The sequence below is a fragment of the Furipterus horrens genome, unplaced genomic scaffold (genome assembly GCF_987537825.1).
Source record: "Furipterus horrens unplaced genomic scaffold, mFurHor1.1.pri manual_scaffold_1, whole genome shotgun sequence".
Lineage (NCBI taxonomy): Eukaryota > Metazoa > Chordata > Mammalia > Chiroptera > Furipteridae > Furipterus > Furipterus horrens.
In genome coordinates this window covers 210669826-210814004 of record NW_028327171.1, presented here as the reverse complement: position 1 = coordinate 210814004, position 144179 = coordinate 210669826, and the positions used below count along the sequence as shown (strand labels likewise).

The following is a 144179-nucleotide window of genomic DNA, read 5'->3' as shown; positions in this document are numbered from 1 at the left end:
TTTCAAGAGCAAGAATCCGAAGTTTACCACCAGATTTTCCCACAGAGAAGCTCCAAAATTCTTGGTGGATGTATCAGTGAATGAATGAATGAATGAATGAATGAAAAAGTAAAGAAGGGAATGATGAAACACTCAAGTGGGGAAGAAATGTATAGAGAGAATTCTTAAAAAGAATTCTGTTGGGGATCTTGAGGAAATGCCTTAAGTGATGTTACAGAAAAGGTAAAGAAAACAGAGACAAGGGCAAAGAGAGAGGCCATTCTTGCTGGAGAAAGGGCCTGGGAGAAAAGCTGCCTTTCCAGTGGCCCATTTTGTGTTGTCTTGACAAAACATAAACTAGGCTCCTCTCTTTTCTGCAGGTCCCCACTCCTTGCTTAAAGCAACAACAAAATTGATATAAGAAAAAAAAAATCCTTACACTACGAAACATCTGACATTCCTAGATATAAATACAGGGTGTCACAAAAAAATAGATCCACAATTTTAATGATTATAAAGTCTGTATTTTTTAGCAAATAGTTCCCTTTCCATGTTTGCGATAAACTTCATAAATGTACTTTTTTATGCTTAGCACCTGTTTTCAAACTGATGACCATTCCGGTCTAGACATTGCTGGCAACGCGAAGCAACGAAATCAGGGACATCAAGAATCATTTCATTTGGTATGTGGGCACATTCGCTTTCACTGTCTACTGTAATTCATCGATGGTTTCAGGTTTTTTGGCATAAACGTTATTCTTGAGAAACCCCCAAAGGAAGAAGTCTAGTGATGTGAGGTCTGGCGAACCCACAGCGTGATCTACAGGACCTCTTCACCCGATCCATCTGTAGGGCAGGTTCTCACTGAGACAGGCCCTTACATCACGATGGTGATGTGGAGGCGTGCCACCTTGTTGGAAATAAAAGTCCTCATCGTGAAAATCATCGTGAATGCATGGCATGGATGGTTCCTGCAGTAATTCAAGTAAGTGGCACCAGTTACAGTACCTGCCAGAAAGAGAGGGCCAGTGAATCCATGCGCGGGTAAGCCTCACTCACCACACCATCATCCTGCCTCTGCACTTCTCCCGCGTTTTTGTGCTTCCAATAGCACTTCAAAATAAATGTTCTTTGTTCAAAACTTAACCTGATTTCAGCCATTATTTCTCCATGGTTAAATCTAAAATAAACAAACAAAAATTCAGCAAGGTACCAGCTATTAAACTGTGGATGTTTTTTCTGACACCCTGTATAATTGTTTTGATGAATGGTTGAATTGTTCAGAAATGTTGAGTCTTACTATAATAGAATGACAATTTTAAATATTTTAAAAAGGTATATAGATCAAGGAGTTTAATATGGTATTAAAGAACATTGATATTAAAAAACAAAAAATGAAAAAAAAAACTGTTAAGAGTCCTCAGAGGCCTGACAGACAAGGAAGCACAAGCGTGGAGCCTGTCACATGCTCAGGGCACCTGCTGATTCTCCCGGGGACCTGGGATCTTGGTTTTCATGGCAACCCCAGAGGGTACATCCTCCATCAATGTTTCCGCAGAACAAAATATGAAAATCCCCCTTTGCTTCTTCTTGGCTGGAAGTTTTGAAGTTACGTTTTCCTGCCCCACTGCCAAGACCTTTCCCATCGTGCTCATGGGATATCACACATTATTTTCAAGACTGGAGAAGATTTAAGCCCCTCTGTGCCCTCAGGGCCCGTCCACATCCTCCAGTCTCTTGGAGCAGAGTAGCTTATGAGCCACAGCCCCAGGCAGCAAACAGCAATAGATTATTCTTAAGACCAAAGGGACACCATGTTGGCACCTAACCTCAAAAGAGAGCCTGGATTCAGTCCCTCATCACACAGGGGATATTTAATCTCTATTATTGTATTTCTGCTCTCCTCATGCCTACATCTTACTTAGGCCAAGACCCGACAAGCCATGGCTTCAGCCTTGTAGTCTGCATCTCTATTCTGTGTCTGGTCCACAGAGATGTTATCTTGTTTGAGAGCCCAGCTATGTTGTTGATTTATTTTTTTAGTCATCCGGCATAGGGTTTTCCTCCTTGTTTTTGTTTTTGGTTGTTTTGGGTTTTTTTTTTTTTTTTAAACAGAGAGGCTGCATCAATGTATCAAAACACTGAGTCACTGTGTCAATACTTTCCTGAGCCTATACTATCTGCTGTTAATAAAACAGTAGAATCACAACAGTTAGAAAAAGCTACCAAAATATCAGTAAAAGACAAAAGGAAAGTCGAGGAAAGAAGAAAAATAAAGGAGTAGAAAAAGAATGGTAAGATCATGGGAAAGGAGAAGGAGGGAGAAGGGGGGGAAAAAAAGAGGTTACCCTGTTGCTTTTAATAAGATTGAAGGAGCAGAAGAAAAGATGTCCTCCTTCCGGAAGTATTGAAGCCCCCCATTCCTTGAGCTTCCTTTTGTAAATTTCATTTATGGCTTTTACCAGAGAGCTGAGAAGACAGAGGCACTGGGAGACTTCGTGGCAATCTACAGGGCAGCATAACAGCGTTCTGGTCAACCCCAGGCCACATATGCGATGGTGGTCCCATTAGGTTACACTGGAGCCCAAAAATGCCATCGCCTCGTGTCACTGTAGCCACCATGATGTCATAGCACGATGCATGACCTAACTTGATGGAGAAGGAGAGCGGAGGAAAATGTTGTTTTTTCCTGGTGGTTGGTGGTTGGGCCGGGAAGATTATGACTAGAGAGTGGGGCCTGAGACATTGGAGGGGCCTCGGGGCCCCCCAGAGGACAGAGTCACAAGATGACTCTCTAAGGGCTTGGAGTCAGGAGGAGATGCTAACCTGGAGGCGTACATTCCAGAACAAATCTGGAAACACACAAGTGGGAGTTGAAACTGTGGCTGTGGCCTTGGGCACGAGGGGACAGAGAGTGTAGAGTGAGCAACGGGCGCGTTGGATCAAGACTTTTAGTATAGAGTGCTGGGGTTTAAGAAAAAAGAAAGAGGGTCAGTTAGCCTAAAAATAGCCCAAATACAGCTGTACGCATGTAACAACTTCACAGGAACAAAAATGGCCAATTTACTGAGGTACAAGGACCACGTAAGTAGTCGATGGAAAACATCTGGTGAGAAAGTGGGTTGTTGACTTTGGATATTTATACGGACTCTCCCACACCTCGGAAGGTCCTGGTAGTGCTGGGTGACTTCAACCGAATACATGGGGAGGAAGCTATTGGGGAGACGCGGAAAAGGGGCCGGCAGCACCTGAGTGCCTTCTTCATGCAAAATCTCAAAGATTAAACTCTGTTTCAAGAAAACAAAGACCTCCCCAAACACGTTAGCATCTCTTGGTTTGCTTCTAACATGACCTTAAAAAGAAAAAGCTAAAATTAGCAAATGTCAAGTGTAGTCCAGAAGAATGTAAACGGAAACATCCCTAGGCCACCCTCTTTGGAAATTGTAGTAACAACAATGAGGAAGTGACCACTGGTCATGTGTCCTGGGCCACTCCCTCTGCCTTTTCCCAGGAGGGTATATAAGGGCTCCCCCTGCAGGAGGGGCATCACACCTCCCTCACTTCCCAAGTCTCCCTGCTCACCTCTCCTGAGTCCTCTCTACTGACATAATGGGGTGCTGTGGCTGTGGTGGCCGCTGTGGCGGCTGCGGTGGCGGCTGCGGTGGCGGCTGCGGTGGCGGCTGCGGTGGCGGCTGCGGTGGCGGCTGCGGTGGTGGCTGCGGTGGTGGCTGCGGTGGCTGCGGTGGTGGCTGCGGTGGTGGCTGCGGTGGCGGCTGCGGTGGTGGCTGCGGTGGCTGCGGTGGCTGCGGTGGCGGCTGCGGCGGCTGCCGGGTCGGCTGCTGCACCCGCTGCTGCCCCTGCTGCTACGGCTGCTGCGGGGGCTGCTGCAGCGTCCCCGTGGTCTGCTGCTGCCGCGGCTCCCGTGGCTGCGGCTCCCGTGGCTGCGGCCCGTGCGGCGGCGGCTGTGGGCAGGGCTGCTGTCAGCTGAAGTGCTGCCAGACACGGTGCTGCTGCCCGAGGCAGTGTTGCTGCTAGGCGGCCGGCCTGGGGGTGCTGGTGGGACCCGATTTGCCGGTAAGACTGCCCTCCTTTCCAGCCTCTGGTTCTCTCCCCACCCTATGGCCCCGGACTCTCCTCCTGTCTTTGCTGCCTCAACTTCCTCCACCTGAAAAGTCCCCAAGCTGATAGGCACCGCCTCATGGAATAGATACGAGTGCCCCCCAGCATCTGAGGGGTCGTGCAAATCTCTCAACTCCGCTGAATGTAATCACGATTCCTGGTGTTTGGTTTGATGGACTTGTTCACTGCCTTTGAGCTCTGCTTCTGTCCCACTTTCCCTGCCCAAATGCATAGATTTTTCCCTTGTGTGTGTATGTTCTTAGTTATCACATAATGCTGTCCCAGTTTCCTAATAAAATAAAAACTACATGCTCCTAAAAAAGTTTTCTCTTTTCTTTTGCCTTTGTTGGGTGTGAGCACTCAGAATCCTGGGTTGCCTGTTCTAAAACTGGAGAATTTACCTCTGCACAAAGCCTTTACAGCACTTGCATTAGTCTCATCACATGCAAAGGTCCTGTGAGAACCCCTGGCCAGGTCTCAGGTGACCAAGCTCTCCCCTCAGTGAAACGTCACCTTGACGCAAAGCCTCCTGCCTCCCTTACACCCCAGCGTGTGGTCTCCCCAGGAGAGGGTCCCTGTTTTATTGATGTAATGTGACAAGTCCCCTCAGCAGCTGCCCCACAAGCCACACACAGGCATTCCATTAAGACCCAGCTATAGAGTATAACAGTGGGACCACCATTTGGGCTTTTGATGGCTTTATGTTATTGATAAGCTCAATCTCTCCCCCTTATTTTTCTATGTGGAGTTTTCCCTTTTCAACATTTTAATACACTGCAAGATTCAATAAAATACATGAGGAACATTATTAAGTACAATCATATGTCACTTAACACGGGGGTATCTCCTGAGAAATACGTCATTCAATGATCTTGTCTTGGCGCAAACACCCCAGTGCGTTTATCCTACTGCGTGCGGGGGCTGTGTGGTCTAGCCTGCTGCTGCTCGGCTACCCGCCTGTGCAGCAGGTTCCTATCCAAGACAACCTGAGATTAACTGGTGTTAGTCTAACGAGGATAACTGGTCTTTTCTTCCACCCTAAATTGAATAGCAATTAGAATCGTGAGAATGCATTTTAGCTGTAATCCCAAAGGGCTTTGTAAAGGGAGGGGCACTCTAAAGAAAGATTATCTCACAGAATGGAGAAGAGCAATGCTTTAAGTGCGTGAAATGGGGATTCGTTCAGGTTTGGGGCAGCCTCGCATACACCAAAACTGAAAAATATCCCCTGTGTTTAAAGCGTGTGATAGTTCCCAGTCCAGAGAGCTCAGCTGAGTGTTTTTGCTTCCTGTTCATTAACTCAAACACGTGACATGTGTGGTCTGTCAGCCTTTGGTTTCACTGTTTCATAATCAAAGAATAGCTGGAGGTGAAACCCAGATTTTCGTTAGTAAATAAAATAACTACTTACATAAATTTTCAGTTAGTTGGGGGGGCAATCACTCAAACTTTGTTTTGTTTTCCTACTTTTCTATTCTAATGGAGATAGCCTCAATGCTGTTACCTTCAGGGCACTGAGACTGGGCGTTTGAGTCTGAAGGAGAAGGGGTGGGTGGGAGTGGCTCTGGATTGTTTCAAATTTAAACAAATTTATACAAGTGTTTTCTAAAAATATTAAATTAAGAAAGACTTCTATTAGAGCAACAACAGAATACATAATAGAAAAAATCCTTACACTAAAAAATATCTAAAATTCCTGGATATAAATATAATTGTTTAAATGAATGGTTAAATTGTTCAGAAATGTTGAGTCTTACTATAATAGAACAACAATTTTTTAAAAATTAAAAAACGGTATATAGATCAACAAGTTTAATATGGCATTAAAGAACATTGGTATTAAAAAAAAAAAGAAAGAAATGTTAAGAGTTCTCAGAGGCCAAAGCAGAAACAGGAAACCTGACAGACAAGGAAGCACAAGCGTGGAGCCTGTCACATGCTCCGGGCACCTGCTGATTCTCCCGGGGACCTGGGATCTTGGTTTTCATGGCAACCCCAGAGGGTACATCCTCCATCAATGGTTCCGCAGAACAAAATATGAAAATCCCCCTTTGCTTCTTCTTGGCTGGAAGTTTTGAAGTTACGTTTTCCTGCCCCACTGCCAAGACCTTTCCCATCGTGCTCATGGGATATCACGCATTATTTTCAAGACTGGAGAAGATTTAAGCCCCTCTGTGCCCTCAGGGCCCGTCCACATCCTCCAGTCTCTTGGAGCAGAGTAGCTTATGAGCCACAGCCCCAGGCAGCAAACCGCAATAATTATTCTTAAGACCAAAGGGACACCATGTTGGCACCTAACCTCAAAAGAGAGCCTGGATTCAGTCCCTCATCACACAGGGGATATTTAATCTCTATTATTGTATTTCTGCTCTCCTCATGCCTACATCTTACTTAGGTTAAGACCCGACAAGCCACGGCTTCAGCCTTGTAGTCTGCATCGCTATTCTGTGTCTGGTCCACAGAGATGTTATCTTGTTTTAGAGCCCAGTTATGTTGTTGATTTATTATATTTTTTAAAGTATATTTTATTGATTATGTTGTTACAGTAGTTCCAATTTTTTCCCCCTTTGCTCCCTTCTGCCCAGTACCCACCTTTCCTCCAGCAATCCCACCCCCCTTAGTTCATATCTATGGGTCATGCATATACATTCTTTGGCTTCACCCTTTCCTATATTATTCTTAACTTCCCCCTGTCTATTTTGTACCAAGCAATTATGATTCTCAATCCCTGCACCATTTCTCCTTCTTCCCCCTCCCTGCTGATAACCCTCCAAATGATCCCCAGACCTGTGATTCTGTTCTCATTCTGGTTTGCTTAGTTGGATTTTGTTTTTATTTTTTTAGATTTTGTTGTCGGTAGTTGTGAGTTTGTTGTCATTTCCGTGTTCATAGTTTTGATCTTCTTTTTCTTAAGTAAGCCCCTTTGACATTTCATATAATAATGGCTTGGTGATGATGAACTCTTTTAGCTTTACCTTGTGTGGGAAGCACTTCATCTGCCCTTCCATTCCAAATGATAGCTTTGTTGGATAGAGTAATCTTGGTTGTAAGTCCTTGCTTTTCATCACCTTGAATACTTCTTCAAAGTCCCTTTTTGCCTGCAAAGTGTCCTTTGAGAAATCAGCTGGTAGTCTTATAGGCACCTATTGTAGACAACTCTCCACTTCTCTCTTGCTGCTCTTAGGGTTCTCTCTTTATCTTTCACCTTTGGCATTTTAATCATGATGTGTCTTGGTGTGGTCCCCTCTGGGTCCAGCTTGCCCGGGACTCTCCATGCTTCCTGGACTTGTATATCCATTCCTTTCGCAAAATTTGGGAAGTTTTCCTCCTTTCTTTTTTCACATAAGTTTCCAATTTCTTGCCCTTCCTCTTCTTCTGGCATTCCTATGATTCGAATGTTGGCATGTTTAGAGTTGTCCTAGAGGTTCCCAAGCCTCTCCTCATTTTTTCCAATTCCTGTCTCCTCACTCTGCACTGGTTAACTGCTTTTTTCTTCCTTATGTTCCAAATCATTGATTTGAACCCCGATTTTCTTCCCTTCAACATTGGTTTTGTGTGGATTTTCCTTCGTTTCACTTAGCATAGCCTTCACTTCTTCTCTTATGCGTTTGCCATACTCAAGTGTATCTGTCAAGCCTGTGAGCATCTCTATCACCAGTGTTTGAATTCTGTATCTGTTAGGTTGGCTATCTCCTTGTTACTTAGTTCTCCCACTGGAACCTTGATTCATTCCCCCTTTTGGGCCATACTTCTCTGTCTCCTCATTCTGACAGGCTCCTGTGTTTGTCTCTGTTTCTTAGGTAGAGCTGTCACTCCTGTTACGTTGTAAGGGGCAGAGCCTTAGGGATTTGTCAGTATAGGGAGACCCGTTTCACCATGTTGTGGTGCTGTATGTGGGGGAAGTGTCCGAGAGGGAACAATGCCACTTGCTCAGCACTCGCCCCTTTTCCACACACTTCTCCACTTCCACACCAGACTGGCACCCCTCTAGCTGTTGCCCTGGTTGTTCTCTTCAGAGCGGGTGGGTCTATGGACATTCTAGGACTGTGGGGGCCCTTTAAACAAGTGGACTCTGCTGAGAGACCGGCAGTTTTCCCTCTGCCCCAACCCCCACTGGTCTGCACAGTCAGAAGCAATGATGCTTGATTTTCCCTGATGCTGGGACCATGAGCTGCGAGGTCCAGTAAGGAGCTGGGAGTACTCCCCAGGTGTCCCTCCTGACTTTTGAAAACATATAACTGTGCTTTCCACCAGCCTGCTGCTGCCACCACAGCTGCCACCACACTGTGTCCTCTCCGCCTTGGTTCCACCCCTCATACCTGTCTGGATGAGTATTTATTCTTTATATTTTTGTATTCTGGACTTCCATGCAGTTTGATTTTCTGAAACTTCTGGTTGTTTATAGTTTTGAGGTAGTTTTATTCCTTCTTAGTTGTGGAGGGAGACGCAGCGTGTCTGTCTATGACTCCATCTTGGTCGGAAGTCTGATTTATTTTATTTTTATATGTTAGCCACCATACCTTTGTTCTCCTTGTTTATGTTTGTTTGTTTTGTTTTTTGTTTTTTTGACCAGAGAGGCTATGTCAATATGTCAAAACACTGAGCTACTATGTCTCTAATCTCCTGAGCCTACAGTATCTGGTGCTAATAAAACAGTACAATCACAACAGTTAGAAAAAGCTACCAAAAATAATCAGTAAAAGATGAAAGGAAAAGGTGAGATGAGGAAAGAAGGAAAACAAAGGAATAAAAAGGGAAAGGTAAGATAATGGACACAGAGAAGGAGGGATAAGAGAAAAAAAGAAGAGGTTACCCTGTTGCTTTTAATAAGATTGAAGCAGCAGAAGAAAAGATTTTCTCCTTCAGGAAGTATTGAAGCCCCCCATTCCTTGAGCTTCCTTTCGTCAGACCTTAATTTCATTGATGGCTTTTACCAGCGAGCTGAGAAGACAGAGGCACTGGGAGACTTCGTGGCAATCTACAGAGTGGCATAACAGCGTTCTGGTCAACCCCAGACCACGTATGCAACGGTGGTCCCATCAGGTTACATTGGAGCTGAAAAACGCCCATCGCCTTGTGTCACTGTAGCCACCATGATGTCATAGCACAATGCATGACCCACATGTGTGTGATGATGCTGGTGTAAACAACCTACCACACTGCCAGTCATATAAATGTGCAGCACATATAATTACATACGGCACATATAAGGGTACTTGAGAATGTTAATAAAAGTTTATATTACTGGTGCATGTATCTACTATACTATATTTTTGTTGTTAGTTTAGAGTGTACTGTTTCTATTTATTAAAAAGCCAAGTTTGCTGTAAAGCAGTATGTCTCGTTACACTGAGAGCAGCCTCATCCATCTCGTGGTTACTGATCCCATCATCTTCTCTTGGGCTTGACTTAATCTCGTGTTGTCTTGGATAGGAACCTGCTGCACAGGCGGGTAGCCGAGCAGCAGCAGGCTAGACCACGCAGTCTCCGCTCACAGTAGGATAAACGCACTGGGGTGTTTGTGCCAAGACAAGATCATTGAATGACGTATTTCTCAGGAGATACCCCCGTGTTAAGTGACATATGATTGTACTTAATAATGTTCCCCATGTATTTTATTGAATCTTGCAGAGTATTAAAATGTTGAAAAGGGAAAACTCCACGTAGAAAAATAGGGGGGAGAGATTGAGCATATCAATAACATAAAGCCATCAAAAGCCCAAATGGTGGTCCCACTGTTATACTCTATAGCTGGGTCTTAATGGAATGCCTGTGTGTGGCTTGTGGGGCAGCTGCTGAAGGGACTTGTCACATTACATCAATAAAACAGGGACCCTCTCCTGGGGAGACCACGCGCTGGGGTGTAAGGGAGGCAGGAGGCTTTGCGTCAAGGTGACGTTTCACTGAGGGGAGAGCTTGGTCACCTGAGACCTGGCCAGGGGTTCTCACAGGACCTTTGCATGTGATGAGACTAGTGCAAGTGCTGTAAAGGCTTTGTGCAGAGGTAAATTCTCCCGTTTTAGAACAGGCGACCCAGGATCCTGTGTGCTCACACCCAACAAAGGCAAAAGAAAAGAGAAAACTTTTTTAGGAGCATGTAGTTTTTATTTTATTAGGAAACTGGGACAGCATTATGTGATAACTAAGAACATACATACGCAAAGGGAAAATCTATGCATTTGGGCAGGGAAAGTGGGACAGAAGCAGAGCTCAAAGGCAGTGAACAAGTCCATCAAACCAAACACCAGGAATCGTGATTACATTCGGCGGAGCTGAGAGATTTGCACAACTCCTCAGATGCTGGGGGGCACTCGTATCTATTCCATGAGGCGGTGCCAATCAGCTTGGGGACTTTTCAGGTGGAGGAAGTTGAGGCAGCAAAGACAGGAGGAGAGTCCGGGACCATAGGGTGGGGAGAGAACCAGAGGCTGGAAAGGAGGGCAGTCTTACCGGCAAATCGGGTCCCACCAGCACCCCCAGGCCGGCCGCCTAGCAGCAACACTGCCTCGGGCAGCAGCACCGCGTCTGGCAGCACTTCAGCTGACAGCAGCCCTGCCCACAGCCGCCGCCGCACGGGCCGCAGCCACGGGAGCCGCAGCCACGGGAGCCGCGGCAGCAGCAGACCACGGGGACGCTGCAGCAGCCCCCACAGCAGCCGTAGCAGCAGGGGCAGCAGCGGGTGCAGCAGCCGACCCGGCAGCCGCCGCAGCCACCACCGCAGCCGCCACCGCAGCCACCACCGCAGCCACCACCGCAGCCACCACCGCAGCCACCGCAGCCACCACAGCCACCGCAGCCGCCACAGCGGCCACCACAGCCACAGCACCCCATTATGTCAGTAGAGAGGACTCAGGAGAGGTGAGCAGGGAGACTTGGGAAGTGAGGGGGGTGTGATGCCCCTCCTGCAGGGGGAGCCCTTATATACCCTCCTGGGAAAAGGCAGAGGGAGTGGCCCAGGACACATGACCAGTGGTCACTTCCTCATTGTTGTTACTACAATTTCCAAAGAGGGTGGCCTAGGGATGTTTCCGTTTACATTCTTCTGGACTACACTTGACATTTGCTAATTTTAGCTTTTTCTTTTTAAGGTCATGTTAGCAGCAAACCAAGAGATGCTAACGTGTTTGGGGAGGTCTTTGTTTTCTTGAAACAGAGTTTAATCTTTGAGATTTTGCATGAAGAAGGCACTCAGGTGCTGCCGGCCCCTTTTCCGCGTCTCCCCAATAGCTTCCTCCCCATGTATTCGGTTGAAGTCACTGAGCACTACCAGGACCTTCCGAGGTGTGGGAGAGTCCGTATAAATATCCAAAGTCAACAACCCACTTTCTCACCAAATGTTTTCCATCGACTACTTACATGGTCCTTGTACCTCAGTAAATTGGCCATTTTTGTTCCTGTGAAGTTGTTACATGCGTACAGCTGTATTTGGGCTATTTTTAGGCTAACTGACCCTCTTTCTTTTTTCTTAAACCCCAGCACTCTATACTAAAAGTCTTGATCCAACGCGCCCGTTGCTCACTCTACACTCTCTGTCCCCTCGTGCCCAAGGCCACAGCCACAGTTTCAACTCCCACTTGTGTGTTTCCAGATTTGTTCTGGAATGTACGCCTCCAGGTTAGCATCTCCTCCTGACTCCAAGCCCTTAGAGAGTCATCTTGTGACTCTGTCCTCTGGGGGGCCCCGAGGCCCCTCCAATGTCTCAGGCCCCACGCTCTAGTCATAATCTTCCCGGCCCAACCCCCAAGCACCAGAAAAAAAGTAATTTTCCTCCGCTCTCCTCCTACACCAGGTTGGAGAAGATTACCTTTGAATCCTTCCTTTCCCTCAGCCCCCGAACTAGTCTTTCAGCAAATTCTGTTGACTCTGCCCACCTCAAGGCTCTCAAACCTGGTCACACACCTCGAGCTCCATGGAACCCCTCACCCCAGTTTAAGGACCCCCCCACCCCTGAGCAGTGAAAGTTCTCTTTTTGGTCTACTGACCACTGAAATGGTTTGGGATCCATACGAATGATGCCAACCAGCTCTAGGGGCATGGCCATATTTCCCGTCACTCAAATTCTGGAAGAACAATGCCCCCAGGTTAGGAAAAACAAGCTCTGAACAACAAGCCTACTACAAAGTGAAGCGTGGGGATGGGACAGCCACCAAATATGCCATCCGGGACCTCTGCACTCTCCATGATGGCCAGAGAAGCTCCTACATCAGCACATGGGTGGAAGAGCCCACGGCCACTCCCATTTTTTTTGCCTTGCATTTTTTCAACCTTAGCCTTAGTCACCATCCCTCAAATCCCACCAAGACACACAGTGACACACTCCTCCTCCTAGCTACAAAATTCCCCACCCCCACCCCTACCCATAGGCCTCTCCTGATCCTCTGGTCTCAGCTCCTGCACCCCTCAAGGGACGCACCTGGCACCAACGTCGCCGAGGTCAGGCGACTCAGCACAGAGCTGATGCTCTCAGACATCAAGTGATATCATATAATCAAGGACAAAAGGTAGTTTCCCATCCAGAGCAAAGCACACCCACAATCACATCATGAAAATACAGACCCGGGAGAGGGCCTATTCCTCTTCTTAAAATAATCATTATAGCCTGGGTGTGGAAGAGAACATCGCAATGGCACGCTCCAAATAAAGAGGTAGAAAGAAGCATGTCCACCGGTGAACTGATCGAGCAATGGCATCTGGCCTTGGCAGTGGCTTTGGAATCTGTTGCCCTTTTCACATGCCAGCTCCCAATGTGACTTTCTACTACAAGCTCTTGAAGGTCTGGGACTGCACCCTAACCTGCACTGTGCCCGCCCCTCAGGGTCCATGGACCACCTGGCCCGCTGGCTGCCTGATGCTGTGCGGCTGTAAGCCCCGCCCGCAGGTCACACGCACAGTGCTGTCCCCTGGGCACCGTGGGAGAGCAGAGACGCCTGCCCATTCCTGCTGGCAGGCTGGTTCCCAGCATGCTTCCCTAGATGAGGCCCTTTTTTACTTACATTAGAAGATAGTTTATGAAAAAAATAAACAAAACTGAAAATGTGTGAAGACATGTGAAAGGAAAGTAAATAAGAGATAATGGATTCTTCCGTGTAAATGCAGCCAAATAGCAACAAGGAAGGAGTCATGTGTCTTCCCCCTCTGTCCCCAGAGCTGCTATATAAGGGCTCCCCCAGCAGGAGGGGCATCACACCTCCCTCACTTCCCAAGTCTCCCTGCTCACCTCTCCTGAGTCCTCTCTACTGACATAATGGGGTGCTGTGGCTGTGGTGGCCGCTGTGGCGGCTGCGGTGGCTGTGGTGGTGGCCGCTGTGGCGGCTGCGGTGGCGGCTGTGGTGGTGGCTGCGGTGGTGGCTGCGGTGGCGGCTGCGGTGGCTGCGGTGGCGGCTGCGGTGGTGGCTGCGGTGGCGGCTGCGGCGGCTGCCGGGTCGGCTGCTGCACCCGCTGCTGCCCCTGCTGCTACGGCTGCTGTGGGGGCTGCTGCAGCGTCCCCGTGGTCTGCTGCTGCCGCGGCTCCCGTGGCTGCGGCCCGTGCGGCGGCGGCTGCGGGAAGGGCTGCTGTCAGCTGAAGTGCTGCCAGACGCGGTGCTGCTGCCCGAGGCAGTGTTGCTGCTAGGCGGCCGGCCCGGCCTCTGGGCAGGTGTTGCTGGTAACTGCGCTGCAGGTAAGACTTCCTACTTCCTTCCTGTCTGCTGCTCTGACTTGTGAGTCACACGTATAACCTGACCTTTATCGCCAGCCCACACGTATCTCTAATTTTTGTAGTTTCTGTGATCATTCCTGCATTTAATAAACACCATCCAAAGTAATAAATGTGTAGTCTTCTCTGTCAATTACCATTATAATTGCGTCATCTCTAAAAGCATCAGGAGTTCATCTTCTACCTCCTAAAAATATTTCTTTATTAATGTCCTGTTCTTACAAATGCACTGTCATCACTGTATATGCAGAACAGCTGTTATCTAATACATTATATTAAATCAGCCACAAACAGCCATTTCTTCTTCACTTTCCAGTCTTTATACTTCCCGTGCACGGGGGAACGTATGTTTCCATCCCATCAGACGAGGCAGACATTATATGTGCAAAGGCATCAATGAACCAAAAACTAGAGAAACTGTTTGCACTAGAGGTGGGCGGATTGGTGAGTGACTAATCACGTGCGGGTTAATCGAGACATAAAGGGTTTAGAGGCACATCCGCAATCTTAGCACTTCAATGTCATAAATTAAGCTCTTCCCAAATCTCTCCCTTGGTAGGGTCCTAGCAGTGGAAGTCTGAGTGTGTGACTATTTGCACAGACCCTGCATGGTCCTAAGGTCACTTGGAAACATGTCACTTCTGAGGTTTGTTTTGTGTGGTCACTTCTCTGCTTCCAGAGTCCTCTTCTACTGTGTGTTGCTCTTGATTTGTGGCCTCGTTGCCTAGAATTACTCCAAAACACAACATAAACGGAGTCCTGGGCCTCATCCCATTTGTTTGACCATTAGCACAATAGTGCATGTGGGCTTTCTGTCCACTCGTGACCCCTCCTGAAGCTCCTGCGTCCTCAAGCTCAGCTGTTCAGAGCCAGACAGCAGAGCCTGGCTCTGGTCCTAGCAAGCAGGCACCATGAAATCTCTTGGCCACGCCAACCTATAAAATAAGGTTTCCATGGCAACACGAGATGATGAGCATTAGAGTCAACATAATCATATTATGAGCAATTCTCATGCCATTGCCCTCAGCCTTCTGGGAAGGAGTCCCCATCCACAATAAAATGTGTCCCCAAATGCCTCTTCAGTTGATTTCCTGTCTGCTCCCTGGCCCTTTTCTGTGTAGACTCCAGATTCTTCATCCATCGTGGTTGGTTTAGAGCCAGATGAGAAGAAAAGGGGCCAGAGGGAATGCCTGCTGGGTTGGGGCAGTAGGCCCAGGGCCACAGGCAGCCAAGCCTCTCCCAAGTGCCTCCCAGGAGAAGGACATGCTGCCACCAACCCTACTCGGGGTGTTTCCTTGTCACTCCAAGCAGAGTCTGACTAAGATGAATGCATCAGCAGGTTGAACTGACTGAATAGAATGAAATAACCAGAGGAAACATGAATTGAGTAACCATGTCAGATAAAACTCCTAAAGGGATCGAGTCTTCCCCTGTGGAATTTGGGAGATGGGGCTTGAAGAGGGGGTAGGAGATGAGGCTGCTCAGATTCTAAGCTGACAAGATAGCTTGGGTGCCCATGTGGCCCTGTTTCTATTTCTTTTACCACTTCCCTCCAGCTACCCAGAACCCTTCATTACTCCAGGATTTACCCAGGGCCCCCACCCTCTGACTCATCTTTCCCCTCCCAGACTCCATCCTTAGGACCACATATTCCCACGTGGCCATTCTCGGTGAGAAGGGAGGGGTCAGGAGTGATGCCCCATCCATCTATTGTCCCCACCTTTTCCTCACTGAGGACTCCATGCCGCAGCTTTCCCATGACGTGAGGCTGATGGGCACCATTCTGGGTCATGCAGCCCCTCCGGGCCAAGAAGACATGGAACTTCTTAGGCCCTGGCTGTCGTGTCCCACTCACTGGAAATGGGAGTTTGTTTGCGGTCAGTATAAGTACAAGGCATGGACTCATCAGGATTTGCTGAGGTGTCCCACGTACTCTGTCAACACTGATTTGTGTAAAAGGGACTCTGGGACCAGGGTGAACCAGCGACACTTGCTGAACGTTTATTTGCCAGGTGTCATGCTGGGTCGCTTTGTGGGGCACTGAGACAATTCCTGCAGTTAAATAGGAGGCAACTTGATATGCAAAAGAAGATAAGTATAAATCCATAATGGTTACTGAAGTGAAAAATCAAAGGGCATATACATTGAATGTAGGTCACTAGCAAAATCACATAAATGAAGGAAAAAGCACGTGACATCTCTAGGCTTTGTTACTCTTTTGTTACGGGCTGAATTGCACTGCTTCCCCCCACCCCCACAAATATCCATATGGTCAAGTCCCAACACCCAGGACCTCAGAATGTGGCCATATTTGGATATAGAATCTTTAAAGAGATAATTAAGTTACAAGGAGGTCATTAAGGTGGGCCCTAAACAAATATGACCGATGCTCTTATAAGAAGAAGAAATCAGGACACAGACATGCCCAAAGGGAAGACCATGTGAGGACACAGAGAGAAGGCGGCCACCCACAAGCCAAAAAGAGAGGCTGCAGAAGAAACCAAACCTACCAACACCTTGATCTTGGACGTCATCTCCAGAATTGTGAGCAAATAAATTCCTGTAGTTTAAACCACCCAGCCTGTGTTACTTTATGATGGCGCCATGGCAAACTAACACACTCCTTTTGTCACGCGTGATGAGTGTCAACAATGCATGTGTTTGTGGGCGTGCTGAGCTGTGGACTTAGAGATGCTGTGCTCAGGTGACTCTGTGTGATGAATCATCCTTGATGCTGTCCTATGTACCATGTGGCACGTGGACACAGCGTGGTCCCTGGCTTTCCTTGACACATTTGGCTCCCTCTACTGCCTTCTGAGCATGGTCCACACAATTCCCACCCCATGAAGCCCCCACAAAATTCACAAGGAAATCAGACAGGACCTATGCATGGTGCAGGGTTTGTGGTGGGGACTGAAGAATATGGGAAGAACCCTCTGTATATACACATCCTGCACCTCACCTCTGTTGGGGAATGGTTGCAGGCTCCTTTCTGTAATCTGATTTCAAATTGAGCTCTTCATCTAGGTAATCTGACTAAGTGGCCTAAATGTGGTCTGTGCCCCTTATGGTGGGAAATTTATAGGCCAGACCTATAAGATTTGAAAAGTAAGTGAGAATAATATAAGCTTCAAAGTGAAAAAGAGTTGCTGGGCTCAATTGAAGTACAGAAATATTTTTTAAATTGTGACCTATGTTACCTTTTTAGGACTTAGTCCCACTGAAAAACTCCCCCGTTGTGATAAAGGGATGCGCAGACCTACTGCAAAGTCAGTGATGGCCGACCTTCCCAGCGCAGGGACAACAGCCTCTGCCACTGCTGGGTCTGGTCCAAGAAAAAGCAAATGCGATGCAGAGGCCATACACTGAAAAGTCCACGGGGACCAGGAAGCCACAAGATTCAGTGGCGTGAAGTCATTCTGGGTGTTTGCAAGAGCGCTCTCCCCATGTCTGATGGGAACCCCCACAGCGGCCATCACATTTGGCCTTGGATTAGAATTATTTCAGTACAGCTCTCCTCACCCAGAGGCGCTCAGGGCATCATCTGTTTTGTCTTTGAACTGGCCTTAGAATCTTAAGCCTTTATACCTAAGTATTTCTCAATGAACACTTGCCAACAGAAGATAAAGACTTCTAAAATATTTAAGTCCTAACAACTACTCATGGTCTGAATTATAAAACATTATTTGTATTTTGATTTGTATCTACAAAATGAATGATGGTTGTTGAGGATTAATTAAGGTCTAGTTTCCTCTCTAGGTACAAAAGAACTAGATCTTCCCCATCGCATGGTTTTCCTATCAGGAACGGACTGCCAACTCTGACAAAAGCACACAGGTGCAGTGACTGTTTAAGGTCCCTCTAGGCTTGGGAAGAAATAAACAAAAACACGTAACATGGTTTAAGTTATTCAGTAAGATCTGATGGGAATTTGAAGGAAATCTTAACCCTTAACCATTTCCCCAACAAAGTTAAATTAGTTGAGACAGAAAAGCAAACAGCAATTTACTTGGAAAGAACCAGTATAGCCCGAGGCTGGTGCGAGAGAACCAAGAGAGTTACGGTAAATTCCATGTCCATCCATCAGGGATGACTCATGTAGCACAACCTGATGGCACTATGTTTTGTAGTTAGGGAGGTGGGAAAGCCTAATAACAATGCCAAAACTCTAAGTGTGCACCGTGGCCGAATTGGTAGAAAAAAAAATCAAAGGGGCTGCACTGTGGAGGTGGAGCTCTGCCCTCCAAGTAAAGCATAAGTGGCCCCGATAGATGGAAATCAAAATCAAATGTAATCATCCAAACCTTGGTAGTGTTTCTGAAAACTTGTTTGAATGACTCTTATGTGAATAAAACAGGATTTTTAACAAATTAGGAAAACTGGTCTATCTGCAAATGGAACTCTCGCCTCAAAATAGAATCCAAGCTATGGATAAAAGTCATACTTTCAGGTTTGTGCTGGTACCTAGAGCACAGGGACCAACTGGAAAGGTATCCTCGTGAGCCTTGCTCCACTATCACTGCCCAAGATCAAGGCTTTTTAGAGAGATTAAGATCTTCCAGGAGGTAGGATATGGTCAAACCGAAATAAAGACAAACAGACACTTTTAATGATTAATTTATTTTATTAGGAAATTCAAAGAACAGTTGTTGACAAATAGGAATACATGCTGAAAAGTGGGTAGAGATTAAAAACACATAAATGAGAAGAAATGATTAGAAATGTATGAAGCATGTTGGGAATCGTCATGCCGATTGAGGTCAGTGATTTCAGCTCTTGTTCAGGAGCTGGGCTGCCCTCGTGTCTCTGTTTTGGCTCTTTGCTCTTCAGCTGGAAACTTTTCCGAGAGGAAAATGGAAAACACCCAAAGCAGAGAAGATAGAAACCAACATCCAGGAGTAAAGTTACAGCCCAAGAGGTAAGCCCCAGAATACCAGATGGTAACAGGTGGGCGGCGGGGCAGAATGGAAGAAAGGCCTCAGCGTGTCCTGCCCAGGGGCAGGGGCCGGGCCGGCCGCCTAGCAGCAGCCCTGCCTCGGGCAGCAGCACCGCGTCTGGCAGCACTTCAGCTGACAGCAGCCCTTCCCGCAGCCGCCGCCGCCACACGGGCCGCAGCCACGGGAGCCGCAGCCACGGGAGCCGCGGCAGCAGCAGACCACGGGGACGCTGCAGCAGCCCCCACAGCAGCCGTAGCAGCAGGGGCAGCAGCGGGTGCAGCAGCCGACCCGGCAGCCGCCGCAGCCGCCACCGCAGCCGCCACCGCAGCCACCACCGCAGCCACCGCAGCCGCCACCGCAGCCACCACAGCGGCCACCACAGCCACAGCACCCCATTATGTCAGTAGAGAGGACTCAGGAGAGGTGAGCAGGGAGACTTGGGAAGTGAGGGAGGTGTGATGCCCCTCCTGCTGGGGGAGCCCTTATATAGCAGCTCTGGGGACAGAGGGGGAAGACACATGACTTGTGTTATTGTTTACTACACTACCTGCAGGAAATCTTCAGGCTCCTCTAGTTTCCTTACTAGATACTTTTAGTCTTAAGTCACATATTTTCAGTTTAGCTAAATTTACCTCTGCCTCACCCAGTGGGAATATTTAGCCAAGGACCTATCCCTATTTTCACATAGAGTCAGCCTTGGAGTTGATGAGTGGGGGAGACCCATCTGCCCACTGATGTTTTCCTGGCTTGCTAATATTTTCCCAGGGGCATTCTGGGCTTCCCTTGACACCTCTCCAGGGAACATTCCCAGGGGGTCCCTTCAGTAGGAGAACATACCAACTTAAAAAAAGAAGGTAACTTCCAACATCATGGTTGCCATCAGTGGTCTAGATGTCACGTAATCAAAGGGGCCACATGTACCTAAACTAGTGGATATATCTGTTTCTTCTCCCTGGGATGGGTGCCCCAGCTGCAAATGGTGGACCTGTTCCATGAACTATAAAAATCACCCCACTTGGAAAGCCCACAGGTCCCGTCTTCAACCTCAGGGCCCCTCACCTTTGCATTTCTGCCTTGTAATGAATTCTTGCATGAGTCATGTAGGCAGGTACAGTCCTGGTCACAGAGTAGGCAACGAGGAAACCACGAGACGAGGTGTCAGAGGCCCTAGGAAGCCCCTCTGTCCCTTTCGGGGACTCCCTCTCCTGAGGGCTGATTTCTGCAGCTTTAGCTCAGGACTCACGTGGACCTCTGGCCTCTTAAGGGCTAAAGTGGTTCTTAGGTTTCCCAACATTTGGTGGAACACTAGTTCCGCAGGATATTAAAGCATACAGCACAAAAACAATTCATATATGTTTGAAAGTAATCCATTTAGATAAAGCTAAACAATCTTTTTGACTCTAGAATCTTCTTAGAACTTCAATTGGGTCCCCTTTACGAGACCACCAAAAGTACTTTCATTCTAGTCAGGTGAGAGCTCCCAGGACTTGCCAAGTGCATGTCGTGATGGTGGAGTATTTAGAAAAGCACATTAGCACACTTACTGCAGAGAATAGAAGGTAAATGTGTGAAAAGTGACCCTAAGTTGCTGATCAAGGACCAACCATACTATTCTATGCACAGTCATGTACACGCAAGAGGATAGAGACCTTTGAGATCTCTGTGATGTGAGGTTCTGCGATGACTCTTGGCCAAGCCAAAGCAAGAACATATCATGAGTACCCGATCGCTAAGGCTGAGGAAGGGTTTTCTCGTATGTAATGAAGAGAATCCAAGTCAAACACAGAGAGAAAACATCTCTGTCATTGCAGAATTCAATGACTATACTCAGGAGATTTAGAAAGCATGAAGAATCAATCCACACTTGGTAGCACAGCCTATAGCTTCAGAAACGTCATCATTTACCTTTCGACAGGAATACTTCTAAAGAGGGGAAAAAAAGGATGGCCTATGGCCCATTTTCTTTAGAAGGACTCTAGTTACAGAAAATCGTGCCTCCCACTGTTGATGCATTCCTACGCACCATCCCCCTAGTATTTGATGTCTTCCACGGGTGCAACTGAAATCTTCCCTGCTTTCGTGTTCTCCCTTCTCCACCGTAGACCCAAGAGTAAAATCTAGGAGCCTGATCATCAAAACCTTTTATAGACCCGAGGATGGTCTTCGGTCTTTTTCTTGCAATATCCAACAACCCTAAGTTTTTTTTAGCCTTCAGTGGGATTAGGAATAGACCCTATTAGTAGATCTCAACGTGGGGCCCCTGGGACCACCAGCATCAGCATCACAAAAGAATGTGTTAGAAATGCAAATTCTCAGAGAGTCTGGGGGTGGAGCCCAATAGTCTGTGTTTAATACGTCCTCCAGGTGATTCTGGAGCGTGCTCACTTTTGAGACCTTTGACCGTGTCAAAACAGGGGAGAAAGCTATTTTCCATTTAAATTTGGAGTGCTATCCCATATAATAGGTGCCTGCTTTATTACTTCTCATTTTCACAGTAAAGATTTTTGTAAAATAGAGAAGATAACTTTTTACCGTTTTGCATTATTATCACTTTTCTTACGTTGACTTTGCCTCCAGTGTTTTCTCTCCTCATGTTTTCTTAGAGCTATAAGCTGATGCTTATTATTTTAATTTTTTAAACAATTTCATTTATTGATTTATTTATTAACTTCTTTCTCTCTTTCTTTCTTTCTTTTCAGAGAGAGGGGAAAGGAGAAAGAGGGAGAGAAACATCACTGTGTGGTTGACTCTTACTTGTGTCCCCAACTGGGGACCTGACGTGCAACCTAGTCATGTGCCCTGACTGGGAATCAAACCAGCGACACTTGGCTCGCAGGCCGACGCTCAACCCACTGAGCCACAGCAGCCAGGGCTTGATGCTTATTACTTTAAAGGCAGCATCCTTTTTGGCTAACACTTTACCATCTGCTAAATTCATACGATATGACCCCAAACCATATTTCCTAATAATTACACTGTACCGCCATTCTCGGCGGTGCAGATAGACTCTCAAGAAGCTACGCCATCGTCTCTCGAGACGGACGGCTGCCGATGATGATGATGACGCCTAGGTTCATATCTCAATGCACACATCCCAACATATATGCAGTTTTCATATCTCAACCACCATCACAGATTTCCATGGATGCAGAGGGGCTCTAGCCCCTACCCAGATGAAGAGTTGGGAAAACAGGCATTGGAATGGTGTTTGTAAAACTGCAATTCTGAGACCAGCAACTCTCTTAGTGATTTATATACACTGCAAGGAAACATCTCCCACCTGATAAAAGGTTAAAAAGAGAAGAAGAAAAAAACAACTCTGTACTAACAAAAAAAAAGGGAGGGGGGAACAGATTGAAAACCATACCACTTACAAGTGCACAAAATAAAATGAAATACTTATGCATAAATATAACAAAACATGTACAGGATGGTATTCTGCAGAAGGAAGAATTCAAAGAAGACCTCAATCAACAGACAGACACATATGTTTGTGGATTGAAAGACTCAACAAAGTGAAGATGCCAATTCTTCCAAAACTGATCTGTAGGTTCAGTGCAATTCCAAAATTTCAGCCAGATGTTTTGTAGACATAGACAAGATTGTTCTAAAGTTTATTGGACACCTGGTGCAGCCACTGTGGAAAGCCTTATAACCCAGCAATTCCGCTTCCGAGCATATATCCAAAGAAGCCCGAAAAGCTAATTTAGAAGAACATAAGCACCCCTACGTCCATGGCAGCCTTATTTACAATAGTCAAGATTCGGAAGCAGCCCAAGTGCCCACCAGTAGGTGAGTGGGTATAACAACCGTGGTGCCTTGACTGATGTGGCTCGCTTGGTTAGGTGTTGTTCTGTAAAGCAGAAGATTGCCGGTTCTATTTCTGGTCAGGGTGCATGCCTGGGTTGTGGGTTTGGTCTCCAGCTGGGGTGCATGCGAGAGGCAACTGAGGTTTCTCTCTTTTTCTCTCCGTTCCCCTCTCTCTAAAAGTAAATAATTTTTTTTTTTAAAGAAGCTGTGGTACATTTACACAATGGAATACTATTCACTTGTAGAAAAGAAGGAAATCTTACCTTTTGCATCAGCGTAGATGGACCCAGAGAGAATTATTCAAAGCGAAATGAGCCAGACAGAGAAAGACAAATACCATATAATTTCACTGATACGTGGAATTTAATGAACAAAATAAACTAGCAAACAGAAGTGAATCAGACTCATAGACACAGAGAACAGGCTGACAGTTGTCAGAGGGCAGGGGTTGGGAAACTGGGTGAAAAGGTGAAGGGATTAAGCAAAACAAAACAAAAACAAAAACAAACAAACAAAAAAACAGCTCACAGCCAGACAACAGTATGGTGATTACCAGAGGGAAAGGGGGGGTGGGGGCGAGAGGTAGAAGAGGGTACAGGGGGATAAATGGTGATGGAAGGAGACCTGACTTGGGGTGGTGAACACACAGTATACAGACGATGTATTAAGGAATTGTATCCCTGAAACCTATATAACTTTATTAACCAATGTCACCCCAATAAAGTCAATTAAAAAATAAAATAAAGTTTACTGGACAAGCACAGGACTCATCATAGCTAAAAGAATTTGGAAAGTGAAAAATAAAATGAAAAGCAACTCTACCACTCTACCTGAAGTCCAGGATTATGATACAGACATGGCAATCAAGACAGTGTTGGATGGGAAGAGGGACAGACACAGAACCAAGGGGACAGAATAGGGGTCCAGAAGAGGACACACACAAACGGGCTTAACTAATTTTTGACAAAAGAGAAAAAGTAATTCAATGGAAGAAGAATAATCTTTTCAACAGATGATGGGGAGCAATTGGACACCCATGGAAAAAACAAGCCAAAAACTAAACCTTATATCAAAATGGTCATTCAGCAAATAAAAGGAAGCTCATTGACAGAGTTGGTCAGCCCCTTACCAGCACAAACACCTGCTTTATACATGCCCTGACTGGTATGTTGACACGATCATGCTTGTGCCTGCTTACAAGACCCTGACATTCTTGAGCGCAGGAACCTCATGGTTTTGGTTTTGAATTCCCAGGTCCTTTCACAGTATCAGGCATTAATGAATATTTGATGAATGAATGACTTCACCCTCTTTCCAGGGGATGACACCAGGTGGTCACATCACCAAGAATCAATTTAAAGCCATTTACAGGGCCAGCGAGGCTGGGTACTGAACAGTGTCTTAAGCGGGGCACAAGGGTTGGACACAGAAGACCTGACCCTTCCCATGTCGGTGGAGTATGGAATTCAGCCATGTCCTTAGGCTTCAGGCCAAAGACATTCTTCACAGAAAACTTGCCAAACACAGGAGCAAAAGAGCAAAACAGCAAATCAAGACCGCAGTGTGTCTTCTGGAAAGATTTTTGAATTGAAACACTTCTTTCAGGCATATCATTTAAAACAGAGAGGAGAAAGCATAATAACAATACAACAAAGTGCATTCAACATAAAATCGATGGTTTTCATAAGGGATACCCATGTGACCTCTGGGGTTGGTCTCCCAAGCTTCTGGAGGTCACCAGAGCAGGTGATGAAAACTCAGAAAATAACATCACCTTGAAAGCAGACCTTTCTTCTTTTAATGCATGCTATTAAAAGATCACACTGATACTCGTATAAAAAGACATTAAAATGACCCCCCCCCAGTTCATGTAGTTTTTGCTGCTATGTGGTTTCTGTTGCTTGTTTAAAAAAAAAAAAAGTGTAATTAGATGCAAACAAAACTGTGCTACCAAAAACCAAAAATACAGGCCAAATAGTTGGGCAATAAAAAGAAAACGGAACGAGGTAACTAAAATATTTAATCTATCAGGATATTTCATAAGTCCTGTATCAGTGTCTTAATGTGTTTCAACGGACTGGAAATTCAGATTCCAGAGAGAACCACCCGTTCCCCATCTGCACCCTGACCCCACCCACACCTGCAGGGGGCACCACCTCTGTTTCTTTCATCAGCAGCCTCTTGGTTCTGTGGCAAGACGGCTTTGCCAGCAGGACCAAGGAAAGAACAGAGGCAGAGGCACGTCTATTCCCTGGAAACCAAGGTCTTCAAAATAGCTTTTGACTACTTTTCAGGGAGGATGTTAGTGGATATTCTTTTTCCTTTGAGTTGTTCCAACACAGAACAGAATAAAGAATTAGTAACAAAGAGTCATTGAAAGGAACATAAAACAGGTGTCTAGAAAACTTGCTCACCTCGTAGGAGCCAGTCCCCATCAAACACTTCTCAGGGGGAGCCATGGTTATATATGGCTGAGCACTTTTACCCAGAAATAACCAGATCTGTAATTGTTCATAGGGCTGTGGGAACACAGTGTGGGAGGCTATAATTGCCACTGACAGCTCTACGAAGCCTTTGAACTTGATTGAGGTCAGGAAAGAACCTGGGGGTTGTGAGATTGATGAGGTTGGATGGGTCATGAGGACATGGGGGGGGGGGGAGATGTACACTGGAGAGTTCAAACAGGTAATTGAAGGGATAACACGCAGTAAAACTTTAAGGGCAAGTGACCAATGTCATTATTTGTCTTTTTCTTAATACAGGAGTTGAGGCTTTGGAGCAAGCATCAAATAGGAATGGGGGACAGTGACATATGGTTTTGTCCATATCCCTGTGCACCTGTCTGCCTGTTGATGTCACTAAACCTCTAAGCAGCCATTTCTTCCCTTATAAATGTTGAGCTCAGACTCTGCCAAGGGTCCCTTCCAGCTCCTAAATTTTTTAGTGAGTTCAGTGATAATACAGAATAACGCATTTTCCCTGAAAAGTATTCCCTAATATACACTTATTACAGAAATTACTGATTTGTCTAAAGAAGGCAGGAGTTATTTTTACATGAGCTGGACTGAAGATTCCCTTGTCACTAACTTGATGTATACAACTGTGTAAATTAATTTCACTCAAATTTATTTTCATGATGAGAGGTTAAGCAGATAATGCTAGAATTGTAATTTAAATTAAGGATATAGACCCAAATTCTACACTTAAAAATTGAGCCAGGTGTATAAGAAACTTAAGACTCTGAACAAATAAAAGCTTGAAAATAAAAGCCATGATGACAATAATGAGGATATAAATCATTACCACTTATTGAGGATATACACGCACCAATCTAATTTAACTCTGATGCCAATCCTGAAAGATCAATATCATGTTCCCCTTTTACAAATGGAAAAACTAACCTTCAGGGAAATTAAATAAACTGCCCTAGGTGTGAGGCTGTCTGGGGTGTGGGGCTGGAGCGTGGATCCAGATTCGAGAGGCTCCATGCCATTCTCATAGTCGCTGCCCTTCAGATGCCAGCAGTCAAGGACCAGGGGACTCAGACGCCAGCAGTCAAGGACAGGGGACTGCTGCATGAAAAAGGGAACATGCAGGGTGGGCTGACTAGACGCCCTCCTATATTTCAGCAGTAACTCTAGCATGGTTCATTCTCTCTGGACAAGGAAAACCAATTTACCAGGAGACATCTGAAGGACAAGCAAACTCTTTCTTGATTTGAACAGTGGCAGCTTTCTAATCCTTTAAAAGTAGCAGAGAAATGTAGATCTCAGGTACTTTCTAAATGGGGGGTGGGAGGCAGGATGATTTCCCACTTGCCCCTTGGTGACTCCACCCCTCGCTCTTCTCACCCCAACACTTGTATCTTCTCTCCTCCTCTCCCCCTGCCCCTGCCCCCTTTCAACCTTCACATGACACAGCAAAAGTGGTCGATTCTTTCACTGCAGGAACACGCCGTCTAGTTTTCCACGCAGTGTGAAATCTCAGCATGAGCACCAGTAAAGTGCTGGAACATAACCAGAGATGACTAGGCTGATCCTCACAAGTTCACCGGAGCAACTGGGTAACATTTGGTAAGTGGCTCATGGCAAGCGGAGCAGTGCCACCGCCAGCAGGGTGGGCGGCCACCTCGTCACTGGGAAGTGGGTTATAGGACCCAATTCTATCACCCCCAGGAAATGAGTCAAGGAATTCAAGTTAGGGTGCCAAATGTATGTCATTCATTAAAAAAAAAAAAAAAAATTATAGTGCCTACCACTTGTTAACACTGGTTTGATGTTAGAGAGTCAGATGAAGTCTCCACAGTCCAGTAGGGGAGATTAAGTATTTGGATAACTTATCCCTGCAGTCCTTTTTACCTTACTTTTGCATTTTTAGTTGAGATATAACTCACATGCCATAAAATTTACCTTTTTAAAATGTATATAATTCAATGGTTTTCAGTATTTTTACAAAATTCACTATTTAATTCTATAACATTTTTATTGACCCCCTAAAGAAACCTTCTACCCATGAATGGTCATTTCCTATTCCTCTCCTCTCCAGCCCCCCCCCCCCTCCCCATGCCCTGGAAACCACTAGTCTACTTTGTCCCTGTGGACTTGCCTGTTTTGAACATTCCATGTAAACGGAATATATATATATATCCTTTTATACCTGACTTAGCATAACATTTACAACGTTCACCCATGTTACATCATGAATCAATACTTCATTCCTTTTTTTATGGCTGATCATTGTTCCATTGCATGGCTATACTACATTCTATTTATCCATTTACCAGCTAGGGGTGGTTGTTCCCACTTTCTGGCTATTAGGAATAATGCTATGAACACCCATGCACACATTTTTGTGTAGCTACGTTATTATTTCTCTTGGGCGCACCCCCAGCGGTGGAATTGCTAGGTCACACAGGGTAACTCTATGTGGAACTTTCTGAGAAACTCTGCTTCCCAAGGCAATTGCATCATTTTCAATCTCCACCAGCAGCGCACGAAGCTTCCAACTTCCCCATATCCTCGTGAACACTCGCAACTGCTCATGTTTTTGGTCAGAGCCACAGAGTAGATATAAAGTTGCCCTTTGCTTCTCTTCTGCACTTTAAACCTTCAAAGCTGAACCCATGCTGGGCTGCAAGAGGTCATAGTACTCCGCTGATGTTTGGTCTTCAGCCAGAAGTTTATATTCTCAGCTTCTACATTTCCATGTGAACTATGATACCGTCCAGTCAACACAGAACTCTCTCTAGTACTACTCCTAATAACCTTCAAAGTTCAAAAATGTTATCAACCTTGAATATTTATACATAAAAACTAAATCACAGGAACACTATGAGAATATACAGGTGAATGCTTGTAAAACATTGGTTTGGTTAAGGACTTGAGCACAAATTCAAAGTTAAAAATTATAGAAAAGATTGATAGATTTGACTATTAAAACATAAATTTCTATACATGCAAAAAAGGAGAAATGTTTGCTAAATACATAAGTGACTTTACTTAATGTCAATATACACAAAGTTCTAACAAAAGTTTTTAAAAGATGAGCACACTAGATCAAATAAAAAACATCAACTAGAAAAAATTGGGTAAACCTCCTGAAACTGTAATTCACAAAGCACGAGACGACCAGCCTCACAGTAACCCAAGAAACAAAACATGAGATACTAGAGAACATCTTGCACCTATCAAATTGAGAAACTGACCACATTGATTCTTAAAAACAATTGACATTATCAATGTCCCAGAATGAACACTTAAAAACTTGGGGGAACCCTAAGTTGGGCAAACTTTCTGGAGAACTACAGTATGACAGCTTCAAATAAGCTGAAATGCGGTTCAAGATCAGAGAATACAAACCACCTGAAAGTTCGGCTACGGGAGGGTGGGCAGACTACAGCCTGTGGGGTTGGTTTGGTAAGCTAAGTTTCTCTGGGACAGAGCCAGGCTCACTCACTCAGGTATTGCCTAAGGCCGCTTCACACCACTAAAGCAGTGCCCAGCAGTCAGGACAGAGCAGGTGGCCTGCAGCATCTAAACTGTATGCTACCTGGCCATTTAAGGTTTACACACCCCAAATCTATAGGACTGGTGAAAACTTACGGTCTGACCAAAAAGAGACAGCTACCATAAGCCATTAAAAATAACTACGCACCATTTAATGATGGGGAAAGGTACTTCGCAATTGTTAAAATTTTAAAGCAGATGGTGTAATAATTGCCTAAGTTGTATACAAAACTGATTTGGGGAAAATTCTACACCAAAATGTTGATACTAGTGATCTCAGTGTAATTATATTTTTTAAGGGGTGGGGGTGTGCTCTTATGTTTTCTTCAACATGCTTTCGTCGTCGTCGGCAGCCGTCCGTCTCGAGAGACGATGGTGTAGCTTCTTAAGAGTCTATCTGCACCGCCGAGAATGGCTGTGCAGTCCGACTTGGGAGTGACACGGTATCTGTCTCCTCCCGTGTTGAATCGACATCTTGCGATGACGCTGGAGTGTCCTCTCCAGTGAAGCTGAAGCTACAGAGCCTGGGCAGGGTGATATGGAGGGTCTGCTGTTTCAACATGCTTTACTTTTCTAAAAATAAAAACCAACAGATCTGTTGTTTTTAAATGTTCTAGGCTCAATGGTGAGGGGGGTCACACTCGTGTATCATCGTCCTTGAAGCCATCACGGCTTTCCTGAACCCAGGTCTCCAACACAAACATGGTTCAGCCAGCGCCATCAAGAAATATTTGGGGTGTCCTTAGGTGCTCCTGATCTGTCATCTCCTGGGCCCCCTCCCCTTGTCCAGGGACTGGTGTGAACAACAGTGCAACCTGTGCCCCTTTGCCTCAGCCACCGCTCCTGCAGGGGAAGGTCCCCCCCCCCACACACACACACCTTCCCTCTCAGGCCCCAGCACTGGGGCTGTCTTGTGCTAAGAGGGCCGTAAGGGCATGTTTCTTTACTAACTCCTTTTCTGAGAACAAAATAGCCTCCGCACTGACTCCTAATTCCTAGAAACACATTTAAAACTGAACAAGCTTCAAAGGGAACTTAATTTAAATGTGCTGGTATGTTCTTTCTTTTGATGGGTTTTTCTTAACTTTTAAGATCCCCTAAAGCAATGTTAGCATTACAAATTAACTTTGAGATTTGAAAAGCTGGATACTAAAATTATTTATCTTAGATGGGACCTAAATCAGTGTTTTGATTTTGAATACGCATTCAAATCACCTGAGATCTGTTAAAATGCAGATTCCTGATTACTGTAACCTCGGAACACAAATGGCTTGGCCGCCGCGCTCCCAGGCAGTATCGGGCTGTGCGTCCTCAGAGCACTTGCAGTGGCAAATGACCACAACTGTCTTTAACGGGTGTAGTGTGTGCTATAGAGAATTCCACTCTTTTGCACTAACTAAAGATTTGTTCTTGACTCTGACACTGCTTTACATGGTCTTCATGCCCTAGGAACCTGAAGTACTTGCAACACGCGCACACACACACACACACGCACCCCTTTAGTCGAATGCTCTGAGGAAAACATCCCACAGTACACCCTACACACGAACTCCTCCCTAACATCTGCATCAGGCAGGGACCCCTGTTCCCTGCCTTCCGTTTGCACTGAGGTATATACAGTGGCCTTCCCCATCTAGATGACCAGTTCATGTTCAGCAGCTTCCCGAGTGAACTCTGCAGGACCCTGTAACCTGAGGCCAGGGGAGGCCCACGAGGCAGATCACTCCAGGTTGGAAGGTGGCAGGTGTAATAAGCAAGGGAACTTACGCACTGGGTTTGTCTTGGATGGCCTCAGGAAGAGTTCCTGCACTCTGCAAACCTGAAAGGTCTACAGAGACCCACCATGTGACTGGGTCAAGGCCACATCCTTGGGCAGCTTCTAGAGGTGAAAGCAAGCTGAGCTCATATCCCTGTGTCTCACCCAGGTCCTACCTGCCTCTTCTTGATGACCTTCGCCCACAGGTCCTTGAGGGCATTGTGGTGGAGAGGTTCTAAATACCTGAGTCAGGGTTGGCTTCAAAGCTCAGTTCTGTTACTTACTTGACCAATCAAAGCACCACCTCTAAGCTTGTTTTGTCTGGTGTAACAGAAGGCATTCCTGCATATAAGGTAATGAGAATCATAGGAAATGTTTAAAAACCACCTAACGCCTGGTGAATGGATGCTCTGGTGAATGGATGACTATGATATAAACATTTAGACTAATTTCTTTTACATGGGCATTTCTCAAGTATCACTTACACGCCAACGTTGTTTATTTAGCATTTTAAAATATATTATTTCTAAATAAAAGAAACTCAAAATAATCGAAGTTTTTAAATGGCCCATTAGGATTTACTTGCAAATTTCTCTCATCTAAGATCCATTCCCTGTTCAGGGTGCTGGACAGCTCACCTGGAAGGCCTGGCGATGCCTCTTTTCTCTCTGAGAGCTGCCCACATATTTAGAAAAGAACAGTAAGGCCTGAAAGGCATCCTGCCGTTCTAAAATCACAACTAACATATTTGATAAACTTACACTGTTCTGTGATGACTTTATGGAAATTTAGTCTAAATTGGTACTTCTAACCATTAACATTTTAAGTGCTTAAAACTATTCCAGAATTCCACTAAATTTAGTTCCTTCATTAGGACTTTTCTTTCTTAAAAACCTTAAAAATTACTGCAGAAAAGCATACGGTAGAGATAACACCAGAGGACGACAAGGGTCGAGAACTTTGGTAAAACAGCAACAAAAGCGGAAGCAGCCCCCCAAATTCCAAGTGTAAATTAGAAACAAACGCCCACACCTAGACACATCATAGTGAACCTAAAGCACTAAAACGTAGTCGTTTCTGTGTGCAGGTAATACAGGGGAGAAAAGATACATTTATAAGCCTAGATAATGATCAGTTTGACGAGAGGACCTGAGTAAGTAATCCTCATTAAAAATATTACTGTGGAAGGGAAGTTACTAGCAGTTATCCAGATCTGACATGACAGATGAGGCTATTCAAACTAAATTTAAGTGGTACGCTAGCAAATAGAAAAGTCATGTGTGCCTCTGTAATCCCAAAACAATAGAATGTGATGAATAAAAACAGAAATTTAGGTGATCCAAAGCTATTTCTACATTAACTTTTAAAACAACTCATGAGAAAAATATAACTAGTAAAACGTAGGGAAAAATCAACTGCAGCAACAAGATGAGCCATTATTTCATATCCCTTAAATTAGCAGTTATTAAAATGAATTTCTGGAGGTTACTGACAACCAGAGATGAAGTAAAAATGGCCCATGTGCCTCTTTGGTACTTACTTGGAAAAATCCAAACAATCCCTTTAGTTGACAGGACAAGAAGTCAATGCTAATAAGCTAAATAGTGTGATTTTATAAGAATTTATTCCAAGATATAATACAAATGAAGGTTATACACAAGGTATTCAATTCACATTTAAAGAAAATAAGTGACCATGAAGACTTATACAGTCATATAGAAAATGTTTGAGATGTACATTGTTCACTCAGCAATTCCATTTCTAAGCCATGATGTTAAGCTAAGTGTGCAAAAGAATGGGTAAGATTTCTGATAGTGAAAAACCAGAAACAACTTTGATATTCACCAGAGAGATGAGAACTCCATTTAGTAAAACATCACTGGAAGAGAATGTAGATCTGTATTTGAGGGTAAAACCCATGATATATTGAAAGAAAAAGGTTATGAAATAGTAAGCACCACACAACCCCATTCTGTAAGAGGTCTTTATGTTGGCTACACATGGAACACAAGGCAGTACTTACATTTGCAGAGGTCTCATTTTTATTTTTAATATTTTTTTTTCAGATTCTTTACAAGCATTTATTATTTTCACAATGAAAAAATGTATTCCCAGTTTGGAAGAAAATCACGTGGGAAAGTACTGTATTAAGAACTAACTGGCTATGTTAATAATGCAAGACTTTCTACGGGCAAAACAAATATGGAGAAAAGCACAAAATCAGATCCTTTTGGATAGGAAGGCTTGTCTTTTTTTACTTCCATTAATGTTGGTGAAACACGTTTTATAAATGCACAGTCATCTTAAAACTGCTGGAACTAGGAGCTTCAAAGTAGTAACTAAATAAATGAGAGAATTTTAAAGTTAGAATTCTACTTTGCACTTGGCTGTAAAATCTTGGCCAAGTACATACCTGAATATTTCCTTATGACAATTACTGCCTGGAAGCAGCAATGTTGTAGCTATAAAATGCCATCAATTATATGACATGCACATCATAGAGTTAGTAATTAATAGTGGCCACGATATTAAACTATATGTTGACAGCTGGTGTTTTTATCTATAAAAACCCAGTTTCATGTGTCCAACCCAACAGCTATTATTCTTAACTGTTTAACCGCAAATCCCAAAGCTAATTACTCTCTAATCTAAACATGTATTCCAAATGGCTGAGATCCATGTTCTCCCATTGGAAGCGTCTAAGTTACCTGCCCAAATGTGTTAATGGCAGGACTTATCACTGGAACATGGGAATCTTGACTTTAGTTTACTACTTTTCAGAACCTCAATCCTTAAGTTCAGTAAAAACAGCATACTTTTTAAGAAAAAAAAAAAGTAGAAAAAATTTTTTAAATGAGAGACTAAACAGTTATAAAACAGTGGTAGAAATACTGATTCTAGGGAAAGTACATGTTTTTCACGGATTCTGGTGATGATTAATGAAAATTACTTAACAAAAAACCCTGGAGAGATACTGGGATGGATGCACAACAAATAATCGTGACTGGTACCAGAAGGTGACATGAGGGATGTGAAGGACTGTTTACCTTGTAAACTTCTATAGGGCATAGATTAGGTCAAGTCGAACTACCATTAAAATGCTCTCTTAAAACCAAGCTAGACCAACATACGTATCAAGGGAAAAATTCCAGGGAGGCGGAAGGGGGACAGTACTAGCAGTTGGGTAACACATATATGCTTTTTTAAAAATAAGTGTCTTGTAATTTAAAAAGCAGACAAAAAGGTGATAAAAGAAGTTATTAATGTACACATAATGGAACAAAAAGGGTAAGCTGAAAGTAGACAAGCTTTTACGGAAATACATAATGTGAGTGACAAAAGGTTCCTCTCCCAATATTCCAGATGCCTTAAGATCATGTGACAAAGGAAGCTAAGCTATTTTCTAATGGCACACAAATTCCAGAGTCCTCCTTTTGAAAAAGTTCTTCCAACCATAATTCACCATGAACAAAACCTTACTAACCAAATTTACCTACCATACTAAAGGGGTTTAGAAACGAACACTTAGTCACCCGACGCCCCAAACCATCTTCTGGACTAAGATTGGTCTTCACAGACCTTGGTTCGTCAGGACCACCTCCAAGACACACACCGACGAAAAGGGCCTCATTCTTTCTCTGGCTTCTCAGTACGTTGTCTGGCTTCTACGTCTAGCCATCGAGTGCTAAGGCACTTTCTCCTTCGATTATTAGAGCTGATGTTATTCCTCACAAATGAGCATTCCTGGGAGCAAACTGTCCTCGACTAACGGTAAATGCACGCTGGGAAACTCTGGACACGAACCTTGTAAAGAAGAAAAAGCAGAGCTTCCCATTATCACCTAAGTCTTTTCTAAGGCAAGGAGAGCTAATTTTGAAGAAATAAAAAAAAAACAAAAAAAACAAAAACATGATTGTGCTGAAATAGACTTTGGCAAAGATTTGATTTTTTTCTTCTTAAAGATATGGTATATTCTAAGGTAATGTAGATAAGGCACAATACCAGCAAGCAGTGAGAAAACAGTCCCACACTGCACTTTTAGAAACACCAAGGGTCATGGGTAGGGACAAGGGAAAAATTAAGGTGCAAAGAGTGAATCTGCATAATTCTTTGATGAACTGACTGAATGCCTTCCTAGTTCAACTGAAAAGCACAGAGTTTTTCCACATATTCAAAGGTGGTCAATTTGAGTAATTGCGTTTCTCTTCCTCAAACGGAAGTATTTTCGAAGTGGAAGCTCAAGTTCATACTGACACAGCTGGTGGGCCTCAAAACAGTGTATATTTTAGTTTCTAGTCGGGCAGAATCAAGAGTATTCTTTATATGTGCATAAGGATATTCTCACGGTAACCATGTTTTCAGTAGAAAAATCTATAAACAAATGTTCTTTTAAAGTGACATCCACATTAAAATAATGAATTAGAGCTAGACGTGGTAATATAGAAAGATAATCAAGTTAAAAAGAACCAATTTAGAAAACTGTACAGTATTCCCTCACGTATCGCGGGTATTACGTTCTAGACCCCCCGCGATAGGTGAAAATCCGCGAAGTAGGAACCTGACATTTATTTTAGTATTTGTATATATTGTAAGGCTTTATAAACCCTTTCCACACACTTATAAACCGTTCCCAGTCCCTTATTAACCTTTCCCACACTTTTATAAACACTACTTGTGTTCTTAAACACATTCTACACTCTAAAACCTACGTAACTTTACCAACATACGTACGTATACAGTACTACAAAATCCCGCGATAGAGCGAAAAATCCGCGATAAATATTTTTTAAAATCCCGTGATACAGTCAGGCCACGATAAGTGAGTCGCGATACAGAGAGGGACTGCTGTACATCTAAAATAAGGGAGGATGAAAGGTGTCTGTATATAAACAGATATGTAAAATAAATGGTAACATTTCTGAAAGACACACAAGAAACTATTTCTATTCCTCTGGGTTGTGGGAATGAGGTCACAGGAAGGAGACACACTTTTTCACTTTATACCCTTTGTGTACTGCATGATTTAAAAAAATCACGAGCATTAATTATTTTGAAATTAAAAAAACCCTCAAAGTTTTTTAAAGCCTGATTGTACCCACAGCTATGAAACATCAGTTTACAATCCTTTGCTGTCTTTTGCTTGTCCTTTAGTCAAAATGAGAAGGCTCCTTGGCGTTGTTTCCTGTCCCTCTGGTCAAGACTGAGGGAAAATGTTGAAAATTTAAGAGTGTAAATCTTGCTTAAGCTGCAAATTGGGTAACATCTACTCACGATTCCAGAGAACCAAGTAAAAAGAAAATCAACGGGCATTTAAGTCACCAACTGAAGTATTTTACCAAGGATCACTTTTCTTAACACAAAACCGTGATAACATCCTACTGTCATTAAACTCCACAGCCTTGTAAGTTGGACAAGAGATTTCAAAAATCTGTTTCAAGATATACTGAATTCGTATTCATTGGCATAAAATAAGCAGAACACACAGAGGTGATCAGGTTTGAAAGGAAACATATTCCTGGCAGTCTTCACTAAAAAATATCATAAATTCAAGTACTACAGAACTAACCCCAAAATCACAATAAGAGGAAGGTGTAGGAGCCCTTTTATGTCAACTCAGGATTTACCAATTCAACAGCCTTAAAATTCATTTGAATGGTTAAGCCTAAGAAAGTTGCTCTTAAGGCTAGTGGCCACCTTAAGAGCATATACTCCCTTAAAACTATTCAAACCCCCCCCCCCAAAACCAAAAACCAATTGCAGACAGAACTCAGAATGTATTCCATGAAGGTGCAACCCCTACATTAGCCCAATAACTGTGGCTTTTTAAAGCCAGGGTTAAGGGTTCACAATTCTTGGGTCTTTCCAGGTGAAACACCTCAGGACCCAGTGCACTTCTAGAAATGAACTGAGTGCAAATCTTGTTGAACTGACACTATAAAGCAGAAGGCTCTTCACGTATCGGACACATTCACCAAATCCCTGACAAATCTAGTGAATGAATTGGGGAACTGCATGTCAGCGCTGCGCAGGAGCTGGCTTGGCCAAGGCCTGGGAGAGCTGCTGGTCCGTCATCTCCTTCCAACTCCAAGTTAATACCGTAAGGTGGGTGCAATCAGCCACAGCGATGGTATTCACACCACCAGTGTCAAGCAGCGAACGACAAAATGGCATTTTTTCATGAGAGAAAGTTGTTAAAACAGTCACCAGCAAAACACTCAATTACATCTCGGTCATATATGCATTCGTCCAAATACACCACATGAAAATTTTAATTAATGACATGACGTTTTGAAAGATACAAAGAAAATTTTAACTAATGAGGATGCTTTCAATACAACAGGCTAAAGGAGAAACTGCACTGATTTAATCAAATTATAAATGAAGCCCAAATTAAATGATTAAATTTTATTAGATATATAGGATATACAAACTGAATCGGAAAAGATGCTTAAAACCTACTTACAGGTAACCGGGACAGCACTTTAATTCACCAATGTTTGCACCCCAGAGCGAGGCTGTGATTAGCTTCACTTCTTTCTCTGCCTTGCTTCTCTCGCCCTTGAGGTACGAGTCCAATTTAGGGACTCAATGAGATAATACATGAAAAGCGTTTTTGTTAGTTTCTGATACACTGAAAGGGTTTAATAAGTCACCTCCCATAATACCACACTACTTTGGAGTCATTGCTTTCTAAAAAAATATATCTTCATAATGGTTCCCTAAAGATGAGGTTGCCAACAGAAACCTGAGTCTGCGAGGAGGCTGAAGGTGAGGAGAGGCGGGCGGAGCTGGAGTCTGATACAGGGCCCAGGCACGGGGACCGGGGGGGCCAGGGAGGAGAGCGCAGGGGTGGACTTAGCCCATGTCAGGAAAGGGTGGTCTCCAGTGCACAGCGAGAACAGCAGCCAAGTCAGGGTGGGCGCGACCACTGACCTTCACACCGCCTTTTACAAAGTTACTCTTCTTCAACAGAATTTGAAAACATTCTGTTTAAGTGAGAAGAGCAAGTGCTATCTTTAAAAATGAACACAGTATGAAAAGCCATTAGGAGAAAATACCACCCTTTACTTGTACTGACTGACTTCCTAGACGGTCATGATGTTTATTAGAGGAACCCACTTTTCATGTAGAAAAAAATGTGTGTGTATACATATTTGACAGGCCCCCCAAACAATTACTCAACTTTCATAACAGCCAATGATTCCAAAATCAACACCAATGACCATGAATCAGAAACTGTAATACCCTTTTAAAATGGGGATATTAACCAATTTCATTATTACTGAAATACTATCATATAAAAATAAAAATCTGGTTGCAATTTCAACCAGAATTTCAGTTCTTCCCACCAAGTAAACAAAAACACTTGGAAGTTCAGGGAGTACTGTGTTTACAACTAAACATTATTGTTCCAGATATACACATATTTAAAGTGTAGTGCAGTGTTTTTCAAAGTTTGGTCTGAGGGCCCTTGAGAATCCCCCAAACCAAAGATCCAAACTATTTTCATAATCCTACCGAAAAGTTTTACCTCTGTTTCACCCATGACTTTACAGTGTCCACGTGCCACGTGATATAAAAAGAATAATGAGAATCCGACCACCTTTCCTGAGCCAGATATTAAAGAGATGGGCAAAATATAATGTTCTTCTCATTGTTTTTGGATAGCAGTTTTTACAAAAATGGTATTTATGTTAACACGTTATGGGGTTATTATTGTTATATTTAAATAAACATAGCTTTTAAATAACTTAGTATTAATTTCTAATACAGTAAATTTTGACCAACACGTTATATTAACAAAAGCTCTTTCGGGATGGTCAAAAATTTTTAAGAATTCTGGTCCTGAGACCAAAATGTTTCAGACCTGTTGGTGAAATGGTGCAAATGCACCCACTTTACCAAGTCACAGGAACTGCGGCAGCGCTTGTGTGTGCTGGGGCGGGGCCACTCATAGGGGAAGCTGATACGCTCCTTCCAATTTACAGAAAGAATTAGTCGAAGGAATAGAATGACTGCCTAATCTCTATTTCCACAAGAATGAAAATACAATAGGCATTTAAACTTTATCAACAAAGTCTGCCGCCCTGGAATGAAAGAAAATCTTCTTCCTTAAGTGAAGACAGAATAGTAGGGAAGACCTGATTCAATCAGTGAGCCAGGAAACAATCTTCGGCCTTGTCACCTTCAGGAACTTCGCCTCCTCAGTACTCCGCGCAATTCTGATGGTCCATATAAAACCAGATGCAAATCTGAATAGGAAAGGCTAACTGAAGCTCATTTAAGACCGCTATAAATCTGGATCACTTCTTAAACTAAGTATTTCAATTTTATAAGCACTCACTTCAAGTAAGTCATTAGGAGTTCCCGTTTAATGACAAAATTCAGAATTTACTCAGAAAAGTCTTTAAAATTATTTTAATAACTTTAATTTACTTATTTCTTAAGTGGAAAGCCTAGGAGGTTAATTGGGCAATGGCCTACAGTTATATATTATAACTTTGTACATATAGATTGATTGGGACCCAATACAATCTACAACATAGACATACAAAGATATTACTTAAGTATCCCCTCCATGAAAAAGGGGCTGGAGGGAGACCCACAAAAGTAGAGACACTTCAAGTATACACCGACACACACCACAACCTTTGCAGCATTCATTTAATTCCGAAAGAAGAGGCACACTGCGCAGAAAAGGGGCAGAGACCTCCCAGTCTTCTTAGCAAACGGTTCCGATGAACCACACGGTCAGCTGGATTTGCAACAGACAGTGATGCTTTAACAAGCCTCGAACACTACACAGACTGAATATGGTAGGATCACTCAGGTAGCCACCACTGGAAAAGGTATTCAACATGAATAAAATGTTTGAGGAAACTGATGTTCACCTCTTTTAATACCAAAGCTTTAAAAAAAATTTCTAATCAGTATAAGAGAAAACTTTACAGACACGTATGCAATGTCACCTTTTTTGACGACATGGAGTCCGAAGACCGGACAATGCCTAGAGGAGGATGTAACGCAGGGGTCTAGGCTGGGCTGGCTGCCCCCGCACTAAACGGCCGTCAACAGCGTATGGATACTCTCCATAGCTTTTCCTCAGTTGTTTTCTCTCTCCCTCCTTTGAAGCCGCCACTTCTGAACCGCTAATAAGCTGCGGGCTGGGAAATCAAATACCCAGTACAGACGGTGTGACTTAGGTAAGTTGCTCAAAGGCATTAAAAAAAAAAAATTCCGAGTTTCCCAGCTGTGTCCTGTTTTGATGAGAATGTCAGATTATCTCTGGATGAATGAGGCATTATTGTACATAAATATTTAAACAAGTTCATTTGAATATTAACAAAACGATATAACTAAACATTAGTATCATTGCCTTTTGAAACAAAGTATTCTATAACTTTAAGGTAACACTGGGTTCCAGTTTCTTTGCCACCAGAGATGAACATAAACAAATGTCCTATTAATAACATCAATTTGTCTGAACAAAGAAAAATAAAACCGGAGGTGCAATCGTGTCACAGTTAATGCATGTCTGCTTCCAATACATTCAAAGACAATATTTTTAAATCAATATTTAAAATAGGCCTTTTGCAGTCTGAGAATTCAAGATACTTTTAAAAACTTGTAAATACACACATACATGCAAATTCTTCATATATACAAAGTTCACAAAATTAAGAAGTTGCAAAGAAATTAGAAGGATTTTGGTGAATTTGACAAGCTACATGTAAATGCTTTACCACTAACATATTCCTGAATATAGCAGTCATAGTAGTTTTAATACATTTTATACATGGCCTTTTTATAAAATTTTCTCTTTGAGACATAAAAGTTAATCACTAGAAGTCTTCTGAAATTCTAATTTAAGAATTCAAGATGTTCTCAATTCACTACTCATATTTAAGGCCACTTTGGTAAAGGCATTGCAGCAAGAACACAAAAACAATAGCTTATTTTCTAATATTTATTTTTTTCACCTGCAAACTGTAGCAAAACATGATCAGCTTTATTATGCAGACAGGTATCCTTCTACATGTTTAAAGAATTTAGGCATGTATAAATAGAAGAGCTCTTTAGAAAGGAAAAATTCAAGAATGAATAAAACCTTCCCATTCTGACTCCGTAACTTCCCAGCAGCAATGGCTAAATGATTTTAGGTCATTCGTTCCAAGATACGTGACAGCACCTTCAAAGTGGCTGCTCTATTTCCCCAGTAACGTTCTTCACACAGCAATGTTAAAAGTTACAAATACTGATATGCACAAATAGCTAATTTCTAAGAAAAATATGTACAGTACTGCAGCATAATGAATGTGGTATCTGCAATAACTTAATATTAGCCAATTTTTAATATACATGATACCGCTACCTTTTTCTGCCAATTCACAGGTTAGAAGTTGTTACCGGAGCCCTGTGCTGCACATATTACCTGATGTTTAATGAACAACGCAGGCTTTTTAAAGAGACTTCTCTTGTGTTTAAAGCTAAGATCAGTGAAACAAGACAACAGTGCAAGAGGCGGAGAGATGTAATGTGACCATGTAAAAGTTCGTCCCAGTAAAATGTCTCTATAAGGCTATAAGAAAGGGTTGGTGGATGAGCTTCCCGTTGGAAACTGTCCTGTCGGTGCACCAGTCTAAAGAAAAACATACAACAAAATCAATAAATACACAGACAAGAGTGGTGCATGTGTGGAAAAGATGAAAACGCTGAACAGTATTTAGATTAGGATTAATTATTGGCAAATTTATTCACTATCATTATTAGCAACATACTACAATAAAATTAGCATGTCTCAGGCACTATGTTGTGTCTTTTATATGCACATTATTTCATAGAATTCTCAAAGGAGATTCTAAAAAGGAACAGACTCTTAAAAAAATTGCATTTATGGTTCAAACCAAATCTGACCCGAGGCCCCTTTTCACAACGTTCACTAAATCTACAGCCTCTCATCAAGTGTTACTTTGACAAGAAAGCAGACAAGTTTCATGTTATAAAACAGCTTATTTACTGTCAATACTTTGTGTTCAATTGATTAACGTGGTTTTCTTTTTTAAGTCAAAAAAAGAATCATGCAGGTGGCTGCCTCAATTTGTACACTCTTGCAATGTCTTATTAGTAGAATACCAAACAGCATCTAGGAGTCACATCCGGCTCTTCCTAATTTGAAAATAACATGTAACAACTTATAAAGTGCTTAAAATTGCATCTTACTTACCATAAAAGGGTTACTAGATACTCCAGCAGCTGCAACTTGACCGAAAGGGGTTACCACTGGCTTTGCTTGTCCAAACGCTGCAAAACCCGCACCTTATTAAAGCAGAACCACCGGTTATAACCCGTACCTTTGAGAGACAATCTGATATTTATAAAGCCTCATACTGTGTTTCAGAGAAACTCCTACCAGAGCAACAATAATAAATTATCAGTGTTAAATTGTTAGGTCTCATGCTCTTTCAAATACCAGAGACAAACTTCCTGTGGCATGTCTTAAAAAGAGCTTTTCTATAGCTCTCCAGAAACGGTGAATTCCAGTTGGTCTCAGCTGTGTAAACTGCTGACACTCCAAGGGTTTAATAAATAGGTGAGCTTGTGACTTTGACAGGGGCTGTGAGGACCTCACCGCAGTTTCTATGTGAACATCACAGCATTTCTTAGAAAACGTTTCATCGTTATGACTTGCCATGGACCCTATTTCCAATCTATGGATCTCAGCTTTAGTCATGAACACAATGGGGGGTGGGGGACGATGATGGCAACAAACTGGTCTCTACTGAATCTTCCTGAAAACACGTAACAAAGTCTAACCATAATCTAGTTACCTATTTAGAAAATTAGTCTATGTCACCATCCCCCAAGAAAATCTTACCAAAAAAGGCCATACAAACAGTTTTCTGATGCAATAGAAACAAAAACACTCTACGCCCTTAAAGTTTCTTTTTAAAATCAATAGAAATAACTGAACACAGATAAATGAGTAGAAAGATACTAGAAATTCTGAGATAGAAAGGGTCTCTTCAGAGACTGATTTCTCCTAAATCTGTAATCTGGTCCCCAAAATTTACTAATTCGGTCCATTTTCTGAGGCCCGTTCAATGGAAAACGCTGCAGTGTTCTCCAGTTGAGTCCTCTGGTCCAGGCACACAACACTGCCACACACGAGAGACCTGACGGGGCCCGACAGGTCAGCGTCCGACCCTACCGTTGGGCTGCTGGGCAAACGCCGTCTGCGGGGGGAAAGCCGCCTGGGCCGGGAAGGCGGGCTGCTGGAAGCTGCCGCTGAAGCTGGTGGGGAGGCTGTAGGGCGCGGGCGTCCCGAAGCCCGCAGGCATGCTCATGGATGCCGTGCCAAAGGTCGCCGCTGGCAGGGAAGAGAAGGGGGACCGCTTACACACAGGGCGCACTTTGTTTCTCATAGTCAACATTACAGAAGAGACACCATTTACCTTGAAAAGTATTAAGGTGTACACTAAAGGCATTCTAAATTTCAAAACTCAACAAAGTTAGTAGTTAGGTTTTAGCGCTATATACAGTGTGACAACCTGTACAATTATATTTTCCTAAAACCTAATACCAGAATAAAACCTATAAAGAAAATCTCTCAAAATATTAATGAAGTTCAAGTCTAAACAGCAGTGGACTTTTTAAAGCCCTTCATCATGCAATTCACATGAATACATACTAGTTTACTTTTTTGTTTTAGTTTTGTTTTGCTATATATAGTAAAATAGCCAAATATTTAATTTTATCTTCTAAATTGCGTGCTATAATGTAACATGTGAATTCCTAAGGAAAAGAATTAAAAACCTCTGCAAAGCAGCTCACTAAAAATAACAAGACATATAGGAGAAGCAAGGTCAGAGGCAGGCCACGCAAAACCTACGCAGCTTTGTAACCAGAACCAAAAAGGAGAGGGGGATCTTAATAAAACCACTAACACAGTTAAAAGGACATGTTACACTTCTAATAAATCAGCTCCAAAAAAAACATATAGACTCCCACATTCCTTTTTTGGAAGGTAAATAAAGACTGCTTTGGATAAAGGGCTAAGGAAGGTTAAGATTGCCAAGTTATAAAATTAGGGCAAAATGCAGAGAATGCAAAGGAAGTGCATAAGGCTTCTTAGAAGGGACAAGCATGGAGGGCAAACGGACAGCTTCTCCACACCCTGCCATGTCCAGCCAGTATTACGTGGTGGAACAAACCTTCACAGGTTGGGGTCTGTGTGAAGGACCTCTGCACATGTGGTACGCTGCCATCAGTACCCCGTTATGAATTACTCAGGAAATAATTCGCACTTCAGAAACACATGTAGGAACAGAACAGGGTATTACTTATTGCTAGAGAAGATTATGTGTTCTAGGAAAGGTCTCAGTGAAATAAAAGCCAATGATGTTGCTTTTGACACAAAATACTAGCAATTACATAGTGAAATAGTTTTAGTGTGATGCTATCATAAAACGTAATTCACTGAATTTCCTATTTTAAAAAAATCTACTTAATTGCTGATCTAAAGCATAGACATTAATACTATTAATGTTACAACAAATTTTTATATTAAAAAACCTGAAAAAAATGTCATAGGTGTTGCCCCAAGCAATCCTTGCAATCCTAAAGTTTTTAATGGTGATTCTCACTGAACCTAATTAGAATATCAAAAACTTTGAAGTGACTCTCTTATCGTTGAGGAGAAAGGGAGGAAAGCAAGCACCTAGGAAGCCAGTGAATGAGCACACCGCAGGGGACCCAGAGGGCTCAGGACAGATGACAAAGCACTGACAGAACTGACAAGTCGCTTTTAAGGAAAGCACTAAAAAGCAAAATTTGGATACAGTGAAACAAAACCAAACTCCATGGATATCAAAATGTGTCACTCAAAGTACTACAAATTCAAACTCAAGAAAAATAATCGAAAGAGCTATAACATTCTAACGCGACTATGGAGGTAAGCAACAATGCCTCTCAGCATCAAAGCACAAACTGCTACGCAAGATTCTCACGTAACCTGAAACGGAATGTAATCCAATGCCACACATCATGCCCACTCCATTTGAAAACATGGAGAAACTCAATTCCACATGCAGGGATCCAGGACAGTAGCAGAAGCTTCTACAAGCAGGGAGACAAACTGCCACATAAATGTAGGCATCCGCTGTGGCCACCTACCAAAATGAGCGTGAGGAAACACTTGAGAGTGCATTGCTCCAGAAAGGCCTTATGGAGAGCCGTAAAGAGACCAGTGTCAATTAACTTACGGTAACTATCGTAACAGTTCTAAAATTAGAATGTGCTGTTAGAGAGTGGGTAGCATGATACATGATTAAGAACACTTCACAATCTATTTAACCTCTACTGTAACATTTAGACTGTCAGCAATAAAGGGGAAATTAGAATAAATAAAAAATGAAGAAACATTTATGAAATCCATCATTTTGAATAAACACTAACATTTTTTTCATATGAAGATATAACCATATTCATAAAAAGACTTGTGGGCCTTATGAGTTACACCCAAAAATGTTATTCATGGGGTCATCTCAATTGACCAAGCATCTATAAAGTCAAATCTTAAGAGTACCTGAATAATGCTTGATTTTTATTTACAATTCTATATATTAATTAGAAATATATACAGGTAACTCAAATAAACTAATGAACTATTATGAGGGACAAATTATTCAATGCAGTTCATTAGAAGGGCCTGCAGCATTTTCAGTTTAAAATATAATGGCTGAAAAGAGAAAAGAAAAACGTATCTGTGTCCATCTTTCCCACCTAGCATGACTGAGGTCAGAGGTGACTGGACAACGAATTTAGGTTAAGAGAACAATTTTGTGTTTGTTTTAACCATCAGAAGTGGAACTGTTCCTAAAATATATGTCCGTACATTTTAAATGAGCAAAACTAACTGATTAAACTTGGGGAAATGGCAATTGAAACTCGAGTTGTTCTGAGTCCTGGGTCTCTCGTTCTCTAACTACAGGCGATTACTTAACTTCGTCAAGCGTCAGTAAGAAAGAAGCCTTACTTTCTAATGTCCTCCCCACGGCTTTGCAATAACTGCCTTTCCCAGACGCGCTGTCCCGTCACCCACACTCTTACCTGCTGCCCCCCTTGCACTGGGCTGGAACGGGTTCGTAGAAGGTGCCACGGACGGACCAGCAGCCGCAACAAATGGGTTTGTGGACGGCGTGGCTTTAAAAAATTATAAAATACACTATAAAATATGAATACATTTATATTTGAATATTTAAGATATTTGTTGTAATATTTATGAAGATAGAAAACAAGAGCTGATAATAAACATTGTTGTTCTGTTTTCTGGTTCCCCTAGAAAATGCTATACAATATACATCTGGACTCTGTATAAAAACCAGTGTATACATTAGTCCCCCCTTATCCAGAACTCCACGGTCAATGGCAATCCAAAAAAATATAAATGGGAAATTCCAGAAACAAACAACTGATGAGCTCTAAATTGTGCGCTAGTCTGAGTAATGTGATGAAATCTCGCTCTGTCCTGCTCGATTTTTACTTACTAATGGCCCCAAAGCACAAGAGTAGTGATGCTCGCAGTTCGGGCAAAGAGAAGCTATAAAGTGCTTCCTTTCAGTGAAAAGGTGAAAGCTCTCAACATAATAAGGGAAAAAGAAGTATGCTGAGGTTGCTAAGATCTATGGTGAGAACAAATCTTCTACCCATGAAATCGCCAAATTTTATCAATTAAAATTTTTTTAATCATAGGCACGTATGCATCGGAAAAGAGCATAATTGGTTTGGTATATCCACCGTTTCAGACATGCACTGGGGGTGTCTTGGAACATACCTCCTGCATCTGAGGGGGACAACTGCGCCCCAGACACACATACCTCCAAACGGAGCAGGCACACTTGACGGCGCGGGCTGTGTCTGCGCAGGGGCCCCCGCTGGCACTGTTCCGAACACATTGCTGGAAACAAATATTGAAAGAGTTCACACCAGAAAAAAAAACAAAAAACAAGGCAATCTATTTAAAGGGTGGCCATAAAAATGTGGGAACATATTGTGAACATTTCATGTATCACAGAACTTTTTAAACTTCAGGTCTCAGGACTCATTTACATTCTGAAAAATTACTGAAAACCCCGAAGAGCCTTTGTTTCATTATGCTATATTTATAAATATACATGTAATACAAAAATTAAAACAAAAAATTTAAATGATCTTTTTCATGTAAAAATAACAATAAAGGCATTACATGATAATATAAATAGCTTTTTCTGATAACCATGTTCCCCAAAACAAAAGGAACTTAATGAGGACAGTAATACTGATACTTCTGCAAGCCCCTTTAATGGCTGATTTAACAGAACATCCATCTGCTGTGATTTATTGTTGAGGCTGAAGTACATATTTTTTAAAAATGGCCTCACGAGATACATAAACAACATAGGAGTATTTTAATAACCTTTTCAGATAATTGTGGATATTTACTTTGCTAACTGATAATTTCCTAAAGGTTAGGTGCAATATGGAATTTGAAACCTTATCAGTGAACTTTTTTGTACTCAATTAAAGCTACTATTCACTAGTCTCTCTTACAGGTTAAATGAACCTTTTACCCATGTTATATCATCTGGAAAATACTTGATTCCAACCTTCCAAATATCCACACACTTCCTTATCCAGAATAAAAAAAATTTTTAAATCACATTCATGAATATTGCCATTAGAGAAGTAATGGGAAGCTATCAAGCTCATGGTAGAGTCAATAACTTTCCAAAATTCTAATATTTGCTTCAATGTGTGAGAATTACCAGTTATTTTCCTTTAAGTGACAGGCTTAGATACTTTATTTTTTAGACAACATTGCCAAATACCCAAATCTGAATAACCATGGTCTGCCTATCAGTCATCCTTCAAGGAAAAATGGTGGTCCATGAAACAAGTGGCTGGCTAATTCCACAACAGCCAAACAGGTCAATTTCCCTCAAGACAGCCATCATACCTCATTACATAGCAGATTTGCCTAATGCACACCTTACTTTAACCCACAGAACACAGACATGTTTAAGGAGCAAGATTTAATTAACTTTTTGACTGCTTCATCAAGAATACTCATAAGAAAAACTGAAACAAGAAATTAATAAGTAAAACTGAGTGTGCAGCAGTAAGATAAATGCAATGATTATTTGATGACCACGTTCACAGATTGGTGCCAACAGTCTGAATTCACGCTGAGGTGTCAGCAAGTTTTACCTGCTGCTATTTTTGCACCGTCAATACAAATGTCAACTAATGAAAACACAAAGAATTGCTCAGAATTACTATGAATAGTTTTAACCTCACAGATCCCTTCAGGGGTCTCAGGTAGCACTCAAAACATTCCGTGGACCACTGTAATGTAATATCATTAAACCATTCATATGGATAACCCACATTTCCAGGTTTTAAGGCACTTTGTTATGGTCCACTATTATATATGTCTAATATAGACAATATTAATAAAGCAAAAATATATACTCTAAATTTTATTCTTAACATATTTAACTTTTCCTACCTGGCATATGGAAAATTTATTATTGAAGAGACCAAGTAGTTAGTGTTACAATCCTACCATTTCTCTCTAGAAAAGGTGCTAAAAGAAAAGCCTTCTAGGATAACAAAGAAGACAAGACAATCCACAGGAATGAAAAACAAAGAGAGGGATAAAATGTGTAGGTAGGTCACCTTTACCTCTGTACACCTTAACTCTAAAATGAAGATGTCAAAAAAGTAAGTTTTTAAAGATCTAATTCTGCCAAGAATCCCTTTATACCAGATGTATATTAACACTGTAACAGATATGCCTATTTATAAATACCAGTATGACACTGTTGGGTACCAGTGCAAATATTTCTTAAAATGCCTATTTATATAAAGGCTACATCATGTTACTTTCAGTATTTAGTCTTCATGACTAAGAACTACACCCTAAAAGGATATAATTTGCTAAATGGATTCTCCGCTGAGTATGATTAAATCTGTATAAGGCTGTCCATTTTTAGATGTGTACATACTGCATTACATTTTGATATTCAAGAAAGCAACAAAACCTTCAATTAAAGATAAAATTAGGCAATTATTCAAGGATTATACTTTAATTAGCAAATTAAACTCAGTTTCCTCAAATTTATAAAAATATTAAATAAATTTAAAAATTATGCCCCACACAGTCATTATTTAACATTCCTGTACTCAGAGCTGGACAGACTGAAACACGAAGCAGGAGCACCGAGACAAGGTACCTGCTGGCATTGCTAGTGGAAGTGTACGCATTACTGGAGGTGGCTGCCGAGCTGAAAACGCTGTCGAGCTCTGCCAGGGCTGCGTACTTGTCTGAAGATGCACTTGACTGACTGGGAACTGAAACCACAGAACCAACAGGAGCTTTACCTGTGGTCCCAAAGCCACTCCCCTGATCACCACCTGGGAACAAACAAATCGTAACAAAAAATTAAAGGTATACTTCCAACTTTGCAACCGCATTTGCTATGTAACACATGTAAATTAAAAACTGATTTGGAGCTAAGCAAATAAATGAACAGGACTCTAGAATCTTATCTAATAAATAATCTAGAAAATATTGGAAAAGACTACTTGTAATACATATCAGTGTGGTAAATACAGAATACTGCTTCTATAACAAAAACTTAAGACATAGGCATAAAAATATACGCTGTAGGAATCTTTTCTTTTAATTATCAAGATATTAATAGAAAATAGTTCAAAATGAATATATTGTAGAAACCACCAAATAACCTTCCAGTCTGTTCTATTAATAAGATCTTAACCCTGTAAGGCCGTGGCGCAGTAAAAGCATGCTTTCTAAGACAAAATTAAATTTGTCAATTATTTTCTTTTAAAACTAGTTTCTATGCCTTCAGTTTTAGAGTTGAGATTTCAGATCCTCAAAGTCTATACAACCATTAAGAAGAATATAGCATCCTCAGATTTTAATAAATACAACCAAATTTAAAGGAATGTCTAATATACAAATTTGTATCTGGTTTGTTTAAAGTTCGGTTACCTTGCCCAGCACTGAAAATATTGTCTAAATTAGCAAGTGCTGCATATTTGTCTGCTGTCTGAAGACCAGCTTTATTTGTGGAAACTTTACTAACAGCTGTTGGATGACTCTGCGAAGTACTGAAGGTTCCAAAATCAGCACTGGAGGACTTGGGGAAGTTATCAAAATGAGCAAAGTTAGCATTTACTGATCCAGCACTTCCACCTGTAACAGAATAAACAAAACACTTGAAATGTCTAGACTTTCCCCAATATGCTGTGGTAGATTTTACGATCATTCCTTCCTAAATTAAGTGCTCTATAAGCAACCCTGTAGTCCTAAAAATAATAACTGGCAAATAGCATTCAACTTTAACCATCTACATATGACTTTTTATAATTTGCAAAACTAGATTTTCAAAGGCCCTTGCAACATGAAGAACTACAAATTTCTATGTGTAATTATCTATCCTGAAGTACCAAATATAATTCACCTGGTTTAAGACTCGTTACTTTACAGAACATTCAGTCATATATTATGACCTTTTACTAGTTCTCCTGGTAACAAGTGTCTGACACTATAAGCATCTGTACCTCTAATGAAGTCTTGGTTGAAACAAATTTGAAGGTAGAAATTTAAAATGTCTAAGATGTACTACACTTTGACCCCGAATTTCTTAAGACAGTCTTTGAGCTCCAGACTTACTTTACTTAAATAGCTACTATTTAATTCCACATAATAATTTAATGTACATGGTACCTTTAATAAAATCATGCCCTATTATACACAGTTCAAGGAATAACACTTATAGTATACAATATAAAAATAACAAATATTATAGCAATTTTTGACTTTATAAAGCATAGTTCACCTAAGGTTATTAATATATAATAAATCCTGCTAAGATTTTAAAGTCCATTCTGTAATCTAGAGACTTCTTTAGAGTACTACCAAAAGACTAAAGCCATTATATTGCATTCTATGCTTTTGATACCAGTTCTTTATGCCCCTACACATTAGTTTCAGCAATCAAAACAGTATATAAATATAGTTTTATATTAAAGTGATAGCAAAACATGTATATTTTAAAACAGAATGAAAACACCCTTATTTAAAAAATAAAATTCCCATCCATCAGTTTTTTTAAACATTCTAAAAATAATATATACCAATAAAATTTCTCAGGAATTAAAACTGGTTGTTCCCAAATAAAGTAAGTAATGTGTGCATTTAAAAGATTGTGACCTGGCCCTGACTGGAGTGTCTCAGTGAGTTGGGTGTCACCACCAACCAAAAGGTCGCTGGTTGGATTCCCAGTCAGGGCACATGCCCGGGATGAGGGCCAGGTCCCCAGCAGGGAGCGAGCAAGCGACAACAGATCGATCATTCTCTCGTACATTGATGTTTCTCTTCCTCTCTTTCTCCCTCCATCCCTCTCTCTAAAAATATATAAAAGACTGTGATCTGTTACAAGTAGCTGCTGAACAAAGTACATATATAGTAAAACTTTCAAAGTCTGTATAAAGAAATTTACTTCAAATTAATAAAAATGGAATTTTATTAAATCAACTAATTCTCATTTTATACCATTGTGTTCTCTGAGTTTAGTAGTAGTGAAGGGGAAGTAAATGTGAACATTTATGAAGATCATTAAAAGATGATTAAAATTCTATCATTAAAAAACCCATGAAATATAGCATAAAACATACAAATTAGTAAAAGGTGCCTACTTGACAACAGAACTTACTGTTGGTAGCCTGGAGAGGAAAAGCTGAAGTAAATTCACCAAAACTGCAGCTAGATGAAAGCATTCTAAATGCTGAACAGCCAAAAATTATGGAAATGATGGAAGTTAAAGAAAAAAAGATAATTGAAAGAAAAAACTTTAAGACAATACACAAAGTTCAAGTTGAAAGCAAAGTAATCAGCCAAAGATCCAAACATGGGTACAACGGATTTTGGAAAACAATATAGTTTGTGGGAGAGTATTCAATGTTTAAACACCAATTCCTGCACAGAAAACTATTTCAAGTTTGACTAAAGTGATCCTTATATAACCTAGTCTTGACTAACAACATTACTTCTTTCAAGTTTGTTGCCCTGAAAATTACTTATCCTTTTAGTTCTGTGGAAGCAACAATTAGCTTCCTTCACTTGGAGCCTAAGTCAGCGTGTCCTATAAAGCTAGAACACAGCAGCACTTTAATTCCTCCTTGCATACGAAGTTTAGGGAAGGTTCTCGTGCAGGAAAAGGAGAATACAAGAGGTGGATTAGACAGCGTATCAAAGAGGTCAGAAAAACAAATGAACACAGAAATAAAACAGAGATTTCAGGTTTCCCCAGAGCTTTGTAAGATAGAACTATTTTAAAATTAGATCATTACAGAATTTAGGTTTAGAGTAATTTTCAAAACTACATTGAGAGAGTTTTACCTTGTTCTTTAAAGTAAACATTTAAGCATGAAGGTGGAGAAGCTCTACCTGTAGTTTGGGGCTGAAAAGGAGAAGGACTTGCTGTGGGGAAACCTCCAAAATTACTCGAACCACTAGACTGTCCAAACGCATCAAAGTTTGCAAAATCTGCATTTGCAGAATTCTGAGCTGTAAATGGTAAGGAACAATATATGTTAATGAATATGGAAACTATAAATAAAAAAAATGACATATGAATTTAAAAATTTTATGAAAAGTTTCTACATCTAAGAACTCACTTTAAAGACATAGAAAATCAGATTTTAAATCCTACCGGTATTTATTTAAAATACCCAGCTTCAAAAACAGTCTGTATCGTGATGAATTTGCATACAATACCCTTTGAGTGACCATAGAAATAGTAGTATAAATGTAACTCTATTAAAGAAAACACTGAATTAAGAGTACTAAACACATGAGTTTCAGTAAAGCATATGGAGGTCTAGAATATAGGATTCAGTCTAGGAAATCCAGATTTAAAATGGCAATGACTGATTCACTGGCTGGATGAATCTAAAATATTGATATAAAATGGTTTAATTAAATTAATATTCTTTGGGTTTTTTTTTTTAAGTTCACAACTTTGTCACACCATGGCATGTAAAAGTAAAAAGAAAACAAACTTGAATGGATAACAAAAGGGACAAGATGAGCGAACACATAAGATATTCACATTCTATCACAAGCTTGCCGTGCTCAAACGCATTAAATGGAAGAAACAATGAAAACTAGGAAAAGCCGTAATACAAGTGCACCTCATACCCAGTGAAAAAAGACCCACTGGTATTTCCCACTGGTCATCACCTAACACCAAATTCTAGGCTTCTCTAAATTATGTAACTAAATAAAATAATTCAAGAGATTTTTTTTAAGGTCCAAAACAGATGTCGGGTAAGGTTTTTATAGAGGATATAATAATAATGATGATCAAAATAAGAAGTGGTTGATATAAGGGAAAGGACAGGCTGACTGGTAAGAATGCGAAGAATGTTCAAGAGACAGACATCGACATGAGGCCGGCCTCTTTAAATCTTTTGCAGGCATTGCTACCTCAAGGAAGTTTTTGTTAAGAAATCATCCTGCAAATGTGTATGGATGTACATAATAGCGAAACAATGTGCTTCTATGATGAAAAAATTAGAAACGCAAATAGCAGGCAATGAGGGAATTGCTGAAATATATTACAGAATATCATATGATGGATATAATGCAGCCATTTAAAAAAATCACGTAAAAAACATTCAGTCCTATACAAAGATGGTTATAATAAAGTAAGATAAACAGGTTAGTAAATTCCAGATACATTTTCATCAGCTACTTTGTTAAATATGGTATTGTGTACATAGAAGAATCTGTATTTTAACTCAAAGTAGAAATTATCAGATAGATGATAATTCCTTCTCGGTTTGCCTGAGTTTAACAAGCTTTTGTAATGAAGATATATTCTACTTGTGAACAAAATCAGAGAAGTTACTGAACAAGAAAATTTTCCATTAACAGACCAAAACATATTTGTAGAAAGAAAATCAGGAACACTTACAGCATTTTATGTAGTTACTGTTTTGTATGTATCTGAAAGAGTATTACAGTAGGGGAGGAAATGTACCTAAAATAGACTCCTTTTACTTGGTGCCTGGGACACTTCCCTCACCCCTAGTACTTCTGAAATGTGGGGTGCTATCCCACTTATCACTGGTCACACTTTGTTCTTGAAAACCTTTTGAAAACACGTTTGTCTTAGCTCTCGGACACTATACAGAAGAAGTACCTAAACTCAAAGGTTGCTTATTGCTTAACAATATAAATGCTGTCTTTTCTGGACGCCCCGATCTTTGGTCATTATTTTTTACTTAATTCAATTTCTTCATAGGCGAAATTTAACTTTCCCCAAAATAAATATAATGGAAAAAGTACTAACAAATGAGTAATAAATTTTAAATTTAATTTCTTGAAACATTTTGGAATATCTATACAAGTTTAAATAATAAATATAATACAAGTTTAAACACAATTACCATTTAGTACTGCTGGGAACCACAGTAAGCAAGTACAGTTTAGAGCAAAGGGACCTGAGACAAGAATCAGAGGGCGCCACCTAACACAGGTAACTGAACAGCCTGGGACAAGGCGCTCAACTGTTCCGGCTCTACCAGTTTTGTCACTAGGAAAATGAGAGGATTCCCTAGCTGGTCCTTACTTGTGAATCAAGCAATATAACTCTACAACTTTTGAGACAACAGAAATTCTTTAAGAGCTTTAAAATATGAGGCTAAAATGAATAAAATTCTACTAAAAGGCCAGGTAAATTTATAAGGTCAAAATATGTAATATACATATAGATAACGCTACTATAAGCCAAACAAACGGAGAACATGGAACAGAAAGTTCTCAAATTCAAAGTGGGCTATATTGTAAAAGGTACATTTCTAAGTTCTTAAAACAATTTAGTTATACATACATCTGAGAGCAAATGAAATACATCTGGCCCTTGAAGAAATAGGAAGTAGATCCCTAAGCTAGTTCATCACTTAAACCTCAAACATATATGAATATATAATAGTATATAGTCTACATTTATCTTATATTTATATCATAAGGAGAAAAATATACCTTTAATATGTGCCAAACGTCACCAGGGAAAAAATCAGTTCAATACAATCCATTTAGTCAGGCAAGTCCACTTCATCACATTCCCGTTTCCCCAGTGTTTCCCAGCCAGAGCACCAAACACACTAATCAAATTTAAGGCGCCACGTTAATGAGCCTGAATCTTGCTGAGAGCCATATTTCCTCTTCTATTAGAAGCACATACTCATGAGAAAGGAAGACAGAGACCAGAGGATGGAAACTAACAGCCCTCATCAAATTCAGCTGACAACCACACTTTGTTTCCCCTATACAATATTTAAAAATTTTCCATCAGCTTCCAACATTTAAAAAAAGAACATTTTAAATTTAAATAGGACTGGCTGCTTCTCTAAAAAGAAAATATATTAGTAATACTAAACCCGTATTTCCACATGGCAACAGAAGATTAGAACACCCCCCCTTAGAAAGGGCACCATAGCTCTTACACACTGCATTTTATTACTCATTTGTGATTGCCTAGGTAGCAAGGGGACTGAGTTTGACATCCCTAGTGTGAGGTGTGACAAAAACTAATTACAGTTTTCAGTTTGTATGTTCTGTGATGTTTATTTCCAGGCAAAATAACTATTAAATTCTGTACATAAATTATGTTTCTATCTGCAGGCATATTTTCTATAGGAAATGAAGTTTTCTTTTTTTAAGTACTGGGTTGGCCAAAGAGTCCGTGTGGCTTTTTTCCTTAAAATAAAAAACACATTTTTCATTTTCACCAATAACTTGATTTGGATGTTTTGACTATGTCCACTATCTCTGGTGTGGTATAATGTTGATTATTTTCAATTAATGTCTCGATTTGATCGCTATCAACTTCAACTGGTCTACTTGACGGTGGAGCATCGTCCGGTGAGAAATCTCCACACAAAACTTCGCAAACCAATTTGATACGCTTGCTCCATCACAGCATCTTCTCCATACGCTGCACAACGGTTTTGTACCCGCTTCAGTTGTGTTCACCTTTCTTGAAATAATAAAGCATTATATACCAAAAATGTTGCGCATTTTCTCCCATCTTCAATATTAAAACGCTACACAAGAATTCACCAATTATGATTTTTTCTTTTTAATGCACGCTGAAAACAGCTGTCACAATACAATCTAACAAACCTTTTTCAGAGTTAAAGACAACTAAGCACTGCTTGGGCCATCTTACAGAACTTTCTGGCCAACCCAATACTTTACTTCAGCTGGTAAATAAAGGAACGACAGATTCAGAATATCACAATTCTGCACTACAGACCCCAGCGCTGGGCACCAACACTTCCATCACCCAGACAGGTGATCCGGAGCCTCTGCCTCAGACACTGAGCAGCAGGCCTGGCCTCCCCACCAACCCAACAGCAACGACCACCAAAAAAACTGTAACAGATCAAGTCCCTCTCAATTTGCAGGAAACAGAAGAGAGGAACCTGATAAATGAGCCCCCAATGGTGCAACCAACAAATTCATATTTGCTGAAAACTCAACAGGATAAAGAGCCTAGTTTCTCCAACAGATAAGCTAACGGGGATGGAGAAAGAACCTACAGGCTAAGAGACACATCTCACAATTGCAATGTGTAAACCTCATCTGAAACATAATCTGAATAAAATCTTTGTGTGTGTCTGAATGGAAATTTGAATACTAATGAAGTACTATTATTATTATCACTATTATTCAGGGAGCAGTAATTCTGCCATGATTATGTTTAACAAAAAAGAAAATCGGGTTTATAGATACATGTAAGATAGGTTACTTAAGGATAGACTACTAAGTCTAAGATTTGCTTCAAAATAACTTGAGAGGAGGAAATGACTAGAATGAGAAATCAAACCAGATTAGCCATTGAATGATGAGTACATGAAGGCTACTTTTGAACATCTGAAACTGTCCACACCAAAGCATTAAAAAATAAATAAATAAATAAATAAATAAAGCCATTTCCCATTTTTCTATGGAAAGAGGCCATGTCAATAACTGACATCTAGTCTCTTTTGTAAGTAAAAGCACCAGGGTTACATGATTACATATACACCTCAACAGGTATGAGTGACCAAACATTCTCAACAGAACATGTTTACTAGTACTCGAGTTTTAAACAGAAGCGTTGTTTCTTGGTGTTTTTACATATCGCTGGTAAAAGCCCTTGGGGAAGAAACATTTACCTGCATGACTGTTGAAATGTGCAAAGTTAGCAAAATTGGCTGTAGCTGTTGACTGAGGAGCTGGGGCAGCAAATATGTCTGAGCCAAGATCACTTAGAAGGTCGAACTGCTTCTTTTCTTGTTGCTGTCCTTGAGAGCGACCTGCAACAGGGGACTAGAAACCACATGTTAGCTATAAAGGGTTCCCAGCCAGATATGCTAAAGTTCTATCACACCATTCCCAACTGATGAAGCTTAAAACAGTTTAAAGATCACATTATCTTTTATTTGTGGTTTTGAGTACACTGCTATTTTCTGAAATGCACCGATTTTCAACATCTATTCCCAAATTATCTTTCATTTTAAGTGCAGAGTGCAAAGCAAAGACATATTTCAGGTGTGCTGTGAGGGAGGCGAGGTGCGCTCCGACTCTCGTAGTTGATGATTCAGGTCAGCACAAAGCGCCTTCCTGCCTCTCGTTTCTGTCTGCTCTGGGGGGGCTTTATTTCCATACGTTCTCCTGGTACCAACAGGTACTACGCAAGGTAACATTACACCCAGGTTACTTGCTTGGCTTTCCTCCCTAAAACGTAGTACTACAGTAAAAGCCTGTTTCATCCAGCATAGCAGGAGGGTAGAAATGAATTAAAATTGCTTTGTTAATTAAGAAAACAGCATATTGGTAATTCCGCTGTGGCCTTGTATTCTGTTGTGTGACTGGTCATTTGCTGTGGTAGAGCTGAGATTTGCACTGAGCACTCAGAAATACCGACTGGTAACGTGCCAGGTAACGTGGCTTTCCTGTAAACAGACCACTATTGGATAAGTCAGCAAAGAGCTCTCTTGTAATCTAATACGATCTGATGCTTCATTCAGCAGAAAGTCTACTCAAAAGAATCTTCATAGCAGTACATTTAGGTTTTAAAAATGAGGTAAAGATTTCTTAAATTAGTTTCTTAAGTATACATATCTCTCTAGTAGTTGGGAAAAAAAAAACCTTTTTACTTCATAGTTGTTAATTTTCCACATTTCCTAACCGCTATAATTTTTATGTTGTCACTAAATGCCTGCCCAGCACTGTACATTAAAGACCATCTTGCACAAATACTAGAAAAATGGACTGTCATGTGGACAAAACATGATGTTTATTCTTCCTTCCATGTAAGAACATTGCAAGTTTATCTTGGATCTGTTCTTCCACCTAATATTCAATTAGTTCTTCCTATTCTTCCATTTGGTTCCATTTCTGTAATTCCTTTATTTTCACTTACATTTTGTGATAGTTAACTACATCTAACCAATCATGAATTATTTTCTAGAATATTTGATTAATGTATAAGTGATGTAGTACCAATTTTAAACATTAAATATGTAATCTGGGCACAGAATTTAAAGTGAAATTTCATCAAAACATAGGACAACTGAAAAAAAAAAAAGAAAAAAAAAAGCAAGGCAAAGAAACATAATTCCAACAGCTGCCACACCTCAGGACAAAGGATGGACCAACTGCTTCGGCAGTCTTACTGCTGAGACAGCAGGCGGGGCTCTCATACAATGCATCCTTCATGCATAGAAAGAGAGTTACAATATACTGATGTAACCCTTCTCTTCATTTGTCATTCAAACTTTTTGTGTAAAAACAGAGCAATTTATCCAGATGCCCTAGAATGCATTATTAAAAAGAGTGGGATTTAATTCAAACAGAACCATGCCTCAGAACCATTCTTGTGTAGGGTAGACGTAATGTCACACAGTAACAGATTTGTAACAGCTCAGTCAACTGTAATAAAGTGCAGAAGTACAAACTTTAGGTACCAACATATGAAATGACTTCAGCCTATTCAATTTTTTAGACTAAGGTCTATAATGCAAAGCCACCTGTGTTCTGAAACAATGCATTACAAATCAGGCATGGGGGAAATCCTACTGCTTGAGAAATCCTTTCCTGTAACAGTACATCACAGAGGCTATACTGTTCTGACTCTGATGGCTACCACAGATCCATGTTTTACTAATTATATGTTATACGACAGAGAGCTATAGCAACGCTCCTACCCTTATGTGGAGAATGCAAAGAAACCCGTATCAGCACTAGCAAAGGAGCAAATACATACACATTCCAACCACTTAACCAACAACCATTTAATGTATTACAAACCATTGGCACATAATGCTACTGGCGTACAAGGTTATGCTACTGTCTTTAACAATTCTCAAACTCGTCATACGCAGCCCTCCTTACCTAGAAGCCTCTACAGAGATGAACGACTACTCACCTGACTAGGTGTGCCCTTATTTAAGTGCAGGGCCGGTGCTGGATCGCCTAAAAGAGATTTCAGTGGTTTGACCTCAGGTGTGCTGCTTGTGCTACTGGCAGAGGAACCTGAAATAGAGGCATGAACTGATGCCACCACTTTGGCTTGTTCTGGTGGGACATACCTAAAACACACAAAAAGTTAAACAGGAAATTAACTAAGAAAAATATAGGAAATGCTACATTCAAAGATGGCAAGCATAATTCTCATTTTGTACAAGACTGTTGATATTAATCTTATTTCAAAACCCGCTTGGGAATGATAGCTGAAGGCCACACTTAACGGAAATACTCAGAGAAAGCGTAATAAAGACTAACAAAACTTTTTTCAATTACTTACTTCGTTTTTCTAAAATAAATACATTATAAGTTTTTATTAAACAGTGAACCTATCGTGATGAATATAACTGTTAAAAACTAAAGTACTGTAAGGTCCTAAGTATCACTTGGAAACAGAAAGAAAGGAAAGCATTTATTATTAGAGTTAACAGTCTAAAATATAAAGGCCTATTACAAATCTATAAGAATAAGATAAACAGCCCAATTTTTAAATGGGCAGAAACAATTCACAAAGGGAGACAGAGAAAACGTGTATCCTAATTCACTGCATTTGATCTGACTGTAAATGTTACAAATTTTACTACTATCTATTAAAATACATAGATGAGCTCTGCCCCAGAGGTACCACTTACAGAAACTGATCCTTAGAAATTAAATGGGTAAGCGTATATAGATACATGTACATGTATGTAACCACAGCTCTCTTAAATGTTTAATATAATACTACATAGCTACTCTTTTGACATGGGGAGATGTCTGTATTATTTCATCGGTCCTTCAGGTTTGATGGGAAGAAGGGAGGAAAGGAAGGAAAGAAAGGCAATTCAGAATATAACGCCCTAATGTTGGCAATGAGGACCTCTAGGACTGGGGTTATGTGAGAGCTTTCACGCTCTGTATTTACGGGTTTTCTCCTTCTCCCCCCGCCCCCCGCCCCTTTTCAAGTAGGTGGAGAAAGTAGGAAAACAGAATGGTTAACAGCATCTTTCTGTTCCAGAAACAATTCAAATCCCAGCTCCACCGCTCAATAGCTGTGAAACCGAAGGCGAACTACTTCTATGCGTTGTGCCTATGGGTTCCCATCTATAAAATGAAGGAATGGTTGCTGTAAAGTATAAATGAGTTAACATTTGTGAAGTACTTCAAGCAGTCCTGGTACAGGTGTTAGCTATTATCAAATTACAAAATAATCACAAACAATAAAACTGCTTTGCATTTTCCAGTGAATGGGAGATGATGGAATATGGCAATGAATACAGGAAGTTATACTTTCCTATAATTTGGCATATCACTAATATCAACTTTTGATATCCATTTTACCACAGGATAAAACCAGATAGTATTTACAGTATTTAGTTCAAAAGACTCATCTAACTAAAAGTAAGCTAAGTTTGTATAACACAGGATGTTTGAAAACTGGTCAAAAGAACAATTTCAAAATCTATTTAGATGACAACAGCCTCACTGTTTTAAGAATGGTTTGCTCGAGGGGGGGCTTGGAAAATCTTCAGCTCTCTGGCTGCAGCCCCAGCTGGACCAGGGGACTGGCAAGGGGTCGGGGATATGAAAGAGTCCCCACAGTCTGTTGCATGCAGGCCCCAGCTTCTCAGAGAGACACCAGCAGTTCCTGGGTTCCCGGGACGAACTAGGAACATTTATGTGGCTGGCGGCTGTAAAACAAAAACAAGGCGAGTATCCATGGCACGACAGATTAATTTTGTTATCTTCTTTCTTTACTTCTTCCTTTTTTAAATGTTGAATTTATTTGGTGCACACTGGTTAATAAAATGATACAGATTTTAAAGTAATGTAAAAAAAAAAACAGTTTGCTCAAAGTAGGGATCTGGGGATTTTAAGGGAGGCTGCATTTGGAGGGCTCTCATGCTGTATTAAAAACCAACTGCCCTGCTCGCTGCTCACATGTCACAGGTGTGCAGGAGCGTGGGTTTAAAATGCACAGGTCCTGGTCTTCCTAAATGGTCACTGCCTGCTCCCATCCACCAATTAAAATTCATACTTGTTGTCAGTCTTGTCACTACTATGCTGTTTCTCAGGACAGAAAAAATAACACAAATCACAATTATTTGAGGTTTATAGTTACTTGGGTTATGGTTTGAAAGAATAGATTTTATTATTGTTTACTATTATTATTATAAATGTGGGAGGATATATGGTTTTAATTCTATCACCTCATAGTCACAGAAACTCCTCTTGCTAATTGAAGCTAAACTATCTGAAATTCCAGCTAAGTCCTATTCAAACTAACATTCTGAGTTGGTAAAACTGTTGGGAAAATAAAAAATTAGGCCAGGGTTATACAAGAAGAAAGGTTTTCACTATGGAATGGAAGGTCTAGGAAATTAACTAAAATGATAAAAAGATAATTTATACTTCATTTTAAAAGAATCATTCATGACACCATGTTTTTACTATCACCTCACCTTCTAAAATTTTCCTCTTTTCTGAGCTAAAATTTTACTGGTATTTTTTATCTATATCCACACCTGCTGAATACTGCCCAGGCTAATCTTGCTTTGCAAAAAGCAGCCTACCCGAGAGAACGGTAAGAATACAGAGTTCACAGGATATACAACTCCTAGCTGCTTTCTTCCTAATGTGCTCAGAGAATGAAGGTAGAGACAGTTCACCCATAAGTCACAGCAAGTATTCCCTCAGGACCAAAGCAGGCCCCTGACTATCTCATGATAAAAGCGGGCCACTTACTTATTCATTATCTGTTTCCTCTATTTGTGACCCTCTCCTTAATCTTACCCCCCAAATAAGGAAATACACACTGCTGAATACTGGTAAAGAAACAAGAGTTCATCATTTAATGAGTCTTAGTAAACTGACTTACAGTGTGCTCATATGGCTAAAAATTAAGAGCCCAAAACAGTTAAGCACTAGCTCTAAGCATATACTCCCTGTTACGCTGTAAAAGGCTTACTAGCCATGCGCCCAACCTATTTTCCTTCTTTGTAAAAATTATCTGATAGATTTAGTTAGGGGAGTATAAATGCTCCCTTCTTAAACAGGTAGTAAAATGATTTCTGGGATGGGAAGTGAGAAGTATTTTAAGCAAAGACTTATCACTGCAAGATGTAATTAAGTGCACGGACTGTGCGCGGACTACCCGAGAGCTTTAGCACAGGGCCTAGGATACAGAGGATACTAAATAAATACCTGCGAAATGAATGAAGTTTTAGGAAAGGAGGCTTTATAAGACTAAAAATGTCTAAAGAAACTAACAAGGCTAGAGAAGTATTCAAAGAAAGGATCCCTAACTTTCCAAAAATGGTAGGAAACTTGGTAATTATGAGGGACAGGCTGCTGAGTTCAGATAAAGTACAAGTAAAACTTATTGGAACCAAGTCCAATAAAAAGATAAAGTATCCCGGGTACCTACCTACCTATTTATTTCCTATCTACCTAACCTGCCAATTTCCTTCCTCCCTCCCTCCCTCCCTCCCTCCCTATGTCAGACTAGTCTTACCCATAATTAATGTGATTGGGGAACCTTTGCTCTAAATACAAACTATTCACTCACCATCTTTTCTTTTCATATTTTTCTTGTAGGAACTCTTTCACTTTCTGTGGATCCCTGAAGTCTGGAATTGCTGAAGATCTATCATCAAATAATCCTAGCCAAATCTGTTTACAGACCTTTGGAAAGAATTAAAAAAAAAAAAAAAGTGTTAAAAATCAACATTTTCACTTAATGAAATACTAAGGGAAATTAAGCTCTTTCAGAAAACTAACCTACTTAATTGTAATAATACTGCTTTCACTGAGGATATTTACCACAATGAGAAATGAAGATGCAACAAATACACTGTATTTGAATATGTTACAGTATGCAGTACAATCTTAGCAGAAGCATCATAAAGAACAGAGCCTCACAGGGAAACAAACAGTGAAATGGGATTTGAGAGGACCTGGGATTTTTTGGTTCTGAAATGATCAAAACTGTAAGCCCCTGACAAAGCCATGTCACCTGACGAACCTCCATTATCTCAGCCGTAAAACAGAGTGAACTAGGCCAGTGACAAGTTCACAAATCCTTATGGGTTCAAAAATCAAACAAAAATAACAAACAAAAATTACTAGACTCATAAACAATTTGCTATTCAAGTATCACAGTAACAAAAATATGAGATATTACTCTAGCTTCATAGTTGCCTCCTGTGCTTTTTTTCTCCTAATGGCTAAAAAATGAGAAACTGAGATATTACTTTTTAGACAAATCAAAGAAATGAAATTATGCAAAACTCAAATAGGACACAAGAGCATAAAGAAAACGATGAAAAAAGTTGATAAAGTAGTCTTCATCAAAATTAAAAACTGCTGCTCTTCAAAAAACTTTAAAAATGAAAAGGCAAGCTACCAACAGATAAGAAACATTTGCAAAATATGTAAGAACTTGAAAAAACATGAATCCAGAATGCTCTTTAAAATTCTTAAAACTCAATTATAATAAAGACAAAAAATTGTCCAAAGAATGGGCAGAAAACTTTACAGCCACGTTACCAAATATGCAGCCCAACACCATTAGTCACATGAAAAATGTAAATTAAAACACCGAGACCCCACTAGATGGATACCACTAGAATGGCTGAAAATAAAAGACTGACCATGTCATGTATCAGTGAGAAAGTGGAGCAGGTGGAACTCTCAAGAATGTGAAAGGGTACAACCACTTTGGAAGAGACTTGGCAGATTCTTAGAAGTTAAGCACACACCTACCATGTAACCCTGCCGTCCCATTGCTAAGTGGCTACACAAGAAAAATAAACTCACGTGTCCACACTCAGATTTGTACACAAAGGCTCATGGCAGTTTTACTGCTAATACTTTCAAACTGGAAAAAAAAGCCAAACGTCCATGGACAAGTAAGTGGATAAATTCTGAAACAGCCAGGCAGGGGCCTCATAAACGATAAAAAGAACAATGGACACAGCAACTGCATAAATAAACCTCAGCATAATTACGCTGATTGACAGAAGTCAGACTCCCACCCCCAAAAGTGCAGACTATATGATTCCATTCATTTAATTTAGAAAATGTAAGCTTATCTACGGTGATGAAAAGCAGCCCAAATAGCTGCATTACCAAGGGACATAAGAAAACTCTCGAGGATGATGAAAAAGTATGCTATCTTTTTATTGCAATCAGGCTGTCAAAACTCGTCAAATTAGACACTTTAAATATGTACAAGTTCCTATAATTAAGTACTCCTCAGTAAAGCTATAAAAAACAAGTCCAGAGTCTCCAAAATTGTATTAACTTAAAGAATAACAATTAAAATACTGTGAAAAAAAACATAGCATCTAATTTCAAAAAGCCTGACGGGGACTTGAGAAACCAGAGGAGGAGAAGCGGCATCCTTCCCAATCTTACCTGCTCACTGAAGTGGGTAAGAGAGGACAGGAAAAAGGACTGACCCTTCTCCTCTCCTACCACGTACCAAACATGTTTGGAAACACCGCTTCTTGTGGCCCCCCTCCTGCATGCAGGCTCAGTACAGACACTATACAGTCATTAAGGCAGGAACAGCTGACACGCGAGGCCTCAGAGTAAGAAGCCACCTCATTATAAAAACATTTCAGAGGCAAAACCAGAAAAGTGCAGGCACCTAGGAATGGTAATGCAACTCGCGGTCAGAAATACTATAAACCTGTAGGGGCCTGGCTTCTGCAATAAATATTTAGCTATTTAAAAAGAACCACATGGCATAAACCTGACTAATAATTTTCCTGAAATGTAATTTTAAAAGATTCTGCGGCTTTACAATTACATTCATAAAGAAAAAACTTGAAGTTTCTAATTCTATTTTAAAAGTTCCAAAACAAGAAAATAAAGAGTCATGGTAGTTATTTGCCCAAAGCTAAAGAATTATTAACTGTAACTGACAGAATTAGTTTAGGATACTAAATGCCATAAACATTTAGTCTTTGTATTCCAAAACCCCTATTAACTACCACATACAAAATTTTAAACAATTAATAATAAATATACAAACAAATAAAAAAGTGGGTTGAAGATAAATCATAGTTACTGTCTTGGCACTTACCACAGTAATGCAAAGCAAGATGGAGAGCTTGATGGTAAACTTTATAGATATTTGACATTAGCAGCCTGCAAGATTCACTCAGAATTCTGTACTGACTGCTAGTGGCTCTGTTCCTGCTCACGGACAGGCCAAACTACCAAAGAAAATCATGAAAACTAGCTGCGTGGATCCACTACAAATTAATACTGTCTCACTATCGAAGTTCCTTCATGATCTTAGCTCTTATTTCTAGCTTTGTTAACCCACAATGGCTATTTCTAGGTTGTTCAAAATCCTTAGAGTTCTCACTCAAATGAAGTGGCTTTCAAAATGGAATTCTTCACTTCCTTGGACTGGAAGGATCCGAGTTACCTAAAAAATGATTCTAATGCATATTTTCAGGAGCCACCCAAGACTTATGAAGTCAGAACCGCTGAAGGTGGTGCCCAGCAATCTGTTTTTAAGCAAGCCCTGCAGATGACTGTGAAATATGCCAAAGTTTGAAAGCTAATGCTTTAGTAAAATCTAGGCCAGCAGATAGAAACTCCCTTTCCATATATATGAGGTTGATCCAGAAAAAGTCCAGCCATTGTTAATGTAAGAATGGTTTGTGTGACATCGATGCAACCAGGCAGCCAAGGAGAGGGGACTGGAACGCGCATGTGTGAACAATGATGACTTCACTGTACTATCAGTGGGGGCAGTAGATGCTGTTGAGTGAGCACGTGTACTGTGTGGCTGTCACATGCAAAAGGACTAAACAAGCAAACAACAAATCTGCACCAAATTTTGCATTCAGCTGAATCATTCCGCCGCAGGAACAAATGGGATGACTCAGAAGGCCGCAGCCATGGGCAACTGGTGATTGGCAGCTCCATCACAACATGCCCACTCATGCATCACGTCTCGTGCAGAGTGTTTGGTGAAACACCAAATCACCGAGGTGACTCAGCCCCCCTACAGCCCAGATTTGGCACCCTGCAACTTCTGGCTTTTCCCACAACTAAAATCTCCTTTGAAAGGAAGAGACTTTGTCAGACCATCAGTGGGATTTAGGAAAATACAATGGGGCGGCTGGTAGCGATTGGGAGATGTGTGTGAGGTCCCAAGTGCCTACTTTGTCGTCCTATATACAACATTCCCTGTATCTTGTTATCTTCTTCAATAAATGTCTCTATTTTTCATATTACATGGCTGGATACCTTCTGGAGAGATCTCATATACTATATACAGCTTTCAGCATTTCTCGAACTTACTCAGCCACTAAACCCGTTATTGGGCAAGGTTCATTTAACAGACATAGTGCTCCAGGGACACATGTGGGATAGTGTCACAGTCTCTATAGCTCCCTGTGACCTATTCACATCTCAGTCCTTGAAAAGTTTGCTTCTGCTCCCAACATCCTACTAAAATTACTCTTTCAGGTCTGTAGATTTGCTGATAGGAAAGAGTCAAGTTGCATTTTCTGTTTTTTGTTGTTGTTGCCTTGTTGTTGTTTTTTAGCAAAATAACAAACATCATCAACTGAAAAGGGAGGGCTTTACAAGGTTGAAGCAGAATAGAATGAATCCAGTAAAACTGGAGCAACAATGAGGACCTGTGGTCATGAGTATTTAAAATGAACCAGTCAGAATAGTGTGTTTTCCTCCAATATCATCTAGCTGTTTAGGTACAAAGTAGGCAGAGCATGAAACAATCTCTCTTCTCTGAGCTTTTGTATCTCTCACATGAAACTCATTACAAACTGCCTTACATTACAATTACTGAGCATGCATCTCATTTACATATGAATTCTCCACAATGCTTAAAACAATAGGTAATGCCACTTAGTTGTTCAGTAAACAGATTGACAATACTCCAAAACAGATCTTAGAGTGGAATTATAAATAAATTACACACCAGCCAAGAGAATAAGTTCATGTAATTGTCAGAATAACTTTTTTCTTATTCTAGTGTTAATCCACTCTGTAACTGCAACTGTAATAGCCACTGACAGAATCTAAAATATTTTAAAGTATATTTATCAGTCAGCACCGCCATAGGAAACAGATGGCACACTCCATCTGGGTCAAGTTCAGTAAGGAGACAACTTACAAAGCACAAGCAGGCTGTGAGGAAATCACAAGGCAGCATCTAGTATCCCAGGGTTGGTAACAGCAGGGCCTAACACCATCCGCTGGCAGTGAAGGGGAAGGAGAGGAGAGGTAAGCAGACCCTTAAGCAAAAGGGCTACTTAAAATGGCGCTGTGACCTTCCATGGAAGGATGCAGCCAGGCTGTGATATCCCACAGTGACGAAGTTAAGAAAGTATCCTAACCTCTCCACCCTTCCTTTCTTCGATCTGCTGACAATGTCCCCTCAACTGAACCCAACCAGAAGCCAGGAGGCAAGAAAGCCCATTTGTATATCCATTTGTATAGCCAGCGCATGGTCACGGCTGTGAGCTACAAGGATAAATGGAAGATACCCAACAGAGCATCCAAATCATAACAAATATATTCAGCGCAAGCAACATAACGAACCTCAATTAGGAACACCAAAAACAGGAAACTTCCATACCAATTCTCAATCACATATAAATAGGTAGAAAACAGAGTTGTATCAGGTTTGAGAAGGAAAATAGGTAAGTGTAGTGATAATACAACTTTGTAATCCTCCCAGGGACAGCAAAATAAGAGCGAAAATTGCTGGAATGGATATTTACATTTATTTCACAAACCCTTATTTCATAAATAGGGTACAAAGAATAAATAATGTGATAGGACTGCTTGCAACCTCTAACTGGAAAGATGTAAAAAAATATGGAAAGGACAAAAACATGTTCTGGAATTAGAAAAAGGTTTTTTTTTCTTTTTTAAAGATTGTATTTATTTATATTTCGAGAGAGGGGAAGGGAGGGAAAAAGAGAGGGCAACAGCAATGTGTGGCTGTCTCTCATGCACCCCCTACTGGGGACCTGGTCCACAACCCAGGTGTGTGGCCTGACTGGGAATCGAACCAGCAACCCTTTGGATCGCAGGCCAGAACTCATCCACTGAGCCACGCCAGCCAGGATGAAATGTTTTTTCATTAGGCCAATCTATATACATCCAACTAGAGTTCATACATTTTTTTTTGGCCTTTCCTTCCTTACTGGAAAGATGGAGGATTACTTCTTCCTCCTGTGTGTAAAATATAATTACACCATTTCATAATACTGCCCACAAAATACAGGGATAACAGAACACTTAAAGAACTTTTTGGAGAGAAAGAAAAAAAAAAAACAGAAATAAATATTAACAAATGGGAAATACCATTAGAAGCTCTCTAGAGAGTTAACGTGACTTTATACAAAATTATAACATCACCGTATTATTTTGCACTAAAAGGAAAAAACAATTTTTGCCAAAAAACTTTTTCCCAAAATATCCATGGTCAGAAATATATCTCAAATACGTCAAATATATGTCATAACTCCAGTTAAACACTGGGAAAACTAACGTTTCCTATACTCATGCAACCTACATTAGCATGACTAGGCTAATAGTTCTACCACCAACTGACAGGTATTTCGCAGTAAGGAGCTATCTAAAGAACACATACTCATACCTGCAGAAACAAAACTACTACCCCCATGCCTTGTGCAGCTGAAACAGATGGTCCTACATTTATACGCATCTTTTCAAGTGTGTGTGTTACGTGCCCTTGAGATGGCTCTGACCCCTGGAGACCCTACGGATGAGTGGTGTCCACCCTGTCCTGTCCTCAACAACCCTGCTCAGCTCCTGTGGACTCCGGCCTGTGGTTTCTTTTGTGAGGTCAAGCTGCCCCTTACCTGGTCTCCCGCTTTCCCTGCTGACTTCTAGTTTTCACAGTGTTACTGTCTTTTCCAAAGAACCCTGCCTCCTCATAGGCCCGAACTAGGGCAGCATCAGTTTTGTCACTTTTGCCTCCAGCGATGTTTCAGGCCTCAGGGCTCTAGGACCTTCAGGGATCTTTTCTGACAGTCCAAGTTATCCACAGAGTGCTTCTCCAACACCGTATTTCAAAGGAATCATTTTTTCCCCTATCAGTCTTCTTCTTAGCCTTCTTCCTTGTCCAATTTTTATGTCCATCCACAGTCATTGAGAATCTTTTTAGGACAGTGAAGGGGACTAAAGTTTTGCCTTTTTGGCTTATTGATTTTAAGCTGGTTATTAATAAATAAAAGATTCAGAAAGAACCTTTGACCCTCCTCCCTACCTGTCCACAAGCATTCAGAAAGAAAAACCTGGGGCATCACCTTTGCATCACACTATTAATTCAGTGTGGCAGAGAGGGAGAAACCTGGCAAAGCCTGTCCTTCTTAGACTTCCTTCTGTGTCCCACTGTTTCTGGGTGGCTAAGCAAGAATTTGTTTATCACATGTTTGCTCTTTCTCCTCTACCTGTGAATTCCCCACTTTCCCTTTGAAATCCTAGACCCCTGCCTGTTTCTTCTCCATAGTCCAGAATGGCATAGAAGCCTTAACTGCCCAACGAATTTCAGGTCTTGTATTTATCACACCCCTGTGTGTACATCCAGAATAAATTTGACATCTCCTCCCATGCTGATTTGATTATTAGCCCAGTCAGAAGAACTTAGAAAGGTGGAAAGAAAATTACTTTTTGTATCCCACAACTGCGTGGTGTATTTGATTTTAAATTTTGGTTTTATAAAAATACCCTAGCAAGAACCAGAATATATGCAACCGGGTCACTGAAAACAGGCACAAACTATATGTGCAGATCACTAAGAAACCAGAGTCTCTGTGAACCAGAAACATAAATGGACATGTAGATTAACAAATTTATAAAATATCAAATCCAATTTGTTTAATCCTGGAGTTGTTGTTGTTTTAATTTACAATTTAAAACAAACTACCTTATAAGGGCTTCCTTATTAGCATAAGAATCAAATTCTTTATCACAACCTATCGGATTCTAACCTCTGATTAACTCTCCAACTCAGTTTGTATCATCATCACTCTTTCCAGCCACAGAGACCTCCTTAGAAAGTCTTCCCTGACCCAACCAGCCAAAGCGGCAACATCTCCCACACCAAATTTTAGATACAAATAATCACAACGTATTATTCATTTTCATGCCCTTTATATCACAATTACTAAATGTAAATTTCACAAGGCAGCAACCTTCCCTCTGATTCACCACTTTTTTAAAAAATCCTCACCTGAGGACATTTTTTCATTGCTTTTAGAAAGAGGAATGGGGAGAGAGACAGATAGACAGACAGAAATCGATGTGAAAGAGAAACATTGATCTGTTGCCTCCCATATGCACCCTGGCCAGGGAATCGAACCCACAACCTAGGTATGTTCCTTAACCAGGGATCAAACTTGCAACCTTTTGGTTTATAGGATGACGCCCCAACAGAGCCACACTGGCCAAGGATGATTCACCACTATTTGTATTCTCAGTGCCTGACACAGTAGACACTAAATAAATATCTGCTGCATGAGTGAAAGCAACTTCTTAACAGTCCTGAAATATATGCACAGTACAAATTATCTTTTTCCTTTGTTACATCTAAAATATACATACTGACCTAGAATATTTACCTTACCAACTTACACATGCAGAAGTAATAAATTAACTGATGCAAATTCTTATCATATATAGGCCAGAGGTTAGCAAATTATACCTCATAGGTTAAATCTGGCCTAAGGTCTGTGTTTGCAGCTAAAATTCAATTAGAACACAGCCACGCTTACCTATGGTCTATGGCTACTTTGCTGGGTAATTACTACAGAAGCTGTATGGACCACAAAGCCTAGTATTTACTATCTGACCCTTTATAGAAAAGGTTTGCCACCTGACTTACCTGCAACCACAGGCTGACTGCGATGATGCCATCCCAGCATCCAAGAATAGTAACCATTTAAATAGGATAATAAATAAAAGCCTGCTTTAGAGGCTGGTTATATAATATGCATGGGGAGTAACAGAGAGAAAAGTATGAAGTGAAAGAAGCCCTTCCCTGGAGGAAGAACTTCCCAAGAGTGAGGGCTATCTAAGGGACAATTTATTATACATAACTAGTTATGCCCTTGAGAATAAAGGAGAAAAAGTGCCAGGGTTAGTTTCAGGGAGGATTAACAGGTATTCAACACTTGTTTTCTAAATAACTGACAACTCCAAAGAAGTAGAAAAGATAAAGGACGCAAATATGCAGAACACTAGACAGAAATTAAGTAGTGGGAAGAGCAGTAAAACTTACTTGCAAGTATCTGTGGGCTGGGAAGGAGACCAAGTAGCTCTAATTAAGAAGCTACTGGAGAGACTCAGGAAAGGCAGTACACACAGTTCAGCCCACCCCCATGCCTTACTTCATTAATGTCCCAATGCCGGGTACAACTGCGATGCAGTTAGGCTGCAAAGAACCAAAATCCAGCCACACCAGGTCAGATATGACCAGCCGAGGGAAGCACACAGCAATGCTTGAAGAATATAAGAGGAACATTTTATGGGAGCCCGGGTTGCAAACAGGAAGCCATCTGGAACCGAGGTGGTCTGAGTATCTGTTTCCAAAGCCTTCTCTCCATAACACCCCCAAACAGTTTATCACTTTTGCTTTCCACACCATGTCTAATCCCTGCTCTTGCTACCTTAGTGCAGTTTTCTCCTGTTTTCCCATTAGACAGCAGATGGCCCAATCACATCGTGCATTTTCTGTTGAAATGATTCATCACTTAAATCCAGTCTCTGTGAGCCTCAATTCAATTTAAGAGAAGATCTGATTAGTCACTGACCCCTAGGGCTGGTGTCCGTTCCTGGTCCAATCAGCTGCGTGTTCTGTGATTTTCCCAGGGCTGAAACTTTCCCCTTCCTTCCTTTAGCAAGGAGTATGAGCTTCGTAAGCAACCCCCATCCCTAAAAACACGTTTGTTCATGAATGTGCTCTGCAAATTATCTTCATTTTTGAAGTCTGAGTAGTTTTAAGAAAAACTATAAATTGCCCTACTTTCTCAAACTAAGATATCATATGTAAATTATCCTATATGTGTAATAAACTGCTTTGCTTTTGTTTGTGATGTCTTTAACAAGTTGCCATGGTTTTGCTAGTTACATTTATCAATTTTTATTTTTATTTCTTCCACAGGTTTTAGTCTATAAAGTCCTTACACATTTAAATGTTAAATACATTAAGTCAGCTATATTTTCTACTATTTTTATGGTAATCACTTTTCTGTGTTTTTTATCATCCACTCTGAAGAGCATATATTCTTAAACAATATAACTTAGTTTTGCCTGTTTTCTTATGAAATAATTCGTTTTACAGAAAAGCTGCAAGAATAGAAAAAAGTCCTCTATGTGCTTACTCACAGTCTCTAATGTCACCGTTGTCTCAAGACAGGCAAAATTTTTTCCGAAGCATTTAGACATGAACCTTTACCCACAAATGTATATCTCCTAAAAATAAGGATGTTCTTTTATATTACCACAGCTAAATGATCAAAATCAGGACATTTTATATTATCTAATCAACAGACTATTATTATCTAATTCACAGTCAGTTATCTTAATGATGTCCTGTATAGCAAAAGGAAAAGGTTCTCCTAGCACAGAATCCACAACTGCCTTGTCTCGATCTTCTGTGCCCTTGATGTCTTTGAAGAGTACAGGCCAATTATTTTGTACTGTTTCTTAACTTAGGTTTCCTCATTTGGAGGGAAAAAAACCACGTAAGTGATGCTGTATCCTTCCCAGTGCATCATATCAGCATGCACATGATGTCAATTTGTTCCATTCCTGGTGATGTCAATTTTGATTACTTGGTTAAATTACATACGCCAGATTCCTCCATCGTAATCACTAGCTTTCCTTTGAGGATTCTTAAGTATTTTGCAGGGAGATACTTTGAAACTACTTTCTATAGTTTTATGGCTTCCTTTATGGCTTTAAAATTTAACTTTACATTTTTTCTGAAATTTCTTTTGGTATACAATGTCAGTGGACATTCTCATCAACTCTATTAACTGAATAACCAATTCCTCCCACAATGAAGTGCTGAGCTTCACTTATTTTACAGTAACTCCATATACACATTTAATATATATAAAAATTATAGTATATCTCAGGATCTAGTCTATAGATCTGTGCCTATTCTTGTACCAGTTTCATATTGATGTAAATACTGAAAGTTTATACTGCACATTATTGTCTATAAATATAGATTATTTAGTATCTAAGTAAAGCCAATCCTATTTACTCTTCATTTTACAAATTCTTTCCCACTAAGTTTTACTTCTTTGTTCTTTTGGATGAACTCTAGAATTATTTTCTTAAAAAAAAAAAAAAATTCCCACCACTGCTTTGATTCCAATTGCTGTAAACTTAATCTGTGAAGCCTTTTTAAGCAAAGCACTCTCACTCCCAAAGACAGTATGAATCTGACAGGCAACCTTGCCAAGAAGGAAAAATTAACCAAAGGTTTATACTTGCCTCTTGCCACAGAGCAAGTTTTGTATTTTCCAGAATACAACTAGAACAAAAGAGGAGATGAGCAAGGGAGTAGAAGGGGCAAGCTAGTCTGATCATTTCCTAAAGAACTCATACAAAGAACAGTTCTATGTACTTGTCTTGATAGGAAATGACAACTGTTGGTGGATTAGCCATGGTTTAGGGACAGCACCGATACCAGTGTACCACCTCCAACACATGGTTTAGGTCAACCCAAGGCTCTGTGAGGGTGACTGATGATACTGGCATTCTATTGGCTGGTTGTTCTGGTGACTAAAGCCATGCATTTGCCAGACAGCTGACTTAAGGTTGAGAATGCAGTCTTCTGGCTAAAAAACAAGAGACTTGAGTGGCCCAAAAGTAAAACGAAATTCTGACATAACCCGCCCACCCCCCCAAAAAATCTCTCTCCATAAAAGAATACACCCAACCTATGAAACAGTGGTTCTTCCCCCACTCCATCCCCAAATTCAATGTGGACTTAAGGAGCTACTATATCCCACTATCAGTTTGCAGGTAACCGAGATTACAGAGTAACGCTGACACTACATGGATAAAATCAGCAAAGTCCAGATACCGGGAAACCGCTGAACGAACAACTGGGCTTAGGGAGGGAAAGGGGGAAGAGAGGGGCGGCAGGAGAAGGAAGAAGGGAGAGTGAAACAGGAGTAAAAACTGGAGGGGAAACAATAGAACGTTTTAAAAAGCTTATAAGGTAAACGGAGTAGGTTTCACCTCCAGTAATGTCAGAGCAGCTCATATTAAAACCCAGCCCTTCGGCGATAAAAACTCTGAACACATTGTAAAATCTATCAGAAGGCTCCAGAGGGCAACCACAAGCAAAGAGAAACTGGAGCGGAGTTGTGAGAAAGAAACACTACTGTGCATTTGCTGTTTCATCACTTGAAAGAAAGCGCCAGGGAGTGCCAACCAGAGCTGCTAAAAGTCAGCAGAAATCCATGAAGCTTAAGCTTCAGGAAAGGGTCTGCCACACCACAGCAACCGGAAAGTGAGGGGCAAATCCAAAAAGGAAGCAAATCAGAGAGAAGAGCTGTAAAACTTGTACACCAACTTTGCCCAAGTCTCTGGCTCCCTTGACCTATATGCAAGTGCAGGACTGACTCCAAGCAATTCAATTAAAGACTACGAGACCTGAATAGGGGTTTCACCTGGCACCCACCAGGAGAAGCAGAACTTGCTAAAGCAAACAATGAATAAAACAAACAAAACCAACACTTTTTGGAGGAGCAAAACAGAATCCAGAGGCTCTACAACCTACCATTTTCGAAGTTCTGAATATAACCCAAAATCACTGGATATTCAAAAGAAACAGGAAAGAATGACTCATAATCAAAAGCAAAAGTGATCAGTGGAGACAGATCTGAGATAATAAAAACTCTGGAATTAGCAGACAATGACTTAAAGCAGTGAGAACACTTATATTCAAAAGCATAAAATAAAACTGTACAGCCCTGGCAGGTGTAGCTTGGTTGGCTGGAGCACTGTCCTATAACCAAAGGGTTATGGGTTCGATCCCCTGTAGGGGCATGTACAGTAGGCAACCAATCGATGTTTCTCTCTTTCCCTTCCTCTCTCTCTAAAAGCAATAAAAAATATTTTCGAGTGAGGGAGGAAAAAAGAAAGAAAGAAAACTGTATGAAATTTCAGTGGAGGAATAAACTATAGAAAAAGACCAAATGCAAATTCTACCACTGGAAAGGGTAGTATCAAATTGACTCCAAATTAAAAATTGGAGTTTTGCAGTAACAGAAAATTCAGGTGGGGTTAAACAGAAATTATTCAATCTGATGACTGGACAATGGAGATGATAAAAGTAATTAGTAAACTTATACATAAATCAATAAAATCTGAAGAATATAAGGACTAAGAAAATTGGGAAAGCCTCAGGGAACTATGAGACAGTAGCAAAATGTCTTGCATACATGCAGGTGAAGCTTCAGGTAGAGTTGATGGGAATGAAGCAGAAAAAAATTTTTCAAGAAAAAAAATGGTCAAAAAATTTCAAACTTGATGAAAGACAAATTAATAGATTAAGAAGCTCAGCAAACCCCAAGAAGGATAAACACACACACACACACACATACACACACACCCCACACACGAGTACATCAGTCATGCTGAAGAAGTTCAAGATGGCGTATCACTACAGAAGAATATAATTCTCAGCTAATACTCTATGCTTTGCACTAAATGATAAAATACAACATAATCAAAGTTTGTGCAAAGCAGTTAAGGCAGAGTTTTGAAAATTTATTGCTCTAAAATAATTTTAGAGTCCTAGCCAGTGTGGCTCAGTGGAACAAATCCAGCCTGCAAACCAAAGGGTTGCTGGTTCAATTTGCAGTTAGGGCACGTGCCTGGGTTGCAGGCCAGGTCCCCAGCTAGGGCCGCTTGAGAGGCAACCACACATTAATGTTTCTCTCCCTCTTTCTTCCTCCCTTCCCCTCTCTCTAAAAATACATAAATAAAATCTTTAAAAAAAGAAAAAAGACTACACTATTTGATACCAGCAGCTGCCCAGAGGGGAGAGGGTAACAAGGACAGAAAATGACAACTGAACTTGCTCTCCAGGTCAAACAACAGCAGATCACTCAAGTGGCCATATAAATTTGTCTGGGTGCCATAGTTTGCCATCCCTGACCCAGAATAGGTAATCTCTTAGAAAATGAAACTGAATCTCGCACTACCTGACTTCAATACAGTGTGGTACTGGCATAAGGACCCATGAATATATTAATGAAAATGAATAGAGCTCAGAAACATACCAATACTTACAAGGTCATTTCATTTTTGATAAAGGCTCCAAAGCAATCCCAACGAAAGAAGTGCTCTGAACAAACAAAGCAGGAACAACTATATAGATTCATGGAAACATATGAACTTTGACCTCTATCATACATACACTAAAATTAATTTGCACTGGATCATAGAGGTAAACATAAAAACTAAAGCTTTCAAAGCCTCTTAAATATAAAATGAGATTATTCTCATTATTTACGAGCAAGTAGAGATTTCTCAAGACAGAATAGAGAAAGCAGTAATTATAAAACTATGACTGATACATTTTATTAAAAAACCAAACTTCTGTTTATCAAAAGACACCAATAAAGAAATAAATGAGAAAGCCATAGACTGGGAGAAAATATCTGCTAAACATGTATCTGACAAAAAAGAATGGACAGATCTGATATATCCATACAATAGAATACTATTCAGTAATAAAGAGGAACAAGCTACAGGCATCCACACGCATAACACTCTCTCAAAAGAAGCCTTTATACAAAACGGCACATTCTTTATTGTTTTACTTATATGAATATAAATACAAATCAAAAACACTGGTTGCCTCTGAAATGAGAGGGATTAAAGATAAAGGGATGTCAGGGAACTTTTCAGGATGATGGTCATGTTCTATATTTTGACTCGACTTTGGGTTACCAAACTATATTCATTTATCAAAACTCTTCCAAAAGCATGCTTAAAATTTTTACATATCACTGTATATAAATTATACCTCAAAAAGTTAACAAATAATAAACTGCAATTAATGATAAACTATAAAGATTTTAGGCATGATATAAACTACTGTTTGCAATTTACTTTGAAATGCAATAAAAATTTACTTTAAACTGAGTAATGGATACACAGATATTTGCTAAATACAGCACAATAGTTATTGTACTGCATAATTTATCAACTTCTATGCATATCTGAATATTTCATAGTAAAATGTTGGGAGGCTGGGGGTGGGGAGAAGACAGACATCGGGTTGATGTGCTGTGGCTTTGAGCAGCCTCTGACCAAGACCAGAGTCCTATAACGAGCGGGGGGCTTCTGAGAGACACTGAAGCAGGCGGCCAAACGAGGCCCCCGGCAAGCAGAGCAGCGGGTGCACACAGCATGCACACCACCAGAAGCCTCTACTCCCCTGCACTAAGACCTCTGGCACCACACTGCATTAGATGGCACAAAGCAGAACAAGTTCTGGTACCAGGTGACTGCTCACAGCCACCCCATCCTGGGAAAGATGCCAGCATTACAGGCCAGGACGAGCTTGTCCTAGTGGAACTGGTGGGATGCATGGCCCAGTAAAAGACTGATAGAACATTCTAAATCTTCAAGAAGTTCCTGTTGGACATGGCCTCTGGCTACTCCAATACATAGCTTTCCAGTGCAGGACGGCTTGAATTTTCATGAATCAAAATCAAGAATATTCTCACCAATTCCTCAAAAATCTATGGGCCCAGAGCCTGTTCCAAGTTTCTCCTTTCCAGCTCAGAAAGCACCCTACCACTAGACGGCACCCTCTGTTGCTGTCCTAGCAGCTGCAAAGGCTTCCCGCTCTATGGTAAGAACCCAGCGTCACCCCCGAGGAGCCTGCGGAGCAGCAGCCGCTGGAGCGACGAAAAGACACAGGCGAAGGGCTACAGTGCAGACGTGCGCTCCGGGGCTCCTGTGTTATGGGTCTGCTGCAAGGCCTGCGAGTCACCCGAGCGGTGGTGCTTCCCGGGGACCCCAGGGGTACCGAGTTCCCAGACTCTGAGTACCCTCCTGGTCTGAGCCCAGCCCCTCCCCGTGCTGACACAAAGCCTAGCTCTACTGCACAGAGCAAATGATACGAGCCCCAAGGACCCGCCCGGTCGCAGCCAGGCCTTTGAGGGTTAGCTGTGAGCCACTGAACCCCCAATCCTTTGTCAGCGGTACAGTTTTAGAACCCATATTTGCACTTACAATGTATAGGCCTTACTCACCTCTTGATTCAAACAGACTCTTAAGGAAATAAAATACATATGTGCATTTCTTCACAAATATTCAAAAATTAAACAAATATCTTCTTAAATAATTCAACAGTGTGCCTCGATATTTCAGAGTTAGATGGTTTTAACCTCAAATACCTCACTTGGAAGATATTGTCTCAAACAATTTTTATAGTTAATATTTTAATGTTACCATCATTAATGAATTAACTTTCCATATTTATTAATATCATATTGACTGAAATTTAACAAAAATTTGTCTACACTAAACTCACTAAATTCAGTCCAAAGCACATCATTTTCCTATATGATCCTTTTTTCCCCTGAGCCTAGGAATCAATTGAAAAGGCATCTTTGCACATAAAGCTGACATCTTACATTTATATAATACATCAGTTTCAAAACATTTCACATACACTATCTTCAAATCAACCTTGTGAAATAGGCAGGACAGGAACAGTCCCATGGATGACAAAGGAAATGAAGCTCAGGAAAAGGAGCTTGCCCAAGGTGACAAGGGTCATTAACTAGTAGTGCTGAAACCAGACCACAGATTGTTCCAAGTCCTAGTCTGAAGTCTTTAGTTACTGTACTGGTTTTCTCAAGATAGTCTATAGCTGTCAGCACCAGAATCACATGGGATGCTGGCTTAAAATACAGACACAAGTTAAGACCAATGAGACTCACACAGGTACCAAGTCTGAAATTCCCTTGGATATATATACTCTTGGATACATTCTCACTGCTCCAGGTATAATAAACAAGGATGGAAGATTCTGCCATGGAAATGTCTATAACGCTTTGAGGATAAGATCAATACAGAGGAAATTATGAGCAATTTTTAAAAAGATATAAAATCTTACAGTGAATGCTATTTAAAAAACAGTGTAAAATGTGAGTGGAGGTTTTTGTTCCTGTGGGCTAAAATGCTCCTGGGAGACTGGATAGGAGGGTTCAAATACTGACAGGCCTTGGGAACAAATTCAGTGTAGATAAAACAGCACAAGCAAAATGGCAAGACCGGAACACAGACAGCACAGACGGAAAACAAAAACGGAGATCACTGTAATTAAACATTTCTGCTGGGAATGAAGCGAAAAAAGAGAAGAAAAAAGATTAACTAGGAAAAGAAAAGCCAGGTTATAAAAAATTTATATTAAGAACTGAAGACTTTGGGATTCCAGACACCAGGAGTCTTTGTTCGACTGCCTACAATGAGATTGGACCTCTGGCCTGTTTCTGTACTGTTCCTGACTTTAGAATGGTTTCCACATGTTTAAAGGTAATTCCAAACAAGAATATGCAACAGAGACTGTACGTGGCCTGCAAAGCCTACAGTATTTGCTCTCTGGCCCTTTACAGAAAACATCTGTCCACTTCTGCTACAAGCACAAGGCATTTGTAGATCCTGGAGGAATACGTATGTAACTTAACTCTCCGCCACTCAGTGCTGACACTCAGTGTGTAAAATAACTGCTGGTTCATATTACTATTTAAGCTCGCATAAATTCGAAGTTAAAATGCTCTAAGAATTTAAATACATAACCCAAATATTAGTGTAAATAACACTATTATATTCTATGAAAACTGCAAAATCCCCCTAATTAAACCACTCAGAGCAAGGAGTGAAATATTAATAATCCTTCTCCTATTACATCTTCTATCTTAGATTCTAACTCAATAGCATCTGAATATCTATTATTCAACAAGAAATATGCTGGGAATTTTCAAAGGTTGCCTGAGTTCAAAGCATCCTAACCTTTCTACATAACGATGTTATTGTTGCTGCCCTGGCTGGGCGGCTCAGTTGGTTGGAGCGTCATCCAGTATACCAAAAAAGATTGCGGGTTCCATCCCAGATCAGGGCACATAACTAGGTTGTGGGTTCAATTCCCAGTCAGGGAACATCTCGGAGGAAACCGATCAATGTTCCCATCTCACATCAATGCCTGCCTGCCTGCTTGTCTGTCTCCCCCACCCCCACCCCCCGCCCCTTTCCCTCTCTTCCTCTAAAAATATCCTCAGGTGAGAATTAAGCAAAAAAAAAAAAAGGAAGAAAAAAGACGTTATTACTATTTTGCACTTGTAGAAATTGAGGCTTACAGGCATCTTGTCCAACATTTTAACCTGTCAAGTCCAATCCGATCCTTTATGGAGAAAATCACTGCACTTCGAGAAACAGTTAGCAAGCCATGCTCAACTTTATCAATTTCCCTACAGAGAAGCAATCTGAGTTAAGATTGTTTAATTTTTAACCAAGCTTAAAAGAAACGATAGGTCCACTTACCGATTTAGGATTCATTCACAAGCTCATTGTCTTTGCTCTGATAATGTACTGTAGGCGCTTCCTGACACTGGCCTTCTACTTTTCAGAATCCACTAATCTATACTGAAAATGACCGACACACTAGAGTTCATAGGGACAGGCTAACTTAGAAAATCGCCACTAGTGTCTTGTTTAACTGGATTATAGATTCTGAGTATAACACACCCTAAAATGATACCTGGACCTTAAAATGAAACAGACTGTGCATTTTGAATTTTAATTTTTTTAGAAACAAAAATATTTTAATTTGTGTCAGTGCTTGTTTCTAACTATAAAATAGCTCCAATCTTTCCCAAGGATGCAATTTAACTGCCCCAAAATAGCTGTCTCATGCAACAAGGTCTGTTTAAACCGTAAGTGTAACTGCTTGGAGAACACTGCATCTGCACACTCCCAAGGATCTGCAGCTCCACACTGAAGCCCTTTCTCACCTGCACCAACAAGGTAACAATGTATATCGTCTCTCTCCCCCACTAGACTAGAAGCTTTACATACGGGCACAAATCATGTCTGGGTTTGCTCATCAGTGTACCTCAAGCACCCAGGGACACACAGTAGATGATGAATGAATCTGTTTCAAGAATGAAGAATGAATCCATCATGGAATGTTAACAATGGAAAAACTGAACCTTACCTTACGGGTCTATTGTTCCTGAAGCGTTTTTCTTTTCTTTCTTTTTTTAAATTATGTTTTATTGATTATGCTATTACAGTTGTTCCAATTTTTCCCCCTTCGCCCCCCTCCACCCAGCACCTCCCACTCCCTCAGGCAATCCCCACACTATTGTTCATGCCCACGGGTCATGTGCGTATAAGTTCTTTGGCTTCTCCATTTCCTACGCTGTACTTCACATCCCATGACTATTCTGTAACTACCTGTTTGTGCTTCTTAATCCCCTCACCTCTTCATCCATCCCACATACCCCTCCTCCCATCTGGCAACCATCAAAACGCTGTCTCTGTTCTTGTTTGCTTAAAGTTTGTTTTTTAGATTCAATTGTTGATAGATATGCATTTATTGCCACTTTAATGTTCATAGTTTTGATATTTTTCTTAAATAAGCCCCTTTAACATTTCATATAATAATGGTTTGGTGATGATGAACTCCTTTAGTTTTTTCTTGTCTGGGAAGCTCTTTATCTGCCCTTCAATTCAAAATGATGTTATCTTTGCTGGATAGAGTAGTCTTCTTGGCTGTAAGTCCCTGCTTTTCATGACTTTGAATATTTCTTGCTAATCCCTCCAAAGTTTCTTTTGAGAAATCAGCTGATATTCTTATATGAACACCCCCGTAGGTAACTAAATGCTTTTCTCTTGCTGCATTTAAGATTCTCTCTTGATTTTTAACCTTTGGCATTTTAATTATGATGTGCCTTGTTTGGGACTCTGTGCTTCCTGGACTTGGATGTCTATTTCCTTTAGCAAATCAAGGAAGTTTTCTTTCATTATTTTTTCAAATAGATTTCCAATTTCTTGCCCTTTCTTGTCTCCTTCTGGCACCCCATGATGCAAATATTGGAGCACTTGAAGTTGTCCCAGAGGATGCTTGCACTACCCTCATTTATTATGGATTTTTTTTCCTTCTTGTTGTGATTGTTTTTTGACTTCCTTATCTTCCAAATCATTTTGATTCTTGAGTTCATTCACTCTACAGTTGTTTCCCTTTAAATTTTTTTAATTTCAGTTAGTGTATCCTTTGTTTATGACTAAACGTTTTTTATGCTGTTGAGGTCCTCACTAAATTCCTTGAGCATCTTTATAACCAGTGTTTTGAACTCTGCATCTCATAAATTGCTTATCTACATTTCATTTAGCTCTTTTTCTGGAGTTTTGATCTGTTCTTTCATTTGGCCCATGTTTCTTTGTCTCCTCATTTTGGCAGCCTCCCTGCGTTTGTTTCTATGTATTAGGTAGAGCTGCATTGACTCGGTGTTTTGGTACTGTGGCCTAATGTAGCAGGTGTCCTGTAGGGTCCAGTGGCACAGCCTCCCCTATCACCCAAGCTGGGTACTCGAAGTGTGCCCTTTATGTGGGCTGAGTACACCCTCCTCTTGTACTTGAACCCTGGTTTCTGCTCACAGGGCAACAGGAAGGATTTAACCAGGCCAGTCAGCTGCAAGGATTGGCTGTGACCACTGATCACCAACCTCCGCCCTCGGTTGAGTATCAGCTGTGCAGGGGCAGGATGGTGATACTCCAATGTGGTCTGTAGCTGTCCACTGGGTCCCAGGTCCTGGGGTTTCCTGGGTGGTACAAGTCAAGGTCAGCCCCCACCTGTGTTTTGCCTGGAACCACCCTGCGTGAGCTACAAGCAATCTGAGATGGCCGCTACTTGTGCTGGGCTTGGAGGTTCCCAGGTAAAGCCAAGCTGAATCTAGGCTGGCTGCTGCCAGTGCGGAGGCTGGGGCCATTTAGCAAGATATGGGGGCTGCAGGCTCATTGAGGCTGGCTGCTGCTTGTTTGAGAGGATTTAGGAAGTTGTGAAGAGCCAAGACCAGCCACTCATATGGAAAAGCCACTGTTAACAGTTGTAAGTTGGTTGGGACTGAGCCTCAGGCGATGCCCAGGGTGGGGCGAACACTGTTGGCCAGGTTGATGGGGTCTTTGATACGGCACCACCCACCAGGCTCTGCGGGAGAAGATTCAGAAAAGGGACAGTGGCCTATGCCCACCTTTCTGTCTGGGAGAGAGCTGTCCCCCAGCTCTTGCCTTGAGGCCAGACCCTTCAGTTCCTTCCTGGGTGCCCCTGGTGCCTTTCAAGCTGCTACCCTGGTGCAAGAGTTCAGAGGGAGTGCGTATGAGTAAGTCTGTGTGGGTTCTTTAAGAGGAATTGCTTGGGACTCCAGGAGTTTCTGCCACTGACTCAATCCCTGCTGGTTTTTGAGGGGAGAAGTTATAGGGACTTATCTTCCTGGCACTGGAACCTATTTTGTTCATCAGGGTTTGTTTTTTTTTCATAATTCATTTTTTATTGTATTTTTCTCCATTACTATTTATCCTTCTACACCCTCTCTTTCACTTCCGTCCTCCCACCTCCACCCCGCTCCCCTGCAAGCACCACACTGTTGTCCGTGCCCATGAGTTCTTTTTATTTTTTGCTCGATCTGGGATTTTTTCAAAGCAATAGCTGGTGTTTTGAGGTTATTTTTATATCTAGTATAAAGGTCAAATACTGTCAATCAATGCATGATTTCCTTTATACACGTAGTTTACATGCCTGTGTAGCATCAGTGGTTACCTCTTTACTCTCAGTCCTCAAACATAATCAGAAAGGTTAATTTCATACTAGAAAAGAATTACTTCGACATTTTCTTTTTTACTGACTTATCTATAGCACTACTCACCAGCCCTCCTTCCATTAACTCTGATAATCGGAAGTTAGCCGAATAATGAAATTTAACTATAGGGCCATGATTTGCCCACATCACAGAAGACAACATATGGAGGAAACTGCCACCCCCCACACACACACACCCACACCCCCCCCACACCCACACCCCCCCACACACACACACACTTTTAAAGTAACTTCAGATACAAAAGAAAGCATTACAAGATAATATGTAGAAGTATTTTACTTCTAGGAAAAATGTCAAAACTGTTTCAGCAAATGATAAAACGCAAAATGCTTTGCTGCCAAATATTTTACTAACATCTGGAATACTTATAACCTAAAAATGAACATATCTGCTTCACTAAATATACTGTAGGAGTCTGAGAAGTCTTAAGTAATAGTCAAGTAATTTGTAAGCCATATCTGTTTTTACACATACTCTTTTAAATACCAAGTGCGTCCTTGACCATATTTATAAATCGTAATAACACTGTTTGCTTACCATAGCTACCAAAGACCAATACAGATGTACTTTATTAATGACCCAAATACCATAAATTACACTGCCATCAGTTTTGTGATTTTTCCAAACAGTAAAGAATTCTTCAAGTTCTGAATGAAAAGTGAAATCACCCTAGATAAGTCACATGGGCTAAGCCGCTGCATTGATGGGCTCGGTCAATGGCTTCCCTGTGCCCATGCCCTCTGGTCACTTGGTAGTCCCCTCCCACTCTAATTCTGGAATTGGCAACTTGACTTTCTTCAGCAATAAGTTTTTCACAACTGTAACACAAGCACGTAAAACAGATTTAAGTTCTACACGCAGATGATTATAACTGGGCTTTTCCCTTACAAAAACGTCTAGAGAAACATGAAAAGCACGTGAATGTAGGATAATTCTGTTCAACGCACTGTGTGTCACCCAGCAACCATGGAACTTACCTGCTAAAGCCAGTAACACCCCCAGGCATGCCCCTCAAAACACTAAAACTCCCCCATGGGGTAGAAGATCCAAGACTGTTCCCAATGTCAATAGACTTTCTGATCTTTTAACTTCAGAAACACTCATCTTCAGGTGTGAACCCATTCACATGCAAGATTCATGATAGTACCTTTTTAATTCAAAATGCTATGTGATTCAGTATGGTTCTTTACGAATGCAGAGTCAAAATATTTTGAAATAAAAAATTAAAATCTGTATACTGTTCTCTATCCATGTTATACTTAAGATTTAAAAGTTTAACTGATGATAAAGCACATATGCACTTGAAATCTGTATTTTTATGAAGTTGTACAAACCATCCCGTACTTCATAATATCAATCCTCACATTTTACACGTCTCTTAAGGTTTTAAGAACACATACACTGCTGCCATTGTAAAGAATCAAATATTCCTACCTGAATGATTTGGTTCTAAGATGTCCTTAGGGACACAAGAAGGTGTGCCTGTCTTCCTTAACAAATACTTAAATGGTCAGTGTACTTTCTAACAGTAAGCACTACTGTAAAGTTCCCTTTTTCTTTGGGCACTGTGTTTGCTCTGCCTTCAGCATCTGTTCCTGCCAGCTTAAGTTCTAGCCACCCTCAAAACCAGCAAATCTGTCACCTTCTTTGTGAGAGCTTCCCAATCCTCCTTTCACCAGCAGAGTCCCTCTCCCATATTACTTATGAACTCCTTAGTCATCTTAAATGTCTAGCACCAAGTTATAATGCGTTACATCACTGTCTCCCTCCGCTACAGGGTAAGTGCTGTGCAGCTAGGTCCAGGTGACACATCTGTAACTGCACCCATAGCACTGAGCACAGTACCTGTCCTGGTGAGTGTCTTAAGTGGCCCTTCAATTTTCATGTCTCTTTTTAGAATTTAAGGTTCCTGAACCCATTCCAGTCATCTCTTATGCTTGTATTTTCTTTCTACTTTCTGACAACAATGGGTGCCTAAATCTAGTATTTTCTTTCATATATTCTAAATTTACTTTGCCATTACAGTCTTTAAAAATGTTCCTTCAGAAAACCTACCATACGCTGAAGTGAAATAAGCCAGTCACGGAAGGACCAATACCATATGCTTCCACCTACACGAGCTCTAAAACCGTCAAACTCACAGAAGCAGAAAGTAGGACAGTGGCTGCCAGGGGCCGGGAGAGGAAATGGGGAGGTGCTATTCAATGGGTACAAAGGTCAGTTATACAAGATGAGTAAGTGCTGAAGATGTGCTATAACACCTACAGTTAATAATATTATACTATATTGTAACCGAAAAAATGCTTAAGCGCTGGCTGGTGTGGGTCAGCGGACTGAGTACCAGCCTGTGAACCGAAAGGTCACTGTATCGATTCCCGGGCAGGGGGCATGCAAGAGGCAACTGATCGATGAATATCTCTCCGGCACATTGATGTTTCTCTCCCTCTCTTCCCCTTTCTCTAAAAGTAAATAAAATCTTTTTTTTTAATGTTTATAAGAATAGATCTCACATTAAGTGTTGTTACCACAATTAAAAAAAAAAATCTTAGTATTTTTGGGACCAGTCTCCACCTAACGTCACCGATGAGAGATCTGGATATTTTCACTCACTTCTCCAGTGAAGTGCTACCTTTCCGGTTCTGTTGCTCTGACTTTACCTACTGTCATTAGACCTTTATCAAAAACCAGAATATTATTTTTTTATTTCTGATTGCATTCTGATGTCCAAAATTTTGCATACTAAGCCAACACTCTAAAAAAGTAATTTAAAGTTTGCACTTCTAGGTTAATTCTGAACATTATACAAATAGTCTAAACTATATTTTAATCTGTAAATATATTATTCTATACTAATCTGTCATTACAAACCTTCTGCCCTTTCATCTAGCTTGGTATTTCCTATAATGTACCGATATGAGTCTGGAACTTGATTACTCAAAATAATTTTTTATCAGTAAAATTTGGAGACTGCAAAGTTCTTACTTCTGTAAGTCATGTGTTTAAAAATATTTCATATAATCTTGAATTTACACCTCTTCACTATTTTAGAACGAAAAACACAGGTGCATCACAAGTAGGCAAGCATATTTTACTACCAAAGTGTCAGGAAGAAAGAGAGGCAGAGTGCAAGATGCTTGCATAAATCTTCTGAAGGTGAAAGAGAAGAGCGAAACTAATAAAACCTTAACACTTAACTTCTCCTCTGTATCTTGTATCAAAAATGTGCAACCAAAACAGCACAATTAAACTATTGTTTCCGTTCTAGGAAGTGATAAGTGTTACCTAAAATTAAAATGGCTATGATTAATCAATTGGGTAACTGGCTCATCCTTATAAAATATGCCCACTTTGTTAATTTTATAGTTTTTAAAAAATACTAGATCACCAACGTTTACTAATGCAAAAACATGACTAAATACAAAAAAGCAAACCAACAGAATGGAACGACTAGAAGCCCAACAAAAACTGCAGCGTGGAAGGACAGCAGTCCTCCTCAGCCTTTCTTTACTGGGTTTCCCACGACACGAGGCTAAGCCTTCGGAACTACCAGCCTCCTCCCTCCTGAGCAGCAGCTCAACATTCAACGTCACAGACACATCCACAGCTTAAAATGTAGGAAAGAGGAAGGAGGGGGCCTCAGTGAAAGCTGATCACACGACAGTCTAACACAGGTCTACAACAGCACCACAAAGTTCATTCTTCTTCTTTTTTTAAGCAGACTAGCAATTACTCCAATTCTAGATATCCTCCAAAAATGCTTTTTACAGTCACCTTTAATGAATTTTAAATACATAGGTTTCACCTCAGGTTTAAGACAAAGTACTTAGTCGACATTAATTCTAAAAGCATAAAATGAGTATATTCTAGAATAGCTAAATATAAAATACAAAAATAATTTTTCCAGACAGTGAAATTCATCATTCTAAACTTATTAAATCTTATTAAAATGACTGCCAACGAAGTTGAAACTGTAAAAACACTTACTTCATTTCCATGTTTTTGCAGGAATTCAATTTCCTGTTGTGTGAACGTAGTCATGGAGATAGATTTCACCCTGTGTGGTGGATTTAACCCTCGCCTAAGAGAGAAAATATTTTACAAATTTATTATCATATACTGTATTTTTAAAATTACACATCAATGCAAAACATTTTTTGTTAGCACATTTAAACTTGGAAGGGTGCTTTTATTTTATAACTAATAGTAATTAAAAATTATCTTAAACTATTAATATCCACACCAGATATGTCAAGGCAAGTTTGGCTAGACCCACACTAAATAATATATTCAAAGATAAATTCAAGTAACTACCTAGTCAGAAACACATAGTACTTAACACATCAGCTTCTAGGAAAATACAAATATTGCTTTAGTGTTTTTGATGGAGGGAGAAAATAATAAATGTGAACAGCTCTATGGTAAAGAATTCAAAAAGTAATTGATTATTTAAATATTTTCATAGTTTAAGAAAACATGACAACGTGAAGTATGGAGCTACGCACATATTCTAATCAAATTGCTACTACCTTTAGGTTTAAGGCTAATTTAGAAAATTAAAACTAAGCTAAGGAAACAAAGTTACTAACAATAAGAATAAAGTTACATCTCTCCAACAATTCAAATAAGGATTGATAGTAAGGAACATTTTTAATCACCTCCAGAGGCGGTAAGTGTTCAAGAGGAAACAGTAGTGCCCTGGAGAAGGGATTCAAGAAATAGGTAGATACATGATTAAATGACTTTTAAGATCCTTTACAACCTTGAGGACTCTTCTGTATGGATGGCTGTAAGAGAACTTTATCTCTAAGTTTCTTGATGTTTTACCATACACATAAAAAAGCGAACAGAAATGCACTCAGAGACAGTAAGGGCTATTTACATTTTGTCTGAATATCACGAAGTGGCTACTCCACCCAGAAGAATAAGGGTTAAATAATCTATGCAAAGTAATTAAGTTTCATAAAATTACTTTGAGAGTCAGGTCCTCTGGTAAAGGTGTAATCTGGAATCTAGGTTCTAGAACAGATTACTTAATATTTTTACAAAATTTGTTATAGTCATCTTGCAATCACCCACGCTGAGACTTAACAATGCTGTGAAATTACAAACCAAAAGTCATTCAAAAATATTCTGGAAACATTTTTGTATAATTAAATATGGTGTATATTGTTACTTTAAATCAAAACAATAGGGAGAATTCAGAAGAGAAGCTCCTCAACCTTCATATCCTGTGCTTCTTTCTCTCCCTTCTATTATCAGAAATAGCTGACACACTTTTCAGATCATGTTCTGAATTATGACAAGCTGCACTTAATGTGCTTCCCATTTCAAAGTGGATAATTCAATGTTAAGTTATGTTTTGTTTAAATTTTAAATTAACAAGTCATTTTCCTTCTAGCTCTTGGTCAACCATACGACAGAAATGAAGACCGCATAGTAGGAGACACTGAACATAGCAATTTCACCCTCGTAAAACTTTCACCCTTAACTAGGAAGAAACAACTACAGTATGATTTACCTTCAATTTGCAATAACAAATTAAAGCTTTCAAGATAACTTAAATTCTAAAAAGAAAATTTAGGAAAATAATTATTATTCATTTAAAGCATGACACTGTTTTCCAACTTATCCTTACCATGAAGAACAAGACCGAACTCGTCATTTTCAGGAAAACTTCTTCATTTATATGTATTCACACCTTCCCCAGCTCCAAAATAACTTAGAACTTAACGTAAGGCTGTTCTCTCCAGCTCCTCTTCCCCCTCCACTCTCACTTAGCCACTTGGTCTCTCCTTATTCCCTAATACCTCCTCCTCGTTTCAGACAACCCTTTACCTTTTCACTGTCCAGATAGTAGCCTTGTTAAAAATAGAAAAGGCAAAAGAATTAACCTTCTAATGAGAAAATGTTAAACACTGTTACAGGGGTCTATGTCTTAAACATAAATTTTGGAGCAAAGAATAATACCCTTATACTACTCGAATCATTAGATGAGGAAATCCTTGACTCTGAGTTATTTATACAGATGTAATCTCATGAAAGCAGTATAATGAATGGCTTGTACTCATGTATCTTGAGTCCCTACCCTATCACAGGGTCTACTTATGCATAAAGATGGTATTCATTACTTAAATAAGTAAACAACTGAACTTATGGAACAAATACAACCAGAATGAGGACATATTTTTCACACCTATCAAGAATTTATTGAGCGCTTTTTATTCCATTACATTCACTATTACTTTGTATGAGTCTCAGGTGTACAGATGGTAGTCAGACAGTCCTTTACTTTACAAAGTGTTCCTCTTGATAGCTCCAGTGCCCACCTGGCACCATATCCAGTGATTACAATACCACTGACTGTGTTTCCTGTGTTGGCCTTTACACCCCACGACTACTTTGTAAATACCCATCTATGGCGGGAATTCTTTAAAGAGCTCAAACAGAGCACTGAAAAGAGGATTTGATTTATAAAACTAGTAAATGCAATTTTGCAAGGCCACATTATTTACATGAATTAAGTAGCTCCAAGAAGTATTACATCTATTCATATTGATTCTCTAATTGTTCTTTTATATCCCACTTATTCAAGCAGATTAACTATATTCTCAATGCAAGGATATACAAAAATTTTTCCTCTTTCAGCCTTCAAAAGTTTTTGTACATGGATATCATGTGCTTATAAAACAGTTCGGTGAAAAAAAAAAAAGACTAACTCTATCAATTTCTTAAGCAGAATGCAATCTGTTGAGTCTGCAGTGAAAACGGGAATGTAATATACTGATGGCAGGATAAATTCACCAATTACTATAAAGAATCTCATTCATGCTTTTTACCCAGTAACACCCTTTTAGGAATCTACTATCTAGAAGGAACCTAAGCCCTGGCCGGATGACTCAGTTGGTTGGAGCATCATTCCTTACACCAAAGGTTGCAGGTTTGAGGCCAGGTCAGGGCACTTACCTAGGTTACGGGTTTGATCTCTGGGAGGCAACCAATCCATGTTTCTCATATCGATGTCTCTCCCTGTCCCTCCCCATGCCCCCTTCCTCTCTCTAAGATCAATAAACATATCCTCTGTGGATTAAAAAAAAAAAAAAAAAAGGATCTGAAACAGCTACCTACGTATAAGATGTTCATCACAATTCACAAAAGGGTAACATCAGAAACACTTGATATCAAAGGGGAAGTAGTTAAATAAATGACAATAAAACTGTATAACATTATGCATACTTATGCTTACGTTTTAATTTTTTTAAGATGAAAATTTTCTGCTTTCTTTTATTTTTGTGTTTGGTCCTCACCTAAGGATATGTTCCTTGACTAGAGAAAAAGGAAGGAGGGGAGGGGGAGAGAAAGAGACATAGATGTGAGGGAAACACCGACTGTCTGCCTCTTGGGGAATCCCACAACCTAAGTATGTGTTCTGACCGGACGTCAAACCCAAAACCTTTTGGTGCATGAGACATTGCTCCAATCAACTGAGCTGCCCAGCCAGGGCCAAAGAAGTTAATATTAATATATGGTAACTTGAGAAATAAAACACTATAGTCCCGATTCCATATTATTATCTACAGTAACCATAATTTTAACAGTAATTAAAATAAATCTTTTTTCACTAGCAGAATATCTCCACCTACCAGATGTAATCATTTAAGTAACAAAATAACCAGTCAAAATTGAATTTTTATTTATCTAGTTATTTTTTAAGGTATGTTCCTGGAAGCTGGGGCCACTTCCCTTTTTTACTAAGCCTAGTGCAGCTGTCATGTGAATTCAGTGTTTATAAAACACCTCACTGTAATGACAGGAGCCATAACTATGGAATAAAAGTGCTGAGCAAGTACACGACACCACTTTTACAGTGCCGGTACTGCCTGAAGTGCCACCTGTTCTGGATTCTAAAGAAACACATTTTAAGCCTTCAGTTTAGTGCAAAAAATTTTTTTAAAATAACGACTCACTTAATAACAGCAGTATTGATATTTTGAAAGCATGTCTGTCAGTTAATTGGTTTCAAGAAGTTCCAAAGTCACCTACTCGTAGAGCCCAATATGTTTGCAGTGTGGTTAAGTCATATGCAGACCCCCAGGGGTGTTAGTTTTAACCACCAGGACCCAGGTATGACTGCAACCAGATGGAGTGACTCACGCCATATGTCCCCCAGGACACTGCTCTTAACTCTGCCTCAAACAGTCCTACTAAGAGCCACTTGTTCAACTCAAATCACAATCTGTGCTGGATGAGTAAGCAAGCTTATTTAGTTAGCTTGATTAATTGTTTTGTCCCTGCTAGGGGAGAAGCCGGTTAAAATATCGTAACAGGCTGTGAAAATGTATGGGATTGCTATCGTTGGCACCAAGTAATAAAGTTAATTTAACATTGAGATCTGTTCCAATACTAGTTATTTAATACTTACCTAGAACCCAATTTTAAAACACTGAAAACACACACACACTACATGGTGCAAATGTTGTTTCGGGTTTTTCTTCTGCAAGTCACAAATATTATACTCTAAGCTCCTTGTAACACTTAGGGCAAGCACCTAGAAAACAGCGAGCTAACAATTTAAACTAATTGAGGTACTCCGGTGAAAAGCAGACAAAGCCCAAGAATGTCTCACTGCCTCTCCAAACCCCTCGCGCCTGACCGCAAGGCACCAAAAGGCACTGACCAAGACAAGAGGCAGAGAGACAGAGGACAAGGGACGAGCCCCCAGACACACTACGGTTCTCTATAACAAGGTTTGGAACATAACACGTGAATATACCTGCAGTAACTGACTTTCCAGAGTCAAGAGAGCCATACTGGAAGCCCCTGCAGAGGTGGGGGGAGCCAGCTGGAAGGTGATCCCCACCACCGAGCCCTTAGGAAGATTACCGAAGGAATCAAACGCTGGGGGATTTACATAGGGTCAAAAAGAGACCCCTGAAGAACTTACATGCACAACCCATGGACATGAACTAAGGGGAGGGGGGACTGCTGGAGGGAAGGAGGGCAGGAAGGCACCAGGTGGGGGGGGCAAAGGGGAAAAATTGGGACAACTGTAATACCATAGTCGAGAAAATTTTTAAAAATGAGTAAGAGGGGGAAAAAAAAAAAAAGAGTCCTAATTTCCCTAAGCCACAAGACTAACCCTACAAGGCCTTAGGCAGAGTAATCTGAAGAAAAATTTAACCTGGACACAGACGCTGGACTCAGGGGGATCTGAAGATTGCTATGAAGTACCATTCAAAAAACTGGGGGCTTATCTGAGACCCCATATACTGAATGACAAATTCGATGGCCCCAGTGCCCTCTCCCAACTTGGATCCTAGAAGAGTGGCAGCCAGGCTTTTTCCCAACAAGAAAATTGAATATCTCCGAACTAAAAAATAAAACATGAGATTCCAAACGAATGGGTTCTCCCCCAAAATGCCTAAAAAGCGAAAAAAAAGACTTATACCAAAATACTTCAATGGAAAGTTCAGCAGAGTCAAAAAAATATCAAATATTTATATATTTTGGGTTATATAAAGAGGGATGGGGGAAATGGGAAGCCAAGAATCGGTAGTAACATCAGACTGCCCAACAGCAACACTGAAGGTCTGAAGACAGCTAAGCAACGCCTTAAAAATTCCGAGGGTAAAGTATTTTCACCTCATGAATGCAGGCAACTATTAAGTTAACAACGGGGTCACAGTACGATGTTCTCAGCCATGCAGCTCTCCAAAATGATCTCCCATCAACTTTTAATCAAAAGGCTAATGAAGATGTGGGGGTCCTGGTAAGAGAGGGTAGAACACAGGTTAGGTAGGAAGGAAATTTCCAGAACGAAGGCAGAAGAAAAGTCCCAGGAAACAGCTGCATAGCAGGCCTGGACAACCCCATTTCCATACCAGAGAATGACAAAAAGTACCCAGAAAAGGCTTATCGAAGAAAAAAAAAAGTACCCAATGTATCTGATCATATTGAATGAAATTTTATTCCTCAGCGAGAGACAATTTATCTGGCAACATATTAATGATATATACATGAAAAACAAAGCAAATGAAGAAAACTATACCATTACAAACTCCAGGGAGAAAAGAGGATGTACGAGAAGAAAAATATATGTAGTAATATACTGCATGACACAGCTGAGAATAAAATATACACAGTTACAATAAGGCCAATTCTGAATAGTGATTGAACCAAAAAATGTGATAGAATTATGCTAAAGGGGAAGAAGCAAAGTATAAGTGGAAAGAGTAAGAGAAGTGTTAGGAGTCAAATCCTTATATTCCTCCTTGTATGGTAGAGTAGTCAACAGATAAAAGCCAAAATTGGAAAGTCAAAAAAAAGTTACATTATAATTATATTAGAAATATTAAGGTAAGTATAGAAAGAGGAAAACAGACGAGTCCATCATCACCGTCTATGGTACATAAGAAATGCAGGAAGGGAATAGATGACTATCTTTGTTCGCTATAAGCCCTTCCCTTTTTAAATTATGTGTTATGTATTCTTTTGATAAAAATTAAAATTAAATTAAAAATTAAACATAATGAAAAATAAACAGTTCCTATCAAAATTAAACTTGACGTATACTTATAGGTTGTTTTAACTGATGAAAAAAATCATTCCTAGAAAACATAAGTAATTTTTCACATTTCAAAAATATACAGTTTCTTGCCCTGACCAGTGTGGCTCAGTTGGTTGGGTGCCATCCCGCAGAGGGAAAGGCCACGCCCACTCAAGCACAGGATTCCATTCCCCGCTGAGGCACGTGGGAGAGGCAATCAATGGACGTTTCTCTCCCTCTAAAAATAGATAAAATCTTTACAAAATATACGAAGTTTCTTCACTTGACAGACGCTAGCAATCTTCTTGTAGAAGTACATCCCTACTGAACACAACTGTTCCAAGCTGGTGTTTCAAGTTGGAGCCTCCAAGATTTATTGAGTAAGAGATAAAGGTTTGAAGAGAGAAATAAGTTTGCATAACTTTTCACACTATTAACTATACTGATTTTCACACCTTCCCCATCAAAGGGCTTGCAAAATGTAGCAACTGAATGTATCAAACCGCTTTCCCACTTATAGTAAACTGAAATCGTACTATACTGTCAAAATATCTCCCTGAATGTAGCCACATTATAGTACTAAAAAAAGTGGAAACGGAATTAAGGATACAAATCACTGCCCGCTGTGACCTCATGATGCCCTAACACCATAAGCAGAGCTCCTAAATGGTATCTGATTGCAATCCGTGCTAATCCTAATAACTGTATGAAAAAATTAAATACCTCTTTTCATTCATCTGTCCACTTTAATTTTAGAAAATTAATATTCTTGCCAGATTCAATGTAAGTCAAAATGCACACAAAATTAAGAGTATAAGTTACTATCCAGCTACATTTATCCACCTGTGACGTTCCAAGATTAAATACACTGTCCACACAAAATAGCTGGTATTAAGAGAAACAAATGCAACTTTTTACCTAAACCCTCTGAAAACTTTATGAATCATTTTTAAGGACAGAACAATTCTTACAGTATTCACTGATTACACAAATGTTAGTCTACACAACAATTTGGTCTAAAATTAGTCTCTAACAGGAAGGCATTATTTTCTTGCTGGCTGTAGTAGTGTCCATCCATAATTTCAAGTATTTGTCGATAGGACTTGCAAGTGACATTAATCTGCTACATCATCCCCATTCTGCCTGAAGAAAGTACTTTAGCCCTGACTGGTGTGGCTCAGCTGACTGGACATTAACCCACAAAGGGCAAGGTCACCGGTTCCATCCTCGGTCAAGGCACATGCCTGGGTTGTGGGTTGGATCCTTGGTTGATCGATGTTTCTCTCTCACACAGATGTTTCTCTCCCTCTCGTTCTCCCTCCCTTTCCCTCTCTCTAAAAGTAAAAAAAATAAAATCTTAAAAAAAAAAAAGAAAAAAGACCAGTATACCTACAGCCCTGGCCAGGTAATTCAGTTGGTTTGAGCACCATCCCAATGTACCCAGGTTGCAGGTTCAATCCCCCTTCAGGGGACATACAAGAAGCAACTAATAAATGCATAAATAAAGGGAACAGCAGATCAGTGTTTTTCTTTCTTTTTCTCCCCCCACCCCCACTCGCTCTCGTTTCCTCTCTAAAATTTCAGTAAGTAAAAAAATTTTTTTTAAAGAACAATTTAACTACATCTAAACCTAAAGTCTACTTTAAAGTTTCACAATCTGAATTCAGTTATGCACTCTGAATGAACCTCATACAAGCATACGGGACAGCCCTCTGAAAAATAAGAAAGATGAGCTCTGCATCTAGTGACATTAACACTTAATTTATTTAAACAAAGATATTGTTAAGTGAATTATAAAAGATGTGTGACTACCCTAAAATTTAGAATTCCGATACTGGACACCATTTACTGTGTATGAGCATTTTCTAGGCACATCAAGCTTTCTGACTGGTAGTTAGCATACCTTAGTTAACATACAGGGGTGGGGCACAAGTAGATTTAGCATTGTGAGTATGCAAAACAGTGTATCCTTGTACTACTATTGAGTCATTCTTGTATTCTTTTTCATACAAACAACAGGAAACTTACTTCTGCCCACTCCCCATATGTATGTCCACTGTTCAACCCACCCTCACATGTATTATGTGTTCAGTAAGTATTCAAGGAATTGTCCTCTTTAATCCTCATAGCATGTTCTTACCACAAATAAAGAAACTGAGGCTGAGACGATGGCTCCGGGCCAATCGGCACTTTATGTCCTGGCTAATACTTTGCCTTACCCTAAGTCATAAAGCTAGTGGCAGTGTCAAAGTCTGACTTCAAAATTAATATTCTTGCCCTGGCTGGTGTGACTCAGTAGATTGAGTGCTGGCCTGCAAACCAAAGGGTCGCCGGTTTGATTCCCAGTCAGGGCACACGCCTGGGTTGCGGGCCAGGTCCCCGGTTGGGGGCACACAAGAGGCAACCACATATCGGTGTTTCTCTTCCTATTTCCCCTCCTTTCCCCTCTCTAAAAATAAATTAAAAAAATATTTTAAAAAATTCCTGTTCTTTCACTTATACCATGTCACCTAAATAACAAATATTTAATCACCATGAAGCTCAATAGCTACGTTATTGTTAAATTGTTTTCCTGCATTATTGCTTTTCAAAGATAAAAACCCTCAGGCACTGCTGTCCCTTCAGTACTCCTGCAGGAGACATTTGATACAGCGTTCCTTCCTTCCTTCCCAGGAATCCCAGATTCCCGATTAGGGAATTCTATCTGGGGATCCTTGTTGTTCCAATGAAGTCAGCACTGAGCATGTGCCCAATACAGGCACTGGCTCAAGCCAGGCAGGGGTGAGCTGCAGAACTTCTGGAAGGCTGGAATGACACTGCAGCTCCTGGAGTCCTCCTGCAGCCCTCGGTGCACGAGGGAAATCTAGGCAATGTCATTAACCCACTGGATCAAGGTTCACTTAAAAACAAGCAAAAATTCCCCTCGTATTTTTAAACCAATTCGAGTCAGGTTTTGACTTACATCTAAAAAATCAAAACAGAGATTTTTATAAACCTGCTTCTCATTTTGATGTCTTTCATATACTGTTCCCTACTTGGGAAAAGTCCTCTGCACCTTGTTAATGCCTGTCATCTACTGCGCATCCATCATGAATCAGGCACCGTATGGCATGCTACACACAAATCTACCTCCAAAATCTACAAGGTAAACCTTATGTTCACCACTTCATAGACGAGAGAACTCAAGTTCAAAGAGGCTGAGTGACATTCTCAATACCACCTAGCTAGTAAGTGGAGCCAGGATTCAAAACCAGGTTTACCTAGCTCATCAATACCTGTTCTTTCAGCTACATGGACCTGCCTGCCATACGGATCTTGTCTTTACTCAGATATCAGATCCTCTGTGAAACTTTCCCTATCATTCATGTACTTCACAGGGAGCTCATTCAAAGACAGGAAATGTTACTATATATTGTAACTACATTTATATACTGAGAATGCAAGCTCCTTAAGGATAGGAGGATTCGAGTAACACTGGAGACTCCCAGAGTATATGACATAGGTCATGTGCTCAATAAATATTTGTGGAATCACCACTAAAAAGATATGCAGCCCTATCTGTTATAGATGAAACCCCATAAAAATAAACAATTGTCATACTGAAGTATACTTTTATACAGAATGTTTCTGAAATGTGGAATCTAGGAAGAAATTGGTAAAAGGTACTTACAAAGGGCTACACCAGAAATGTCAGAAATACAGAACAGTAACTATATACACACATATTTTTCAAACCAAATACTTTAAATATATCAGAGGGCCTAGTGTTTAGTAAAAGCACATACTTATTATGCGCATACTAAATGGAAAATACACTTTAAAAGAATTAACTACTGGCTTCATTTTAGAACCAAAGTTGCCCAATGTAAGTCACTTAACTATTTGTAAATGAAAACCATGAGACAGACAATCTCTAAGACGCCACCGAGCGCTATGATTCTGGGGTGATTCAATCATGTCACTATTTGTCAGCTGCTCAGAGTGCTTCCCTGACTGCCCAATCGGAAGCGCTCTCAGAGGGCGTCTCTCCCACCACAGTTTTAGGGCATCGGCGCCCCTGACATGTTTCTCATTACCGTCTCCCCCACTAGAACGTAAGCACCAAGAGAACAAGGACTTTGCTGTAGCCCTGACCCGAGTGGCTCAGGAGGCTGAACGTCAGCGTCCGAAGCAAGAGGTCGCTGGTTCGATTCCCGGTCAGGGCACACGCCTGGGGTGCAGGTCTGGTCCCCAGCCGGGGCGCATGGGAGAGGCAACCGACTGATCGAGGTTTCTCTCTCACATGGATGTTTCCCGTCCTCTTTCTCCTTCCCTTCTCCTCTCTAAGCATAAATAAATATATAAATCTTAGTTTAAAAATTTTTTAAAAGAACATTGCTGCATTTATCAGAACACCCTACAACTTCACAAAGAACCTACGAGGCACTCAATAAACGTTTGTTGAAGAGATAAGTCATGGAAGACTAATAATGCCTCTTTTTGTCCAACTTAAAAGAAAAAATAAGTAAATAGGACGCTACTGGGCATGTCCTGCATTTTCCACATATGAGCGTTCTCATATGCCATGTACCCTGTCTCACTACTAATCTTACAAAGGTTTAATTTAATTTAATTTTATTTTATTTTACTTGGGGAGGGGGTAACCAAATTATTTGAAAGAATGGTTCAAACAAAAGGACTTAATTAGATGCTTTGGAACAATAAAGCTCTTAAAAATATTTAGTAACCGCCACTTCATCAATAACGGACTGTAAAATCTACGGTAATCAGGGCATAGAAGCACCTTCTTATCGCTTCCAAAATCGTGTGCAAAGTTTCCCCAAAGAAACTCCACGGTAACAAAAATCTTACCAGAATAAAGCTTACCGAAGCAAAGACGGGCAAACGCAACCCGCCCCGGGAGGGCACATGGGCCGCCCCCGGCCCGCTGCGGACAGCCAGGCCACTGGGGCCCGGGCACGGGGGCCGCACGGACGCCGGCACGGAACGGCAGGGCTCCCGGTCGGGACCCGACCTCCGCGGAAACTTTCCCCCAGCCCCTCCACGCTCGCTTCGGACCTGAGCGCCGAACGCCCCGCAGCCTCACATCTGCTTCTCCCCCTCCCGCGCCCGAAATTAATCCTCTCGACCCGCTCCCTGGGGGTTCACATCTCCGCCATCGAAACACTGTAACCTTGTTACTATTTCTAAGTGCCTGCCGGCTCCCGGGGACTGGGGCACGCTCGGCCCGAGGGCGCCGAGCCCGGGGTCTGCGTCCCGCCCGCCCCCGCCCAGCCCACTCTCCGGGCGCCCGGCAGGTGCTTCGCGCGGCCGACGCGCCGGGGCCGCCGAGGGGCGGGGCGCACAGCGGACCCGCGCGGCCCTCCCCGGCCCGCTCCGCGCTCTCCCCCCCGAACGCCGCAGCGGCTCAGCGCCCCGGGGAGCCGAAGCCCGAGGCAGGCGGCGCCGGCTCAGCGGGGACCGGCGAGGCCCGCCCGGGGCGCCCCGTCCCTGCCCCCGACCCCCGCCGCGCCCACGCCCCACCCGCGAAGGCTGCCCGGAGCCTGGACCCTCGCCCGGCGAAACCGAAAGCGCATCTCCAGCCCCGGAGCCGCGGCCGGGGCCGAGCGCATCCCCGTCGCCGGCCTCGGCCGCCCCGCCCGCCAGCCCCGCGCCCCCAGCCCGGCCCGGGCGGGCCCCCCGCTCCCGCCGCCCGCCCCGCGGCCCCCCACTCACAGGCTGCCGGAGCAGGAGGTACAGACGAAGGAGCCGACCGTCATGTTCACGTAGGTGGGGCCGCGCTGGTCGCAGTCGAAGCACTTTCGGTTGTGCGGGAGGCCGGTCATGTCCCGCAGCATCTTCAGGTGCTTCTCCTCCTGCTTCCTCTTCGCGCTGGCCGCCATGGCCGCGGCGCCGAGGGAGGGGGCGGGCAGGGCCGGGAGTCGGGCGGCGCTGCGCCGGGGCCCGCGGTCCCACGGGCCGCCCTGGCCGCCGCCGCCGCCGCCGCCGCCCTCTGTCAGCGAGCGGCGCCCGCGCCGGACCTGGCCGCCACCGCTCGACTCCACCGGGCTGGGCGCGGCGCGGGCGCTGGGGAGCGCGGGCTGACCGGCCACACCAACCGGCCGGGCCGGGACAACCGCCGCCGCCGCCGCCGCCGCCGCCACCTTCCCGACTTCTCCAGGGGGGAAAAGGCGAGAAAGGGGAACGGCAAGAGAAGGCCCGCCCCGGGCGGCCGGAGGCCAACTGTCGGGCGGCGCCCCCTGCTGGCCAGGAGGAGTCACTGCGGCCACGCTGAGGCCCGGCTTCTGGCTGGGGCCGAGCAGGGAACGCAGAAAAATAATGGGAGTCATAGACAATATTTACTTGGCGCTCTTACATGCCCAGAGAGCATTACATGGGTTACCTCCCTGCCCTCCTTAAAACTCTCCAAGGGCTTCCCACTGCTTTGGAGACCATCCCAGGCTCCTCACCGTGCCCTGCAAAGCGGTCCATCGTCTAGCCCAGCCTCCCTCCCTTCACACTGGTTTGCTCAGCCACACTCGATTTCCGTTTGCACCCTGACCGCTGCAAGCTCCCTTGTGACTCAGGACCCTTGCTCTGGCAGTTCACTCTTTACTAGCGCTTCTGCACTGGCCACGACTGACGTTTGGGACTAGGTCCTTTTGCGTGTGTGGGAGACCCTATGCGTTGTAGGATGCGGAGCAGCGTCCCTGTCCTTTACCCACTAATCCCAGAAAGACCTCCCCCGCCGTTGCGGCGACCGAAAATCCCCAGATGCTGCCAAATGGGGAGCCCTGGTAGAGGGAGACGAGATCACCCAGGCTGCAAAGCACTGGCTACCCTTGGAAGGCCACATCGTCCATGGCAGGCAACTCCCCTCTGCCCGATCAACCCATCCACAGTGGCAGCCCACCTTCCTGGGAAGCTGCTCTCCATTTATTTGCTGTGCGGCGTTTGCTTCCTAGTTCTGGGTGTTTGACACTCTGCTTCTCATTTGCTGTTTTCTCTGTATTACCTGGGATCTCCCTTCGGACTCCAAACGGCTTGCCTCTCCCGAGCCAGAGGCTCGGGTGCTCAGTGTTTTTGCAATGCATGCGTTCAGCATCTCATTGAATCCTCACGGGAACCCTTTGAAGCAAGTATCCTGGTTGTTTCCATTTTACAGGATCTAGATATGTGTCGTTAGGATACATACGGGAAAAAGTGGGATTCCCACCCAGACAGTCAGGCTGCAGGACCCAATCTCTTAGTCACTGCGACAATCCACAGCCAGGAGGGTATTAGAAACCCTTCCTGCCCCTCGTTTCCCAACGGAATAGAAGGAGACGCAGAGAGGGAAGTTTCAGAGCTGCTCAGCTGGTCAATGGGAAAGTAGGATTGGAATCCAGGTCTCTTGTTTACCAAGATCTCCCAAGAAAGTGGCTGCATGGGAGTCATCAAGTGAGACTTCACATTAATATAATCAATGATAATGTCTTTAATATTAAAAGAAAGGGACAGCCCTGGGCAAGTGGGTCAGTGGTTGGAGTGACCAAAAGGTTGCGAGTCCGATTTCCGGTCGCGGCTCCTGTGGGAGGCGACTTTCTCTCTCACGTCAGTGTCTCCTCTCTCTCTGTCTCTCCCTTTTTTTCCTCCCCCCTTTTCTCTAAAATGAAATTTAAAAAACATATCAGGTGAGGATTGAAAAATAATAACTAAATAAACAAAAAGGGACAGGCAGATGTTGGATTGGCCAAGGGATTTTTTTTTTTTTTTTTTTTTACTTTCTATTATTGAAAACATCCAAAGTCCCGTGAATTCATGGCACACCTTCAACAATTATCAGCCCATGGTCAAGGTGCTTCTTCTATATCCCCTGTTCTCCTCTCGTCGTCGGCAGCCGTCCGTCTCGAGAGACGATGGTGTAGCTTCTTAAGAGTCTATCTGCACCGCCGAGAATGGCTGTGCAGTCCGACTCGGGAGTGACATGGTATCTGTCTCCTCCCGTGTTGAATCGACATCTTGTGATGACGCTGAAGCTACAGAGCCTGGGCAGGGTGATATGGAGGGTCTGCTGTTGCCCATGCAGCAGACCCCCCCTCTCTTCGCAGCTGAAGGGTCCAAGGGAGTCGATACAGCTTGGGTTCAGGTGCGCCGCAGGAGTTGCCGGTGTTGACTACAACGTCAAACCGCCTTAGGGACTCCGGCTCCGGATTTTCTGTCGGGGTTTACTCCCTTAGCCTTTCTCCTGAAGAGGTATGCCGCAAGGCAGCGGAGGTTTTTTGAAGTCAGAGTTTTCCTTCTCTGATGTGCCCTGACTGGAAGATCGAACCAGCGACACTTAGCTTGCAGGCCGACGCTCAATCCACTGAGCTAAACCAGCCAGGGCGCGTTCTCCTCTACCCCGTCCTATTATTGTAAGGCAAGTCGTAGTTATCACCTCATTTGTCTGCTCATATTTTAGTTTGCATTGTTAAAAAATATAAGAACTTTCTCTTTTTTAAAACTTAACCACAATAGCACATCTAAAAAATTAACAATGATTTCTTAAAATCATCAATATCCATCCCATCAGTGTTCAGGTTTCCAATTATCTTGTCAATGCTTACAAAAGACTTTACACTTTGTTGGAATCCACACATTATAATTGGGTAATATGTCTCAAAGTTTCTTTTAGTCTCTGGGTTTCCTCTCCATCTCTTTTTATCCTTGCAATTCTTTTCTTTTTAGGAATTAGACACTTTGTCGTTTTGTTTGCTATAGTCTATGTTGTTTGACACTTCTCTCTAGCTTCTCTAGTTCCCAAAAAATGTGTTGTTGGACCTAGTTCACTTGTTTCCAGTTCCTTTTTTTTTTTTGGCAAAATCTTATTTCTTTGTGTTCTTCCATCAGGAAGCACATAACAGGAGACAGGAGAGTCTGTTTATCTTATCAGCTGAAATATTTATATAAAGAAAAACTTCCCCACGTCTACTATTTGGTGCAGTTTGTGTCAGAAAGGCAGGACAGATGTTTGGTTCCTTTCTTTTATTCACACATTTTCAAAATAATATATTGGTTTTGTATCGCCTGGCAGTGCTGATTAATATTTCTCTCAGTGTCATTATAAAACTCAAGAATTTCAATCTATTTGATGCATTTCACATCCCTGGTGCTCACATAGTCTCATTGCTGGCCAATGAGAGCCTCTTCCAGTTGGCTCGAGTCTTTTTGTCAGTACCTTTGGCTTAAGGTCAACTGGAGTGCCATTAATGGCAGCAGGGCCCTGGGCTGCTTAGGAGAGGAGAAATATCCAAGTCTGGACTGACCTACCAGCCCCACTGTGACTACATTAAAGACAGTGGCAGTCTCTTCTTCATGACCAGCAAATCCACTTACCCAACAGCAAACGGCTTGCTTCTTTGTTTCTATATGTGTAAAGCTCCCTCATCATTTGTATGTCTTCTGCTTGTTCATCCCTCCGTGGTCTGTCATCTGATAAATGCTCAAACCAGAAGGCATGACTGCAGCCCCTTGTACACACAGTTTAATAAGCGGCTGTTTTATTGTGTTGTTGTTGTTTCAAAGAGGCAGGAGGAGGTATTTCCAGAAGGTACTTCCTTGTGTGGGAAGGTGAAGTTCAGGTGAAGTCCAAGATATTTTTTCCAAGTAAAGCTGAAAGTCCCTATGACCGGCTGGGTTTTGGGTGTTTCGTACCATATATAACATCAAAGTGGGTTTCTACGTTAAAAAATTCCGAGAAGAGTTTTCAGGGTGTCAAGCAAGACTATTTATTTACTTTAATTTCCTTACCCTCACAACGATACAGAAGGAGGTATTATTATCCCATTTTATATATGAGGCAACTGAAGCTCTGAAAGGCTGGCTTGTCCCAGGCCACCACGCCGGAAATGAAGCGTGAAGCTGGGACTCACACTCAGATCTGGCACTTAAGGCACTAGCTTCTGTTTCCAGTAAGTGAGTACTAACCCCGCTTATTGGATTTGCAAAGTAGAAAGTACTTTCAGAGATGTTCCCGCTGCAAGCAGAGTGACCTTTCAAAATGCAAATGTGATTCAGACATCCCCAGTCTCCTCCCCCTGCTTGAAACCTTCCAGTGACTTCCAATTGCTCTTAAAATGAAAGAAAACCTAGGAGGCCCAGAAGCCCTGCACGAGGGGCCTGCGTCCTGCCCACCCCGTGACCGGCCCCAGGCCCTCTGTGCCCGGTGTCCTAGACCCCACCCTGTGTCTGCACAGCTCTGCTCTAGCCCTTCTCAGTTTGTATATTCTTTCTTCCACCACAGGGCCTTTGCACATGCCATCACTGCTTCCAAAAGAACAGTCTCCCCTCTCCTCTTTACCCTTTCATCCCTCAGCTCTAGTTCAACGTCTGCTTTTCAGAGTTCCTTCCCTGTCCTGCCTAACCAAGTCAGACCCCATAACGTGTGCTCATACTACCACGGTCCCCTCCTCCAGAACACTTTCTGTGGTGGCTCCTCACACTGCTTCAGGGTTTTCAGTTAGGGTCCTTAGCCACTGCCCTCCCTCACCCCCTCTGCTGCAGGCTTCATCCAGGACGCCTGGAGGCGACCAGGTTCTGTGTTTGCTCACCATTATTTCTCCAGCACTTAGTGTGGGGCCTGGTACTTGAAGGGGCTCAATAAATACTGGTTGGATAAAGAATTAAATAAACGCCGCAATGGGGAGCCAGAGAATAAAGCTTCCCATAATCTTAAGCAGGAGGTTCAGCATGGGGTTTATCATTGTCCCCGCTGGTTTGGCTCCCAGAAGGACTACAGTTCCATCAGAGCCGCAATAGTTTTGTCAAGGAACTTGCAAATTCTGCAATCGAACCTCCGAGGGTAAGAATCTAAAACCTGGCTCGTTTAGAGGCTCCTGCCTGACTTATCACCAGGGGTGACTCAGAGAAAATGTCCTAAACAAACCCTGGTGTTTGGAGAGGCCCCAATGGAGCCAGCCATCCAGCTGCCAACTCATCGCAAGCCACCCCACCCTCCGCGCCTGCAGGCGAGGCCCGAAGAAGAGGCCCCTCTGTCTGCTCCTGAGCAAAGCAGGACAAATATCACCGGGTGGCCAGAGGTGACTTCTAGCTCTGAGTACTTGAGTGAGGAGAGGGCTCCTCTGCATTTATGAAGGACTCAAACTTAGACATTTTTTAATTAATTAATTAATTAATTTTATTGAGTTTATTGGGGTAAAATGGGTTAATAAAATTATATTGGTTTCAATTATACAGTTCTATAACACATCATCTGTATATTGTATTGTGTGTTCACCACCCCAAGTCAGGTCTCCTTCTATCAGTTTATCCCCCCTTTACCCTGTCCTTCCTCTTCCCTCTGGTAGCCTTGTGACAATGTCTCTCTACCTAACTTACCCACCGTATCCGCCGACAGACTAGAAGGATGTTGCCAGACAGACCCACCCGCAGACCCCGCATCCATCCCGGCCGCTCACAGCGCACTGGGAAGTCATCCCTTCAGTAAGTCCTGGGTTGGCGCAGCTGCCACTTCCTTTGTTTGCTCGTGTATTAAAGGGCTAAAGCGTTAAGGACATCTTATATTCCAATGTTTTCATGGCCCTGTTTGGATATCTTTCCATGTTTTGATATTTTTGGACCCCTGACTAAACCGAAGCAGCCAGGACCTACTGTGAGGTGAGCCCCCTTAATCTCCCAGTCCCCAGACTCCAGCCAGCTCTGCCCGACGGCAATCTTTGGAACGCAGAGACTCTCAGAAGCCCCCCTATTCTCCCTCGGCACCCAGCTTCAGGCCAGTGAGTCTGGGTTGCCGGGAAACCTCAATTCTCCGACCTTGGGGCATTCAGATCTTTCTTTCCCCCAGGCCCTCCGATGCCTGAAGCTGATTTTGATTAGAGGGAGCCTTTACAATGTAGAAAACTGGAGCTGTGGGTTTTGCCTTTTTTTTTATTAACATTCTTCTCTCCACATAGCGTGACTTTTTCCAGAGGAGCCAATGCTAATTTTTATGGCCCATTAAAGTAATGCAAAAGAAAAGTAATGCTGGCCGCATGAACACCCCCGGGCCCCAGCACTGCGGAATAATGTTCAACTTGAGTTTTTTCCCCTTTCTTCTTTTGATAGTGCCTTTCTTTTGCTGTGGTTTGATTATTTTTAACGTGGCTTCCTGACTTGGGTTTTAATACGTAAGAAGCAGCGAGATAGAAAAGGAAGGGGGAAAGACACCCTCCAGAGCACAAGCAGTTGGTGTACACTTCCTGGAAACATTGGCGTGGTTTCTGGGTACGCTCTCAGAGTGCCAGAAAGTAGACACCTGAAGGACCCCAGTCCCCCAGCGCCAAGGTTATGGGGCTGTCACCTGGCCCTGCAGGAGCTGCAGACCTGCCCCCAGCTCTCCTGTGTCTAAGACTGGCTCTCCTTTGGCCTGGAATCACTTCACACTGTCCTTTGGGAACTTGGTCTCACCAGCTGAATTCTGTCTGCTCAGAGACCAGGGACTAGGTCCTAGCTCATAGAAGGGTCCTGCCAGTTGGTTGACCAATGCAACCTCAGGCTGTTCTGGAAACCCAGGAGAATTGTGACTAGACTTCAGTTATCCAGTTATCAGCAAGGCATTTTCTGGATATTAGAGGAAAATCAGAAGTAGTTTTCAGCCTTCATTCATTCATTCACTCAAATATTTATTGAGCACCTACTATCTGCCAGGCACTGGGGATTTGGCAATAAACAAGCTTGTATTCCCTGGAGTCGGAGAACAGTCAGTAAACACGTTAACAGAAGTGGACCATGTGGCACCAAGATCTCTAGCAGAGAACAAAGCAGGGTCGGGGAGGACAGCGTGAAAGGCAAAGTTGCTGCGGGATGGTCAGGGAGGGGCTGGGGGGAGGTGACGCCGGGAAAACTCTAAGCCTGGCTGGCTCCTGTCAGGTCCCAGGGCAAAAGCAAGGCACAGAGACCCTGCAACAGATCAGCCTCCCTACCTTGTCAGTTTGTACCAGAATCAGAAATCCTGGGTTCCCTGGTCACCAGGAAAGAATGTGAATCATCATCTTCAGAAGCCAAGGGAGAGAGAAAGGTCCCTGCCTCCGCAGCAGGAAGAGTCTAGGGGTAAGAAACACTCCATTCATGTCGTCAATGGAACGTTGTTCTTGCCCGTCACTGGAAAGAGAAAGGGGACCTTCCCTTCTGGTTCAGGGGAAAGAAAGGGATGCCTATGGGGAGAGAAACCTGCTCCAGTTATCGGGAAAAAAAGTCAGCAGGGCTTGAGGCTGCTCTCTGTGTCGTAGGGGTCAGATGGAGACCCTTGAAAAGTGGATCTCTAAAACATACTCACCTCCTTCCTTTTCTATTCCTCACCAAGTGCTGGCACATAGGTAATAGCTCATTATACCACACAGGGTGAAGTGAGCACCCAATAAATCTCTTGAGCCCAAGAAATGATGTTGCTATGGCACCCGGCCCCCAAGAAAGAAAGCAAGGGCGCAGAACTCCGGGGCTGGCAGCCCAAGATGATAACAAGGAACATTTCCTGGGACTAAGCCCCAGGCATTGCAAAGCGAGGCCCGGAGAGTAACTCCATTAACCCTCACTCACACCAGCCTTCAGCAGTAGGTTTTACCTTTCTGCCCATTTTACAGAAGAAGAAAACTAAGGCTCCCCAGCTGAAGACCTTGCCAAGACCATGCAGCTGGGGCGTAATGAAGCTGAGATTGAAGGTCGGCAGTGTGACATCAGAACCCACAATTTAGTCTCTACGACAGTTAGCTAGATGCTTCAAACCTGGCCCTACCTGAGGGACAGCAAGAAAAAACCAGAGGAGTGTAGGCTTTCCTAGTGTTAAGGTAGCCTTTGGGGAGCAAACACAGAGGGGCGCACCTGGGCCGCTGGAGCCAGAGGTTTCTGCTTTATGTGGATGCCACCCTGCCCCCAGCGCCTCGGGCTGCGCACTTGAAGGACCCGCTTTTACTCGGGAGGTTATTCGGATGAGAGAAATCACCTGAAAAGTTACACACACCGTTCTCCCACAGTGACAACATCTGAAATGCTCATTGAGGCCGTTTTTGCCCAGTAGAGTTGTCCTCCCTGAATGTGCGTAGGTTCCTACAGCAAAGCACCCTTCCCAGGTGGGGCAGCCCTTGGGTCAAGTTTACAGGAAGAAGCCTACAGCGACCTTTACCTTAAGGATGAGCTGACTGATCTGTTATGAGTCACCCTCCCAGCCCTGGGGCTGGTCATGGTTCAGGAGGTTATGGTAAAGATTAAATGAGAAAATAAACTCAGCACAGCACCTGGCATGGAGGAAAGCACTTCGATCATTCTTCTTAGGATGGCAAATATGCCCACTAAAATTTGTGTTTCTTCCCTCAGCATGTGCTGCGGGTAAGGTATCGAGTCAACCACCCTGCAAGTTAGCTGTGGTTCACTAGCAGCTGCTGTGGGTCAACCCCTCTGGCTGTCGACCTATCTGGCTTCCCTTTGATCAGAGCGATGCTGCATTCTGATGGACTGAAATCACTTGTGGTCTGAGTGGTCTGCAAGGCGGTGAGTAATGCACGTGATCGGGAATCGAACCAGCGATCTTCTGCCCTGTGGGATGATGCCTGAGCAACCAACTGAGCCACACCGGTCAGGGCATGCGCAGGTCATACAAATTTTTATTCGTCCTAGGTAACTATCTGACAAGGTTCAGTTCAATAGATTCTGCAGGTGAAATGCTCCAAACACATCTAACCATCGAAGCTGCATGTGCATTTTGTATTGTGTTATTTGGAGGGGGTGTTGTGTGTTTAGGAAGTGGTGGCGACTTTCTTTAATCAGGTCCATGCCTCCTGTGGGTACCTGCATCAGGAGAGTCAGTACTGCCGGGCAGCGGTGAGCAGTTTCTGAGTCAGACTGTCCAGGCTCAAATCCTGGATCTGCCTTCGGAGCCTGAACAAGTCACTTAAACTTCTGTGCCCCTATTCTCTCACCTGTAAAATGAGGGTGGTAATATCACCAACACCATAAGGTTGCTCTAAGCATTGACTGAGTTAATACACCAAAAGCACTAAAAAGAGTGTCAGCAGGTAGTAAGCACCCTGCAAACGCTGGCTATTGTTATTGTATTCCCTGCTCTTCTCATCAACCCCTCTCCTTCCTCCCCTACAATCCAGCCAGAGGAAACAAGCAAATGTGTGTGTGTGTGTGTGTGTGTGTGTGTGTGTGTACATGTACTGATTTCTCCTATAGCACCGTTTTTCAGTTTCATTTTATTTCTTTATATCCTACATAAAACATGAATACGATCTCAAAGACTCAACAATGCTGAATAGTGTCTCCCCCCAATTCCCATTTACTGGAAGCTCCAGACGTGACCTTATCTGGAAATAAGATCTTTGAAGCTGTAATTAGCTGGAGATCTTGAGATGAGATGACCGTGATTTACATTAGGCCTTACATCCAATGACTGGTGTCCTTTGAGAAGAGGAGAGGACACACACAGACACACAGGGAAGAGGCCATGTGGCAACGGAGGCAGAGAATGGAGTGATGCTGCCACAAGCCAAGGAATGCCTGGGACCACCAGAAACTGGAAGAAGCGAGGAAGGATTCTGGAACCTTCAGAGGGATTGTAGCCCTGCTGACCCGGTTAGTATGGCCTGCTCACCTCCAGAACTGTGAAAATTTGTGTTACAGCAGTCCTGAGAAACAAAATTCAGGCATCTGTGTGTCCTCTCCCAGCTGTAGAGTCGTTTTGTTACCTTTCCAGACCTTCTCCTGTTCTAGTAACCACGATTCTAACGTAATTCATCTAGATGACACCAACCGCATTTGGTAAATGTAGCCAAACTGTTTTCGCTACAGCAGCTCAACATGCCGTGACCCTGATGGCAGCAAGTGGCTGTGGGCCAGGACAAGGGCTGCTGCTGCTGCCACTGCTGCTGCCGCCACCTCTCCCAGGGGACCACAGGGACCGGAGTATTGCCTCTGATTTAGAGTCATTAAAAGACACGGAAATCCTCTTGAACAGTGTTTCCTTTTTCATAACTTGTGGGCTTTCCAAGTGATTTCAGCAACCCTGCTTCCTCTTTCTTAGGCATTTTTCGTTGTACCTTAGTCATTTAAAATCTGGGTCCCTTCTCTGTAAGAACTGCAATTTACCATTTGAGAATGTTTTGTGACATCTCCCAAGGGTTAACATGATACATAGTTAATGATTATACTGAAGGGGATCTTCACATACAAAGTTTCAAATTGAAAGAATGTTAAAAATCACCTAGGCCAGTGACTCTCAGAAGTTTGGGGGTTACAGCCCCGTTTGAGAATCTGATAAAAGATGCCAATCCTCCTCCTTCACCCAAGTATGACGCGAACATATAAAATATAATCTCAGTTCTGTCCTCATACCCAGGCCAACTCCCTCATGTGTGACAGATGAAGGAAATCAGGCTCCAGAAAGTAAAGCAAAAAAGGTCTCAGAGGGGTCTGGTGGCAGAGCCAGGACAAAAACCCAGATTCTCCATGACCGTCCATCTCTCTGAGGCTCTGTCTGTCCCAGTCTGAAGACCCCGTTCTGCCAGCACAGGTGACAAAGGTGGGAAAGGGAACACTGAGAAAAGGCAAGTCCCGTGAAAGGGGACAGTCTTAGACACAGAAGGTGGCCAGGACCCCACAGTGGATTCACAGGATGTGGTACTGTACTTCTCCATTCTCCCCCGAGGCCAATTCCGAAGAAAAGAACGTGACATCAAAGCAACTGAATCTTCAACCATGCAAAGAGAATTTATTTTAGGTAGCAATCTTTGCATTTCTGAAAGAAGTTTATATAATGTCTTCTTCAGGCCTCCTAGAAGTAGAAGAGCATCTCATCTTTCTAAGACGATGTGCATGTGGGCAGATATGGCGGAAAGAGGGCCAGTTGCTCAGGAATGTTAAGTACGTGGTCTGTGTGCACCATTCCTGCTTCCTCGGCCCAGGGTAGGCATCACTCATCTGCGCTGTACTATTTCTAAACCAGCACCAGGTGTGGCCTCAGAATTCTTGCAACGCAGCACTCTAGTAGTGACTCCCAGTTGGCAGTGAGGCCTGCAACCCATTTGCCATACTACAGCTAAATGACCTGCCAACATTGTTCTAGTCTCTTGTGATTAGGGATCTTCCTGTGGTCCCATTTAAATGTTCTTCTGGCTTTAAGCAGAGACCTGGAGACCTCCCTTTTTAGGGCAGTGATCTCTCCTAGGACTTCTTCTAATAGCTGTTCTCCTACGTTCTCAGTCGTGTGAAATAACTGAGAGTCCTAAGTGCTCTTGCTTGTAACTAACTTACGCTTACATAGACTATGAAGACAGCTCCTTAGAAGTGTCAAGTTCAATCTCATTGCCCGCAGTTCTTGTGTCTTGATTTTTGCCATCCTCCTTTGTAGCAGGAATTTCTCTCTCTCTCTCTCTCTCTCTCTCTTAACTACACCCCTAAAGTTAGATTTTTCAGAAAGAAAAAGTAAACAGACAGACACAAGTCTACATTGCATCATGAAGTTCAAAGACACCTATAGAGTAAGATTCAGTGTGCTATTTTACATCATGTCACTAAATATTAAAGGATAGGAGCTCTGTGTACCTACATCAATCAGATACACTGGGGGTAGAGCCCAGTGCTAGCCCCCTTTCCTGACTCTGTTCTTGGCTGGCATCACCAAGCATTCCAGAACTACTTTTGGAATGTTCCAACCTTGCGTTTGCCTTGGTGCCCCTGACTTGATAATTCGTCTTCTGTGATGTGCCTGTGCTGCCCCCCAAAGGGAAGCACCAAGTTAGCTTATATTTAATGCTTCTCCAAAGTGAAAGAAGTCACATGCTAGGACTGGTGCAGCCTTGTTGGGGAGGGTATAAGAGATAGAGCAGAAGAGAGGGACTGAGCAGAGGGTTGTGCTGTGTTTTGTTCTCTAGTTCTAAGTCTGGTTTAATGCTAAGAGAAATAAGCCAGTCGGTCAGCAAAAGATGAATACCATATGATCTCACTTGTATAGGAAATCTAATGAGCAAAATTAACAAGCAAAGTAGAATCAGAGGCATAGAAACATGGGACAGACTGACAGCTGTCAGAGGGGAGATGGGAGGTGGAGATGGTAGAAAGTAAAGTGATTAGTCAAGAACATATGTGCATGACCCATGAACATGGACAACAAACAGTGTGGGGATTGCCTGAAGGAGTGGGGGGTGGAGGCTGGGTGGACGGGGCCAAAGGGGGGAAAATTGGGAAAACTATGATACCATAAACAATAAAAAAATTTTAGAAAAAATAAAACAATGTAAACCAAGGAAGTTTTAATATTTCCTGATGTGACTTATAGAAATCATCCGGTCTCCTTGCTTCCACACTTGGCCTCCTCTGCTGTCCGTCCTCAACTTCATACTAAAGTATCTGGTCATGTCACATGACTGCTCAAAATCTCATCATGCCTGCCCCCACCTCTCTCCTCTTCTGCAAGGCTCCCCTTCTCACTGCTTCAGCCACTCTGACCTGCCTATCATATCAGGAGGGCACCAGCCTCCTGCCTGGGGCCTTTCCTCTAGCTGTTGGCCCTGCCTCAGCTGGGTATTTGTCTGGCTAACTCCCTCATTGTTCTCTCCACCTCCCTTTCTCAAAGGAGCCTTTCCTGATGGCCCCTCCTGCCACCCTGTCCTACACTCCCGGCTCTCCAACTGCTAGACCCTACTCTCCTTTTGATTTTCTCCAGAGCACTTAGGAATGTTCCAACCTTGTCATTCTCTTATGTATTATGTTTATGGTTTATTATCTATCTCCCATAACAATGTAATCTCCAGGAGGGCAAGAATCTTCTCCTGCTTTTTCACTAATGTATTCAAGGTGTCTTGACACGGAATAGGTGCTCAGTTAATATTTGATGAGTAAATAATTGAATGAATAAATGAATGCATGAATAAGCCTTTGTTCTGGAGTGACTACTGATTAGCTGCAAAAACATCACCTCTACAGGGTTTCTACAGTAAAGATCAGGGGGAAAACTGAACATTGTGTGAAAACCTGCACAGAAGATAGCATTGACTCACAGAACTTCCAGCAGGTAGTTTTTACAATAATTTTATTTATTTCTTCACCAAAAAAGTTTCAGCAGTTCTTTGGGTCTTTCTGGCAAAAGACAGTTGCTTCGATTACTCTAAAAAAACACTAAGTTTTTCTTCATTGGCTAGGAAGCAAACATGTGTACAAAGAAGTCACTTAAAAGTCGTAAGTATTTTGCCAAAAGAAAGATGTTTTCGTGGTTGAAAGATGGAATAATTTATGCTAACTGTCTTCCTGCCGCTCTCATTTTGCATGCAGAGGTGAGCTCATGTGATTAGGAGCCAAAAAACCTTAGTGAGACACACGCTCTGGACTGGTAATGAAATGAGAAGCCCCAGGGTAACTCTAAGGCAGTGTAATGTATGAATGTTGGAAAACCATCCTCCCATCCAATTAACTTGTGCAGAGGAAGCAACCTTGAACTTGAGTGCTAACAATATCAGGCTGTAGAAAGATGTCGGTCGTGATGCCACTGAAAAGAAAGTCGGCCACTTGAAGCCCAAGGAACTTGTGTCCATAACACTCTGAATTTGAGCCAAGAGAGGAAATAACACGCAAAATAACATTTCAAAGTAAGTGTACCTGGAGTCTTTATGCTGCTGAAGGAATAGGTACCTTTTTGTCATTTGTGTCTGAAAGACGGAAGGGTGTTTATTGTCTCCTTCAGGGTAATTTGCAAAGGTTCTTCTCCCAAACTAGATGCTGATGCGATGGAGCCCGTACACGACATTCTGAGCAAGCTTAAAGCATTCCAAATTGAACCTTTTAAAAAAGCACACACAATTGCTAAGGTCTCGTGAGAGGTGACACCAAAGGAAAGCTTTTCAGATGAGTCTCTGGTGAAAGGCAAAGGTCAGCAAAGGTCAGCAGCATTTTATGGACAGAGAAGGCAGTGACCTTGGGTTCGTAGACAAGATAGCCCCATAAGAAAACCCAGGTCACACGTTTAGATCTGGCTCAGATATGCAAAGCCCAGACCCCTCCTTCTTCCTGCTTTCAGAGTCAACAAGCCTTAACTGAGCTCAGTGGCAGGCCACTCCCAGTGACGTCTCTGTGGCCGCTGTGAGGACCCTGTCCCACCTGTCCTTTCATCCCTGAACATTGCCCATCACATGGAGTTTCTTCCTGACCATGCTTCCTTGTCTTCTTTTTACCACTTCTTCTCAGGAGAGAGAGATCCTCAGTTTTTCATCCATCTTCTCTGCTTCCCGCCTGCTCCTCTGCCTCAAGCTAGGCCGCACATATAAGCTGCAGCTCAGGAGCCAGACTGCTTATGTGACTAGTCCCTGCTCAGCTCCCAGCCATCCGAGTCACCTCAACTCCCTGTGCCCCAATCTTCTTATTTGCCAGATGGGGATGCCAACACTAACCATGTTTGGGTGAGAACGAAATGAGATGATGATACATGTAAAGTGCTTTGGGCAGTGTGTGGCACATGGAAGCCCTTGCTACCATCTTCTTCAAAGGCAGAAATCTATGTAACGTTTACACTTCAGGCCAGATTTTAATGTTCAACCAAGTCAAGATTTCTCTAGCCAGATCTAAGGGTTCTTATGTGTTAATTTAAACCCTTGTAATATGAGGACGGCACTTTTTCTTTTTCCTTGAAAAGGTACCTTTGAGTGAGTAACTAAACATGTCAGGTACTGGATTCATGGGCATTATCTTGTTTTTGAAAAGTGAATATTTCTACTTCGAGTCTACAGATGAGGAAACCACGACACATAAGACAAGCTGCTTTTCCAGATTCACAAAGCAAACGTGGTTGGACACATCTGTCTCCTTAACTTCACTTCGGGATCCTGTGTTCTCTGAGGAGAAAGGTCAGCATCTCCAGCTCAATGTTCTAGCTCCTGTCCCTCATGTGGAGAAGGTGGTCGTAAACACCAAGTGTGGTTGAGTTCAATGAATGTACGGTTTGGATACCAGAGAGTCTGGTGATATAAGAACAGTTGGCATTTATATAGCATTCTACAATTTTCACACGCGTGAGCCCCAACTCTTACCACAGTTCTGGAAGTTATGTATAGTTACAGCGTCTATTTGTCAACTGAGGTAGAGAGGTTAACTGTTTTTCCCCAGACTAAATCGCCAATAGCGGCAGGAACCGGGACTCCAAATTAGCTGTCCTTCCATAGGCTGTTCCCTAGATCATTTGAGACCCAACAATGGCACAACACCTTGCAGACAAAAGAAACTTCATCTGAATCTCAAATAGTGCAAAAGAGGCAATGGCCACCGGTGAGCAGAATGCATAAGACCGTTTTCCTGGAATTCAGGTCTTCAGAAAAGGAAGGTGAAGAGACCCAGAACCAGGCCCCATGAAAGAAATCTAATCCTCATTTGGTGGAAGGAAATCTTCAGCTCAAATAGTTCCTTTAATCCAAACATGGGTTTATAGAAAGGAACAAGCCAACGGAATTTTAGGGACTCCACCTTGTGACCACCCTCATCTGCGAGAATTCACTCGGGCAGCATTCTTTCTTGTCTCTCTGGGAGATCAGGCGGAGTCTCATTTCAACATCCCTCTGGCAGCCGTCACCCCACAAGGCTGTTCAGCTGGGTGATGGAACTCTCCTTATGTTTCTCAATATAAAAGAGCAGGCTGCTGTGTTATACAACAGGCGTAGAAAGGGAATGGCAGTGTCCTGAGTGATAACGTGCCCATTTCAAGAAGCAGCCAGTGTTCACTGGCAGCGTGTTCGCCACACACACATAGAAAGAATGGAAGCAAAAGTGCTGACACATGTTTGCAAAGGGAATGATTGCGAGAGCTGTCCAGGGAGGCGCGCGGCAACTGGCCTTTGCCTTTCCCCACCTGACGGGGTGGGAGAGAAGCTGGACTCCTTTATCTTGTGCTCCAGGCACGCTGACCAGGGTAGAACAAATATCAGACATGCACACGGTATCTAAAGGATTGTTTACCGTGTTATCTCCTGAACGCAGTGTACAAAGTTCTACGCCATGTGGCACGCGGAAGTGGATAAGGAGCGAGAGGCAGAGCCTTCCCTCCAGGGGTTTTCTATAGAATAGGAAAGGAAAGGTAAATGATTTCAAAACAAGAGAGAAAGTAAAAGTGAGCTGAGGTGCTGCAGGCATGATTTCATCAGGAGACTTCCTGGAGGAGGTGGCCGTTCAGATGGGCAAGATTTGGAAAGCACGTGGCCCTGGGAAGAAAGGACATCCCAGGCAGAGGAAACAACCCCGGCTTAGGCTGGAAGGGGGTGGGGAGCGGGGATAGAGAAACTGGGTGAAGAATAGGAGAATTTAGTTTGCTTATGGCGTAGGATGCTTGAAGACCAGACTTTTGATGATAATTTTTATTACTGAGGCTTAGAAAGTATTAATAAGGGTGTTTTTCAATAAAATGATATTCTTATCAGTTAGCCAGTCACATGTCAGACCAGGCTGGGAAAAAGTTCATTGAATAGTTTTTACCTTCTACAATGAGGGACCTGTCCTTGGTTTTGCAAGATACAGAGAAGCTAGTAAAATCCACACTCCCTTCCTTATAGAGCTTGCTGAGGCAGCTGCTTGATTTGAAATGTGCAAGCGAATACTAACAGCATGTAATTCTGGTCCTGATACATCTGTGCCTCCCGCTGGCTTGCACCACCCAGAACTGTTGAATCAACTTTTCTTATATGTGCGAAAAGTGAAATGAAAAACAAACAAACAAACAAAAAACCAGTAAGGTGGGAGAGAAGAAAGGAAAGGGAGAGGGAGAGACAGGAAAGATGGCTTTCTTTTTGTCCCCAAGTCTCAGTTTCTGCATGTCATAATTCAGCTGAATCTAGGAAGCATAGTGTGATATTTTCCCTGAAAAAGAAAGAAGGTGTTCTTCTGCCAAACTGAGTGTATAGATTTGGCTGTGGTTGTCACGCCACCTGTTAACAACGTTTAAGGTTTCTCGTTTAGTGGTCCTGTCTTAGCTCCACCTACAAACAAGTGTGTGCCGGAATGCAATAAAAAAAGCTGATATTTTACTTTGCCTTAAATCTCTAACGTTTTCTACCTCATGAAACGTGGACAGTACCCTGCAGTGCTGATTGGCCCAGGCTACTAGAAAAATCTTTCTTCAGGAGAATCTGACCCTGTTCCCATTGTTTTCTCAGCAAGTTTTCAGTGTCAGCACATTGCTGATGCTGTCACTAGCCAGAATACTGAGACCAGAAAGAGACAGTTGGATCATCCAAGTCCATTCCTGGAGCCGGCCTGAGTCCCCTGGGAGAGAACACGACACCCCTTCTTGGCAAACGACCAAGGAAAACACAGAGGCATGTTAAAATTTATCCAGCTAGAGCTTTTAATTTTTGAAAGTTTTTGGAAGAATTCCCTGCTACTGCTCATAGAACAGTGACACCGTTGAAGTCAGGCCAGCGGCTCTGGAGTGATGGTGACTTTGCCCCCTCCCGCCCCCTCCCACCCCCTTCCCCTACTGAGCCGTCTCACTGGCAACATTTGGAGACACTTTTGTTGTCATGGTATCTATAGCATAGAGGCAGGCCAGGGATGCTGCTAAACATCCTGCATTGCAGGAGACAGCCTCACCCCAACCACGAATTCTCGGGCCCCCAATGTCAATAGTGCTGAGGTTAGGAAACCCCGGTGTCCCTGGTTCAGGTCTTTCCCCAAGCTTTTTTATTATTCCCCCTGCTGTTTATTCACTCAGCTGCGCACAAAGCAGATTCCCCGGCTCTGAGGAACACATATTGCTCTGAAATAAACTATTTCAAAGAAAATTCCTACTAATTTTAGTTCTTAGTCTGAACATAAGCAAGTGTTAAGAACTCGGAGGGAAACTAAAGCCTCTTTTCCAGATATTTTAAGAGTTAAACCGTGTTACACTTAATAAGATTCCAGATCAATTAAATTATATTCTAGAGATTTAAGGAGAAGGAACCATTAAATGCTAAGGAAAAAAAAAATAATCGTACTTGCCTAAATCGTTAGAGCCTTATGGTTAATCAGAAGCTTGTTTGTTTCTACATGTTCTTCAAGTGTAAGTTTTTATGGGCAGAGTAGATCTTTCAAGTCGATACCTTAAGTGGAAAACTTGGTAGCAAGCAAATATCTCAAGAGTATTCAATAGAAATCACACACCCCATTACCCCTCAAGTCCACCATTCATTCTTTTTTAGAAAGTAAAGAAAGGAAAAGACATTGTAATGTAAAATGGAGAAAGAACAAGGGTGAGGTAGGAAAGGGAAGATGAAGTGAAAGGAAAAGGGAGAGAGAGACTGAAGCTGTGTTTCTTCAGGTTGGAGGGAACCTTGGCTGACAAGTTTCCTGGTTGGCTGTTCAGCCCCGACTTGCTGTGGCATTTAGCCCTGGTGTTGATTTTATTTGTGGATGTCCATTTCAGTGCTGTGTGTGTGTGTGTGTGGTGGGGGAGACAGAGGGTTTATAAAGAGGGAAAAAAAGAGAAAACCATCCTATGAACTGTTAGTGAAATACTAGCATCAAAAAATAAGCAGTATTAAAAATACTCCAGGTTAAGCTTATCACGTGTCCTAATACTTTTGCTTGCTTAGAGTTTTGAGGTGGGGAATCTAATTTGGGTTAATATTTTCAAAGACCAAAGAGTTGTTCCAAACTCCAGGTTAGCTAGAACATTTTGAAAGTGTGAGGAGCAACCCAGATCCACATCAAGTCCTTGTTAAATATATAAGGTTTTGTTTAACTCTTTGATATCAGTAGCAGAATTGTAACCGGACATTTGAAATATTGAAGACATCTACTCTTTAGCCAGTTAAGGAGTTACCCCTCCCCCGAAATTTTGCCTTGATTATGGCATTCCCGCCCCCTGCCTCAGCTGCCCCCGCCGCCAACAAACTCAAGGTTGGAGTTTCTGCACTATTGAGCTACCTTGAATTAAAAATCTGTCACTTGCATTCACTTACAAGTTTGTTACATTTGCTAATGAACTGTGTCTGATCTCCAGGCATTTCCTGGGGTATTGAGCAGAATGGTGTGGCTTCACATTGTTATTCAGTATGTGAAGCTTTCTGCAGAGCATACAGTCTAGAATCTTCATCCTTTATTGTTATTAAAATCAGTAGCCCACATTCCTCCCTCCCTGAGCCAGGCTGCCCAGGATAAATCAAACATGAATTCTTCATAGGAAAGACAATAGCTCTGATCATAACAGAACCAAGAATGGGTAAGTCAGGTCCTAAATTTCTCGTAAGCCAGGGGTACGAATAAACTCTTTTCCTTTTTATTATTATTATTTACTTTACTTGTATAAATTACAATAGTCGTATAAGCTCGTGATGATTGGAAAAAATACCTACCACACAGAAATGGAAGTGAAAGCTTCCTTTCCCAACCTCCAGCCCCATTGCCCAGAAATAAGCACTATTAATAGCAACTCGTGTTCTCCTAGAAATTTTCAGAGAGAATAGAGAAAAAGTTATTTTTTTCTATGCCCCGATTTCTTTTGTCCCTCCCCCCCACCCCCACCGCCCCACCCCAGAGGTCACAGTACTTTATACCACCACTAAATCTTTACCTGGTCAGTCCCATAAATATTTTAAGCTCTTCCAAATATATTAGAGAGACAATTAGAGAGAATAATCTCTTAGTATTAGCGGCAGATGTTAAGTAACATTTTTCCCAGGCTTCAGTGTTTCTGTTTGTCTGCTTTTAATCCAAGCTCCCAAGTTCATTTAGAATTTTGTAGCCCTTTTTCTTTAAATTACCAAAAGGGCTTCATTTAGTGAAATCAATCAGAGCCTTACACTAACATTGATCCTGCCAGTCCATGGAGACCGTCAGGAAGGAAAAAGGATGTTCATTAGCGGACACACAGACCTGAGGACAGTGGTCCAATGTCCTTGAACTTCTTGGGGTTTCCAGATGCTGTAACCTCAATATTCCCTTGAAATCCTAACACAGGAAGGCACCCCTTTCCTCGGCTGTCTTACTGGCTGGTTCCCTGTTCTCCCTGGACCTACCTTTTGGTTTTTAAATACATACCAGAAATACTACTGGATCTATGCGCCCCCCCCCCCCCCCCCATACACACTTCCTGGGCTCTCTGTGGAGTTATCCTGGCCTCCTCCAGTCTACTTTTAGGGAAACTCACGAACTTCACCCAAGCCACGAAGAGGCTCCCACTGGGTGACAGACCCCTGCCTTCCTACTACCAATCAACCACTCTCAGGCTCTCCCTCCACTTGGAATTGGAGCTCCTTCTGACTCATCTCTCCACAAGCCTGCAGATCTCTGCATGGGACTTCAGAGTCCGTAACATGTCCCATCTGCGTCTAGCCCGGGGCCTTTTAGCATATATCATCATGAACAGAAAACATGTGGAAGAAAGTTTTTCTTTTTTCTTAAATTCAAGTCAGCCCAGAATTTCAAACCCCTGCTATGACCTCATTACTAAGAATGAAATGGTACATTTTCAGAAAGAGGCATGCATAAAAGCCACAGTGTGAGTGAGGGCGAACAGGGAGAGTAGGATGGACTTGATTAGTAGCCTCCATCACCCCACCTGCCCCCCCAGTTTTGCTCAGGACAACTCTCAGGTCCTCAGGAGCAGCGGAACCCCCAGGATGGGAAGGGGACGCGGTCGGCCTGCCAGCATTTGGCCCAGTGATGGGCCCGCCGGCCAACATGATGAGAAGGGAGTCTTGCTGGGGTATCCTGGTGAAGTCTCCTCACCCTGAGGGCAAAGCAGCTGGAAGAGAGGGTCTTTCTGTTCTCCAGGCATCCTCACGGGAGGCCTTGAGGCCCGGGACTTGTCTGTGTTAGCCTGCAGCTGAAGTCAGCCCACGGCGGGATGCAGAGCTCGGGCAAGTGGAATGGGGCCTGAAATCTCCGTCCACCCTGACCACGCCTTAGCAGCTCCCCAGTTGTGCAAGCCAAGCCTGGTCCTCATGGTTCGAGCAGTTAAGTTCACTATCTGCTACTCAACACCAAAGGCATTCTGAGCGATGCAAAGACAGAGAAGCCAGCATCAAAAGAACACGGTTTCTACTCCACAAACCATAGTTTGTCCTCTTGGGCAACGTAACCGCTTTGGAAAAAAGTCCACTGCGGGTACTTGCAATGTTCTTATGGTTTCTTTGAATTTCTATAACTTATATTTGTTTTGGCTTGTTTTGTTTTTCTTCCTTTGTGGAATGAAGACTCAGATTCTGTGGTTTTTGTTTTTCTTTCTTCCCAGTTAGAATTCTAGGACACAGCTAAATGTATAAATATAGTAATATCAATAAGAATCACAATTGCATTCGGGGCATTGGACTAAATATGGGGTTATGGGAAGAGGTAGAAAGAAAGATGAGTAACATTGTATTATACTTATGATGCTTTCATTCTGAATCTATCCTCATAGAATCACCAAGAAAGAGCTATTAATGTAATTCTAACTGGCAGTCACCTTGAGTAGAGGTGACATTTGACCTGAGTCTTGAAGCATTTTTTTTTTTTTTTTAGTAAAGGAACTTCAACATAAAAAATACAGAAAAATATATAGCAAGCACTCATATACTCACCAAGTTATTTTTATAAATATTAACATGTTGCCATTTTTGCTTCAGATCAATTTTTGAAATTAATCTTTTTATTTTGAGATACTTGTAGATTCACAAGCAAATGTCAGAACTACTACAGAGAGAGATCCCTGTATTATTTTTCTAGTTTCCCCCAGTGCTCAGTTTTGTAGAACTATAATACAATATCACAAGCAAGATACTGACCTTAACATACACAGAATATGTCTATCACCCCAAGGATCCAGCATGGTACCCTATTTTTTTTATGAAGTTTCAACAATTGTCTCTAAATTTTTAGAATTTTATTTATTTATTTTTAGAGAGAGGGGAAGGGAGGGAGAAAGAGAGGGAGAGAAACATCAACGTGGAGTTGCCTCTTGTGCACCCCAGCTGAGGACCTATCCTGCAACCCAGGCATGTGCCTTGACTGGGAATTGAACCAGTGACCTTTTGTTTTGCAGGCCAGCACTCAGTCCACTGAGCCACACCAGCCAGGGCATGGTGCCCTATCTAGGCACACTATCACTAACACCTCTCCCACTGTGACTCTCTCCTTAAAATCTGGAAACCACTCATTCCTTTTCTATTTTTATACTTTTATCATTTCTCGAATGTCACATAAATGGAATCATACAGTATGCAACCATTGGAATTTGCTTTTTTGCCCCATATAATTCTCTGGAGTCATCTAAGCTGTTGTGTTAAGTATTTGTAGATAGCGTCTTTTTATTGCTGAGTAGTATCTGTGGTACGAATGCCTACAGTTTGCTCAGGCAGTCATCCTTTGAACAACATCTGGATTGTTTCCAGTTTTGGGTTATTATTAATAAACATTACTATTATCGCTACAAACATTCATGTACAGGTTTTTGTGTGAACCTGTCTTTTTGTCCTTGGGGTAAATGCCCACGACTTTGATTGCCAGGTCATGGAAGTTGCATGTTTAACTTGTAAAGAAATGGCCAGACTTTTTTTCCAGAGGGTCTGTACCATATTAGATTTCCACGAGGAGTGGATGAGCAGTCCAGTTTCTCTGCATCCTCACTGGCCCTTTGGGTCATCACTGTCTTTTAGTTCAGCCATTCTGATAAGTGTTTAATATCTCATTGCAGTTTTGATTTGCATCTCACTAAGGACTAATGATGTCGAACATCTTTTTAGATGCGTATTTGCCATCTGTATATGCTCTCTTGTGAACTGTCTCTTTATGTGTTTTGCCTGTTTTCTCATTGTTTTTTGTCTGTTTTACGGCTGAGTTTTGAGAGCTCTTTATATGTTCTATGTACTAGTTCTATGTCAGCTATCCAGACAAATATTTCCTCCCATTCTGTAGCTTGCCCTTCATCCTCTTTACAGAGAAATGGTTTCTTGTTTTTTTGTTTTGTTTTAATTTTATGAAGCCCAATTTACCATTGTTTCCTTTTAGGGATTGTGCTTCTGTTGTCAAACTTAAGAACTCTGCTTAACCCTAGACCCTGAAGATTTTCTCTTGTGTTCTCTTTTAACGTTTTGTAGCTGTATGTTTTACATTATGTTCACAATCTACTTGGGGTTGATATTTGATAAGATTTGAGGCTTAGGTTGGGGTTTTTTTTGTTTTTTTTTTTTGCTTATGGGCGCTCATCTCTGTGCTCCAGCGCTATTTGTTTGAGGGACTCTATGTCCTCCGTTGGGTTGCTTTGTGCTTTTGCCAAACATGAGCTGGGCATATCTGTGTGGCTCTATTTCTGCTTTTGCTTCTTTAATTCTGTTTCATTGATCAATGTCTGTACCCTTCCCCCAAAACCACACAGTCCTGATGCCTGTAGCTACACAATCAGTCTTAAAATTGAGTAGGCTGTTTCTTCCTTTTACTTTATTCTTCTTTTTCAAAATTGTTTTAGCTATGTGGTTCCTTTCCCTTTACATATGAATTTTAGAATAATCTTGCCTGTATCTACAAAAAAAAAAAATTCGTGCTGGATTTTTGCTAGGAACTGTGTTAAAGCTGTATGGAAATTTTGGGAGAATTAGTATCGGTATTATGTTGAGAATTCCAATCCATGTAAACAGTATGTCTCTTAAAGAAATTGATCACAGCATTTTCGATGTACCATCCATCAACATTGTGTAGCTCCCCCATACATGTTCTATACATTTTTTTGTTAGATTTATACCTAAGCATGTCATTTTTTAAGCTATTGTGTATGGTGTTGTAGTTTTAATATCAGTGTCCACATGTTCATTGCTAGTATGTAGAAATATAATGGACTGTTATATGTTTATCTTGTATCCTATGATCTTCTTAAACACACTTGCTAATTCTAGGAGTTATTGTTTTCTTGGGGTTTACTATGTAGACAGTCATATAATCTTCATGGGATTAAATTTTGAAGTATATTTCCATTTTTATTCAGGTCATTGTATTTTAAAATTTTCTTTGAGACTTTAAGAAAAATTATCTAGCAGTGTATTGTTTAGTTTCCAAGTGTTTAGAGATTTTCATGTTATCTTTCTATTTTTATTTCTAGTTTAATTCCACTGTGGTTGGAAAACACACTCTGTATGATTTCAATTATTTAAAAATTTTGAGTTTTGTTTTGTGGCCCAGGATATGAGCTATCTTGGTATATGTTCCATTGGTACTTGGAAAGAATGTGTATTATGGTGTTTTAGGTAGGGCGTCTATAAATGTCAAAGAGATCTGGTTGGTTTTCAGTGTTGAGTTCTATATCAGGGAAGAGTTTCTGTTTAGTTGTTTCACTACTTCTCGAGAGAAAGGTATTAAAGTCTCCAGCCATAAGTGCAGATTTATCTATTTCTCCTTCTATCACTTTTTGCTTCACATATCTTTCAGTAGTATTGCTTGGTGCATGCACATTTAGGATTGGTATGCCATCCTGGTGAGCTGGTTTTCTTAAAATCATTATATAACATTCTTCTTTGTCTCTGGTGATTTTCTTTGTTCTGAAGTCTATTTCATCTGATATTGCTGTATCCAGCCCTGCTTTCCTCTGACTAGTGTTTGCACAATGTCTTTTCCCATCCTTTTGCTTTCAATGCCTACATCATTATATTTGAAGTAAGTTTCCTGTAAGAGCATAAGTTGAGTCATGTTTCTTAATTCAGTCTACCTATCTCTGTCATTAAAACGGTGTAGTCAGACCATTTATTGATATGTCTTCTATTTTGTAGTTGTTTTCTGTTTGTTCTCTCTGTTTTTTGTGTTTCTGTTTTTGTTTTTTTTTCCACTTTCCTGTGGGTTGACTAAACATTTTTTATGGTCACTAAGGAAAACTGCTTAGCAGTTTCTTATAATAGAGTTAAACACGTGCTAACCATCCAACCCAGCCATCTGTCTTCTACATTTTCACCTAAGTAATATAAATCCACGTTCACACAAGAACGTGTGTTTATAGCAGCATTACTTGTAATGGTCAGAAATGCAAAATAGCCTAAATGTCTCTCAGTGTGGGATTGGATGAGCAAACCAAGGTCTCTCTGCAAAATGGAATACTACTAGCAATGAACAAATAACTACTGATGCACACAACAAGTTGGTTGAATCACAAGGGCACTATGTTGGGTGGAAAAAGCCAGTCTCAAAAGGTTCCATTCCATATGATTTCATTTAGAGGACATTCTGGAGAAAACTACAATGCCAGCTTACAGATCGGCAGCTGCCAGAGAGTTGGAGGGGCCTGGGGAACAGGGTGAGGTTTGACTATCAAGAGATCCCACGAGGGAATCTGCATGTGTATGAGAAGCTGTTCTGTACTTTGATTGTGGTGATAGTAAAGTAACCATGTGCGTTTTTCAAAAGTCATAGAATTGTATACCAAAAAAAAAAAAAAAAAAAGTAAATTTTACTGTATGTTCCTAAAAAGCAGATAACAAAATTTACATGAATGTTGTCATACTATACATATCCTTCTGCAACTTGCTTATCCACTCAAAACTTTTTGTTTCTAGGTACATCCATGTCTTGAAAAAAATTTCAATAGGTAGATGCATTCCAAGTGGTGGGACTATTAGGAACAAAGATTCAGAATTGATACGATTGTGGAGTCATCTATACACCTGATTCTAAAATGGAAAATGTTGCTAAGCGGGGCGGGTTCCAGATGATTTCCGTGCAGAGCATGGCTTTGACATGGAGGTTGACAGAGGTGATCCATCACAAGGAAGTGATTCTGACCTTCAGGCGTGTTATCTTTGAAAGGTGAATTCTTCCAGAGACTTCAGCTACATCAACATTAAGTAAAAACACTGGGTAAACTAGTCTCTAAATTCTTTCTTATTTGTTTTTTTGTCCAAACCTATAAGAAAGTTGTGTACACACGTTGCATTGGAAAAGCAACCAGATAGTTCCTGGCCCTGTTCTTTGAACTAAATAGACAGCAAGTCATTTAACAACTCCTAGTCACTTTTCTCTTCCATAAGAAGTTGCAGTGAGCTAGATTAAGTATCTTTCTACCTATAAAATATTATATGATATTAATCAAGCCTCTGAAGCATTCAGTTGTCCATTCAACTGCCTGATATGTCTCAGGAACTTATCTAGCTGCCCTAGATATAAAGGGGAATAATAGAGAGTCCCCATTTTATTTTTTTAAGGTTTATTTTATTCTCATTCTAGAAAGAGAGGGGAAGGGACGGAGGGAGGGAAGGAGAGAGAGAGAGAGAGAGACAGAGACAGAGACAGACAGAGAGAGATTGATTGCCTCTTGCATGCAGCCCTGACGGGGGTCAACCAGTGACCCTTTTGCCTGATGGAGCTACAGCCAACTGGGCCACACTGGCCAAGGTGAGAGTCCTCAGTTTAGCGGTAACAGCAGCCCAGCCATAGTACAATGGGTTGGTCGGTCAAGGTCTCATGCTGGGGAGAGCCAACAAGAGAGCAGGTCACAGCCAACGTGGGAAGCAGGGAGGACATGGAGGATGAGAATGCCAAGTAACCCACCAGCCGTGCCCTCCCCATCCGTGGTTGCTCCTCGTTTCTTTGCATCCGAGTTTGGTTGAGGAAGAAAACAGGAGACCTTTCCTCTGCCTCCACTTGTCTATCAGTGGTTGTTAAAGAAACGGGAAGCTACAAACTCAGTCCTACTTAGCGCTCTGATGTATATCCTTTTATTTAACAGAATGTAAAGCCACAGCATCTGAAACTAGAGGGCCCAGCGCGTCAGTAAATGTAAAGCTGTGAAAGCTTTTCTGGTGGTGAGGAGGCATTGAGAATCTGGTCGCTTTGGTGTTTTGGTCTTTTTTTTTTTTTTTAAGTGGTAATAGCTTAGCTTTGAGAAATGTGTGTAGCACATTTTCCCACGCTCGTTCTGAAGGAACAACAAAATAAATAGATATTCTAGCAGATGCCTTTAGAGAATAAACACAATTCCTGTCCATGAACTACCACATGATTTAATGCCAGGGATGGTCATTTAAAAACAGTTAACCCAGATGATTAAATGGCAAGGGGAATTATTGTGGTAAAAATCTAATGGTCCATTAATGCAATCTCACATATATGTGAGGAAATATAAAGAGTATCAAATATGGAGTCAATGCTATATTTGTATTAGGAATATATTTGTCAAAGGTGGAACAGGATTTCCTTATATGCTGGAGAAACTCAATTAATCGGGAGGTTTTTGTTAAGTTTAAATAGGAAATGGGAAAGGTTTTTATATAGCACTTTAATAGCATTGTTTAAATTCTTAGAAAAACATATAGGCTTTCTTGACTTTCTAAGCACAAAAGAATGATCACAGTTGAGATTACCCTTGAAGGTTGAGCTATCAAACATCTGTGATAATGGCTGACAACGGAGATGTTGGGTTGAACACCCGTATTTGGAACATCGAGTGAACCCTAGAGAATCCCTGTGGAGACAGCAATTCCTGGTGTTCTGTTTTAAACATTGGTTAAGGTTTTCCTTTCCACCAGGTTGTAGGGAGCAAGCCAATAGTTTAGCAAAGGACAACTTCCGCTTCATTCACTCTGGGATTTTACTGTCTTCAGAGAAGAGTGCTCATATGTATAGATGTTGAACAATACAGTAGATCTTAAGGAGTAGTCCCCCCCAAATACTTTTTAGTTACCAAGGGATAAAACAGTAACTTTTGGGTGGGGAAATGTGGCAGACACCCCCTAACAAAATGACTAAAGATGACCTTGCAGCAATGGGACTACTCAACAACGTGTGTCTCCCGGTAGGATGCTCAGAGAAGAATTCAGCCACACTGCTGCGCTATTCCTGCCCAAAGTGCATGCATAACCCAAATCCAGTCATGAGGAAACAGCCCACAAGCCGGAGTGGAGGTCCGGTCTACAAAACAACCTGCCTGTACTGTTCAAAAATGCCAATGTCATGAGAAAGACTCAGGAAACTGTTCCACATCAGAGGAGTCTGAAGCAACAGGATGACTGAGTGCAAATTTTGGGTTCTTCTTGCTATAAAGGACATGGTTGGGACAATTGACAAATCTTCATAAGGTCTGTAGATTGGATCAATAGCATTGTTTCCATGTTAATCACGGCCTTGTGGTCATGCAAGAGGATTGCTGTTTTTAGGAAATACAAACAAATATTTAGGGAGTAAAAGGTCATCGTATCTTCAGCTTCCTCTTAGATGGGCAGCAGAGAACATTTTGCCTGATGAAACTGTCCCAAATCTTGACTGTGGTGGAGGTTATGGGGGGTGACAGGAACACATGTCAAAGGAACATCAAACTGAAACACAAGAATTTTATTGTTTGGATCCATACCTCAATAAATAAAGCTGATTTTTTAGGAGTGTTGTTCATGTTGATATTGTATGACATTATTTTGCAAAGTAGATACTCAAATAATAAGGCATGTAAACTACTTTCTTGTTTTTTGTGGGTACGATTGATTGATTGCCCAATCTGATGCATGAAATTCAAAAATTATCACTGAACTGTTACAAGTCCATTCTCTCCTTGCAACTAGGTATGTAAGTTCTCATTCTCTTTCAGATCTTGCTTTGCAAGTATTTCCTACCTAAAAATATTTCTTCTGGCTAGTAAAAAATATCCCCCACATAAAATAATCCCTATATTTTGTATTATATAAAAATGAAGAAAGTAAAAAGAAGAAAGCATGTTGGCTGCTTCAAAGGAAAGGGAAAACTAGGACTAGGACCCTTTCTGATCACTAAATAATAGGATTGCAGTAGCGCTGTCTCCCACAGGAGCCTGGCTATTAACTCCATTTAGAACGGGGCTGCAAATGGGGTGCGTCCTGCGGTGAGGCGATTCGGGGCCCTTTACATCGCATCGCCGAAGGCTTGAAGGGAGGTGAGCAGCCGGGCTCAGCCATCACCATAGGAATCGGCACCCAGACCTCAGGAGTGAAAGACTCTTAGGACAAGCAGAAGCATTTCTGGTGACCTGTGCATTTGGCCCTGACCCACATTAGCGAGGCAGAAAGCGGCTGGAGGCTGCCTCCGGGGCCAGAGCTGAACAGAGAAATGAGCTGAAAATGTGGCAGCTTTCTGTCCTTCTGGCTCTACCGGATTAACCACGTGAGCTGTTACAAGCGCCTTCCCTGTGGCCCAGTTTCCTCATCTGCGTGAGGAAAGGCTGCGCCAAGGGACCCTTAGAACTAACAGCCTATGACCTTTGCTATGGATGGAACACAGAGGTCTTATTTACCCAGCACCGCCTCCCCCACCCCCAATTTCTTCTGTTTCCCCTTCAGTTCCCAAAGCTGACAATGTATCATATTCATTGTCTATAGTGCTACATGGGATAGCTTTTAAATAATAATTAAAAAAGAAACATTTCCATTGTGGTCTTTGCTTACTGGGAGATAGAAAATGTTGCTTTCTTCCTCCACTAATTCCTGGGAGTATGCATAAAACTCTTCACCAATATGTATGGTAACAGGGTACATACAGGTAGACAGAGATACTTCGTTTGCTTAGCTTACATTTCTAGGAATTTCTAAGTAATTAAATCGTTTTATCCAGAAGGCAGTAATCATATCTGTGTGAATAAGCCTGTAGATTCTCTTATCTTTCACAAATTAACAGATTCTGAATTTTAAAATGACTTGCTTAACATGAGAACATTATCATAAAATCAAGAAACACATAGAAAGAACCGTTCCAGACAACGGATGAGACCCATTCAAGCTCCGGCTTAAGACCTCACACAGCTTTACCTTATGGCGAAAACAATTGTTTTAAAACCAGCCCCGGCTGTGAAGCTGAAAAGTGCTGAGGAGTCCCAGAATCCTCCAACCGGAAGCCTGCCTTTGGCCTCTGGATTACTTTAAGAATCACCAGGCGCAGGCAAGGCTTTAAAAACAAGACACACGTTTTCTCTTTGTAAAGGAAATTTCCATTTGTAGATTCATCTTCTCCTCCTACACAAGGAGGAGGAGGACTCAACAATTTTACCGATGGAGAAGGCACCATAATAAATGTCACTAAACAACCCTTGCTTACCATCCTTTTCCCTGTTGCCTTCCCACGGCAACAGCAGCCCAGCCCGCCTTCTGTTCGTTTAGCCTACAATGGTAGGTAAACCCAAGTTCTAACACCCCTTTGCATTACTCATCACTGCTGCTCCCACATGCTTGCCTGATATATGTGTTAATAAACTTCTGCTGGTTTTCTCTCGTTAATCTCTCTTTGGCCAGGGCCTCAGCTGGAGAACCAAGGGTGAGTGGAGGAAAAGATTCATTTTCTACCATTACAATGTAAAGTATTAGACTAAAATATGAGAATAAACAATTTTTACCTTAAGGAAAAGAAATGTGCCCAGACTGATGGAAGAGCCACTTTTGGTCCCTTTTGGAGTTGCCCTGAACTGGTTGTCAAAGTGTCTCCTGACAATATTGTAAAAGATAGATGTGCCCAGAAAAGAGATTCTGAAATCAAGTAGAGAAATGCTGTGTGCTGTACCCACTGTGGAGAGTCACAGCCCACATTGGCCCATTCAAGGCTCTGAAATGTTCTGTATTCATTCAAATATGTTTAACATTATCATTAACTTTGTTTAACTTGGAGCGTTTCAACCCCAAGTGACTCCAGAACCTCTTTTTCTGCAGGACACACTTTGGGAAATCACTCACCACAGCTCTCACTCATAGTCCAGAATACACGTAGGTCCCAGCTGAGCCTGTTTTCTGCGTGGGTCGCACAACGCCCCCAAGCTTCCTTGGCAGGGCAGGGGTCACTCCAGGACATCCAACACTAGGCAGCAATCTCTCTGGGAGCACCATGCAGGGCTTCCGGAGGAAAAGGTCTAAGCTGTTTGGATCCCTACAAGTAGGAAATGGTTGGGGGGGCTGAAATCATTTTTTAAAAAAGGGGAGAATGACCAGCAATCCCCAGATTGCTAAACCTCAGATTAAAAGTGAGGGGACCAAAGTTTTACCACCCCAAAATATGCCCTCTGGGATATTGATTTTAGGCTGGTTATTAAGGAACAAAGGACACAGAAGAAACCTTTGACCCTCCTCCTTACCTGCCTCTAGGAATTCAAATAGAAACACCTGCTTAAAGGAAGAGACTATCACCTGAGCATCATAATATAAACTCAAGATGGCAGACGGAGAAAGCTAGCAGAGCCTCTTTGTTGGACTTCCCTCTGTGTATCATTGTTTCAGGGTGACCCAGAGAGAATGAGGTCACCACATGTTTGCTCTTGCTCATCTACCTGTGAGTTACCTGCTTTCTCCTTCAAATCCCAGAATCCTGGCCCCCTTCTCCTGTGTGGAAATGGCATATAAGCCCTCAACTGCCTAATGTTTTTATGGCACCTCTGGATGTACATTCGTAATAAACTCTGGACATTTCCTCCTCTTAATCTGTCTGATGTTAATTTGATTCTTAGAAGAACTTAGAAGGTAGGAAGAACGTTATCTTTCCGACCTCCACAAAAAGCAGATCTGAAGCTCCAACCTGGAAATCCGATCTGGGAGGCAAAGTCCCTTCCTGATGAAGATCTCAAACTCCAGGGTCCCAATTTGGTACAGCCCCTTGGTAGGCATCTGACCCTTGGCCAATCACTTAACATTCTCTGCCTTTGTTTTCTCGTCATGGAATAGGAATGAAGATGGTACTGACTTCTTTAGCTTGTTGTAAGGAATAAATGAAATATTACGCTTAAGAGAACTTGTCCAGTACCTGGCTTAAATTAAGTGCCTTAAATAAAGTTAGATGTTGCCTTTGTCAATGGTAAAAGTGTCTCTACAGAATAAGTTTGTGACTACCAGCTAAAGGTAACAGGAAGAGCCAGCAGAGAGCCACAAAACAAATAAGTAACAAGAGTACCGCATATATTGGTAAAAGTCTCTGACTGGGACCCAAGCTGTTTTTCTCTGAAAGTAAGAAAAGTTAGGAAAGAAAGTCACAATTTAGTTAAAGAGTGTTTGAACAGGTAGATATAGATGAAAAAAAAAAAAAAAAAAAGAACATGTACTTTGCTATTTATGTTAGTAAATCTTGATCCACATTGTCTCTTTAGTAGGCTTCTAAGAATCGTAATAAAATTTCTAAGAATCACAATACATTCTTCATTTTATTAAAAAAGAGTTTCATCTGTTGTTTAATGGGTAGTGGCTCTGCTTCTACCTTTTGGAAAGTCCCATATTATTAACTGGGGAGTATGTCCAAAGTTGAACTCAATTTTCTTTGCAAAACTGTTCCTTCCGTTTCCCCTCACCTGTATTCACCTAACCCAGAAACCTGAGAGTGCTGTGCTGCTAAATATGTAACAACTCACTCTTCATAAAACCAGAAGGCTCTGTCAATGCACATGCAATTGTTAAGAGTTTTACTGATAGGAAGAATGTGTGTCGTGCAATTTACAAATATAATAAAATATACAATAATCTTTATTGTAAATTCCAGAAAGCCTATTGGTTCTTACAGAATGGTTCCATTGATTTTTACTGACCTCTTGCAACCATAAACATCCTATGAGGCAACTGTTATTGGTGGAAAACTTGTTCTTGTGGTAGCGCAAGGAAAAGAATTTTTTGAGTCCAGCACAGGAGGATGGGGTTCTGTGGTGACCTTGATGGATGACGTGAAATTAAGTGGGTCTCCCTCCTGACTCTCCAGTTGTCTCATCTCCCTCTGCCCCCCCCCCCCCCATGGAAAAAGTCCAATCTTGTCTTCAGTAGGGCCAGTATTAAAGGCCACTGCCCAGAGCTTCTGCTCCATATTAAAGTTCAGTCCAGTCCCGCATCTGGCTAGCTTAGCGTGTGCTTCCAGCTGCATGGCCATGGAGAGAGGACACACTAATGCATGGGGTGAGTGTGGGTCGTAAGTGTGCGTGTGTGTGAGAGAGAGAGAGAGAGAGAGAGAGAGAGAGAGAGAGAGAGAGAGAGAAAGCTTCTTTGTTCTCCTAAAATTATGTATCTTGGGCTTGGAAAAGAGCACAAGCTTTTTTAAAATGACCAAGCAACTTCCCAAGTTTTTGTGGACTGCTAGGCCTCTGTGGTCCAGCATCTCCCCCTAAGCCCCCCAACAATCCGGTACCAGAGTGGGAAAGGGAGGAGAGTTAATCCCCTTGGCAGAGCAATGCTGTGATCTCTTGGAGTGTAAGGCTGTGGTTTTCTGGCTAAGCAAACAGGTTTATGCTCCTCACTTTATTAAGCTCAATGTCTAAGTCCCTTTGTTCCTCTTTTCTTTTATTAATAATTAGTTAAATACCAATAGTAACACAACTGATGAATGACTGAAGCTCCAACACAGACACAAGTTAATATTTTTATTTAAAATAGTGACTACAAAGCAAGGAAGACATATGATAAAGTTTGTCTGAAAAAAGTCCAGCCGTTTTTAATATAACGAGAGCAGTTTGCATGACATCGATATAACCTGACAGCCAAGGAGAGTGGACTGCAATGTGTGTGCTTGAACAATGATGACTTCACTGTACTAGTCAGTGGAGATGGTAGACGCTGTTGAGTGAGCATGTGTACTGTGTGGCCGTCACATTCAAAATGACTGAGCAAGTAGAGCAACAGTTCTACATCAGATTTTGCGTTAAGCTTGAACATTGCCCCATGTAAATTATTGGGATGGTTCACAAAGCCACAGCTGTGGGCAACTGCTGATTGGCAGCTTTATCATGACAATGCACCCGCTTTTGCATCATGCATCTTGTGCAGAGCTTTTTGGTGCAATGTCAAATCACCCAGGTGATTCAGCCCTCTTACAGCCCAGACTTGGCACCCTGAGACTTCTGACTTTTCCCAAAACTAAAATCACCTTTGAGAGGGAAGAGATTTTATAGTGTCGATGAGATTCGGGGAAATACCACAGGGCAGCTGATGGCGACTGGGAGAACTGTGTGAGGTCCCAAGGTGCCTGCTTTGAAGGGGACTGAGGCGTCATTGTCCTACATACAATGTTTCTTGTATCTTCTTCAATAAACATCTCTTTTTCATATTTCATGGCTGGCTACCTTCTGGACAGACCTCATATATTGGAACTTAACTCATTTATCAACGATGTGAATGGCATTTTAGCTGAATCAGATGATAGATTTAAATCCTGGAAGAAGATTTCCTTCAGTTTTTATGCTATTCACAGTGTAATGGATATAGATATGAAATCCTTTAAAGTTTAACACATTATTAACACTTTCTCCATCACTTTCCTAAATCTTGAACAGGAGTTAGCACCCTACTGCTGGTGGGCAAAAAACAGAAACAAAGTACTGCACAGCCGGCTGATCCTATTGATACAAAATCCACACTGCTGTCTGATTCTATCAATAACTTTTGACTGGGACACAACCACGCTCATCATCTCTGAATAGTGTGTGGCTGTCTTCACACCACAATGACAGAGTTGAACGGCTGTGACCGGGACTGTAGGGCTAAGAAAAACTACTGTAGGGCAGACACTTACTATCTGCCTCTTTAGAGTAAAAGTTTGCTGACGCCTGAGCTAGAAAATCAACAAAACAACAGGGTCAGCCCTGGTTTGCAGCGTCTGCCCATTTCCACGGTGTAGGTATTCCCACCATGGCAGACGTCACGCTGCTGGGGTGACGTCCCTGCTCGTGGAGTGAGGAAGAGACTCACAGAAGCCCATCATATTAAACAGCCTCTTCCATCAAACAGATGCAGAGGAAGCAAATACCCTCAACAGCTTGGATAATAGTAAAATGCACTAAAATAATTAGGAAGTGATGACTTTTGAGGATTTATTACCTCTGTTTTCGGTGTATGTGATTTATTTTTATCGTAATGCGTGTAACTTAATTTTGAGTGACGGCCATGCACACGTACAACGGGATCTCCTGCTGGTGCTGGCGCGCCACTGCTTAAAGACCACGTGCGCTCCCCACTGCCCCCTGCCAGCCACAGCCAATTAGTTGTCAAGTCTCATAATGCCATGTCTTAAATCTTGTCACGCCTGTCCTCCTCCTTCAGGGTTAGTGCTTTAGCTCTGGACATCTTCATCTCTTCACCGAACTACAATTTATTAAATCCCCTCTTGACTTTGGAATCCACCCCTCTGATCCACCCTCTAGTCAATGCTTCTTCAATTATAATGTGCATTTGAATGATCTGGGATCCTTATTAAATTGCGGGTTTCGATTCATTCGGTCTGGGAGGGACCCAAGATTCTGCATGTCTCACAAGCTCCCCGGGGGTGCTGATTTTGTTGTCCTGGGACCACACTTGAAGTAGCAAGGCTAGACTCCACTAAACACTTCAAAAATGTGTATCTGACCAGGTTACTCCCCTGTAGGAAACTACTTCTGGTTCCCCACATGAAACAGTTGTTGCAAACCTCTGTGCTTGGTTAGTGTGGCTCCCAGGGCCTGAGATTTCTCTGCTCCCTCCCTCACATGTGTAGGGAACGCTGTCTTCTCTTTCAAAGCACAGTTGTATGGCAGCCTCTTCTATGATTATGACGCCCCTCCTGATGTTGCCATCGGAAATGAGCACCCTCCGCTTGGTGCCCACTGCTCCCTGTCAGCATGTCTATCTCATGACACTGCAGTACTTATGTGTTTTCATGATGCTCTCCCTCATTAAACTCTGTCAACCAAGGGTCTCTCAGTCATATTCTGACTTCAGCTCAAATGTCATTTTCTCAGTTCCCTGCCATCCCCACCTTGTCCTCTCACCTCTTGTCTATGTCTTTCTCAGCACTCTTCACAGCCTGTGATTGGCTTGTTTTAGGTTTTAGTAGAAGCAGCCTTCCGCAACGCAATGGAGACCAGTAGCTGGTAAGTTAATTAAAAATCAGGCACTGACATTGGGGAATCATATAACATTTATACATATGTTAAATCTTGTTGTAAAAATATGAATAGAGAACTTCCGGCCAAGATGGAGGCTTAGACGGACACGCTAGGTCTCCCTCTACAACTAGAGAGGAATACAACTACTTCAAAACAAAGGATAACTAGAAATTCCAGAAAATAAAACTACACGGAAGCCCAACATATGAAGTTATAAACCAGCGGTGCCATTTGGGCAGGTAAGAGTTAAAGAAGGCAAAGCTGTTTGCGGAGCGGCGGGCGGGGCTTCGAAAAATCCCTGCGGCAGTCAAGCCCCTGGCAGTGCGCGACCCCAATCAAGCCCCTGGCCTGCGCGACTCCGGGCGCTGGGGAGCAGCCGCAGCATCGCCTTGAACAGTGAGGCCCAGGGGGGCGGGAGGACGGATCCCGGTCTCCTAGCTGAATAACTGTGTGAATCCATCTTGGATCCCCGCCCCCAAAGAAAGCACCACAGGGCTGCGAAATAGGTCGCGGACAGGCGCCGGTCGCTGACTTGTGACGCGTACACAGGCACCGCCCCGGACAGCCAGCCCAGGAAAACAAAACGCATCTGTCAAAATGTGGCAGACAACTATAGAAATCCCGGTGACACAGCTCACCAGACAGCAGATAGAGAACCTGACAGATGAACAGATAAGAAACCTGTCAGAGGCTCAGTTCTGGGCCATTGTTATCAGGTGGCTTACAGAATTCACAAAAGAGCAGGAAAAAGATATGAAAGAGGCGAAAAACTTTCATAACGAAAGGAACAAAACCACATACGAGAAAGATGGTGAGGAATCCAGAGTCCATTTCAACAAACTGGAATATGGAGAAGGAACAAGCAGTCAACCAATGCAGCGAGAGGAAATAGGAAGCAACAATGAGAGGATCAGAAACCTCTGGGACAGCTATAAAAGGCCCAACATAAGAATCATTGGTTTGCCAGAGAATGAGGAAGATGAACTAGAACTTGAAAAATTGAGTGAAAATATAATAAAGGAGAACTTCCCAGACTTGGGGAAGGGAATAGACATGCAGGTCCAGGAAGCAAGGAGAGTTCCCAAGAGACTGGACCCAGGGAGAACCACTCCAAGACACATTATAATCAAAATGTCAAAAATCAAGGATAAAGAGAGAATCTTAAAAGCAGCAAGAGAGAAGAAAAGAATTATGTACAAAGGGGTCCCAATTAGACTATCAGCTGACTTCTCAAGGGAAACCCTACAGGCAAGAAGGGACTGGCAAGAAATATTCAAAGTAATGAAAATCCAAAACCTACAACCACGAATACTCTATCCAGCGAAATTGTCATTCAGAATAGAAGGACAGAGAAAGTGTTTCCAGGACAAAATAAAACTGAAAGAGTTCATTAGATCCAAACCACTGTTATATGAGATGTTAAAGGGACTGGTTTAAAAAACAGAAGCTAGGGAGATGAAACAAAGGCAAACGAAACAGGCAACGAGAGTGGAAAAGGAACTGTGGGTAAGGGAAGCATAGTGGGGGGAGGTCAACAGGGAGGGGGAGTGGGGAGAGGGAGGGAGATGATATAGGAATTGGGGATCATGGTAGGAGGGAATGGAATAGACGGAGAGAGGTTGGGAGGAACTGTATGCACAACTAATGGACATAATCTAAAAGGGGGGGACAACTGGAGGGAGGGGGGCCACCGGGTGGAGGGGAGCAGAGGGAAGGGAAATTGGCACAAATGTAATATTTTAATCAATAAAACACATTAAATCTGAAAAAAAATATGAATAAATGCCCATTTATTTGCTTCAGCTTTAACCTAGAGGTAAGACCATCAGCCTGAATATGGGTCTGTTGATTCAAGTTCAGCTGCATCTTTCTTGCATAAACTACAGCCATACAACATCACCTACAATTTCTCTTTCAGTTTCTTTAATGTGGAGCATGAACAGAAGGAATCCTGCAAAGCAAGATTTAAAAGTATTTCCTTATCTTTTACAATTAATTCTTGCCCATGCCTAATTTAATAGCGTGGCTTAAAAGCAGCCTACCATTATCAAATCTTCCAAAGCATGTAATTTAGTTTATTTTTTAAACATACATTTTATTTTGGAGTAATTTTAGATTTACAGATAAGTTAGAAAGATGGTACAGAGAGGTCCTGAATACCCCTCACCCAATTCTCCCAGTTGTTAACATCTACGTTTGTCAGAACTAACATCAGTACATGGTTATTAACTAAACTCCAGGCTTTATTTAAATTTACTCCTTTTTCCATCGTCTCTTTCTGCTCCAGGATCCAGTTCATGGTGTCACATTGCATTTGGTTCTTACGTCTTGCCAGTCTCTTCTGGTCTATGACAGTTTCTTAGTCTTATATTTTTGTGACCTTGAAAGTCTTGAGAAGTACTGGCAGGTGTTTGTAGAATACCTCTGAATAGCTGATGTTTTTCTCATGACTGGATGTAGTTACAGGTTTTTGGGAAGGAGACAGAGATCAAATGCCCTGCTCAGATACGTAATATCTCTCTGATCACTGTTAATGGTAACGTTCACATAATGTAGTTTTATAGAAATAATGTTCATCTTTTCCACACTTACATCTTATGGGGGTTGACATGCTATTTCACTGAATATTGTAATCGGAAATGTAAATACAAATGACATACACAGGACTGGGAGCAGACACAACTGACTCTTGCATAGTGTGGGTCCCAGCCAAAGGGGCCAGAGCCTTCGGGAGCACGCCACCCGCCCGACACAGGCATTGGGCAATGGCAGCATCAGGGCTACTTCATCATAAAGTCACTGAGAAGCTACATGATCATTAACTGTTTACATTAGAGACTGGGAGTTTGAACCTCTCCTTCCAGCGAGTGGGGGTGGGTTAAGAGATTCCAAATGCTTGTGAATTGTCTGTTTCCCGCTTCCCCATGAAGGTGGGAGCTTGTCTGACTACCCCCTCACGTCATCCCCAGTGCTTAGCCCAGTGCCTGGCACACTCTGGGGACCCACCGCACACTTGTTGAATGAATTCACCAAGAAAGCAAACGTTAGGTGCCTGCCAGTCAGGGGGGTCCAATCAGGAAATGTCTGAGGGGACTTAATTATTAACTACGTGCGATTAGTTAACTCACAAAAATGGCAACAAAAAAGACAGTACTGAATTATCGTGGAAGCACCAGTTGTAGGAAGCAGCTCTCATCACCCCCAGGGCCCGGGGAGCCAGGGGAGGAGGCTGCCGTGATGGGAACTTACATGTTTGGAGAAAGAGCTGCACAAAACTGCACACGGACCCCTAGGAGGGTGCTGGCTGGTTGGTGCTATTGTGACTCAGGGAGTGTGAGGAGACCAGCTCCGTAAATGCTGAAAATCCTGCCAACTGCTGCTGCCAGGGGAAGAGGCCTTGCTCAGGTGCTGCTCGCAGGAGCAGGAGGGGCCCGCAAGGACCAGGCCCCCTCCCCGCCTCAGCCTTGCAGTCCCGTGTCCACCAGCGCGCAGGGCCTTACAGGGAGCCAACCCCAAAGCGAAGATGTACTTTGCAGAGCGACAGCCCCAGAATCACAAAGCGGGATGCCTTAAGGTGGGTTTGGAGCTGAGAGAAGATAGCCATGCAACTCCCTGGGTACAAATGAAGTCAGGGTCAGTGACACAGCATTTCGCTACCTTAGGTCCCCCTTGCCACCCACGCCGCTGCAGGGCCTGAGGGCTTGGCTCCTTTCCCCTGTAACTGTGTCTCAGCTGCAGTAGGACAGTCCCTGGTGTGCAGATTTCAACATTGCCCCTGTCTCCAGGCCAGTGACCAGGGTTGTCATGGCCCTGGCCAGTGCTCTCACCCTGCTCCTCCCTCTAGGAAGCAGTTCCCCCTCTTCCGGGTTCTGCTGTGTTAGCTGGGCCTTGACCCAGAGATATTTGCACTTGACACACAATGGGGTTAACTAGACCATCCTTTGAATTTTACAGAAGGCCCTTCCCTCTACAGGTTATTGACACACCTCCATTATTCTGGCTGGGTCAGGTGTGGACTCAAGGGTGAGTGGCTCCAGATTCCAGACCTGCTTGGTTTCTGAATCATAGTCACAAACGGAGCAGGCTGAAGTCACACCTTTATCTATCCTGATTATGGAGGCCCAGGCAAGCCATGAATCTACAGACATTTATTTTGATAAAATAAAGCACAGGTTGATGCCTTTATAAACAGTTACGTCCCTCCAGTTAAATGTGAAACCAACCATTTAACATAAAAGCTGTTTTCCTAATGTTTCTTTGAGGACATTTTTCTTCACTGGGGTTTCCTAAAATATAAGCCCAGTAGAGTTTGGACAGATGATGCCTTCTTCTCCTGGTAAATCTGCTTGGCAAATAGAACTGTTCTTCATTGAAAAAAAAAAAGGACTGTCAAATCGAATTAAAAACTAGGATAATCTTTCTTGAAAAAAAAGGTGCTGTGACTAAAAACTAGGATAATCTCTCTTGGAAAAAAAAAGAAAAGCAGTGTCAAGGTATTGGGTACAGAGGCTTCAAAGGCTTTGACTGTAAATGCTGGGAGAAGGAATGGGAGGGGAACAGTATGTCCTCCGTGATGGCTTCACTAATTCCCTGCTGATGTTTCGTCAAGGTTAACTGACCAATGCTATTCAATAATCTTGACTAACTCTCGGGGAAAATCTCCTACGTTCCTCTATCAGGATCTGTAACATCTCCCTGTAACGCCATTTTTGTGATGTCAACCAGCTCACTTCCTCAAGAGACCAAATCATCCTTCACTTGGGGGACAAGCATTTTACAGAGCCTGTTCTTAAGTATCTTAAGTATTTCAAAATTTTAAAAAATAGGGCCAACAGGCAGAGCACAGGGTGGTGAAACTACTCTGTGTGACACTCTGATGGTGGGCACATTAGATGTTTGTCAAAACCTGTAGTACGTACAGCACCGTGGTGATGAATGTCCCACTCTGACGTGGGATTTTGATAGCGGGGGAGGCTGTGTGTATGGAGGGACAAGAGCATACGGGCAATCTCTGTACCTGCTATTCAGTTTTGCTGTGAAGATAAAACTGCCCTAAAAATAAAGTCTATTAAAGAAAAATAATACTGAATGCCTTGGCTGAAATCATTGCTTGGTTTAAAGGAATCCACCATGCTTTTTCCCCCTAAGGGACCTCATGGTTTCCCTTTCAAATTTAGTGCCTGCTGCCCACCTCCACTCTCCTAAGCCAAATTCACCACGCCTGGGGAGGGAGTGGGGGGGCGGGGTGCAGGGGGGCAGGGCAGGGGTGGGTTATGTATTGTCTGTAGGATTGTGGCACCAGTAGCCGAGTCTCTGTTCTGCATCACCCGGGAGCCCACATCACCACTGGCCTTTCAATGGCAGGAACCGAGTCTGATGTATGGGATCTTGGCTGTCCCAGCCCCTAACATGGTGCCTGACACGCATCATTTACTTAATAAATGTTTATTGAGTGAATGAATAAATGAGCAAATGAGCAAAACAAATGGCGATTCAGGAGTTCAGCGGAGACGTTTAGCGGATGAAAGAGCCGAAGGAAAATGAACAGAGAGATGGCAGGGCTCATATTTTTAGCATCCTTCTTCTGTTTCTTGGCAACTCCTAAGCAAAGAGTGACAGAGATTGAGTCAGGAAGCCTCACGCCAGGGTTAGAAAACATTGCCAGGGGGACAGAAAAATCTAGGCCCACCCTTCCTGCTGGCCCACGTCAGCCCGGCTCCTTGCTTGGGAACATGTAGTTCAGAAGCTAACATTTCCAAAAGCCCTGGCTTAGAGAACCCCAAGAATTTCAGTATCCAGAAATAAAGGGAAGAGAGAAACTGGGTGTGAGGCTGGGTGGGTCAGATACAGCCACAAAAATGCACATGGGCAGACCACACACATTCACGAGAGGTTTTGAAATGCGTGGTGACAAACACAAATAAATTCAGACCAATGTTGACCTTCAACTTGGCGATCAATACAGGCTGACTGGGTCCGGGAGTCATAAAGTGGGGTCCCGTGGCTGGGTCTAGCCCACAGACAAAAAGAAATGTTTGGCATAGGTTTTCCTTTTCATTTTCATTCGTTGCCAAGATTTAGAAATTAGGACATTTTAGATCAAATCTGGATTTCCGGCTTTGCATGAAAAAGCAGATCTGGGAACAGCTGGCCTGTTTCCTCATGGCCCCGATGTCCTGGTGTGGGGTGGGGCAGCTTTCTGCACCTGGCTGGCCTCGCTCTTTAACCCTCCAGCCTGGCCCTGTGGCTTTGGCATCTGTGCCCCTCGCCCCTGATTCTCTGGACGCTGCCCAGAAGGCAGTGACACGGACGCTGAGGGCGCCTTGTGGGATGCATTCCTGAAGGGATGATATCACGCTAGTAAGCCATTCTGTGCAGTGGGAATCGAAGCTTCCTCAGGCCTCCCAGTTAGAAGCTCAAACAGAGAATGTCACAGGACTGGGATTGTATCGGGTGATTTAGTGACACAAGGGTCATTTCTGGTAAAAGGACCGATTCTTCCTCTCTTTGCTCTGCTCCATTTGGCCCACTCTAAGCGGCCAGAGAAGAATCCCTTCACCTTTCTCTCACGTGTGTATCTGGGCCAAATGTCCAAACGGAGGGAAGTGTCTCCCACATTTAACATTCTGCCGTAACTCGAATTCAGGAAAGGTTGCTCTAAGAAATATGTAGCCTACGAAATTGGCTGAATTATGAAATTTGTGCTTATTTGAAATGCCATTTCCTACTGGCATTTTCCTTCCGCTGCCTTGGCATTCATGTAAGAATTATTTATGACTCGGCATTTCCTCATAGCAGTGGCCCACAGGACAGAGCATGAACCCAGGAAAAAAAAAAAAAAAAAAGAGAACCACGCTGCAGATTTCACCTTTTCGCAGCAGCACTCCCTGCTGGGAAGGGGCCATGTGCTCCAGGAGGCGGGTTGCAGGCTTCACTCAGGCCACCATGGGTTCAAATCCTGGCTCTGGAATGTACCCTCCATGGGACCTTGAAACTATCGGCTACAGCAGGGGTCTGCACACATTTCCTGTCAAGAGCCAGCTAGTAAAGATGGTCTGCTTCGCCTGCCATACGGTCCCTGTCCCGATTACTCAATTCTTTGCAAGTGTTGTAACAGGAAACAAGCTGTGCCAAGTATATTAATTAGTCCACTAGGACCGCCGTGATGAAGGACCACAGGCCTGAACGACAGAAACGTATATTCTCACCGCTTTGGGAGCTAGAGGTCCGAGACCGAGGTGACGGCAGGGTTGGCTTCTTCTGAGGCCTCTTTCCGTGGCTTCCCAATGGCCTTCTTCTTGCTGTGTCCTTCCATGCTCACCTGCCTGGTTGTGTCCCCATCTCTTCTTATAAGGACACGTCTTTAAAGGGTCTGTCTTCAAATGCAGTCACATCCCGAGGTACTGGGGGTTTGGACTTCAACAGGTGAGTTTTAGGCATATGCAGTTCAGCCCATAACAGATAATATGTAAATAGGCAGGAATGGCTGTGTTCCAGTGAAAATTCCCCAAACCAGGTCTGTGGCCAGCTTTGGCCTGTGGACTCAGGTTTGCAGATGGCCGGTCTCTACTGTCCCCAACCCCTTCCTCCCCACCCATTCCTCTGCCAGCTCTCACTTGACTCTCACTTACATCATTTGACCCAAAGGCCTGTCCTGATAGTCGCCCATGGCCTCATCTCTCTTGTTGCCCAGGAGTGTTAACTCCACACAGGTAATTTCCTAGCAAGCCTTTCCTTTCTGGACTCTAGTGAGGCCCCACTCCTTGGCTAGTCTGTCTCTCTGACCCCCTCCTTCCCTGTCCCCCTGCTGGCGCCTCCTCCTCTTCCCAGCCACCGTCTGACTGCCCAGTGTTGGGCTCCCTTCTCTTGCTATACTTCTATGTATGTAGCTCCAGCCCATAAATCCTTCCACCTCCCTCACATTTGCTCTAGTCAGCGTTTCTGTGATTTTTGTGCTGTGTGTCTGGCTATTTACTATGTGTTTTTCTATAACTCCTACAATCTCCAGGGTAAATTTAGTGTTCTTCTGGAACC

The 144179-nt window shown here is 42.1% G+C and overlaps 1 protein-coding gene and 1 long non-coding RNA gene across 8 annotated transcripts; one reads left to right on the top strand and one right to left on the bottom strand.

The window, feature by feature from the left end:
* Window positions 1–38946: 38946 nt before the first annotated feature.
* Window positions 38947–100354, bottom strand: AGFG1 (ArfGAP with FG repeats 1). 7 transcript variants are annotated; one of them, XM_090284831.1, is made up of 15 exons: window positions 100136–100354; window positions 87862–87955; window positions 62496–62611; window positions 58851–59013; window positions 56596–56749; window positions 51815–51934; window positions 51081–51152; window positions 49355–49558; window positions 48573–48753; window positions 46176–46255; window positions 45409–45501; window positions 44473–44520; window positions 42509–42667; window positions 41525–41616; window positions 38947–40939 (listed from the first exon to the last, which is right to left on the bottom strand). In XM_090284831.1, exons 1-15 carry the CDS (start codon window positions 100300–100302, stop codon window positions 40880–40882), a joined length of 1803 nt encoding a protein of 600 aa, XP_090140957.1. In that variant the 5' UTR covers window positions 100303–100354; the 3' UTR covers window positions 38947–40879. The 7 variants fall into 7 exon arrangements, with proteins under 7 accessions (XP_090140957.1, XP_090140964.1, XP_090140972.1 ...); XM_090284838.1 differs by lacking the exon at window positions 51081–51152 and having other exon boundaries at window positions 51767–51934; XM_090284846.1 differs by lacking the exon at window positions 44473–44520.
* Window positions 100355–126027: 25673 nt separating this feature from the next.
* Window positions 126028–128694, top strand: LOC150022741 (uncharacterized). The gene is made up of 2 exons (XR_016509684.1): window positions 126028–126178; window positions 128116–128694. It is a non-coding gene; the product is annotated as an uncharacterized LOC150022741 (long non-coding RNA).
* Window positions 128695–144179: the final 15485 nt, after the last annotated feature.

What these genes read in the sequence shown, in the direction of transcription:
- AGFG1 (XM_090284831.1), bottom strand. Translation starts at nt 100,302, where the DNA reads ATGGCGGCCAGCGCGAAGAGGAAGCAGGAGGAGAAGCACCTGAAGATG. An exon ending in ACCTCCTGCTCCGGCAGCCT is followed by an intron (nt 87,956 to 100,135) that starts GTGAGTGGGGGG and finishes TTTCTCTCTTAG; the next exon opens with GCGAGGGTTAAATCCACCAC. An exon ending in TGCAAAAACATGGAAATGAA is followed by an intron (nt 62,612 to 87,861) that starts GTAAGTGTTTTT and finishes TTCTTTCCAAAG; the next exon opens with GTCTGTAAACAGATTTGGCT.